Below are 144,179 nucleotides of genomic sequence, written 5' to 3'. Positions count from 1 at the left end.
CAAACGCTGCATTTCGTTTTAACACTTGGGGTAAAAATATAATATGGGCTTTAACTTACTATTTAAGACAGAATGTGGGTAGTGACAACTTCAATACAAAATTTAAATTTTCAGATATGAAGCCTGGAGATTAAACACATTGTTCTGTTACCCTGACATTCCTCTGTATTTCTGTGTAAAAAGTAAAGTATAACCTTCCATGAAACTCCTCCATCTTTAGAACACTGGGGGATCCCATAAGGACAGAGATTCAAAAGTTGATTCTGTAAGCATTTGAGTTACTGTGAAATAAACAATCCATGAAATAAATTTTGGCACAGCAAGTGTGCAAATCTGTCATTCAAGTTTTGCTTGCTTAAAGAAGCCCATTTCTCGTGATAACCGATTGCAGAGGAATGAGGCCATGATAAACCTATTTTTGTTATAAATATTCCAGTTGCTTCAAGTATATTTTTCAGCTCAGATCTACAGTCTCTAGTACACATCAATGTCCAATAGAGGCTTTATTTAGTATTCATAGAGCAACTAAAACCAGTATCTGAAATTTAAATATATTAAAAGCTGCTTACTAACAAGCTGAATAATATTCCTGAAATAACTGACAGGTTTTGTAAAATGATGTCCACAATGATCTCTGTCCTCTGCAGCAGGTTGCCACATTCCTAGGGAGGTGCTTCTCTATCTAAACAGGTAGTCAGTGACTGGTGGCGCGCATATATATATATATATTATATTAATATTAGTGTGTGTGTGTATAATATACACACTGAAAAGGCACTGAATATACACTGAAATGGATGGCTTGTGGAGTCTGCTCTTTAAAGCTTTTATCGGATCCCATCAGGACACTTCAGCTCTCTGTAATGGTGTGGGAAGGTAATACTTATTAACAGAACTGCAGTGGAAAATCCAAATTATTACTGAACAATGTATCTATTCCATGTGAAAATGGAGGTGCACCTTACAAATCACATATTGAGACATAAGAGACTGAAACTCACACAGAAGAAAAGTACTATTTAACAGGAGATTTCATATAAGCACAACCTTTTCAATCGTTTATGTTAATGTATTGGAAATCTGCCTGAAAATGTAAAATAAGTCCAAATTGTGCACGTTAAACAGATGGTCAGAAGATGATGGTCCATCTCTGAATGGAGGATATACCGCATCGCTGAGTGTTGGTGGCCTGTTCTCTTTCCTGATACCCCCACGTGGATCCTCCTGTACCGTGTATACTAGTGATCCGGAAGTGCAGTTTTATACAAACATTGTCTGATTGGACACCTGAATTTCCCTTGTTGGAACTCTTTAATTCTGCACAAAATCAATTTAATTTTTAAAAAAACTTCTATTCTCTCAATTTTAATAAGATCTCCTACTTTCTTGAACATGTGCATTTAATGAAGGGTAAGACCGAGAAGGCTATATAACACTTGTCTTCATTAGTCTAAGGAGCTGGAAACTTTTATAATCTGCTCTGTCATAACAATGTGCATATTATCCTTTTACATCCATTTCATTTCAACTTTTCATTTTCATGGCCACAAGTACTAAAAACCTTGCTATGCAATGTTATGCTAAGTCTGGAATAAAATTACCCCATGTTTATAAAGACAGATGACTATACAGGTTTTGAGGATGTGAGGTTACTTTTACACTAAGGTGTTAAAACAGCTGTCTGGACACATCCTACATGCATAAACATTAAAAATACTGACTATAAAGAGAAGAATTTCTTGAATGCTGTTATTTTAGTTCATGCTAGCAACAATTTTACTTTTGGTATTCTAGCTTAACACCTAAAGGAAAATGTATTTTTATTGTTATTTGTTTAAATGTGTTCACTGCAAAATTAATTTTTGTTCTGTATTTCAATTAAATTTGTTCTCCTGAATATTTTTACCGTACGATGAGATGCAGGCAGTAATATAATTCACACATGTTAAGTACATGGAGAAAAATCTGTCATGCTTTGATAAAGACCAGCAGCTGCAATTTTTTTTTTTTTCCTACATCCAACAGTTTAGTGTGGCCTGAAGCTTTGACTAAGAAGCAGCCGAATGAAAGACACTAATGCCTCAGTTGTCCTGGATACTCACATGCTGCATTGTAATCAAATCTAGGCTTTTTGCTGTGCGTTTTGGGATTCAAATCTGACCTCCAATCTTAGCAGCTGCTCAAGTGAGATGGACAATGCTCTCTGAAGGGAAAACGTAGACAAAGAATGCAAAGCTTTGTTGTACAGTACGGTGTTTGTGTTGTCACTAACACAGACTACAACTTGTAGGGTGTACAGAATCTTACTTCAGATGTCGTCACTTTCACCCTTATCCATGGAGGGGAAATAAAAGAAGTCTCATTCCAAGGTCCAAAGAAAACACCCAGAAAGTTGGGTAGTAGGTTTTTGTTTTTTTCCAATTCATATTTTTGAAATGTAGTAAATTACTTATTTTAACACAGGTACATTGCCATTGGTCAGTTAGGGTTGTGGTGCTGTGACACACTTATCAATAAATTGTCTGTGCACCCTTGTAACTGGTTTTACCAGTGCATTTGGAGAAAAAATACACAGTATCATTTACTTGTACGGTAACTTTACATTATGTTTTAGGAATAGTGTTTAATTTTGTCCTTTTAAAAAAAAATAAATAATAATTGTTAAAAAACTCCTTATGTCAACAGTCCAGATGAGCTGCTAATGTTCTTTCACTGCAGCTGCTTACACAGCAAGGATATACCTTGTTTATATGTTGTGTAACTACTGGCCGTCTTTGAATAGCACAGCAGGATATTGTATATTATAGGTAAATAGCACAATGCAGTTTTCTCGGTTGGGTCACACATGGTTAAGGATTCTATAAGGTAATTCGGTAAGGGTATGTTGTGTGTGTTTAGTGGGTTGTTGATGATAACCCAAGGTTTGCGTTTTGAAAATATTTGAATTTCCCAATGCTTTGTAAATTAAAGGATTAGCTTGTTTTGTAGCAGAGCATGTAACGGAGATAAATTACTATTCTACATCCTTTTAACGCATCGGGTATATTTAGCGCTGGTGCATCGCCGTTGAGTACTTGAACGTAATGGAGACTGGTTTAAAGGAGTCATGGGAATTGTGTCCATTTCGCATCATCCAAATGTCTGTTAGAGAGGTCAGCCGAGTGGCCATATGGCTATGTATTTTTCTGTCTTTCAGACTGCTCAGACAGCTTGTTGTTGCATCCCAGTGTCATTGTTTTCTATTGTATAAATCAAGCAAATGCGACAAGGCTGGCCCCCCGCCCCCCCCCCCCAGTTCCTCCATCATATAAAACGGTATTTAAACGGACACTGAACTTCACTGCTGTGCTCTTCTGTTGTTTACAATGGATTTATTTTAGCAATATTTGAAGGGCTATGCTCCTTGATATCCAGTCTAATGTAGCCTGGGTAGAGTACATTGTATGAATGCCATACTCCTTCAACAGAGGGTTTGAGTGCGTTAAACGTAAAATGACATTGGTTTAAGTGTGGAGTCTCCTCACTCCATTAATAGCAATGATGCATTAGTTAAAAAGTACTTCTAGATGTCAGAAAAGTTAAAATTACATTGAACTATCCAAGCCTTTGGGATTGACAACAGGAAGTGGGGGGAGGTTGAAGTTGTGTTGGTTTATAACACACATGCAGGCTGGCCATGGAAGAGCCACATTTTAACTTGTGAAGCAATACCTAAAGAATAGAGAATGATGTATGTCCCAATAACAGTGAAGTCATACGAGCGGGGACCTATTGTGTGTGTGTGTGTGTGTATAGATAGATATACACATACCAGTCTATTTTACATTTTGGTTATATGCTGGGGAAAAATGCTTCTAGTTTTCAGTTGCTAGTAAAGTAAAAGCAGTGTGCTGTTGAGCTGTTTTCTCTTAGTCCTCAAGTCCAAAGTCACTTTTACCACTGTATTTTCCCTATGGATTGTATTTTTGTATTGTGTGTGTTTTTACATTCAGCTATTGGCTTTTCTGCTGAACGTGCTATTGATCTTAACCCATATAGATTATTAATACATTTGTGTAGACTGTAAAATAATTTTTTCTGTTTAAAGTTTTTCTTTAAATAGCTTTAAATATCTTTGTTATATTGTGATACAGATGATTGCAAACCATAGAACGTTCACATCATTTAATGCCGTCACTAGGAGAGGCTTAAGCAGCAGGGTATTCCTGGCCAGAGAGGGTATCATATGATTAGATAGGAAATAATGTGACTCTCGCATCCAATCATGTGCTGCCCTCTTTGGCCAGAAACAACTGCTGCTTCAGTGTGTCCTAACCATTAAATGTGATCAACTAAGAGTAATCCAACCTTTTAAATTCTAAGTTGCAGAATATGATTACTAATTTAAGAGGTTTTACTCTGGAGTAAAAAACTTTTTTTTTATTGGTTTAACAGTCAACATTTCTCCTGCAGGACTGGGTGTCACCTTTTACTTCTAAGAAGCCACAAAGCCAATGTCTAGACATGCACCACTGTACAGCATGATGGATCCACATACAGGGGTGTAGCTGGGGATATCACAGTGAGGATAGCGGACTTTCTATATATTACTATGAGTTTCTATAGATTCTTGTAGAGTTCATTAACAATTGCTTTCTAATCCCCATATACGTTGTGCATCTAGCCAACCTATCTGCTGCATCATCTGCGGCTTTCAAATTATGTGAATGAGAATATGTTGGTTTTATAGGTTAGAGCCCATGCCTGCATATCGTGATTAGACAGAGGGTAAATTTGAATCTAAAAATATATTTGAGAAACTGTACTAGAAAATGTACCCAACACTCTGGCACCTATCAGGGGAATCCATTAACAAAATGTACTCTTTGGGTTTGCTTGCGTTAAAGACACAATGCATAAAAGGTAGACTTATCTTTTGAAGATGCTTATGTGTAGCTTCACCAATCAAAGGAATTATGAACGTTCCACTTTTAGTAATAGCTGCAGTGAAACATAGGGAACAGTGTGTTAGATGCATAATAAAAACACATTAATTGCCAATTTTTCTGACTTGTCTGATGTAACGTAATTATTTCATTGTCTTTCTTAGAGTGATAAGACCGCATGGGTCCGGTTACGGGAATGACTCCAGATAAGAACGTAGAAACTCCTGCAGCAGAGAAAGTTGCAGGATTAAGTCCGACTGAGACAATGGGTAGTCTGCCAGAAGAGGTTGGTGCTGCCAGGCCAAAGGCCTCTGCAGTGGACTGTAGCTCAGCAGATGAAGAGCTGACAAACTTGAACTGGCTTCACGAGAGTACAAATCTGCTGAACAACTTCAGCCTTGGGAGCGAGGGGCTTGCAGCAAATAACCCCCTGTATGACATCGAGGGAGACATTTCCCCAACAGGCTGTCGGAACCCAGAGAAGTCTTCTGCCTCTTCAAAACCTCCTTATTCATTCAGCCTCCTAATATATATGGCGATCGAGAACTCTTCCAACAAATGCCTGCCTGTGAAAGAAATATACAGCTGGATCCTTGACAGGTTTCCATATTTTGCTACTGCCCCAACTGGCTGGAAGAACTCTGTCAGACACAACCTTTCACTAAATAAATGCTTTCGCAAAGTCGAACGCAGTCACGGAAAAGTAAGTAAAAGTTGAATTTGTAATGTCCACTACCCCAAGTACAGTAGAAAAGACAAACGAGCACAACCTTTCTTCAGTTGTCAGATGTTATGTAATTCTGGGTTTTCTAAAGAACTTGGAGTAAGTTATTAATAATTTGTATATCCGTGCAAATGTATGTTACAGCTGTCATTTGTGGATCACCTTAAAATCTATACTCTCTTTACAGCACTGATTAGGAAGGTGAGCTGCAGCTTGAACTGCTATGGAAAGATTGTGGTGTCAGCTATATGATAACAGCTTACATAGGAAGGTTCATCTCACTCTATATATAGAGTTAAATGTTGAGCTTTGAAAAAAGCCATTCATCTCTGTAACCTCAAATATTGCACATTTACCTTCCATTCAGTGATTAGCAACCTTTATTACTGAACATAGCATTCTCATTTTTGTAAAGTGGTTTTAAATTTAATTCATTTTAGAAGCTTTTTTGTTTTCCATTTTGCTAGAACAATTGAAATGTTAGAGACCATACCTAGTCTAACTTAGAATTCAGTTATTGCCAGGTTTCCTAAATATATCATGATAAAGGACATGTTTAGTAAACCAAGGATTAATAAACTATCTCACCAGATTGCTGAACAAAACTCCATAACACTTGCTTAGTGTCAATTGTTTAGCTTGTATCTTGGAATTACATAAATAACGGACTGTATTCTTGTGTGTCACTGAACAGAACAGGGTTTGTGCTTGGTCATTGTTGTTAATACCAGCATGCATGTGTGAGAGATGTAGTGATTTGATTAGGCAACGTTGGCCAGTTAAATCATATTTTTCATGCATTCAAAACTATGAACCCTATTTTATGACCTGAGTATGTGTCTGATCAGTTACCTGCCATAAATGAGGAAAAGATGGAGTTCTCACTGTAAAGTTAAGAGTGACTATTACACACACTATATTTGGAAGTGCTTCCTCCCAGCTGCAGATAAAGTCACTGTACACTTGCAAGTCTAACTATGGTCTCAGATAACAGTCTGGTTTGTGTTGTCATGGTAGCACTTCCTTCTGCTGGCTCTGTTCTTCAGCTCTTAGTAATGTGAGACCAGCCTGTGTTCCCGCTCCACTAAGGGACTGTGCGAATACATACCAAAAGCTCACCCACATATATACATAGATCACTTATTGCACACGTCATTGTAATACACAATCTATTCATCTCTGGTTTATATGATTAATGTAATCAAGTCCTAAGAGTGCCATTCCTTCACTGATATTTATAGAGGTGTGTGTGTGGTATGTATGTGTGTGTGTGTGTGTGTGTGTATATATATATATATATACACACACACAATATATATTAGTGTGTGTAGCATTGTTTTCATTATTATTCTAATAGGTTGTACATTAACTTAAGAATATGACCATATAAAAGCACATGTCTTCAGGCATTTATTCTATACTTTGTGCATTTATTAAGGTCACAGAACACAAGGGTGACAGGAGGAGATACAACTGGGGGTGTGTAAGGAGGAAGTGGTGTTGTCCACACACAAAACAATCAACTTGGAGCAATGAATCAGATGGGGGGGGGGGGGGGGGGTTGGTTGCTTCCTCTGGGGTTAAATTTCATGACTGAAGAATCCAATAGTATTCAATGGTGGTTCCACCTCAAAGTAGTTTGTCCAGCGTGCCCGTGTACTTTTGAAGTGTTATGGGTTTTCTGTAGAGTAGCTGTGATGTGTTCCCTGCTGTCAATGGAACATATGCTATTGATTGTAGCTGTTAAAGGAGGAGAGTCTGCATATTTCCAGTGGGATGCAATTTGGCACTTGGCCGCATTTATCATCATCATCATCAACAACATTTATTTCTATAGCGCCAGCAAATTCCGTAGCGCTTTACAATTTGGAGCAAACATTAATAAAACAAAACTGGGTAATACAGTCAGACAGAGGTAAGAGAACCCTGCTCGCAAGCTTACAATCTTACTATGTGTTTTAGGAGTTTGTTGGAGTGAAATAAGGTATCTGGTATGGGTCTAGGTAGAAGGAAGTATAGAGTGTAATCTGTAATCTGAATATCCGTTCTGGATTTTATGAGTTTGTCTACTATGGCCCAGTATAGTGTTTTTTGTTTTTTTATTCTTTGTAGACCAGTCCGCCTAAAGAGCAGAAGGTTGTGTCTATTCACATCTTCTAATATCTTTATCCAGTATGGGGTACATTATTCCTTAATACACAAGTTTTAATTAGACATGGAGCAAATTTGATAAAATAAATGAATGCTATGCCCCAGATGTGAGAGTGTGATGGAAGGTTTAAGTATTATTGGCTGCTGGTAGAATTCACAGTACTGTTCTCCTTGACATTATACATTAGTTGATGCAGATGTTATTTGCAAAACTTTATATTCCTATTGACATCACTTGTATTATCAACTATTTAAAAAAAAATAAAAAAAATACTAGTACATACGGCCATGTGACAAAGAAAGTACACCTTATTTCACACTTGTTTCTTTACACATCTGCAATCCTCTAGTCCCTTGCAAAGTCCTAAAATTGTATGTCTGATGTCACGTGACAAATAACACACAGCTGCTGCCAATAGTTATTCAACAAAAAATAGGCAAACATGAAGAAGCCATGTGTGGAAGAGTAAGTACATCCTCACAGTGTTCATATCAATAAAGAAGGTAATTTGAGCCAGGAAATGATAGTCAAGTGATCTTCGTCTTCTCAAGAGTAGGTGTCTCAGCAAATTCAATTACAGGTCAGACTGAATCCAAAGAAGCCAAAAGCCACATCCATTGATCTACAGGCCTCTGTCTTCATGTTGAATGCTAAAGTTCATGAGTCTACCCATCAGAAAAAGGCTGAGCAAGTATGACTTTCATGGAAGGCTAGCCAAGGGAAAACCCCTTCTCTCCAAAAGATAAACCTTTCAGTACGACTCCTGTTTATAAAGCATCTGAATGAAATCCAATGCCTCTAGAACATTGTCCTCTGGACAAAACTAAAGTGGAGTTGTTTGGTCTTAATGCACAATGCATTGTTTGACGTAAACCACAGACAGGATATCACAGCCAAACTAAAAAAAAAGACAAATACTGCCTGTCAAGCAAGTTCGTGTTTGGGTTTGGTTTGTAGGTTTGCAGTCATCAAGTTCACCATGAAATCTTCTTTCTCAGTGATTCAGCTATAGATTTGTGTGGTATATAAATCAAATGCTATTGTTTCTTCTTGTTTGTTAATGGCCAAGTCAAAGTCCAATCTTCAGCCCTATTGAGATTCTGTGATGACACTTTATGCGTGCTGTGTATAAATATATGCCATCAATATACTAAAGCAGTGTTTTTAGGAGTGGCCCAGAATTCCTCAAATGTTATGTAATACCGCTTTCATACTTCCGCCCCGGCAATATCCCGGGATTTTCAAGCCGGGTTTTTGCCGGGGCTCGGAGCGTCCCAGCTCAGAAACACCATTCATACTGCACCTCGGACCCGGGAATTTCCCGGGTTGACCCCATTCATACTGCACAAGTCTGTGCCCTGGCAATTTGTGGGAGTCATCACCAGAGCTTCAGTTTGATCTGCACTCCACCATTTCTCCTAAACTCCTTCTCGAATCTTCCACGGGCTCCCACCGATGACATCATCCTCCAGAGACAGGCAGACAGCCAATCAGCTTGTTCTCTGTGCAACCCGGGTTGAAAAACCCGGGTTGCACCATTCATAGTGCAGGCAACCCGGGTCCGACCCGGGAATTACCCCTCGATAAATCCCGGGTTGAAGACCCGGGTTTTTAGACCCGGGATTTTTGACTTGTACCATTCATACTGCACCAAGACCCGGGTCGTTTGAGCTCGCCCCGGCAAAAACCCGGGATTTTGGTGCAGTATGAATGGGGTATAAGAGATTGATTATCTCCTACAGAAAGCAGTTCCTTCAAGCTGCTGCTGCTAAAGGTGTCTCTCTACAAGCTGCTGAATCGAGGGGTATGCATTTTCACACATCACTACTTCATTTTGGCTTATTTATTATGGAATAAATGTGTTATGTGGCTGGATCACTTATAAATAACTTATTCTAAAAATTTACGTCAATTATTGGCACAGTGTCCCGATGTATATCATTGCAAATATACTGATTTTTGTATTCGAAATATATTGATTTCTGATGCAGTAGGCATATTTTGGAAGAAAGGAAATCCCATGCTAATTAGGCCTTTTCATTCGTGTGTGACCAAAATCCATTTTAGCCTGAAAGCATGGTGGGGTTAGACATTCTTCCTGTGTCTTAGAGAAATCACAGATTGATGCAACTTTTTGTTAAGTTTAAATTACATTTAAATCCAGGTTTAGAGAACATATTACATTCAATGATTAGGATCAGGATGTAATATCTCAATTTGTGGTGCCAGAGAGGAAAGGAGGGTTATTTAATCCCAGCCAAAATGTTTGTCAGAAACCGTATATAAAGAGCTTTGTTTGACTATGTAATGTATTATACCATCTTCAATTCTGGATGATCACTAATACATCCAACCAACGTGTAATGGTCCTTTTAAGGACCCCTTGAGCACATAAACATCAGTGCTTGAAGATTCTGCCTGATACCTATTGCCTGCTATATCCTGTGACCAACAAGAGCTTACACCATAATCCGCTCCCCGGCTGTCCTGTGTTGAACTTCGCCTCTGTGTGAATGCTCTGTCTGTTACTCAGCAGTCCTGATCCATAGTAAGCAGTCCGGCGCTACCAGACAGCCCACAGCAAAGAGGCGCTGTAGCAGCTATACCATCTACCCCAGAAGTAAGTGGCTGTAGGTGATGTGAAGTAGCCTAGTGGTGGCAGAGAGATTGTCCTACAACTATTGCACATTTGGCATTCGCAGTCAGCAAGTGTGTGGTGGCAAGGTGACACCAGTAGGAGTGGTCAGTAGCAGTTTGTTACTGACCGTGAGAAAGAGACCCAGATGAGGTGTGCAGGAAGAACATCCTGTCGTCGTCCTTCCCCCAACAAATCAGGTGGTGAAGTAAGCCCATCCGTTCACATGTTATGCTAATAAGATTATATTTTATCAAATTATAGGACTTTGTGCATGCTAGATGATGATGTATGTCCTGATATGTAAAATAAAACCACACTGGTATGAAGGAGTACTTTCTCATGTGACTGTAATTTTGGTAGACTTTACACATGACCTAGCAATCTATTTGAGATAAGTTGCTGTATTCTATCTAACGTCTTTTATCAGTGAAGTCTGCATTTGATGTGCCTATTCCTTACACACCATTTGAAAGTCTTATTATATATTAACACTTAGCCTTAAACAAATTCCAAATAAAGTTAGGCACACATGCAGTAATCTCGGAAAATTGATCCAGTATCGCCATGTGTGTATTTGTGGCAATAACATGATTTCAAGGTCTAAAAATAATCCAAGTGAAATAGAGAAGACCATTCTATGGAATGTGTGTAAACCTGACCATAGTCTACATGTGTGGGTGGTGTCAACTGCTGCTCACACTACCAGGCACACATGGGATCTGCTGGCTTGGCCAAACTGGAAACAGATACTAATCTTTAAAGGTTTAACTAATGAGTTAACATCCTTTCATGGAGGTGCAAACAAAATGTATTCATTGTATCTTTAGGACCATCATATTTGAACTGAAAATATGAAGAGTACTATGTTTACCAATGCTGCATACTATATCCCACATGTTATACACATACATACACACAAACAGGGTCACCCAGCGCTGCAGTGGTTCCGGTTTGTAATGTATAGCAGTTTTTATATATTAGCAAATTATTTGTTAAACAAGTTAACCCGTGCATGATAATCATGCATTCTTGTCAAATCAAGCTACTTAAGGTGTTAAAAAGGTTCTTGTCATGCATTTGGGGCTTGGCCAGGCCTCATCAGGGGAAGAGCATTACTTCCCGACGCAAGCGCCCTTTTTTAACGTGGTGTTGTCCACATGTCACCACCTCATCATTTTTCTCCATTACCTCATCCTTCATCTTTATCGCCACATCTATTCAGATGTCTATCCAGACACAGGGATCTCTCTCAGCAGTCCTGAGTATCACACTCCTCTCCCACTGTCACCCCCAGCAACCACCAACCACTCCCCACTGTCACCCCCGGCAACCACCAACCACTCCCAACTGTCACTTCTCCTTCAAGAAATATATATATATATATATATATATATATATATATATATATATATATATATATATATATATATATATATATACACTTTTAACAATTAACAAATTAAATCAACAAATTAAAAACATCTTAGTATACCAAATTTCAGCCCTTTCTGAGTTTTTTTTCCCCCACACACACTAAGAATTTAGTAGGTCAGTCTATAACTTTGCCCAGCAGGTGGCGCTGCAGCTTGTTTTTTTTTTTTTTTTTTTCTCACACACAGACACACGCCACTAGGCTTTTATATAGTAGATGGACCAAAACTGCTATTTTAGAAAATAAGATTTGTTGCGTTATGTCGTGTTGTCGCGATGTTTCCTTCTAGCAGTCAAACAATTGTTTTCAATATTTGTTGCGAAGTGGTCTAATAGCTTACATTTTTGATACTAAATAGCGATGTAGGATTTGGCAGCTTCAGCTTGAGAGCAGTAGAAGATATTCGCAATCAATCTTAAAATTACCCGCTTCCCATCCCCAAATTAGTTTTCGTGACCCTCTTAAGTGAACAGCTTGAAAAGCCTGTATTGTTTGATGTGCTTTTGATCTTTTTACAAATATTTGCTGCCTAGGGAATGAATTGTGTGAAACATATATTAGAAACAGTATCTTTAATGTAAACGTTAATGTCTAATTGATGTGAAATATATATTTATAAAGTTGGTAATCCTTTTAAAGTATACATATCTACATTTCAAAATACATTAACTATCATGTTTCACTAACACCACAGTCTAGCTATAGGCATTGCATTTGTTTCAGAAATGTGTTTTTGGTTTTGTTTTCTAGTTTTTCAACTGTATCTGTTCTGCTTTGTCACTGGCATTACGTGCAAATGACATCAAGTGATTTAAGCAAAAAGTCGTGTATCTTTGTTAGAAATATCAATCCCCAAAACAGTCCTCGTTTCTTTGCAGTAGAATGAGATGGGATCTGTTTGTAGTTATTCACTGTCAAATGGCTAAACTTATGGGGTTATTTTCCTCTCTATTAGACATTGGGACGCTAAGGAAAAGTGGTGCACAGGTAACTGTGTAAAAACAGGTACTGTATCCTACAGCAACCAGACACTCTCATTAGCGCTTTGCTTAGTTGTTGAACTATTGCCAAGGACACAGTTTTAGGCAAAGGATTTATGGCATTTTTACTGTTTTAATTGTTAACCAGCCAAGCGAATAGAGACTCTAGGAAACCTGCTAATTTAAACAAGCTTAATATGTAAAGTTTGTTTCATATAGAGATGTCTATAACTGCAACGTCTCCCCACATCAGTTTAACAGGGACCCACACATCACTTCTCTCTGCTTCTGTGGACTTCTTCCACTATCTGTAAGTCTGTAGCTTCCTCCTTGCCTTAGTTTCTCATTGCCTGGTCATCATGTGAGATGAGGAGCACAGGTAAGAAGATGAACATCATCACAGCATCCCATAGGATCAGCACAAACCTCTTATGCTACTGTGAGCATTCTGATTGGTTACAGGTTGTTCTAACCCCAGTGGCTTAAATCTAGGGTGACACTGAAGATTAAGGTGCTCTTTTCTAGACAAATGCATATTAAAAACATAACCATTTGTTTTTAATGTATTGCAATAGCTCTTTTCACAATCATCATCACTATTAGTTTACATGTCCGAGTCTTTGAGCCCTTTCAAACCCGCAAAAAAGCGCGTATTTTAAAAAAGCAAAAAAATGTATATATGTAATGTCTTGTGAAATTACCAGATTTAGGCTTTATTTTTGAGGGTGTGGACTCCCCTCGAACATTGTATAGCTTCCATTTTGTGGCAGCACCCTTATACGTTAGGAAGCGAGGCCTCACCTATCTATTTTTTTCTTTATGCGCGTCCGTAAATGTAGTGTAAAAAGCAGGTGGTTTAAAGCCTGTTCTATGTAAATATAGAGATATATATGGAGAATATATATTTTGTACTCCTTACTAGTACTGTTGGCACTATTACTGTTTTGGTCTATGTTAATGTATTTTAATGTTTTGATACTTATGAACTAGATACTTTTTTTTTAATAAGGCAGTTGTTATATATCATTTAAGAACATGTGACATTCAGCTATGCAGGCATGTCTTGTTCTTCATATGCAGTTCATTAAATTGGGTTATTTTCACGCCATAACGGGTTATGTGTGTTGTTAATGTGACATTTTCCCCTTTACTCGGTAGCTCTCACAATGATTGATGTCGGTGAGCTAAATGTTTCTACAGAATATCCCATCAAATATAATATTTATACAAATATGATAGTTGTGAAAACATTTAATTCTGGAGTTTTAACTAAGTTTATATATCGTGTTAGTTGCTAAAACTGACCTTTGCTCTTTTAGGTAAATGGAAAAGGATCTTTATGGTGTGTTGACCCAGAGTATAAACCCAACCTTGTACAAGCACTGAAGAAGCAGCCGTTCTCTGCAGCGCTTGCGTTATACACCCCCCCTGCCTCTCCTACAAGGTAAGCTGCCGTCATTACAGGTGATATACTGTAAGAAGATTTACTGCTCTGTCCTATTCCCACCTCAAGAAGCTTAGGAAGATGGAATCTAGCTGGTAGCTGGTCTACCCCTTGTTTAAGTAGATTGTGATGCATTGATTTTTGCTCAGGAGTTTTCAGTATCTTAGGGGTATATTTACTAAACTGGGTTTGAAAAAGTGTAGATGTTGCCTATAACAATCAGTCACGTTCTAGCTGTTATTATGTAGAATATACTAAATTTATAACTAGAATCTCTGATTGGTTGCTATAGGCAATATCTCCACTCTTTCAAACCCCCAATTCAGTAAATATACCCCCTAGTCTTTTTAAATCCACCACACCATGCCCCATTGTCCTCCTCACTAGCAGTGGGTGTGGGGTGTGCTTGAAACAGGCACACTTGTGATCTAGTGGATTAATGGTTCCTGGAATAACTGAAATGTTTTGGTGAAAACGATTGGGGGGTGGGGGGGAGGTTATAGCTTGAGAGCGATTTTTGGCAACTCCAGTTGAATAGCTGCAGCACTTATACACTCTGGATTAAGTCACACTGCTAAATAACAGCTACAGTGCTTTTTTATCTGCTTTTCACAATATCCAGTTACACAAGTTATAGCTATGCTGCCACTGATCCTATTGGTTGGCCACACACTGAAATATAATGATTTGGGGCTGGTATGATGTGACGTTTAACGGTTCAAACCACATATATCTTTCAGCCTGACAATGTAACTAAACAGATTTGTTAGGATTAGTGCGCGCTAGTTGATTCATAGGACCAAGTTTGCTCATTTTAACTTTTTTTATTTTCTAACTTCCCTTTAAGGATCTTTGTTTTTCATATATTTTAAGTTCTGATGTGCTACTGTCCAGCTAAATATACATCAACCAAAAGGAGAACGAAGAGCTGGATCTAATTGTGAGGCACTATGTGGCTTATGTATTAAATATATACATATACAACATGTTGTAGTTTAATGTGTAAGGGAAATATATTTAACGTAACTAAACCGGCTTGTTTCTCGGTTGCAACACTGTCCTACTGTTACTGTTCTGACCCTTCATTGTTTTCTACACTTGCATGTAGCATTGTACTTTAATTTAGACAGCTTGTACTGTGTCTTATTGTACTCAGATGAATTGCTGCTTTTCATGTACTTTGTATTTCTTTCAGCGTGTCACCTCCACTTTGTTTATCTTCTGCCTTGAAACAGACACAAGGACACTCTGCAAAAGGTATTTCATTTATTTTTACATATGCTGTATAACATAATCTCCTATGGTTAAATTATGGGGATGTAACAAGTATTCACAGACATACAGGTCATGCATGGTACATCATGTTGACTCATGTTTGCAGTGGGCACGTTAATAAATGTTTATTCTAATCATGTATATGTACATGAAGGCACATACAGACCACTTCACACAGGTATTATAGACCTAATACATGTTTGTGCATGTTCCCAGATACTTTATAAGTAATACAGAGCTACTAATAATTGTATGGCTTCTGCTCTGGCCAGGGAACCATGCTGACCTTTGTCACTGGGGATTCCCTGGAAGAGGAACTTTGTTACACAGAACAGTGTGTTAAAGTTTCCTGGTCACATCACTAAATCACTAGGATTATATTGATATTGTGCGATCTTCTTATGGCGGCACATAATTAGGCATATTAATGGGTTATGGGGGTCACCAAAGGCTTAAATCTTGTGTTGAAGCAGTGCTTCCCAACTGAAGTCATTGTGGAGATTTTTTTGGTTATGATGCATTTCAGCATATGTTTTTTAGGGTTTAAAATGAACCTGTCAAACATTGGTCAAGGGAATCCCTGGGAAACATTGTTCCACAAAGATGGTAATGATAACGCTAGCTACCGTCCAATTTCTCTTAATATGATTGGAAGTTGTGCGCTAAAATTTTTGCAAATGGTCTCAATTTGGTACTCCCATTCCTAGTCCAATATGATCAGGTAGGGGCCAGGGATAACACCAGGAGGGCAATTGACCCGATTCACATCCTCAATACAAAGAGGCGCTTGAGAGCAAGTTATCTCTTGGCTGATGATGTCCTCTTGACCCTCCAACAGCCTAGAACATCTCTCCCTAGCCTGTCCGGGGTTCTGGTTCATTATGGTGGTCTCTCAGGCTACAAAATTAATATTTCAAAGTCTGAAGTTATGCTACTTAATATACCTATTTGAGGCTATCAACACATCTCTGAATTTATTTTAAAATTGCTGAAGATAGTTGTACATTTTTAATGACTTACATCACAGAACTAAGCCCATTATTTTTGCTCATGTCCATTTCTTATCCAGCAGTGATTATTATTAAATGTTTTGTCACATGTGATCAGACAAGGGATGTGGGCACAGTATATATGGCTGGTGTAAAAGCTATGGTATAGAATAAGTGTGTTTTGAATGGTGAAACCTAATATGCAAGATCTTGTCCTCTTTCTTGTAGATTCTGACATTGATGCTGCCGCTGCAATGATGCTCTTAAACAGCTCTATCAAGCATGAAGCATTGGATTGTAAGAATTACTTTCCTTTCCCCCCCTCCAACAAGCAGTTACATCCTGAAACTTCCTGGAACAGATAAAGAAAAGCTGTTTTGCATTAAACTTTAGCTACACTTTGTTTTTAATAAGTATCTGCAAACATCTGGCATACAAGGATTGTTTACATTGATTCCATTTAACATTGCCACTGCACATTCTGTGCCGAAGGTCTTGTTATCTTGTTAGCATGCGTATGGTCTTGTATATATCTAAAGTTTCATTACTTTTATTTATTTTTATAATGCACTCTCCATTCAGTCCTGATGGATAACGCACAGTAATTTACAGAAGACTAATCCCTATGGTCACAACACATCCCCATTTACTGTTTGTTTCTTTTTTTTTGGTGTGTTGGACGACATTATGATGTAAATTGTCCAAAGCGGCGATCAAAGCAACTAATAATCCTTTAGCAACTTATTATCTGGGGCTTTTGTGTTTAACTTTTGAGTGGTTCTACAGAAATCTTAAAATTGTGGACAATTTGATGAAACTGCTTTATGGGCGTACTGTAGTAGTTACAACTTTTTTACACTTTTAAACAAATAAACAGAAAATAAAACGCAAAATTTTATATGGGTGCTACGGTGTTACAAATTAAGTTTTTATTATGTCTTTAGGTTGCTATATTGTAGCTGCATGCTATACACTAGTTCTCTCTGCACACAGTGTAGGCTCTGTGTTCCTTCTGCTTTATGTAGTGCTGTGTCTAAATCTCCCGATTTCTTCTTTTTTTAATAAAGGTGTTTGCTGCAATATCAAAGAAAATGTGAAGTTGGATGTAATAGATGGTGAGTGCTTTTGCCTCGCACTCTCTGTGTGTGTTGTTGTTGTTGTTGTGGTTTTTTTTGTTTTTTTTTATATAAATAACTTTTATTTGAATATTACACATCATGCATTTTTGGTAAAAATCACCGAATATTTTACTGACAAAGACAAACTGGATGTATATACTGATGGGCTAAGCTTTATTTAACAAAATCTTGGTTGTCTTTAACACCTGATCCAACATCGGTTGAATAGTTTTCCCGTTGGTCTGGTCTTTTATTAATGTGGACATGACCGTTCTGCAGAAGTGCGGAAGACTGTTTTTTGTTTTGTGCTTACTATTAGCCATCAATTATATATTGTGTATTTAAAATCAATGCACACTGTGTAGGGGGAATCCTTATCTACATTCACTCTGGCTGCCACCATCACAAGTCCCACAGACCATTACAATAAGCTGAAAAAGGCAAATGGGTAGGGAAAAACAAGACATAATTGTGTAAGGGAAACCAAGCTTCATCACGTTTCCTTTCTCTGTCTGCGTTGATCAAAGCATCTCTGCAGACAGGCAGTAACATTGTGCAATTCTGCATGTGGCACATAGCGTTTATTCCAATATTACTTGCACTGGATTTTCTGAATGTTTCAGAATACCCTTAAAAGCAAATCTCCTGAGGTTTTTGTTTAATTTCTTTTGTACTGTGAATGCGGTCATAATGTTCTGTCTGTAGATACGTTTCTTTATATATGACTGCATGCTTTTATAATGATTATTGGGCTCTCTATATTGCCACAACTTACCTTTTTATACTTGTTTTCATATTTAGGCCAGAAATCTCAGCCTCTGAAGGTGGTGTTGCCTAAGAAGCGCAATTATAGCAGCGCGTTCAAACATTGTACTAATCTAACCCTTCAAGAAAACGATTCGGCCATCATTAACATCGATCCCAAGGAGGATCACAACTACAGCGCAAGTGGCACAGACTCTCAACGGTGTGAATCCCGCTCCAGCGTGTCTTCCTTGTCCTCTGTTGATGAAGTGTACGAATATATCCCTAAGAACAGCCGGGCGGGGAGTGACGGCAGCGAAGGCTTCCACAGCGAGGATGACACTGATATTGACTATGAAGAAGACGCACTTGCAGATAGCGGCTATGCTTCCCAGCCCTGCATGAATTCCTCCGGCAAAGATTTGCATGGCAAGAAGCTGAGAAAAGAAGCATGCCAAGATATCGATGATGAGCTGAAAGAGGCAGCCGGTTCTCTTCTCCATTTGGCTGGAATCCGCACATGTCTAGATTCCCTTCTAAAAACTGCTAAAGCCCAGTCACAAAAGCATAGAAAATAGTGATTCTGCCAGTCTGCAATTTTTTTCTTTACCTGGATATATATATATTTTTTTCCTCTCCTCCCCCATCCACTCAAAATGTGGCAATATTCAAGTTATATTTTCCTTTAGGAGATCAAAGCCATAAAAGACTTGAGGCTTATTATGTTTGCTTTTATTTTTGCAAGCTTGATTTTTATTTTTATTTTTTTGTGGCTCTCTCCCCCCAAGATTACTGCCTTAGATTAATTCCCTTTTTATACTATAACAGAAATGCATGATATGCAACGTTCCCAAAAATAAGCTATTTAAATTCATAAAAATGAAATGTACCTGCCGCAAAGCATTCCTTGAATTGCGAAGCAACCTTCTGACATTGCTGTACGGGCAGTCTTATTTTTTGGCCGTCGTACAACGAAGTGATTTAAAAAGAAAAATTGCAGTATTAGTGATTAATTTTGCCAACTATTTATATTGTAGTCAGTAAAACAAAAAAAAAAAGGTGCATGATGCACATAAGTAATATAATATTTGTAAAGAAATGTTAAGCTTCCTCCTCTCCTGTTGTGAATGGAAGAAAAGACGTTTTAATGTTCCTGGTAGCATCCTCTGCAATCATAAAAAGTGGTCTCTCAAATCCTGAATGTTTATCGCGCCGTGGACTTAGAAATCGGTTTTCTTCTATACCTGCTAATACCATGTTGGTCTGCGTGTTTCCATCCACCCTGTGTGTTTCACTGCTTCCACATGGTTACGTTTGCCTTCTCCTCATACTGGCGGCAGAGATAAATCTCCTTGCATGATTCTTGAAATACTCCATTTGTAAAAGTAGAGTACAGAGTAACTGCATGCTAGTTAGACACTGGTGAAACATTGCTTTGAAGCATTAACCATAATATAACACGTTTGTGTGCTGTTGAAGGCTTCGCTCTAAATTAGTGTACATTTGTAACGGCTGTTTTGAAAGCTAAAATAATGCTTATCAGAATGTGTATATACAATTTAAGTGGCTAATAATTTATTTCCACTCCCCAGACTTTGTTGAGTAAAAAACAATCGCTACTTTTCAAACTGTATGTTCTATGTAACTAACAGCTAAAGGTGTAGGTTTAACCTCAGAAAGCACCTGCCAGTAGTAACTTCTGAATCTACATCTGTGGGCTTCTCCTGCTATTTTTCCTCTTTATGTAGGAAGTGTACGGTCATTTTTCGTGTTACACACAATGTAGAGGCTCATAAGTAAATCCCGCTGATGTGTTGTAGTGTCATCTCACAGACTGTAGAGATGCCATGTACCATGGCATATAGAAGGGCTGTTGAGGCTCTGTAATCCTGGACCTGACCACAAATCTTACTTTTTTTTTTAAATTTAAAGCTGCCTGTATTAGTTTTATTTTCTTACCATCTGTAGGTTCATCCTTCATATATGTCTAGGTAGCAATCCATAAGAAATGTCCTCAACAGCACTACTATACCAGACTGTGAGAGTGTCATGCACCCCATCACCGCATTAGAATATTGCTTCTTTACTTGTAGGGCGTTCTCTGGTTTTGCGTATGAGGAAGTGCCATATAAGATATTAAGTACATGATGCTTCCTAATGGACTGTCCCACCTGGTGACACATTTCAGGTTTTCTAGTCTCTTACTGTGCCACCCAGCAATGTCTCCCCCCTACTTAGAACAATTTAAAGCTGTGTTATTATTAGTATAATTATAATTAGCATCGCTGACATTTTTTTTTTTTTTTTTGTTAAACTGTGCTAGTTTAAGCAGCATATGGTATAATAGAACTATATGAAATTGTACATTCATTACTGGGAGGTTCATGTTTATAGTGGCTACAGTTTATAATTGCGCTATTTTGGGTGCTTCCTTCAACACATGTATAGATGTAAATATTAAGTGAGGATATGTTCTCTGCATACAATCTACCAATTTTTTACTGCCTGTTTTGTGTAAATACTCATGACTATATCTTCCCGTTAAATAACGTCTGCAACAAACATACATCAAAGCAGGTAAAGCAGTTGTCATAATTATAATGTATTTTTTTTGTTTACCAAATCAGTTAACTTTATGTGCATTTATTAGTCGCATCATGTGACGCATAGTGATGAAAGGAGTCAGAACTAGAGCTTACAGAGTGTGAATGCTAGTTCTGAATATCTATTCATGTGTCTGTGCTTCAGAGATTAAGTGCTGCAACATTTAAAAGCTGAAGTTTTAATCTATGTAATTTAATTCTAAAAGCAAAGGTTATTATTTTTTTTTCTGATATCCATGACTTGTTTTCAGGTGTTATTACTGATATATTAATCTTTAGATATTATGAAACCTTTTGTTACAAATATGTCTCATTCCTGTGTGACGGTGAATGGATAAAGAGTAACAATAGACTTGTTTTATTGAGCCTGTGAGTATGTAAAACTAGTTCTGTTACTTTACTGAACAGTAAGGTTTTGTCCTGGAGAGGATGCAAACAGCCCGTGCACACTCTTCATATATTTCCATTCCAGGTGAACAGTTGGATTTGTTTATGGTCTTTAAATATTTGACATCCTAGTGTATGCGTTTAGAAAACAAAGCTTTTCAGAGGGTATACGTCATCTTTAACTGAATGCTGCTGCCTGGAATTTTACTACGTACGTACATAAGCAATTTCACTCTGCCATTTATAGCAAGGATAAAAAAACAAAACACCGTTTTAAGCTGATTATGTTGACTCTGCCAGATTATTATTATTTTCATCAGTTACGAGCACTGCCATTTTTGTTCTGCTAATATTACATCCACATTTTATTATATTTCATTATATTTACACTAGCGAAACAATATTGGGGAGTCACTAGCAACACTCATTGTTGAAGAGGGATGTTTAAGGATTGTGTCTGAAAACTGTGCAAAAAAAAAGGTGGTGTATCTCATAGTAACCAAAGTGGTGATTACTTTAATCATAGCTACAAGAAATAACAGATCTGTTATGACTTACAACACCTTTTTTTTACAACACCTTTTTTTGAAAATGCTTTTCCCACAGCAGAGAGGGGTAATGTCAGGTACCTGTTTAACTTATCAAGTAGGCAGTGATGTTAGATGCACCTCTATATGGAAGGAAGCTCCTATAGTCAACTTGTTCATCAGCTATGCCTCAATTTTTATAAATGTTCCATCAATCATTGACCTTCCCTTACAGCTCAGACATGCACTTAAGTGGGAACTTCAAAAAACATTTTCCTCATGTTTCTCTAACGTAATCGAACTTGTCAGTGCGTTATCTGTCTGTATGGTTGGTATCCTTTGACCAGAGTCTCTTACGTTTTGCTGTCTATCAAGGAGTTCTGTTGAATGTTACAACTCTGAAGAATCATTTGACTTAGTGTTTGTACACACAGAGATGGTTCCCAATGTTTTCTGAGCTGTAGAATTGGGTTGGGTCTACTTTGCTAGACTGTATCAGCTTATCGACAAACGCAACATTTCATTTTAAGGACTAAAGCTAGGTACACACTACCGAGTTTTTGTGCAATAATCGGTTCAAGCAGCCGACATACGACCGCTCGTTCAAAAGTCGGGTCAGTGTGTGTAGTGACGCGATCGTCGAAAGTCTGCCCAAATGGACGATTGTCGCCTCATTTGGTTGGTCGTACCGTTAAATATTTTCGTTCCAATCTCGTTTCAGTTGTGCAGTGTGTATAAGTTTCCGACCGATTCACAACAGTGAGTACGAAATTACAGTAATTGCTCATGACAACATGGTAGTAAAAAGTTGCTAACGGAACAGCTGCTCTTCCCTTTACCGTCTAAAACAAGGCTAGTGTGTATGCAGTCCACGGACCGAGCGATCGGACCATCGATCGGATGTAAAATTGGTCGGCATAAAAAGTTGGTGAAAAATTCTGTAGTGTGTACCCAGCTTTACTGGTACATTTAGAAAAAAAAAATGTTTCCTTTGCTTTTAGGGTTTGCGGCAGATTGTGTTTAATTTCATTTGAAAGATATATTAAAATTGTTATAATCCCTATATTCAATTAATTGCTGCTTCGGACAGATGTATTTGCCATGCTATTGCAGTGTGCATCCTAATCCTACAATATAGGGGCCTCAATTAACCGCGAAGTGTCTCACAGACGTCCCGGACACACTTTGGCGGAGATTTCTGTAACATCTCTGCTCGTTTTTCCTTGCACCAAAAATGAGCGGAGATTCTTACTGTGATTGCCAGCAATGTGCGCAGCACGATGTCCGTGCACTACATCGCAGGCAATTGAATTCCCCCTATATGTGTGTCTATATTCTGATCATGTGTGAATATGGTCTCTTGTTTTCAAAATAGATATTTGTTGTTGAACTATATCCTGTAATAATGCAGGATAAAAATATCATCTTGTGGGTGTGAAATTGCACCTGTTCTCAACGCCTTCCAATCTTTCATTATATTTTGGCTCCTTTATCCAAACGTTTATTCGCATGTATATAGTGTAGCTGTCGTAATTAGGGGAAATATTAATGACTTATAAAGGGGTTCATATTCTGTGATCAGATAGTAGTAAGTTACATTTATTTGTTAGCTTGTTAACTATAAAACGCTTTTGCCGTTCAATAAAAAATAATTATTGAGGGAGTTGAATCTGCAGGGATATTTAAAGGTTGTGTAATTGTTTCATGTCTTGGAGCACAATTTTCACTGAGTTCCCAAAATAATTGCAAACAAACTTATAATATTTTAAAGAATCGTTTGGCTTATGTACATAAATGTTTATGCAGAGAAGCTGAGACCCTTTCTTTACAAGTAACTGCCAGTGCCATTATTTCTGTTTTATTATCTTACTTTGATCTAAATAAGTGCTTACATTACAAGTATTATGTTGCCATTCTTTTAGTGATATAAGTAATTTGTGGTTGCCAAGTCATTGTATCTACTATTTATTTAAAATTGTAACAAAATACTTTCTGATCAATGTAAAACATTTGTTTAAATATTATGTTTTGTTAGAAAAGGTGTATAGGTTTGTATAGATAAAACTGCCAGTAGACAACCAATGGTTTGACACCTCCCTCTACAGCCCCCCCCCCCCCTTCCACCCCTACACACGTTACTTTTCTTTCCCCCCATCTTTAACCGTTCTCCTTAACATAAAATAGTTTACAGATGTTTAGTTTTTGTATGCTAACCTCTGTTAATGGAAATGTTTATAAAGTTTATTTTTACCAAAGATATGCAATTCATTCTGATAAAAGTATTGCAAAATAAACTTTTGTTTTATAACATTGAAGAGTTGTGATTATTTTTTTTTCACCCTTTAGCACCGTCTGTTTCAGAAGCACGTTTACAGCTGTGGATGTTTTTTTAGCTCAATTAAAAAGTGTATTCACTTCTTAGCATGTAATTGTACTATGCTTCGCATCATGGTCTGAATAAGGTTATCCCAGAATCCTCCTGCTTTTAACAATCTCATTCAGATATGTAAGGCTAGGTACACACTGGAGGTTTTTCAGGCAATTATCGGGCCAATCACCCGATAAGCGACTGTTAGGCCGCATATCGCGTTAGTGTGTATACTCACACGATGAACGACAGCAGTTCCAAAGTGCAGATCATTTCATTTGGTTGGTCATACTGTTTAATAATCTTGTTCCAATCACCTTCTGATCATGTAGTGTGTATGCGCTCACGATTGTTTTCACCATAGAGGTTGGAGTCGTGATCTTTTCATCCAATGCCGACAATGAACATGTCCTGGTGACTAAATGTAGAGTGTTGTAGATGGAATAATTAGTTCATTCATTCGTTCTGAGACTGAATATTTTGTATCGGAGTCACAGAAGCTAACAAAATGTGTTATAACATGTGGTTAGATATAACAAGGAGGTTAATCAGTGTGACATGAATGAATGGATAATGTGCTGTCGTTCTCTAAACAACTATAGGACCTGATGAAGAGCACAGAAGTGAAGTTAAATCGTGTGTAGTATGTATGCATGAATCGTCGGACTTTCCGTCGTAGGTGCAATCGTTGTAGATAACAGATTGGTCTGAAAATTCTCCAGTGTACCTAGCCTAAGCCAGTGATGGGAAACAGACTTACTTCAAGGTCTGCGAGCGTGGCCCTCCAGCCTTGAAAAGGGACGTGCATTGCCCGTAATTTCAAGTATAAAAAAACAGCCCTAAAACGACCTCGGCACCCCCACTTCACTCATCTCAAAAAGGGTCACTCCAAAATTCCAACACACACCAATCAGACCCCCCACTTGCCACAAAGTGCCCCTACAATCGCTCATGCCTTGATCCCTATGGAAAATGCATGAACTATACACACACGTTTTTGTTTGAAGAAAAAAACAAATGGTCTTACCAAAATATAACATATATATATATATATATATAACATTTTTCTACTGTCGGGCATTTCAATAAGGGCAATTGTATATAGTTGGTGCACTCACCATAGGGATCCATGATTTCTATTTCTGGCTAAGACTCTTCTTTGTTCAAGACTGGCTGAACACCGTGATGGGGCTATGTGTATGCTCCTTTACGTGTCCTAAAAATACTGCTTGTGAATTAACAACCTGCATTATATAGCGAAACACAAAGGAATTAATTGAACGATCTGCAGCTGCTTACCCCCTCTGAAGAGGGACCATTTATTTTCTCTCTGTTTATGAGACATGGCATTTCTGTAACGTCATGACCTCTACAACCGGAGATTATTTATTACCAAGTAAAAGATTTTACATCTAGATATTTTTGATATGCTGTTTCTAGTTTTAGTGAGTCTGTCTGTACTTGGGTAGGCAACGTGATGTAATCCTTGTGCTGAAATTATTCCAGCATTGTTAAATGGTTCTCTGCTGCACCTTATAGTGAGCCTATAGCCTTTACCCTACAATGTGTCAGCAGAAAATTCTGACAACATTAGTTCCTACTCATTAGAGAGTGTACGACCTGTGCAGCACTCTAGAGTTGTTTGTGAAGAGTAGCTTTTAGTGATTTTGTGTGTGTCCCGTCTAAGTTTGCATATAATATGCACGGTGGTTAGCATTGCTGCCTCACAGCACTGGGCTCATGGGTTCAATTCCAACCAGGGTGCGGATTTTATACGTTCTCCGCAGGGTTTCCTTCAATACTCAAGACCTACTGGTAGGTTAATTGGCTTCTGGCAAAATTAACCCTAGTGTGTGTGTCTGTGTGGTGGGAAATATAGATTGTAAGCTCAACTGGGACTGATATGAATGATTAAATATTATCTTAAAAATGCTGCGTAATATGTAGGTGCCATTTATAAAATAAAGCTGACAAATAATTTAAAAATGCAATTTTCCTCAATATCGCAGAAACTTGCTTTTTATCATATACACTAGTTTTCTAAAAATAAATTGCCTTCATATAACCAATCAGCTGCTTGTAATAACGTGTTCTATGCAGGTTCATATTGTTTCAAAATATGTATATTTGTATTTGCACTTTGCATTTGGTGTTGTCTCGTTTAAACCTTTTAACTGCCAAATTGGCTTAAAATCTAAACCATTTTTGTCATTTAATGAAAATGTATACTTTGTTATTATTCAGATGATAACAATTAAAGATTACATCACCTCTGGCCAATCCGGGACACTTTTGAGGGAGAAATCTTCATTCTCTGGATAGAAACCAAGTGACTGACAGCAGCTTTCCCACATGAGGCAGTCGCTAGGCAACAAACAAGAGTCTGCTCTTTACATGTGGATTTTAAACCATTAACCCTCCTGATGAACAAATGTTATTTTTATTCACTCTCCAAATTAGCAGTCTAAAATTAGATATTCCATTATCTGTTCACACTGGTTAAAACAATTAAATATTGGATGGGGGTAATGACATCACCCACTTGCTCTTTGTGGGCTCATTTTGCCATCTTCGGTATTCCTTTGTTCTATGACTATATATATTTTTTTTCACTCTAATCAGTGCTAACATCTGTGTTCTACTTGGGGAATTAAATTTAAACCCCTTGGAATTTTTGTACTAAAATCTAATAAATATATATTTTTCAAAATTAAGGCTAAAAGCACCATTATACATCATGCCCAAATACAAATGTATTACATCATGCAAATTAAACTCTTTGAAAGTGAACGTTTCCTAGATCCATTTTTTAAATGGATCTAGGAAAACCTTGGACAAATGCATACACAGTGATTTGTACATGTTTTCCATATCTTCTTGCTGGAGCACAGGTGTATTCATTACTGACTGGTGCGTTTTGATATATCCACAGGTGGTATAACTTTAATGTGTCGGTCCTGTGCTCCAGCAAGGAGATATGGAAAACGTACTGTTGGGGGTAGCTGAGGACTCCGTTTGGGAAACACTGCTCTAGAGGAAAGTCTTGTTGCATGTGGGGGTGGCAGAACTCCAATGGAAAAAAGTTATTTTAATTGGAGCAAGAAAGAGTTGAAGAACAGAGGGAATCTAGCTGGAAGATTTTTTGAGACAAGTGCAGAGATGTATGTAGGTGCAGTTTTGTATGTTAGTAGAAATAATTTATATTTGGTTTGGTATAGTACAGACAACCGATAACAGACTAGAACATCAGCAACAGTATGCTTTGCAAGGAAAAATAGCATTGCCACCATGTTCAAAAAACATTGTACTGTTGAAAGTATGGTTATGGGAAGACCAGTAAGCAGGGAATTGCAATAGTCAATGATGTCATTAGAGCATGATTTAAAGTTTCTATAGTGTAAAAACACATGCATCTTCTGGAGATCAAGACCTTCTATCCACTGGCATCAAAGTACATGCTTTTACTAGTGTTTTTTTAACGCTCATAAAACCATGATAATGTACCTTGTATGTACTACTGGTTGGGAGCGTTTGTTGTGGGGCTTTTATTTTTTTTTTAGACAGGGTCTGCTCCATTTACTTGTGATCACTGCAACTGATCTTATTGGGGACAATGTAGTGTGCCCTCCACACAGCCCCTCATTAACCACTGCAAACAAGATCCTATTTAACACCAGTGAGCAAGAGCCCTTTAATATATGGAACATGTTTTGAAGACAGATTGGATGTGTGAAATAAAGGACAGTTCGGCATCACCGAGGCAGCAAGCTTGATGAGTAGGTTTTATTGTCTGGTTGTCAACAGAAATAAGAGATGTCTGTTGATTGGTGAAAACACTAATGGCTCATATTTTGAAATGTTGTATAAAGTGGGCCACAACAGGTGAGAGGATAAACCAATTTGAGTATCATCGGAACAGAGGTAATGCTGAAACCCAAAGAAAACTTTTAGATTTCCAAGAGAAGTAGGATAGTGAAAAAACAAAACCTAGGACTGAGCCTTGTGGTACTCACAATGGATTGAGGAGGTGGATCCAGAGAAACAAACACTAAAGGATACGTTTAATAGGTAGAATGAGAACCAGAAAAGGACAATGTGGACTGTAACATTTCTATGAGAATTGAGAGGTCCGTAGTGACAAATGCAGCATAAGTGTTAAAGAGAATTAGAAGAGAGTCGTGTCCTTTAGATTTAGAAGTTAACTCATTGACCACCTTAGTCAGTGCAAGCTCTTTTGGAAGCTAAAGCCTGACTATAGGGGTCCAATAGGTTGTGTGAGTTGAGTGTAAGCAAGTCTCTCGGTAAACTTGGGAGTTGAGAGATTGGACCATAATCTGAGAGGGTTTGGTTCAGAATTAGTTTTGGGTGTGTTTTTTTTTTTTGTTTGTTTTTGTAATAGGAGTATTTGAAATATGCTTGAATAATGATCGAAAGATACCACTGGATAAGAGAAGTTACCTGGAAGGGAATTTAACATTGTGTTGCTTTGGGAAAAGGATACCATATCATAAAATGATTTGTTATCCTCGTCCTTGAAGTAGAAAGCAAGATCTTGGGCAGTGATGGTGATTGGAAGGGACGATGGTGCAAAGCTATAATCCTGAGTGGAAATTAGAGCTTGGAAGTATATTTGTTCTGGCAGTGCTCAGAGCATTTTGGTAGAAGTAGTAAACAGCTGTATATTTGGGGAAGTCAGACAAAACAAGATTTTTTTTCTACTGAGGTTCCACTTCTTTCTGTGGGAGAATTTGCATGTCATTTGTGAGCCAAAGCTCAGGTTGTGGTCAACACTGAGAAGAAAGAGGAGCCAGAGAATCTTGATCAAGGATTATTGCTATGGTGTGATGAAGACGTGGGAATGCTAGATCAGGACAGAATAATGTAGAAATTGGTCCAGTGACCAGCACATGCTCAGAAAGGTCCTCTGCTTGTCTAAGAGCAGAGCGTTGGTCTCTGGAGGTTGCTGAGTTCCCTCACATCTGTGCTCTGCAGCGACTGCATCACCTGCAGTGGCGTTAGTCATTTTATGGATGTATAATATTTATGAGCATGTACCCTATCAGTTAATTAGGAACTAGTACATCAATATGTCAGGCAGGTTCTCAGTGAGGTCACACTGTGTAGGTGGTAGGTTATTTTTATTGTCTTGCTGTTCTTACTCGGTATGTGTAAATCCACAGTACAAATTCTCTTGTTCTGTACGGTGGAAGTACCAGTAATTCTCAGAATCTGTTTTTGTGTCTGCAAAAGTGTCTAAATCTTGAGCTTTGCCCCAATGTATGTTTTTTTGATGCTTTCAAACCATTATCCCATATGTGCAGCATATTGCTACTTAATGATACATTAACACATCTGTTACTGCTCACTAGTAAACATTTGCATGTAATTAGCATTCCAGCACAATATACATTTAAGACAGCCATAAAAAGAGCGACACCTGCACTTAAAAGTAGACTTGCATGTAATGCTCTATATGGATATTGCTTAAAGTGATTTTCCACATGCAGACGATCTTGACTGATTTAATTTTGTACACCCTCCTGCAACACTTACTTTCTGACTTTTTTTTTTTTTTTTTAAATTTAAATACACTGAGGCCTATACATACAGCAAACCTCAGCTCAGTAATTTGAATAGAACTGTATCTATAGAGCATTTGTGTTTTATCCATAGGCAGCAAGAAAACTGAACAACTCTGATATAAAAGTTCGCTGCCAGACTGCCTGTCATGTGATAGTGACAGTCGGGAAAGTCCTTTACAACAGGGGCGGTCCTGACGACTCCGGCTGCCACATTTAGAAAAAAAACTACAGAAAAACATTTTGGCGACGCTGAGCCCCCCTGGCTCCAGCCCCCCATTGGCTGATCAGGCACTGATTATCCGCCTCCCAATAAAAAAAAAAAAGTCATTTAGTACAAATGGAACGAGTAGAGACAGCGGAAGGCAGAGACGTGAAACCTGAACCAGTCGCTATTCAAATCATAAAACGGTCGGCTCCTGGCAACCGTAACTGTCCGTCACCATTTATCATAATAAAATCATTCCGTCCTCTGCTAGCTCTAGAGGAAGCTTTTGCTTTCATGCTGCACAGGCACACTTATTGTTACCTGACCGTGTGGACTAACTGTGCCTAGCCCAGTGCTTTCCTTTAGTATCAAGCTGACTGCTGTAAACAGAGCCGAGACAGTTCATCATGTATTTACAAGATCGATTTATCTGCAGCAAAAATAATCGGTGCTCTAAGGGTAGTGTTACACTGGTGATTTTTTCCCACAGCGAATGTGTCAGTAAAACTAGCCAGTGTAACACTACCCTTAGACTTCCTGTAGATATCCAGTAATTGCTATAGAAGGATGTTACACCAGCTATGTCTCTTACGCAATCTGTCCAACAGATCACACACTGCTGGAAAATGCAGTTCTGTTGATATAATGGTGATCAGACATACAGAAAGTATTCCCTATTACCCAGTAATGTGCAGTTGTTCTTTTTACCTTTAAATTGATATGGACCAGGGGCTGGCTGTGTTGTTTATTGGTAATTTAGAATGGTTAACAAGTATATATTGGTCATTTAATGCTCTCTGTATTGTATAATGATCACTAAAATGTTCTGTGTATTGTATAGAAGTAGCTAGAATGCTCTCTGCATTCTGTTAAGGTCACTATAATGTTTTCTGTGTTATATATGATTTATGAGATGCTCTCTGTATAGAATACAGAGAAAATCTTGAAATCATGTGGGATTGTTTTGTATACAAACCACCCCCCTGCATAGTTTTCGTCAGGCCCATTTTTCCATTGTGACGCTGGCGATAGAGCCTGGACCACTTGCTTGTGGTTGCCCCTCCAGTCCAAAAATTGCCAGTCCTCCCCTGCTATGGACTATCTTATCTTTGTAAACGTTGATTTCTAGAGAGAGAGTGTTTGAATTGAAGTTGTAAATTAGGAGGTGCCGGAATGTCCCAATATGTGGAGGAAGCGTCAGATACTATTCTCATTGCAAAGAAGTGAGAATTTTCAGAACTGCCTTCGGGTGTTTCCATATAGGCATGAGGGGGGATGGGTATTGTGAGAACAGGCATTTTTTTATTTATCCAATCCCATGTTGAAAGATAGATTTTTATCATTGGGGCATTTTAGGCTGAGGCTGGTCTGTCTCTCCTGGGCAGCCATTGGAGGAATTCTGATTGGTTATCTTTCAGGACAGTATTGTCAATGTCTACCCAATTTATTTTTTTATCCAAGTGCGATTACGTAATATTGCTTGGTTTAACATGAGTGTTTATGAATCATGATTTCCTCAAGGGCTCTCACGGCCCGAAATGAAGCAATTAAAGTTTAATAGTAGAGTGTTAAGTCGTTTGATGGGAATTTGTACCGGTATGGTTTAAAAGTTGTCATCCTAAATGAACAGTTAATAAGCATGTCAATCTAGCGTGTGCCAGAAGCATGTGTGGGTCTGGTGCAGACGCAGAGAAGCCTGTAACTGGGACCGGCGCATGCTCAGAATAGTCCCCAGTTCTGTTCCTCTGAGAGCAGAGCAGGGACCTTGGGAGGGTTCTGGGCTCCCCTACTCCCAGCAGTGATGGTCACCTTGAGTGGAAGAGCAGAGGATACACTACTGTACACAAATGAGTGGTGACTCACATACTGCCTGACATGTAATCACTGTTTGGATTTCCTCTTTAATTCTAACTCCTTTTCTTATTTGACAATAGTGTCTCATACATTCCCTAATGTGCATTAATGGACATAAACACTAACACCTGGATGGTATTAGTCTTCATGAGCTGGAATTCTGTAAGGACCTTTGACATGATAATGTGCATGTTATCCTTTACATACAATTAATCTTAAATTATTAATTTCCATTTGCACAACTGCTCAAATTGTGCTGCTGTGTAGGCAAATTATCTGCCATCCCCTTTCAACTCGAAGGAGCTGCCATTTTGGATGTGAAACACATTGTGTTGGCTACAATATAATAGCGTCCCTTTGTTGAGCTCATATGTTTATAGATCTTGGAGAATCAAATTAAAAAAAAAAAGGCAGTAAAGGCACAAAAACACCCCAAAACAGACAACATGTTCATGTCCAAGCACCCAGCTTTTTAATAGTAGTATTTTCATGGCTCACGTTTCAGTACGTTTAGAGGGTATATTTACTTAACTGAGGGTTTGAAAAAGTGGAGATGTTGCCTATAGCAACCAATCAGATTCTAGCTGTCGTTTATTTAGTACATTCTACAAAATAACTAGAATCTGGTTGCTATAGGCAATATCTCCACTTTTTCAAACCAGCAGTTTAGTAAATATACCTCTTAGTGTTTTTGTTTGTCCTTTTTTGTTTTTTTTTTGTCCTCAGTTATCTTTGTTGGTTATGCGTGGCACCCTTCAGGTACTTGACATACGCCTAATAACTCAAATGTATTGCTTATTCCAATAACGCCTGCACATAAATAAAAATAAATCAGATTCACTACATATTAATAATAAAATAAAACCATTGTCTGGCATAAAATATGTATCAAACTATTAAACTACTAAATAATAAATAGGTAATATGTGATTGGGAAAAAATGTTGGGACGAGGCAGACTCTTGTGGGAGACAGTGACTGAGTGTATTCACAAATATTTAGTTATTAGATCCAAACAAGGAGAAGCATTATGCCGGTGAAGAGTGATGGGGGCTTGATTCCAAAAGAAAGACGGGAGGGGGGTGGTTTGTAGGTGACTCATCAACATTGTATTGAGATGGAAAAAACAGAACTACAGTGTACATTTTATGTCATCGTTACTTATCAGATTCAAAGAAGTATGTGAAGAGGAAGTATAGGGTACACATCCCAAGTATTGCATCTAAGGTCTTTTTATTTTATTAACTGCAATTGTTAAATTAGATCTTTCTTTCAATCTAGAAACCATGGAAAGTTGGTTTCTGCACATTTGTAATAGTCTGTACCTCCACGTAGTTTGCACATTTGCCAGTTAAATGAATTGAGAACCTTTCAATTATCTTCATAGTACTATTTTGGAAGGTCAGGTATTCCCTTATGGTGACTCAGGGCTTTCTGTAGTAATGCATAATAACATTGTGGAGACTTTAGGTTACCTCCTCATGGTGGCACTGTAAGACTGGTGTTACAATCTAGAGCTCTGCATTTATTATTTTCCTATATTAGTCTTTCAACTCTGTTCTCTATTAGATGTGTGCCTTAACTTCTCCCTTACGGCTCCCCTGTGTTCCTACATCTCTCCCTCGTGGCTCCCCTGTGTTCCTACATCTCTCCCTCGTGGCTCCCCTGTGTTCCTACATCTCTCCCTCGTGGCTCCCCTGTGTTCCTACATCTCTCCCTCGTGGCTCCCCTGTGTTCCTACAGCTCTCCATCCTGACCTGTCACTTTTCCATGTTTCACATATTTGTTGACCTGTCCCTCTTGTTTTCCATGTGTCCCTTCAACTCTCCTCACTTCCTGTGTATATCCTCTCTCCCCCTCCCCATGTTGCCCCTATTTGCATCTCCAGGTAATCCTCCCTCTCCCCTTCCACTTGCTGTATCTATGTATCACACCCTGCTCCTCTCCTTTCCCTTATCTCCTTCTCATTCTCTCTCTATCTCACCAGTGATGTAATGTGGGGAGCTGTGTAACATGTAATCATCATCCCCATCATAAACCCACACCCGCCTCATCCTATTCCTATTCGCCCATCACAGATATTTCTCTTCCCCATTTCACAGACCCCTATTCATCATATATAACACACCAGTGTTCTCCCCAGCACCTATTTCCCGGGTGCTCCACCTGGCTGTTTTTACTTTCCATCCGGCTCTTGGACCCCAATAGAGTCCTATTATAACAGAATAAACCATTGTTTCTCCTATTAGAACAGGCACTATGTGAACACTACAGCCAGCAGTGTGTGTTACACCACTGACCACCAGTCTGACAAGTCCTGGAAGGTGTGGACAATAACCTCCAACATTTTTCATTATTGCAATATATTACAACTGTCCTACCCGACTGCTTCTTAATGCCACCCAGCAAATTTTTTTTGAGAGAACACTTCAGACCCTTACCTACCCCACATTAGAGATCCCTACCATAGCATAAATGGTAGAACATTACCTGCTGTCATTGATACAACAGGAAATTCTCCTTTTCCTGTATGCAGTGGTAATCGTAAAAACGATTACCACAACAACGACGATACCTACAAAGAAACATATAATTTTAGTCAGGTACTGCCCCTGCACTTACCCTAAGATTTTGGGGCGATGTTGCCTATAACAACCAGTCAGATTCTAATTATCATTTATTTAGTACAATCTTAAAGTTGACATCTAAAATCTGATTGGTTGCTATAGGCAACATCTCCACTCTTCAAACCTGCAGTACAGTAAATATACCCCTTAGTGTTTTGATTAAATAAAAAAAGAAAAACCTAGCTATACATTGAAGCTACATTAGACTGGCCACTGTAATTTATGATCTCCCTCAATAATCCACCTGATTCACAATGCATTACTATAAAGAGGATTGAGACAGATGAGAATGATTGAGGAATTACTTTAGACATTGTGATCAATACATTTCTGGCAAGGGGACACCCTGTATTTCTTTACGCAATGAATACATCTGAAGGAGGTTTATCACTGTGTGGCACTTTTAATCATAATATGTCAATCTTATCCACTTGGTGATATAAGTAGTTTAACACAAAGCATCGTGTTCCCTAGTATAGAGCTACACTACACATCACACCTAGACACTGAGAAATATTTCTCAAAACTTTTCATGGACAACTGGGTGGAAAAGGTGTGGTTATTCAAAGCAACCAATCAGAATTTAGCTTTAATTTTCTAAACTGTACTATAAAAATGACAAAATCTGATTGGTTGCTATGGGCAATACCTTATTTTCTACACAATCACCCCTGGAACAGTTTTCATAAATGTCCCCTTCTGTGTTCCAATCAGAATTCACCTCTACCAAAATGCTGAGGGCCAGGATTAAAAGAATCCTAGTAGTTTAATCCCTGCCCTCATTTAATTGTTTTAAAAAGGTTTGAATGGGACTATGGTTTAACTTCTTTTGAGTAATGTGAGCCTGTACCTGATTATGTATTTTAGTAAATATTTTAATATTGTAACTTTTCCCCATTGTTTCTATATATCAGTTAAGCTGTTGCATAATTTCATCATTTACTATTATGTCTAATCTTTTTGCTACACTTGTAATTGACATTAATGATGTATTTAAAATAATATAAATTACATTGTATATTTTTCTAATTATGTGGCCATTTATGATGTTTAAGTTTACAGGTTTGTACTATTTAAGCTTTTTGGTGCTTTTAATATGTTAATTAGATAATTAATTCAGCCTTAAATTTTAATTTAGCATAAGTTATATTGTATAAAAGCGGGATTGTTCCCTCCCAATGCTTTTTGAAAACCTACAAATACACTAATTCCTGCATTAACTGCCAAGGGCTCAGCTGCTCAGGTCTCTAGCTTTATATTATAATCCCTGGAGAAAAGACTTATTTATATTTTGTACTTATTGCACACTTCCCTGTCTGATCTCCTATTGAAACATGAACGGTACTAGGGGAGAGACCTAGCTCACCAGCCAGCTGAAGAGGCTTGGACGAAAACTGGACGCAGAGTAGACATGGCCCTTAACTCAACCTCATTTAAGAAAACTCATACAAGATCTACTCAAGGTGGACTTCGGTATCCACAATATTTCATTATATATTTCCCTCATCTTTGCTGACGTGTTCCTTCATATCGGGTGGATATTTCCCAAAATATGAAAATTCTGGAGGGGAAATCCAATTCCTACTGGCCTGAACCAACCTACACTACTGTTCTGCTAAACTTCTCTTCCATGTACTAAATGCAGCAAAATGTACTTTAGCTAAGCAGTGGTAAAAACTACTGCCTTCTATCCAGGCCATAGTAAATAAAATTGGGCTCATAGTGACCATGGAAAGATTCACTTACAATTTAAAGCTAAAGGAGATAAATATAATTAAATGTGGAATCCCAATCCTACCACAGATAGACATGGCGTAAATTTCTAAGAAGCTGTTCTATCTCCCTAGGACCTATCATACAGGTCCTCCATAGACGAAGCTGCGCACCTCACTGTAAGCGAAACCTCTCCCTCACTTTGACAAAACAACAGGTTTATGTTATTCTAGGGACATACTTCATTACCCTTCTCCTCCCTCTTCCCATCCCACTCACCCTAGAGATTACCTTTTTTTCAACATAAAAGTAAACAAAAAAGTTAAGAATAAGGAGACCAACGGGATGGCTGGCAAACTTCAGCTCGGGGAGCAAGACTCGACCTTGCAGCCTATTTTAAAGGAAGTAAAGTGCAGGTGGCCCAATGACCCAGCCCAAGGTAGCCCACTAGGTAGCCCACTATGGGACCGGCCCAGGGACAGATGCCCCCCAGCCCGCCCCTGGTGGCCAATCAAGACTCGTGTATAATTATGAATTACTACTGTACTTTCACTGTGATATTGCAATGTAATCATAAAATATTATACTAGATTTGTAAGGAGCCACAGTGCTCCGCGGCACCATACAGAAGACAAGACCTACATCAAACATGGACCTATTGGATAAAGATAAATTCAGACATGAAATAGAATAGGGGTTGTTCTGTTACTTAGTGTGTATAAAAAAACACAATTATTTTGTCAAATTATTTAAAAAAAAAAATGAGGACATAAGTACTTTATTTGATGCCTAATTTGGGATGTACATATTATCCAAAAACACCTGTTTTAATAGTGCTTTAGTTAAAGTAGAGTGCAAATGTCTATGAATCATCATTGTTTATATGTACAGCGCCATAGATTTTGCAGCGCTGGAAAGCATACATAAAAAAAAAAAAACATGACTAAGTCAAAAGAGTACACTAAAATAATACAAGCTGAACTTAAGCATAAAACAAGAAAGGTGCAGACGAGATAGAAGGTAGTGAGGGAACTGCTGGTGAAAACTTATAGTCTAGAGCAGGCCTGTCCAACCTGCGGCCCTCCAGATGTTTGTGAAACGACAAGTCCCAGCATGCCCTTCCAGCTATCAACAGGTTGTCTACTGGCAAAGCATGCTGGGGATTGTAGTTTTACAACACTTGGAGGGCCGCAGGTTGGACAGGCCTGGTCTAGAGGGAGGGGGCAAAGCTGAGGAATTAGTCTCAGGTGGGGGTAGGATAGAGAAGAGTGAAGAAGTAGGTTTTGAGTGAGCACTTAAAAGGAATGAACATTGGGGGATATTCTGGTAGGGCAGTGAAGGGCTTCCATATATTGGAAGCTGTGTGGGAGAAACCTTGGAGGCGGGATCTATCAATCGATATATCTGACAGTGGTTGAAGTGGAAATTTAGAAGTAGGTGTTTTGAGGATACTCTGGGGGCGGAGTCTGTCAGTTCGGGGACAGAATTTATTTTGTCTAGATTCTGAATGTTTCATTGTTGGGAAGTATGTTAGGTATGTGTGGAGGTATAGACAGCATATCAAAGTCAAAACTAGTATCACAACTTTCAATGCTTTTTTTTTTTTCTCCTAAAAGACTTCTCTGTTTATCCTCATTTATGGTTTTACATGAACAACAACATGGAGGTATGAAACAGATCCTAATAATAGTACGGGTCAAAATTCAAGTCTTTTGCGGAATGAAATTGACTGTGTGCCCCTCTCTCTGTACAGCAAGAAAACACACCTAAACATGCACTCCTTTCAATAATCATGCTCTATTTTTCTCATTTCAGTAATCACGCTCTGCATTATGAAATCTCACTTCTGCAATGCTAGGCACTCTGCTTAGTCTGTGCATTGTAAGGAACGTGCCCACACTGTCAAACTTCTCCCTTTAGCCTATTTAAATGTCTGCTCCTCCGCAAATGCCATTTGCTCCACAAACTCATACGCCTTGGCGGGAATTTATGCACACGTACACAAATGGACGTACAAGTCCAGTACAAATCTAGCTTTGCACAGCCTGGATGTTTTGTACTTCATACATGATCGCCAGTATATAAGTAGTCAATGCTATTTTGCTTTTCATTAAAAGAAGCATATACTAATCAGTTAATATATGCACAAATATTCTTTAAAATAAACCACATTAATACCTTAAGAAGGTTCATTTTTGTAAAAGATGAAGTGGGTGGTTAACGTGGGGTTATACTCCCTCTAATGGATCTTGGCACTTATTGCATGGAATAGGTGTGGATTTATTGTGGTGTAGTGCTCTCTTGTGGATTATATTTACACAAAATAACCTGCAAGTATTTTTCTCTTGATATAAAACATAATTTGCAGTATAGGCCTGTCCTAGGTTAGGACCTTCTCACTTAAATCCACCTCTCTCTTTCTTCATCATCTGATACTAAGGCAAAGGTCACGAGAAAAAGATCTATATCTACACAAGCTTTCATGAAGAAGGATTTCATACCTGAGACTCCTTTACAGGAAATGATTTATAAGAAACCTGTCCTTACATACACTCTGCCTTAGGCAACATCTGCTTGTCCTCACAATTGTGTACAGCCGATACAATCTCTTCCACTGCTGAATTATTCTTCTTTAATTATTATTATATAGTCACTCCCATTCAGGCCCTCCCTGTAATGAGTGAATGCACATTATCAACATTTTTATTTTGAAATAACTATTAATCAATAGGCCCCTTATTACGTTTAGAAGGCTGATTTAAAAAAAACCAAAACACTCATCACATCAACTTACCACAAAAATACTGCCAGTGCCGGTGAGCAATACTCTGCTACCACAGCGAGACTGGTCCAGAGTGGTAAGGGTTAAATAATTTATGCACTAGGCCAGCCTGTGTATGATGTCTGCATGTCTGAGCCAGCTTGCCCACTAATGTTCGGAAATAAAGGTTAAAAATGACATCCGTTCTATTAAAAAAAAAAAAAAAAAAATATTTTAAAACCTTCATTCATTCATTCATTAAAAAAAATGCTTTATTCACAGAATAATGCATTTTTTTTATTATATTAATCTGTAATTGCCATCCTGATTTATCAATCAATGGCCTTTTCCATTATTCAGAAATCAGCCCCATACTCTGTCTTGTTTCTCTGCACAGTTGCCGAGATAGATTGAGGGGTTCGTGGGGAAAACTGGGCTTCCCATCTCACGCCTCAGATCTAGCCAACGTCAATCATCGATAAGACACAATGGGTTCACATGCTTGTCAATTAGGTAAAAAATCCTTTTGTTGGCGAAGACAAAGTTTATGAAGGTTTTGGTACCTGCTTGGTTGAATCTTTGTTTTATCCGTATCTCAGAAACAAGACCAATTCCATTTCTTTTAAACAATTGGTAGTAGACCTGGTTGGACTTAATAGCAGAAAAACCTTTGGTAAAGTCTTTTTATATATAAGATCTGGAAATATATGACTGAGGAATTACAGTGCTAAAATAATATTAAAACCAGCCCAGAATATGCTTATGAGGCTAAATGTTCTCATCTAGGACAGATCTCGAGTGTTTGCCTTAACAATGGGAGCGTCAGCCTGATGCAGTTCAACCCTTACCACAGTTGCCCACCTCCCATTTCTCACAAGAAAGTTTTTTTTAAAAATTTTTTAAACATCATTTTACGCCATACTGAAAACGTGTTTGCCATACATAGGACCACTCCATTCATTCCACTGAGGAAGCTCTCTTCTTTCACAAGCACATTTTCTAGATTTTGCAGCAGGTCAAAGAAAAGTTATTTTTGTGTTTTCCAGCAACCAGAAAAGTCCCTCTTTCTATACATCATTCATATCATACATCAACATATTCAATCCTTTAGGTAATGCCCAAAGCTACGGGATACTAGTGGGCAGTGTTAAACGTCACATAAGTCAGCAGGTATACAAATATTCACTTGTAAACAAACAAAACGGAATACATTGTGTGTATAATATCCTTTTATTTCAACTGAGAAAACAATTTAGTTAATTTGATGATTTCCTTATTATTCCTATAGCATTAAAAGGTCAGAAATGCATTCTTCCAGGCTACTCAATTCACATTTAGGATAGTAACCTGTCTGCACAAAAGTTTTGGGTTTCCTGATATCAGAGCCATATATAATTACTTGGCATTTAAAGGGACTTCATAGGATTTTTTTTGTTGTTTTTTTTTTATGGCGAATCCTGACAACTAATGCCTTCATTGTAGTTTATGGTCAGCTGTTACTGCAGGAAAAAAATGGGTCCAAGATATCTTGCTCAACTCACTTCATGTATTTCCCACATAACTCTAGGAATCACATTGAAAATAAGGCATTCTATGCACCATAGATTTCCTCAGTTTAAATATATAAAGATGAGGAATTATGGGAAATGGGATATCATCTATATTTGTGCTAAATATTCAATAGATACAAGGAGGGACATATTTAGGGACAGCACAATGAATAAACATGAAGAAACACTGTGCATCAAAAGCAATAATATGCCTTGATAGCATGTATTCCCCCTCCCTAGTCATCTGGGAGAGAATCTATTGCTTAGGTGATTAATATGCTAATTAAACCGGCCAGTATGCTAAACAGCTGTTAATCTATAATCACATGGTAAAAAAAAATCTTCAGAATCTGTCCCTATCCATTAACAACGAAAGGCAAACGCCTACTGAAGTAGTCTTATCTGCAGCATCTCATTCTCAGTACATTGACAAGATAACATAAGTCAGAGCATCCCAGCATAAGAACACAAAGTCATGTCACTGCTACCAGCCAATCCCAGCTCTTCTCTCACACGTCGCCTTCTAGGCAGTGTCTGAGAGCTGCGCTACCATTGGTGAATTACACGCCAGCTCGCCAATTGGCTGCTGATGACTGGCGTTGTCCGTGTCTAGAGGCAGCGTTACTAGGTTACTTCCGGTATCCACCTATCAGCGGCTCCCCCCCGACCTGTACCGGCAGGGAGGTATGGTACAGACAGCAGCCTGGATAACACCGTATCTGCCTCCTTCATCATCATCGTTTACACTGATACTCTTCCTGTCATTCAATACACGGGCAGAGAATGGCCAGCGGGGAGCTCCAGGGCAAGTACCAGAAGCTGGCACAGGAGTACTCCAAGGTGAGGAAGGCTGTCAGCAATCTATAGGCGCATCCTGCATGTATAATACACCAACATGCTCTTCCTGCATGTATAATACACCAACATGATCTTCCTGCATTTATAATACACCAACATGATCTTCCTGCAAGGATAATTATGTTGGTGTATTACACAGTATAATATTATACAGTATAATGCACCAACCTGATCATCCTGCACGTATATTCCACCGACCTGATCATCCTGCACGTATATTCCACCGACCTGATCATCCTGCACGTATATTCCACCGACCTGATCATCCTGCACGTATATTCCACCGACCTGATCATCCTGCACGTATATTCCACCGACCTGATCATCCTGCACGTATATTATACCGACATGATCATCCTGCGCGTATATTACACCAACCTGATCATCCTGCACGTATATTACACCAACCTGATCATCCTGTGCGTATATTACACCGACCTGATCATCCTGCGCGTATATTACACCGACCTGATCATCCTGCGCGTATATTACACCAACCTGATCATCCTACACATATATTACACCAACCGGATCATCCTGCGCGTATATTACACCAACCTGATCATCCTACACGTATATTACACCGACCTGATCATCCTGCACGTATATTACACCGACCTGCTGTACCTGCACGTATACATACGCCAGGCTGCTGTTCCTGCACGTATACATACGCCAGGCTGCTGTTCCTGCACGTATACATACGCCAGGCTGCTGTTCCTGCACGTATACATACACCAGGCTGCTGTTCCTGCACGTATACATACGCCAGGCTGCTGTTCCTGCACGTATACATACGCCAGGCTGCTGTTCCTGCAGAATATATCCTTATATCTGGAAAATGGGATGTATAACTGTCAGTGATGGGGAAATTACCCTAGATATGAGGAGCTCCTCAAAATGCTTTATTGAATCATATTGAAAATAAAGTTAATGTTGAAGAAGTTTTCTCCGTTCTGATTCTACGTAGATCTTTTCCCACTTTTTCTTATTCTTACAAATGCCGCCTCTGGCACTTGTTTTAGATGCCAGTTGGTGAAATTTATTTTACAACACTTTTTTTATACTTGAGAATTATAGATGTTTCTTATTGATAAAGGGGGGAAACCTGTGTTATTACTGTACATTTGCTGTCTTTATAAGCTGATGTAAAATTGATTGATTATGATTTTGGCCTATACCGGCTTTAAAATACATTTTATCCATAAAATATTCTCGTGATTAGAGTGAGACGATTGCTTTTGTATGAGGGGATACATAGACACGGTTATTTTGATGTCTTGTGTATGGTTGTAGTATATTTTTTGTTTATGCTTTTCTAGATATAGGTATGAAGTCTGAATGCTGTGGTGTAAGATACTCACACGTTTATTAACTTGAATGGCAAATATGTAATGCACTGTCCTATCAATCTATAGCTGGGAGTGGGACTGTAAAATATTTTCATGAATATGTGAAATGGCAGCAATGTTGTGCTTAGCAATTTTCAATAGGTCATACTTGCCAACTCTCCTGGAATGTCCGGGAGACTCCTGCATTTCGGGTGGGTCTCACGAACTCCCGGGAGTGTATGGCAATCTCCCACATCTGCCCACTTCCCAGTGAAGTGGGCAGATTTAGGGCCAAAATGTCGCTATTCTCCGGGAATTCCGGAATTTCCCCCCCCGCTGTCAAATGACGCGTTTGCGTCATTACATCACTGGGGCGGGTCCAAAATGACGCGATTTTGGAGCCCCGCATCCCACACGCTCACCTCCCCCCCGGGAGGCTCCCGACCGCCAAGTACAAAAAGTTGGCAAGTATGCAATAGGTAGTTTCAGAAGTAAGTCCTATTTCAGTTGTTACTCCACTAAATCAGTGGTTGAAGTGGGGGTGTATACGGTGGTTTGCCATTACCGCCACTTCTCCTACTGCCTGTAAATCTAAATTCCATTCACTTACAGTATTGTTACATTTTCCCTACCACCACTTCTAAACTTCCACTTCGACCACTGCACTAAAATTGTAATGCCCATCAAAGTAATCTTATTTCGGAAACATCATTTTTGAGTGGAGTTAACATTTTAATAGGTAAAGGGGAAACATTAATGCAAAAACATAGCACAGGCTCTGTTTATTGCTTGTAATCCATTTAAAAAAAATAGTATATGTTTGGGATCTTCACGCACTTTAAAACTGTTATGGGCACCATGCCACCTACGACCCGCTATGTCTTCATGTACGGCCACTAACACCTTCATGCTTTGTCATAAACCAGAGAATAAGACTGAATTTCATCTTGTTGTTTGCCCCGAGTAAACGACTTTCACATCACATAACCTCCGCACAATGTAGGGAGGTTATGCAGTGCCAGCAGCACGTCTGAGATGATTTTTTTTGTGTGTCTGATATATGGGAAGTCCCGGTGACTCCATGCTATGATCACACACATACATAGAGACTAATTGAAACTTTATTGATATAGGAGGGAAAAACAATTAACAATGTTGTACAGTTCCATTCGTGTCAATGGCCCACTCATTCAAATGGCCTGCTCTTTTCAATGGGGCTTCTACATGTAGCTCACAACTATATTGACATGAATGGGAAAAAAATAAATAAACCCACCTCTGGGGGTATATTTTCTAAACAGCGGGTTTGAAAAAGTGGAGATGTTGCCTATAGCAACCAATCAGATTCTAGCTATCATTTTGTAGAGTGCACTAAATAAATGACAGATAGAATCTGATTGGTTGCTATAGGCAACATCTCCGCTTAGTCTAGCCCCTGGTCTTTTAAACCCATGGTAGTATGCACACAATGAATGGACTTTTTCAAGTTCAGTGAGTAAGCACATTTTATTTTTATTTTTATCACTTCCACGTCTTGGTAAAATAAAAAAACAAGTAATGGCGCAAGACTAGCTCTAGTGACCTGAATGTGCTGGGATTTGTAATGCACCACAAACAATAATGCTTATTTTCATTTAATTAACTTGCACCCACCGCTTGCATAAGGGTCATTCCACATCAAATCAACACAGGGTTTCAAACTGACCGTTTCAGATTGTAATGAAATTTGACATAATAACTGCTGCCATGGGTGTAAAGAAAACCCCCAAATCTTAGGCTGATACGTGCACTGGTTTTGAAGTTATATGCCTTAATAAAGCTGTACTTTTTTATGAAAAATTTGCTTATAACATTTTTTTCAAATTAGATTTGTAGCTGACCTGATTGAGCTGGACAGACAATAAAGTTATAAAGGTGTCTGCTTTTGTTACTTTCTCAAGCTTTAAATGTGTTGGAGATATGTTCTATTTAAGGTCATGTACCTGTTTTTAAGCAAGGTTTGATATAAATTATTGAATCAAGTGCTAAACTGTATATGGTGTTTGGAAAGCCAATGAATAAATGTTTTTGAAGTCAAATGTGTTGCATTGTTCTAAATCTGCTGTTTTTCAGCTGCGGGCACAGAACCAGGTGTTGAAGAAGGCTGTAGTTGATGAACAAGCTAATTCTGCAGCTTTGAAGGTATGCATTCATTATTAATTGTATGAAGAATTTTCTTTACACATGCAACGTTGCATAAAAAGAAGAACAAGGTAATGGAGAGGAAGATTACACTATATGGACAAAAGTATTCGGACGCTTGACCATTAAATCAACAGGGACTGTAGTGACATTGTATTCAATTACATATACTTTAATATGGAGTTGGTCCCCCTTTTGCAGCGATAGCAGCTTCCACTCTTGGAAGGCTTTCAACAAGATGTTGGAATGTTTCTGTGGGAATTTGTTCCCATTTATTTTGTAGAGCATTTATGAGGTCAGGCACTGATGTTGGACGAGAAGGTCTGACTCGCAGTCTCCGTTCCAGTTCATCCCAAAGGTGTTTGATGGGGTTGAGGTCAGGGCTCTGTGCGGGCCATTCAAGTTTTTCCACACCGAACTCATCAGACCATGTCTTTGTAGTCCTTGCTGTAAATGTGTTTAAAACTGAAATGCTGGGACACAGCTAACTCCATCCGTGCTGTTTACCTCTTGGGAAACCAGGGAATGACGAGCAGAAAACGTTGAAAGCTGTGGTTACACTTTGTTGCTCATTGGAGAATTGTCAGAAGCAATTTGATCAGTGGATAACTACCCCTCATGTCCTCAGACTTAATGTGTAACTTTAACTTTATAATTTGTTTAATGAGTTACCTGTTAATATTGACATTCTTTTCTTTTGTTAATATTTCTAAACATTGTCTTCAGCATGGTAGAACAGAGAAATGGGCAAAACTACAGACTGCCTGAATTAGTAGAAACACAAATGAGTTGGTCATATAAGGTGGTGCCCCTTAAGCTGTAGGTGCCAGGATAAGGGAGGTCAGACAAAATAAGTGTCCTCCTTCCATTCCCTGCACTACAGATGTTGCTGGAGCACTCAGTGACATCATTGTGCATCGACGTGGTGATGTCATCAATAGGTGTCTCTTCTGCTGGCCCCCCATTGGCAGGATATACCGGTGGGTGATGAGCAAGAATGCTTCCAACTACTTTAGACCCCTTGTGTGCTAAGGGAGAGTGGGAATTGTCCAAGACTTATACCTCTAAAGTGCTGAGTCCCGCTCATCTTTAGTACTGAAGGGGTTAAATGGGGTTCATTTTACTGGAACGCTCAGCTTTACGGGTGGCTGCATTGTTTAAGGCGCTTTTATCAGCGCTCTGAGTCCAGATCAAGTTCAATGTTTTCCAGGGTGTTATGTCTGGAGATTACGTGGTACATGGCTGGCACTCCAAGCGCCAGTGGTCTCTCACGGTCTTTCTCGTTGGCATTAAAAATCATACTGAGTTGATATTTCCTTAATGTAGTATTTAATAAAAGTGTACCTGTTATTTCTACCAGGAGCAACTGAAGATGAAAGACCAGTCACTGAGGAAGCAGCAGCAGGAGATGGACAGTCTGACCTTCCGAAACCAACAGCTGGCCAAGAGAGTGGAGCTCTTGCAAGAGGAACTCTCTGTAATGGAAGTCAAAGGCAAGAAGACCAAGGTATTAAGACTTTCTTCGTGGGTGGCTTCCAGTTTCCTTATCTCTTTCCATACATATTACTAGGATCATGTTTGTCAGTTGCTTTTTGTAGTAGTGCTGTGGTCATTGTATTTGAATAGGATAAGTAATCGTAGAAATAAAGATTTTCAAAGTGGGATATGCTGAGGTCTAAGCTCCTCACCACAGTAAAACTACATTTAATAAGTGGACTATTAATATGACCTCAGGATCGTTCGGCTTTGTAGCTCCACTGGACAGTAGGAATTGTGAGGTCTTAAGATGATTTGGCTAATTTACGATATGAGTACTGTGAGGTCCACCTCCAACTTTTGTGCAGAAGTTTGTACAGGTAAGCGCTTGGCTTTATGGGCATCTATGAGGGTGTAAAAGTTCTTGTGTTTTTTGTTTTGTGATTTTTTGAAGGGTAGAGAGTATGTGTACATAAAAGGTGATATTTATAAGCTTGCGAGTTGGAACTTCTTACCTCTTTGTGTGTATTACCCAGTATTGTATATTGTGTTTGTCGTCAATTGTAAAGCTCTATGGAATTTGCTGACACTATATAAATAAATGTTAATAATAATGATATTTGGGCAGCACGGTAGCTAAGTGGTTAGCATTTCTGTCTTACAGCACTTTGGTCATGAGTTCAATTCGCGACCATGGCCTTATCTGTGAGAAGTTTGTATGTTCTCCTCGTGTTTGCATGGGTTTCCTCTGGGTGCTCCAGTTTCCTCCCACACTCCAAAAACATACTAGTAGGTTAATTGGCTGCTAACAAAGTGACCATAGTCTGTGTCTGTGTGTTAGGGAATTTAGACTGTAAGCTCCAATGGGGCAGGGACTGATGTGAGTGAGTTCTCTGTACAGCCCTGCGGAATTAGTGGCGCTATATAAATAAATGATGATGATATTTGAGCAATGTAATAAAACCAAAAATGACATGTATAATAAAGACAGTCGTAATATGCTCTCACTGTCGGGATTAATCCAAGACCTACATGAAGCTAAACTCAGCAGTGTTTTAGAAGAAAAATATTACTTGAAATGAATGAAGTGGGCGGCTCTAAAGTGGTAGGTTGGACTTAAAGTGATGTTTTTCCACTTTCTGCTGCGCACATTTTTAGGTGGAGTCTCAAACCTGCAAGTATAGGCGCATGCGCCCAGTTACGGGGGCAGGTGCAAGAAGTGCAAAGTGGGAGTGCACCTTAAAATGTGCGTGGCAGAGAGATATTTGCATAAATAATAAAAAGCATTTTTTCTGTATATTATAAATGATGTTTAATGATTTATTTCAGGGTGGTGCATGAGGAAGTTGCAGGAATCTCATCCTGGGACATTTTTATATGTTGAGTTTACCAGAGAAAGATAATCCGAGTTGACCATTCAAGAACTGGTCTTTGAGGATAAATTAATAATTTCTTAGTCCAGTTGTTCATTCGTAGAGCGTATCACCTAGATGTAAGAAAATAATATATGTAACCTTACTCTGCTGGGTCCTTAGAACACTCAGATGTCATTTTATGTCTTTGTTCAAATATTATAGTTTACTCATCTAAAATTAGATAAGCTCCATAGAGTTATTTTGTAAATAAGGGATTGAACGATTTGATAACTCACAATAATTACTGCTACATCCTTCTCTTTCAGAAACACATAGAGTCTTCTCAACTGAGCCAGGAACAAAAAAGTGTCTTTGATGAGGACCTTCAGAAGAAGATAGAAGAAAACGAGAGGTTACATATACAGGTCAGTAAAATGTAACATTACTCTGCACTTTCAGGAGATCCTAAATTTTGACTAAACAAAGTTCTAATTTATACCCCATTCATACTGCACCAAAATCCCAGGTTTTTGCCGGGGCGAGCTCAAACGACCCGGGTCTTGGTGCAGTATGAATGGTACAAGTCAAAAATCCCGGGTCTAAAAACCCGGGTCTTCAACCCGGGATTTATCGAGGCGTAATTCCCGGGTCGGACCCGGGTTGCCTGCACTATGAATGGTGCAACCCGGGTGTTGCACAGAAAACAAGCTGATTGGCTGTCTGCCTGTCTCTGGAGGATGATGTCATCGGTGGGAGCCCGTGGAAGATTCGAGAAGGAGTTTAGGAGAAATGGAGAAATTTTTCAGCCAATGAAAACTGCTCTGGTGATGACTCCCACAAATTGCCAGGGCACAGACCTGTGCAGTATGAATGTGGTCAACCCGGGAAATTCCCGGGTCCGAGGTGCAGTATGAATGGTGTTTCTGAGCTGGGACGCTCCGAGCACCGGCAAAAACCCGGGATATTGCCGGGGCGGCAGTATGAAAGTGGTATTAGTTGTATGTGCCAGTAGGAATACTATTTACTAACACTGCAGTGTGTGATTGGTTATTCTAGTTTAGTGCCAACTTCACATCTAAATACAATGCTTTTGAGCATTGTATTTAGATGTTTAAAATGTTTTTATTGTTAAAAATGTTAGTTACAGCTGTTGATCTTCATAAAACTAACTTATATATTTGTAAAACGGTATGCTTTAATATTAGTAGAGATATTTACAGTGACATTATGTGCACATAATTACTTTTGAGCATTGGGTTAATTTGCTTTTTAAAAATGTTTTGTTTGTGTGACTTTGGTTGACCTATTTTCTGTATGGCACAGAGGTAAAATAAAAGTAGTGTTGCCTGGCTAGGAATTACGGCACGTAATTAAATCTGTCTTATGTTTACTTTCACTTTTAGTTTAATTTAGTATTTTTCTATGCTACGGTTATTCATTCTGATGCGGATGAAAACACAGCACATCTAGAGTATGAACTTCGTTTCATATTGTTATTTGTGTTTGAAACCAAAGTCTGTCAGTCAGTTTGCCAGAAGCCTCACATCCCCACACTGCACTGTTAGGAGACTCTGCTCGTCCCAATATGTAACACACAGTCTGTGGCTTACGGCTTGCTTCTGTTTACCTCCTCCCATCGTCGCACTGCCCCTGTCGCATGCCGCACTGTCCTCAAAAATGGGCAATTCTATGATACGAGGGACAAAATTCCAACTATCGAATATGAAGATAATTGAATATTATACATGTTTGGATTAGGAACTTCTTTTAGTTTCTTAAAATTTGTTTATATCTGGTAAATATAAAATATTTCATCTATATTAATTTCTCCCCTGGTTTTGAGATGTATAAATGTGGCACAGCACATCTTGAGCCTAAATCATTAAGGCACGCAAAACGACCATAAATTGCATTTTGTCTTTTTTTGAAAATGCACATATGGGCATACGCACATCCGTATTCAAGGAGCGGCTCGGAAGAAACGTCTCGTGTTGAATACAGGTCTAGATCCGCTCTGCTTTGCCAGACAATACACTGCAGGATATGTCCGATATATATGTGGAAATTAAAGTCGCAGCAGAACGCACAAAGTTTTTTTTTTTAATTCAATTAATGTCGCCTGTTGATGTTTTGTCATTAATGACAAAGCATTAAAAAAAATAAAAAAAATTTTTTTAATTTGTTGTTACAACCTTGAAGAAGCATGCCATGTTGTTCTAATGCATACGGAGGTATGTAAATTTTGCTTTCTAATTCCGTATATTTTGATGAGCCCCATTTAAGTTATTGCACAGAGTACATGTAAACTGAACTTTATCTCAATGATGGTTTATGAAGCTTAAATAGACCTGTGCAATGGGATATGAAGCTTTTTTAAATACTGTGATGGAATTATAGCACTTACTGAGACCTTGCCAAGTATTTTTCAAGTAGTTGTATAATTTAAGCTGATTTTGCTACAAGGTATGTATTAAGGCAGAGGTGCCCAAACTCAGTCCTCCAAAGTTACCAACAGTTCATGTTTTCAGGATTTCTTTAATCATGCACAGGTGAGTTAACCTATTTGGCTGTCAGTAATTATGCCACCTGTTTCTACAGACAGACATGCCAAAAGAGTCTGGGCACCTCTATATTAAGACATAACAGACTATAAAAATGGGAAAATCTTAGCGAAAAAAACCATAAGCTACAAGCCATCAGTCCTCAAGCCTACAGAAGTGTTCAGTCCCTTGGAAAATCTGTTATACATGCAAAAAGTTAATTGCAGCCCCAGGAAAAGGAATGCTGCTAGTAAATTGTCACAATCAACACTCACCTGAACCTGCGTGATGGGTGTGTGACAAAGGGTTAATCAAAAACAACCACCGTGTCTGTCTAAAATGATTAAATCCTTCCCTATCTATGCCACACACTAGCTTTGCCTTACCAATTATGCCACCACCAAGACTTTTTGTGAAGAGCTGACACTCTTATTCAGGAAGCCTTAGGTTCTCCCTTCAAACTAATCTATCACAGTTTACTTTAATCAGCGTAAACGTAGACCACAATGTTTTCCTCTGTTTCAACTATGTAGTGTTTTGACAAAACTGTCGCGTGAATTTGTTAGAACACAGAGACTTGAACTTATTAAGTGTAATTTAATATGGAAAATACATTCACAATGCTTAAGATAAAACATTTAATCAAATGACATACAAAAGTATAATGCAATGGCTTATTGTAAAATGAAAAGGAATAGATGCAACTCGTGTATGATCAAGTTTCTGTTGCTGGGAGAAGCAGAAATGGGACTCTTTTCAATATATGATTGACTCCCCAAAAGTGAACAATTTCCTAGCGTTACACTGCAGATTTAAAACTGCTGCAGGGCCCACAGCCCCCTTCATGTGATGTCAGAACTAAAAGACTGTGTAAAAGGAAATTAGGGCTTTATGACTCCTGTTGACAATAGCTTCTAAGTCGGGTTTTAGTTACACTGTCCCAGCTTCTTACCAGAATGGCTTACAAACATGATTTTACCTCCACACAGCAGGTCATAAGTTCCTCTTCATCTGCATACCACACAACCCTCCTGTAAGTACGATATTGGAGAAAATATGATATTTTCCTGTGCCCCTAGTCTATTAACGTATAACACAGCTGCCTGACTCAGCAGATAAGATGTCTGCGTTTGGGGCAGATCACTGTCCTAAAAGAAATATTTCAAAGGCTTCCAATTGTGCAGCCTGCCATAAACTGATACAGGGTGCTCATCCACAACCATGGATCTTGATAGCTTATTTGTACACTGAAATTTAAAGTTGATATTTGTGTGCTACATGAAAAAACAGTCAGTATTTAACTTATGTGCAAAACAGAATACTAATTTGCACCCCTTGCATTGTAACATGGTTTTGTGCAGGAGACTTAAATAAGAAGTTCCTTTATGAATCAGGCCCATTATTATTATGATTGCAGCATTAGCCTAGCAAATACTTTAATACACTACTGCTAGAACATATAGACAAACATGCTTTAAAAACATATGTCTTGATGGATAATGAATTTGTTTAGCCATGGTAAAAACAATAGCAAGGTCCACCTCTGCAATTTACAGAAGGTCATCACAAACTGATAACTGTTTCTTTTTAAGATGATATTACTTTGCCTTTCTTAAGGGCTTTGTCTTCCAGCTCTACCTTGGCTACACACCCTACTTTCTTCTTCTCTTGGCCCTGCTGTTCCTAGGCCACTTCTGACGCCTGTAATGAGAGGGAATCAGCATACAATACTTTACTGTAACATAGGGGTTTGTCACATGTTCAGTTTGGATTTCCTGCTTTCTATTACTAGTTTTAGCTTTTGTGTGAGTTAATTTGTATCTTTTTATGGCCGGTTTTATATGTAACCATAAAATGAGTTTGGTATTTTTCTCCTATTATGATACATAACGAGCTTAGGTATTCTCTGGCTCCAGGTATGTACTGATATCCAGACGCTTTTGTATTATATACCGGACTGAGACTGATTTTATGGAACTGTAAGTCCCAGTAGCACTGCCAGCTTCCAGATCTGCTGAGACTTGTCGTTCCACAATAGCTTGACAGCCACGGATTGGCCACATCTGGTGTATGTGGTATTTATAGGGCTTGGATACAAGACATTGTGGGATATTTACCCCTCAGCTTTGCGTGTGTGTGTCAGTAATCTGTTGTAGAATAACAGTAACATTGTCTGTTACCAGTATTTCGAGGCCAGTGAGAAGCACCAGCAGATAGAGGGAGAGTTGAAGAGTCGGCTTCAAGTACTGGAGACCGGCACTGCTCAGCACCAAGCAGTCGTGGATGGTCTGAAGCAGAAGTACATGGAAACTATTGAGAAGTTACAGAGTGACAAGGCAAAGTTAGAGGTAAGCAGAAAATCACTAATCATCTTGTTTTGAGGGAAACTGCTGCATTACACATGACTCCAGTTCCTTCCTCTTGTGTGCTGGTATTAATATTGCTGACAGGGTGGAAAGACTGTTATAGAGACAGTACATGAAATACTGTGCAGATTCAGCTTAAAGAAATCTTTTCTAGACGCCTGTTCAGTCCATACTTTTAGTTATTTTAACCTTTTATGTTTGTTGAAAAAAACATAATAGATGGAATTCCATTCTCAAAACTATTTATAGTTTATATTAATAAAAAGTAAAGAGGTTGTTCATTTAGGACATCCCCCAAAACCTCACTTAGGACCGATGCTATTATCCAGCTCCCGATCTGCTGTCTTCTCACTGCTGTTGTCAGACCAGGAGCCATGTGAGGCTTACAGTGAGGTTACTAGTTGGACCAAAAGTCATCATTCCCTTTTACCAAATTACCGTTTTAGCAGAGAGGTGCAATGGATGACGGGTGGGTGAAGTCCATGTTTCAAGTGGTCCCGTATAATCAACAAGTGTCAAAATACACTTTCAAAACTAAAATAATAAATATTAATGTTGCACACATTTTTAGCTTTAAAAAAATATAATTGTTTATTTGATACTTTTTTATTATATGTTGCCCTCATTACGGTTATGTTATCACTTTTCAATGTGCTGATAACAATAGAGAGTTGTATTATCAGTAGTTCACTCATAGTGTTTGTAGCTCAGGGCAGTAGGCCCTTGGGCTGGATACACACTACAGGGTTTTCAGCCGATTATCGGACCAATCGGACCATAAACAACCGTTCAGCCCGATATCACATTAGTGTGTACACTGCAACGAGGAACAATTATCATTCTAAAGCTCATCGTATAGTTTCATTTGATTTTGAAACTGAGCTAAAAATCTCGTTCAACGATGGAACGATGTTGTTTCAGTTCTGCAGTGTGTATGCGCTCACAACCGGCAGTGTCCATAGATCTCTATGGTGTGGGCAGCCCATGGTTATAACAGATGAAGAGCACAGATCTGAAGGTAAATTGTGTAAACCGTGTACAGTGTGTACACATGAATCAGCCTGCTGATCGGGACTTTTTTTTTGTCCAGTTTATAAAATCGCTAAAGATGTCTCATCGGGATACATTTTCTGTAGTGTGTACCCAGCCTTAGGTAGAGGAAGAGATATCACTAAAGTGATATGTGAATCTGTGCAGCTGCAATTGAACCGTAATATTAGGCAATTGCCATGAATTTGCTGTGTGTGGCACAAAAATGTAACTATATAAAACGTGAATTTTAATGAGTGGGAAATCATCAGAAATATTCCAGTAGACCCAAGAAGATCAGTTTAAAAATATTTGAGTCAGAATGGTGGAATCAGGACTGAGCGAGAAGGAGGTTGATAGTAGATTATTTAATGACTAGTAAAACTGATATGTAAAAATTCTACTTCTAATACAGTATGTATGTGAGGACAACTGGAGCGTTAAAACTCGTTGCTTTGGTACACTTGCTTTCCTCTTCAACTGGGAAATATTGCCCGATGTGGTGGGAAGCAGCTGGTTTTAAATGCTCCAATCACAATTGCATATCTAGTATATAGTTTTACATATTAGCTGTACTTCCCATTAAATATTCTTGATCTATTGAAAGCTTCCTGTCCAGCGCACTCTTTGCATGGGCTTTGTGATTCCCTCACCTTGTTTAAGGTGCGTTAACACTAATTTAAAAATATGACACAAGTTGCATAAATGTGGTACACTTGTTAGCGACAAATCATTTCAACTTCGCTAATCTGGGTCACAGCACATTTGTGCTATTTCCAAGGTGCAAAGAAATCAGGGAATCGCTCTTTAAATTTGTCATTGCATTGATGTTGTCTGTCCGCAGCACATAAGCCACACACACTTTCATCATTCATTCTGCAGTTGTTGAGATTACAACTTTGCCTTTGAAGAACATTGCACCCTGAGATGTATTACTTTGCTGGAGGTTGTAAGTTATGGATATGCAGACATCTAACCTATCTGGTGTATTCCTCAGGTAAAAGCTCAAGCTCTGGAGAAAGAGGCCAAGGACTGCAGACTGCGATCAGAAGACTGGTGAGTGTTTCTGTGTTGCAATGCATGTGGTCATTAGTACTGTAGAACCAAGCTCACGTGGGTATTGTGGTAGTACTTAATAAATGTGTGTTCTATGGATATATCATTTCTGTATAATGCATAATTAAGCTCTGTATATATCCATATAAGTAGTGATTATCATGTTCTTTTTAGCATAATTTGTTTCTGTACAGTAAAGACATTTATTCATTCTGCACAGCTTACTGTCAATGTATATGTGGATGTGACATCTGATGTAAATGGAGGATGTTCCATTTACTACAATTGAATGGTGTGCCCTGTAACAAATGAACCTGGAAACGATAGATTGTTGCTTTGCTTTAACAAGGAAAAGCATTTGAGCAAAACGTCTCTCGAACATCATACCGATCTTGCTTTATTTAGCCAGAAGTAAATGTCCCTTATACACACGGAAAAGAGCTATTTTGCGAGCTGAACCAGTATCCATGACGATAAAGGCTTTCAGCTCACACATGAGTATTGCCTCAAACCTGCTGACTTCTCTGTGAAGATAACATGTTAATGCAACACCATAAAAGAACATTACTTGTCCCATATAAAGAGTAGTGGCTTATAAATGCCCCACAATGCAGCAGATGAAAATAATGGTTTACAGAGCAGCCATACAAGCTCACTGATGAAACTTCCGCCATAAACAACTCATTACCCTGGCGATTCTGACGCACAATTTCTCTGGGTACTGATTTATGTGTCATACGTAACTGAATAAACTGGGTAATGTCTATATTACCCTAACATAAACTTACTAGCAGCAATGAAATATTATGATGGCTTTTTCCTAGGAGTGTTAATATTTAATCAAGGCAGCTTGTATGTTTTTTTCATTGATTTCTGACAAAAGTATAGAAAATAAGATATTTTGGATAATCTTCCAATGTCGTGGACCCTAGTTTTATTTATTATTATTATTATTATTATTATTATTATTATTATCATTTATTTGTTAGGCGCCACAAAGTATCCGTAGCGCCGTACACAGTACAAACAGTGGACTATACAGGGTGAAACAGTACAGAACAATAAACAAAAATACCAATACTTCAGAAGCTCCACACAGGCTAATACAATAAGCATGGAGTAGAAGAACAGGTGAGGAGACAGGAGGGAAGACGGCCCTGCTCATGTGAGCTTACATCCTAAGGGAGGTTAGACAGAACAGGCACGAGTAGAGCTAGAAGAGGCAAAGGGAGAGAAGGAAAAGCGAGTGGAGGAGGTGAGGTGGTTAAGTAGATGGTTGATAGGCTTTACGGAAGAGGTGAGTTTTCAGTGCACGTTTGAAGGAGCACAGAGTAGGAGAGAGGCGGATGGAGCGAGGGAGGTCATTTCAGTGAAGGGGGGCTGCCCGGGAAAAGTCCTGGATTCTGGAGTGGGAAGAGGTGATGAGAGTGGAGGAGAGGCGGCGATTATTGGCTGAGCGCAGGGAGCGGGCAGGAGTGTGAATGGAGAGGAGGTTAGAGATGTAGGGGGCGGTAGAGTGGGAGAGAGCCTTGTAAGTGGTGGTGAGGAGCTTGAAAAAGATTCTATAGGGGAAGGGAAGCCAATGTAAGGAGAGGCAGAGTGGGGAGGCCGAGGAGGAGTGGCGTGAGAGGAAGATGAGTCTAGCGGCCGCATTGAGTATAGAGCGGAGGGGGAGAGACGGGATTGGGGGAGGCCAGTGAGGAGGAGGTTACAATAATCGAGGCCGGAGATGATGAGTGCTTGGATGATAGTTTTGGCGGCGTCCTGTGAGAGAAAGGGACGGATGCGGGCGATGTTGTGTAGTTGGAAGCGACAGGTTTGGGCAAGGGAATGGTTGTGGGGAGCAAAAGAGAGAGAGGAGTCGAGGGTGACACCCAGGCAGCGCAGTTGGGTGACAGAGGAGATGGTGGTATTATTGACGACAATAGAGAGGTCATGGTGGGATGGGAGTCTGGGTGGAGGAAAGACAATAAGTTCCGTTTTAGAGATATTAATTTTGAGAAAGCGAGCAGACATCCAGGAGGAGATGGCGGAGAGGCAGTCAGATACCCGAGAGAGTAGGGTGGAAGAAAGATCAGGAGAAGAGATGTAGAGCTGAATGTCATCAGCATAAAGGTGATACTGAAGACCGAAGGAGGAGATGAGAGCACCAAGGGAGGAGGTATAGAGCGAGAAAAGTAATGGGCCGAGAACAGAGCCTTGCGGGACTCCTACAGGGAGAGGGTGGGGGGGGGGAAGACCCAGACGTGGATACAGAGAAGGAGCGGTTGGCGAGGTATGAGGTGAACTAGGCATGGACAGAACCAGAGAGACCGAGAGAGAGAAGAGTTTGCAGCAGGAGGGGGTGGTCCACGGTGTCAAAGGCTGCGGAGAGGTCGAGGAGGATGAGTAGGGAGAAGTGACCCTTGGACTTGGCCAATAGGAGGTCATTAGTAACCTTGGCCAGGGCAGTTTTGGTGGAGTGTTGGGGACGGTAGCCGGATTGGAGAGGGTCGAGGAGGGAATGGTCAGAGAGGTGTTTGGCGAGGCGGCTGCAGACAATCCGCTCAAGTAATTTGAAGGCATAGGGGAGTAGTGAGATAGGGCGATAGTTAGCAAGAGAGGAGGGGTCAAGATTGGGTTTTTTGAGGATAGGAGAGATAAGAGCGTGTTTAAAAGAGGAGGGGACTACACCAGAGGAGAGTGATAAGTTGAATAGGTGTGCGAGATAAGAACAGGCAGTGGGGGAGAGAGCGCGAAGGAGGTGAGAGGGGATGGGGTCGAGAGGACAGGTAGAGGGTAGGGAGGAACGAATAAGAGAGCAGACTTCTTCGCCTGTTGTGGGGCAAAAGGAGCACCAAAGTTGGTTGTTGGAGGGAGAAGAAGCAATGAGGGTGGCTGGAGAAGGGGAAGAGGAGATGTTCAGTCTGATGGCCTCAATTTTGGAAGAGAAAAAGGTGGCGAAGTCAGAAGCAGAGAGGGCAGGCGGGACAGAGGGGGGGGGGGAGAGAGTAGCGAGTTGAAGGTAGAAAAGAGGCGGCGGGGATTGGAGCCCCAACTCTTAATCTATGGCCAGTTGCTTTGGGATTAATTGGCATAATAGGACAATCAACATTGCCAGGTAACCCCTATCTGCTATCAGAATAAGGAGGCAGTAACAAGCCCCTTGTAGAGTCAGATTGGACCGGCACACACACATCTTGTCTCCATTTGGCCGGCATTCAACACTCCAAGACTGTGTGATTCAGAAATGTAAGCCTAGAAGACATATATCAGGTTTTTTTCTTTCTATTATTACATATTATTACATATTATTACCTCCTCAGCCAAAGTCAGCTGAAGACTCTTCATGTAGACCTGAGCAGCAGACTGGAGGAGTCTCTGGGTGTCATCAGTGAGAAAGTACCTTTCAATGACACAAGTAAGTATAGCTGCAGTGTTCACAAGATACAATAACACTTCAATATAAATCCCAAGTCATGTTTCAAAGATTTACAGCTGATTTTAAATTCATTTATTCTAGACTTATATGACTTGTAATAAATTAAGTAAGATGCGGGTATGTGAATGAAGAGTGTATATTTACATTGGATAAACTGCATTAACTTGGATTTCCCCACATATTGTTATGTGTAATGTATTTTGCAAATATAAGAGATGCCTATCGTGCATGATTTATCTGTATGTCAGTGTATGTGTATGTATGTATGTATGTATGTATATATATATATATATATATATATATATATATATATTACATATATACATATATACAAGCAAAACACAATGGAAGGAAGAGGAAGCAGTGTTTACATCCTGAACATCTTCTCTATTAAAGACTACAAATTCATTTATGAAGCTTTCTCATGTTGGACAGTGTGGGTTGCTCTGCAAAATATATTATTGTACATATGGAGTCATTGGAAGAGTGTTATGTTCTGCAGATCTGTAGAGAGTTTAGTAAATGAATCCTTATGACTGTGATGGTACGTACAGCTCTTTTCATGCTCATCTCTTGTCCTGTATGTTAATCTGTGATGTAATTGTGTAGGCAGATCTGTTACCTGGATACACGACTGTCCCTTACCTATCGCTAATAAATCTGTGAATATCGTGGTTCTGTGTTTCTCACCATTTGCTCATTTGCTATAGTAAGGTCACATTACTGGAGGCCATATCTCCAGAAGGATATAAGGACACTAGAGACTACAAAGAAGGGCAACTAAATGGTGCATGGCCTACAGCACAAAACTTACCGGAGAGATTAAAAGATCTTAATACGTATACCTTAGAGCAGAGAAGGGAAAAGGGGACATGGTAGAAACTTTCAAATATATTTAGGGTTTTAACAAGGTACAGGAGGGAAACATTCTTCAAAGGAAGAGAAGTATCAGAACACGTGGACATGTACTGACACTGGAGGGAAGTAGGTTCAGAGGAAATTTGAGGAAAAATTACTTAGCTTAAAGGGTAGTGGATACATGGAATAGCCTCCCATCAGAGGTGGTAGAGGCTAATAGAGTAGAGCAATATAAACATGCTTGGGATAGACATAAGAATATCCTTACAAAGCACTAAGGATCAAATAGGGCTTGAGGTTATGATAGGTTAAAAAATGGGCATATTAGATGGGCCAAGTGGTTCTTATCTGCCCCCAAATTGCTTTCTATGACTAGGAACCTGTTCTGGTCTTCAATGTGAACGTAACAGGAGAGTGAAAGATCAGACATTGAAGCCGTAGTGACATCTAGCATCTGATTGGATGGCTGATATCCAATCAGGTGACAGTTGTCATTTCTTCCCACACCAAGGTGAAAAACCTTTTTAGGTGCCTTGTTCAAGTTAAGAGGAGTAAACAGAACTTTTGCATTAATTGCTTTTGATCATCGCTCCCAAAAGTATTCAAGAAACGGGCAATTTTCAGCAATGTGATGTATATCTTGCAAAACTTTCTCATGTAATGAACTATAAACTACTAGCAGCAATGTGGGATTTAATAGATGGATACAGCAAAGGGAATTTGGCACTAGAACAGGATAATTAGAGAAACGTGTCTCCTTTTGAGAATGTATATATAATGATATGTATATTCTGTTTCTCTCATATGTCAATGGAAGTAAAAAATAATTAACAATTTATAACTTAACTTGCATAAGGTCTACAAGGACAGAAGTTAGAGAATAACAAACCATTAATCCACTTCTTGGCTAGGAGGCTTTACTTTCTTTAAAAAAAAAAATAGTAATAATGGTTGAATAATTTATGCACTTGTCTTTCTAGTACATCTCCCGTTCAGCACTATATGAGAAGTGCATGACTCATTGCTTAATACAGCATTTTTCCACTGTGCTGATTATATGGTTAACCCTTTAAAATCCGACAGGCCCGACACGTAACAGAAGGTTGATCCCATTCTGAGATTGAGGCGGTCAAAGGAGCGTTGGCAGAAGAAATGGCAAATAAATAATTCAGGAGGCCAAATAATCAGTATCTCTCCGTCTCGCCTCTCCCACAATTTATATTTCATGTGCACTTCTACGGAGCACAGGCGATGCTTTCATTTCTCAGTTCTTCTGTTTGTCAAAACAGCAGTAAGTCCGTGCAGGTGACTATTTCCATTAACGTGAAAATGTCTCTGCAAATGAAATAAATCAGAGCAATATGACAACCATAGATAATACTGCAAGACGCACATTTACTAACGTGTGATGGTTGTGTGTGACTGACGAGGTTGACTGATTTTCCATATGAAGAAATAAGTAGAAAAATAAAAAAAAAGAGAGGCATAAAATAAATAATAATAAAAAAATGTAAATCGACGTGTGAAAACAGTCTAGTGATTGCATCTTCTGGTAACCCATCTATGTCAGCCAAGGAAAGGAGCCCAGGCAACACGGCAAAGACAAAGGACTCATTGTACTGACATTCATACTTGTACCCCTTGCCAAAATCCCCTGCTAAAGTTTTTAGTTGTTTTGTTATACAGGTTTTGGTGTAAAGCACATGTGAATACAAGTGTGAACACAAGATATTGCTTTAAATTAAAAGCTGGTAAATTAAAATATATGCTATTTTAAGTTGATATCATAAGGTTACACCAAGATTGATACCATGAGTTCAGCCAGTTCAATGTCAGATTTCCTTTGGAATGTGATGTTACAAAATTTGTGTTCATTGATAAAATAACTGGAAGAGCGAGTATATGAGTGTGTCCTCTGTTCTCAGTGAACAGGGCATAAAGGCCATGTATTATGGAAACTTTGGCATAATTGACCCTTTACTGTTGTCGCAAGATCTTTGGAATCCATGAAGGATTTAAATCTGATCCAGGTGCTGAATGCCTATGAGTTTAGTATACGCATGTCTGTTCATAAAGTAAATATCCTCCATTTGCATTGTAAGATTTACTTCTGAAAGCCATGCTGCAAGTGGAGGAATAACTCGGGACTTCCGCTGTTTGGGGTTTAGTGATTTTGCTGCGTTCAGCAGATGGCGCGTGAGAGGATCTCAGCAGTAAGATCAGCCATGGGTCCTTGGGTATTGTTGTGCACAAATATTCCTAACCTATGAAAAGGAAATTGTACCAGTGGGCATAGAAACATAGAATGTGACGGGAGATAAGAACCGCTTGGCCCATCTAGTCTGCCCAATTTTTAACCTATGGTAACCTCAAACCCTATTTGGGCAGCACGGTGGTTTAGTGGTTAGCACTTCTGCCTCTCAGCACTGGGGTCATAAGTTCAATTCCCGACCATGACCTTATCTGTGTGGAGTTTGTATGTTCTCCCTGTGTTTGCGTGGGTTTCCTCCGGGTGCTCCGGTTTTCTTCCACACTCCAAAAACATACTGGTAGGTTAATTGGCTGCTATCAAAATTGCACTTAGTCTCTCTTGGTCTGTGTGTGTACGTTAGGGGATTTAGATTGTAAGCTCCAATGGGGCAGGGACTGATGTGAATGAGTTCTCTGAACAGCGTTAGTGGCGCTATATAATTAAATAGATGATGATATTTGATCCTTTAATTTTTGTAGGAATATCTTTTATGTCTATCTCAAGCATGTTTAAATTGCTCTACTGTATTAGCCTCTACCACCTCTGATGGGAGGCTATTCCACTATCCGTCCCTAAGGTCCCTTTACGTCTTAGCACAAGCTAGAGCAGGCAACATGTTTAATCTGCCAGTTGTTCAGTGCCTCCTAGTGAGTAGTTACCTACCTGTTTTACTACTAATCTAGGACACAAGTTGCTTCCCTTTCTATGTTGCTATTGTTTTTCTTGAGCCTGAAGCACTATAAGATAAAACTTAAGGGCAGCGGAGGCAGCCCTGTCTAACTTCATTCTTAATATGCACTTTGAAACGAGCCCTTTAGCCCTACTCTGCCATTAGGCAGTTAGAAGATATGGGGGCCTAATCCTAGAGTGGATAATACACATTTTATTAATGTTTTTTTCTGTATCTGGAGAATAGAAAGCATCAAGTGCTTTAGCAGAATTGATCTCCTCTGCTCTCTGAGACACAAGACCAGCCTGGTCGTTGTAGATACTGGAGGGAAGGTTTCTCTTCTGCCTGGTGAACGTGGAGCTATTGCTGGAAGATTAATCATTCATCTATAATGTATCTAATGTGCAACATCAGCAGGAATCTGTGCACAGTTGCTAAGACCTTTGTGTCTTATTTAAGGTCAACATTCAGTTAAGAAATAGGTTGGTAGATGGACCCCTCTGGGTCCTTTCCCTCTTTAGGAACAGTTGTCATATGTACCTCTCAAGGGAAGCTGCAGGACAGCTGGCCACACTGAGACCACGAGCTACATGCAGGAATTGAGGCATGGATTGTCCCTTGTAAGCTGTATAGTATTTATTTTACTGCAGAATGTGATGGTGATTAATGGCTTACAGAGCAGTTTATTAGGGTCTCATTTGCTAGTTGAAAGTAAACCCCTAGTACCACATGGTCTTCTAAAAAATGACAAATGCATTGATTTTGTCTTACTACACTGCCCACTGCAGTTAGGTAGACCGGTGTCGCTTGTGGGCTACTACACCTCATCTTAAAGGATAACTTCACTTTATAGCAATATCTTTAAAAAGTGATGCACCGCTCCATGTCCCTGCACTGTTGGGGCACCTGGTGGCATCAAACCTCTACATAGGAGCACCCAGTTTGTGAGTTGGACGCTGTTGCATCACATTGCGTCAGGCCACAAATGCCGTTAGATTATGAAGTCCCAGTGCAATAACTATTGGTTCTGCGACTTTGGAACCCGTTGGCCTGGAGCTGTGTGATGATACAGCAAGGGGTACTACAAAGACGCAACAATGACCTTCTTCCATATCTGGACCCTTTTGTGGAGGTTTATTTTCAACAGTCTACAGTTCAGATGAATAGAGTCCTCCAGGGAGGGACCACCACAATGATGGTAACTGTGGTGGACACCATGAAAAGACAAAAACATGTAATGAAACTTTGTTGTAATTTTTTACCATTATCCCCTATTATACACGCACTATGCAATTCATTGTTTACTTGGTTATTGGATGGTCTTGATTGGGATATTTAGATGTAGCAGCAGTGATTTTGATATTTTTTCCTTAGGGTGGAGTTATATTGTAAAGAAATATTGGATTTAGCATTTAATTCTTAGGCTACGTACACACTGGCCAGATGATTGTACGAAAACCTCCAATCAGCCGACTTTCGACCGTTTGGTCAGATATCGTGTGAGTGTGTCTAGTGACACGATGATCTAAAGTCGCCCCAAAGTACCGATCATCATTTCATTTGGTTGGTCGTACTGGTTAATATAACCGACCGATCATGCAGTGTGTACGCACTCATGCTCACGATCTCCATAGAGTTTACAGAGTCGGTCTCTTTTCAGCCGATTTTAGCGATGAATGTCCCAGTGAATAAATATAGAGAGTGCTGTAGAAGGAATAATTAATTTGTTCGTTCTGAGACAGCTTCTGTGACTCTGAAACAAAACATTCTAACGAAATTCATTAGGACATGTGGATAGCTATAACAAGGCGGTTTTAATCATTGTGACAATAATGAAGGACTGACTATTGTGCTGTCATTCTCTGAAGACTAGAGGACCAGTTGAAGAGCACAGATCTGAAGGTAAATGATATCGGTGTGTATGCATGAATCAGACATATCGGACTTTCAGTCGTAGGTTCAAAATTTTGAGACAACTCGTCAGTCGGAAAATTATTCAGTGTGTACCTAGCCTTAGTAGTTAATCCTAAAGTTAATTAATCAAAACAAGCATTGTCTTTTTCTGTTTGTTGTGGTATAGAATGGAACTTTGCGATTGCCTGATCACTTAGCATTCTGAAGCAGAACTATACATTTAGTTGTTACTTTATATATACATAGCTGAATGTCTTTTCAAATTGGTTGGCTTGCAGTTATGGTTTTGTGAGCCTTTTTTTTTTTTTTTTGGCATGTGTCAAACAGAATGAAAGGGAGAAGTAGACATGTCAGTCTATAACCATGTACTCTCTAGACCAGTGCTTCTCAAACCCAGTCCTCAGGACCCCTAATAGTGCAGGTTTTCCAGGTGACGAGGGAAATAATAATACCACCTGTTGATCTGTTACAATGTGTCGGTCAGTAATGAATACACCTGTGCTAAAGCAAGGACATATGGAAAACATGCACTGTTAGGGGTAGTGGGGACCAGGTTTAAGAAACGCTGCTCTAGATCATTCTGTTTTGCAAAGTATCCAATGATTGCAATGAAGTATCTGTTTACTAAACTCACTTGAGGTTTCCAGAACATTTTCCTGTTATATTTTAATAGGAATCCTGTTTGTTCAAGTAAGACCTGAAGGATTCCGCACTGCTTATCCAATCAGGTTCTCCCACTTCACCCTGCAGGATAGGTTGGATTACAGATTGTCCAGGCACTGTAGCCTGCAGAATAGTGTGACTAAAGATGCTGAAAGGATTGAGAATTCCCAAAACGCAGGCAGGATCACTATTGCATGAACACATTTGCATTTACTAGTTGCAGCAATTTTCTACCAAAATACAATACTGCCTGTAGCCCTTGGTAACCTGAAAATATGAGTCTTTAAACAGGCTGTAAAATAATATTTAATTAAATATTGTAATGTTTTTTACAAAATGATGTATAATTTTTATTGCTTTGCTTCCACTTAGTTTATTTTCTTCCTCCATATATCACTGTTTTATAATTGCTGCTGTATAAAACATTTGTCAAACAGTGGCCCTCCCATACCAGGTACACCAGATGGGCCCCGCAGAGAATTGTGGTTTTGCAGTGAACTGTCTAGATGCTCCACCCAGTGCATCCAATGTGCGCACTTACTGTCCGTTCTTTGGAGACACATCTGCAAACTAAGTGCACCGAGGTTTTTGGGGAGGTGGAAAAAACTGAGGAACGTCCTTGTTCCGCTCCTCCTATTTGCCGGTGCTTATTTGCAAATGCCACCACTTTGGTCAGTAAATCGATGACCAATTTATGGGCACCAGCACAAACGGGCATGTGGAGTCCCCAAGAAGGATTTTGCTCTGTGCTTCGTAAATGAGACATGGGGGTAAATGTATCAAGCTGAGCGTTTTCCGGCGGGTTTGAAAAGTGGAGATGTTGCCTATAGCAACCAATCAGATTCTAGCTGTCATTTTGTAGAATGTACTAAATAAATGATAGCTAGAATCTGATTGGCTTTTCCAACCCGCCGGAAAACTCTCAGCTTGATACATTTACCCCCAGGTGAATAGAAATTGATACCAGTAGCTTTAGAGTTGAATTGTATATATTTTTTTTTAATAATTTTTGAATGAACCACCTGACTGTAGTGTCTGTGTGCCGTAGCTCTGTAACATATTGATACATCAGAGATGCAGACCATTTACATTCCGCAAGGTCTTTCTGTAGGCCTTCTTTCTCTCACACCACCCGTGTTCTTTTCAGAGATTGGGGAACTAACAAATTACACCTATAGAAAAGGTTTATTTAACTTTCTTTGTCTGATAATATTATACCTTGTAGAATGCATTCTTAGTTCTATTATAGCGAGAGTTTCAATGTTACAGGCGACTTTCAGCACTATTCTTAAGCCGCAGTGTCTTTTATTATTATCTAACACATTCTGCCCTGTTTAACATCTATTCTGGTGTTTAGTGATTGACCTTGTTTTTAAATACAATGTATCTCATTGCTAATATCTGTACATTCCTGCAAGAACAATGTACAAATACCATTTCTCTTCTTTATTAGGAACTAGTGATTTCAATGCCCTGAATGTACCCTTACATAACAGAAGACATCAGGTTTGCACTATTTTATTTTGTTATTATCTTATTCATTTTAGATCGACCAGTTTTGCATTAATAGAGCCAATAAAAGACGTCTGTTCCCTGGAATCGAGTACCATGTTTTGTTGTTGTGTTGTCCGTGACCTCATTCACCTGGGAAAGAGCATTTTATACAGCGAGCGCTTTATACCCTTTGCTCTCTCCTGGGCTGGCTTTGTACAGACCTCACCCCAGAGCTGTGAGCTGTATCCGGCCATGGAGTGAGCATGGTACAGTCTGATCACTAGAGGCAGAAGAGTTCAGCTGTCGGCCTAGAGAGCTTTCGGGACAGCTTTCTCCATACTTCTCAGCTCTTACTACAAGGTCTGGTGGAGACCTAGGGGCTGATTCATTAAGGATCTTAACTTAAGAAATTTCTTATTTAAGTCTCCCGGACAGAACCATGTTACAATGCAAGGGGTGCAAATTAGTATTCTGTTTTGCACATAAGTTAAATACTGACTGTTTTTTCATGTAGCACACAAATATCAACTTTAAACTTCAGTGTACAAATAAGCTATCAAGTATTTGTGTGTTACATGAAAAAACAGTCAGTATTTAACTTATGTGCAAAACAGAATACTAATTTGCACCCCTTGCATTGTAACATGGTTTTGACCAGGAGACTTAAATAAGAAGTTTCTTAAGTTAAGATCCTTAATGAATCAGGCCCCTAGGGAAGACAACACATAAAGATCCCACTGTATTAAATGTTCTCTCCCTGCTAAATGAGGTTAGAGGCTCATGTAGAGTTGGACATTTCATATGTTTTGCGAAAAGTATGTATTTCTGTACCAAAATGCGCAAGCACCGTCCCCTTTATGACTTGGTCACATCTTACACTTACGGTTCCTTATTCTTGGACAAGCAGAACATAGGAGGAAAGCGGAGGTCATACATAGGCTGCATACTGTAAGGGTGACTGAGGCAGCATAGGCACATGTGAGGAGATGTATCTCATGTGGTGCTGGTCAGTGAGGATGGTGGTGCTCATCGGCACTTTCTAGCCGCATCCGATTAGGTGACTGCTCAGGCTGATCGTATTTATTCATTAGTGTGAGTTGCTGTATTATATGACGTTACGGCCGTCTATGCTCATTACTTGATATTTCCATGTGGACTGTGGCAGAGAAGGAGATTCCTATTTCATCATTTAAAGGGAGAAAACGACAGATGTTTGGATTTCATTTAATTTGACTTTGTAGTTCATTTTATATTGAAAATTCAACTTTGGAATTTATTAATAACATTGTGAAGACATTATTCTCTCTCGTGCATGTGACGCTTAATACTGCTGTAATATTGTGTACAAATCGGTTAATGTGACTTGGCATTTACTACGAGCGCTGTCAAGCCGCATCTCTGCGCCAACTCTGCGTTTTGCTTTTTCTGTTCTACGTGGGATTTTTATATATACACTTATTACGCCTGACGTAACCCTGCCGCGTTCTGTATGCTACAGATGGACAGCTGGACGCATCTGTCTGAGCATATCTATGTACATGCGCTTTTTCATGTTCATCTCATGTTTGCGGCACAAATGGGTCCAACTCTACATGAGTCCTGTAGTGTGCAAGTCACTGTGTTCACAGAAATAAAATACTATCGGATGTTAGTGATGGGTTCTCTTTAATCCGTGTGGTGAAATGGGTTCTCATTCAGAACTATGAGGTGCACAAAAATTAGTTTCTCCTGTGTCATGTTAAAATATTGATGCCAGTTGTATGTTTGCAGGCAGAATTTTTTCTGTGAATGTATAGGGTCCTTAGCCATGAAATACAAGTTACTCCAATGTGAGAAGACTTGGGGCTAGATTTACTAAACTGTGGGTTTAAAAAAAGTGGAGCTGTTGCCTATAGCAACCTATCAGATTCCAGCTGTCATTTTGTAGAAGGTACTAAATAAATGATAACTAGAATCTGATTGGTTGCTGTAGGCAACATCTCCACTTTTTCAAACCCGCAGTTTAGTAAATCTAGCCCTAGATGTCAATTACAGACAGAGAAAAGTTGTATATGTTAAGCCGAGCACACACGGGCAGATCCGAGAGCGATGCCCACTTTAGTCACAGAATTACTACATAGTTACTATAAGGATATCCTTTATTCTATATATTAATCAGCGGATACAAGGTTAATACATTATTATTAGTGGTGTCCTCACGGTAGTACTTTGTCTTAGTATTACTGTTACAGCTTGTGTTTTATAAATCTATTTTAATTCACGCTGTTGATTACCTCAATTTTTTTTAGAACTGGTATAAAAGATTTTATATGGTCCCAGAACTTGTGACTTTTTATGTCCTAATAATCTAATAAAAGCAGTCCCCTTTATTATATGTCAGGTATTTATAGAACAGTGTCTGAGAATTGGGTTAAAGCAGCCTGCCTGCTGCCGCATGTCTGTATGTGGGCACAGAGTCTGGTACTTGCAAAATAGCGTAAAGAACAAATCCAAGTCCAAAATATCTTTATTTATTATATAGATAATATATACTAATATCACCTCTATCTAATATATACTAATATCATCTCTATCTAATATATACTAATATCATCTCTCCTCACAAAGTAGGACGGCTTTGACCAATTAGTGTCTGTGTTTTATCGGACCCCTTTTTAGCGATTTACAGTGGGGCCCAGCAGTAGTTTCTGGCTAATGGCTAACTCTACTATTTTTAATTTAAGTGCAGCATTCCCCTTAACCTAACTAAATATTCTAATAAAGCCCCCTCATCTGAACCCATTTAATTATTTTACTATTCAATTCCCAGATAGGAAGCTGCTCTAGTGTAAATTGTGTCTGGATTACATAGACTGATTGGGACAGATGGAACACAATTGTGGCAGATGGCGTGATCCATTCCTAAATGGGAGGAACGCGCTCTCCATAGCTGCGTTCATCTACAATGATTGTGCTCCATCTGTGTACAAGCCCCTCCCAGTAACCGGTGAACGATGCCGAGGACGGGGCCGCTGACGGAGTAGATAGGATTCTTAGTGGGAGTTTGTCATGATGTCAGGAAGAAGAAGTTTGCACATAAGGTGCAAATAATGGAGGTAAGTTGGGGTCTTCTTTTTAAAAGTGCTTTAATAAAAAAGTCACTGGCAATCCATATGATGTATTTTACTGAGTATAAAAACAAATTCTACTCATTACATTTGCATTATAAATAGTTAATCTGTAGAATATCTGCCACCTTTCTCTTGCTGATGAACAGAAAGTATTGATGAGTCCTCTAATTCCTTTTCAGCTGAAAGCCCGGGATTTAGTGAGCCAGGCCCTGTCCTTTGTCCAGGACTTAGTTACCGCTCTCCTGAACTTTCACACGTACACAGAACAAAGAGTCCAGATCTTTCCTGTAGATTCTGCCATTGATGTCATCTCGCCGTTAAATCAAAAGGTACAGCTCACAAACACCGTGCAATACTCAAAGTGACCCTATCTAACTTGGTGACCCATCGTAAGCTGATCAAACTGAAGCCCAGTGCTGCACAGGGACTGGCTATTAATCACTATCAAATATCCTGATTCCATGATTGACCCAATCCATACCTAGGCTGGGTGCACACTGCAGAAATGTTCTCCCTATGTACACACTATAGACATTTTACATGATTTACCTTCAGATCTGTGCTCTTCATCTGTCGTAACCATGGCTGAAAAGAGAGAGACTCTGCACAATCCATAGAGATCTATGGACACTGCCAGTCCGGAGTGCATACACACCGCAGGATTGGAACGACATTGTTCCATCGTTGACAGGGCCCTCTTAACAACATTATGGGCCCCCGGGCAAAGCAGCACCGGGGCATATATATATATATATATATATATATATATATATATATATATATATATATATATATATATATATATATATATATCGTAAAAAAAAAAGTGATTTTAAATATATATATATATATATATATGGGCCCTGCAGCCCAGGGGGCCCGTCAGAGGCAGCGCAAAAAAAAAATCCTGAAAAAGAAGAAAATACTTACCTTGCCGTCAGCTGGCAATCCGGCTCCCTCCCTGGTCTCCTCCTCCGTGCTGCGCTCCTCAATGGATGTCAGGCAGGTGTGATGACGTCACGCACGACATGCACTGCGAGGATTTTTTTTTCGCACTGCCTCTGACGGGCCCCCTGGGCTGCAGGGCCCCCGGGCACCTGCCCATTGTGCCCAATGGGAGAGACGAGACGGTCCTGATCGTTGAACGACATTTTTAGTCTGGTTTAAAAATCAAGCGATACGATACGATGAGCTTTGGAACGATAATCGTTCATTGTTGGAGCATAGACAGTAATGCAGTATCTGCCCAAACGCTCAATAATTGTGTGATTGACGGCATAATCGGCTGAAAACCCTGTCGTGTGTGCCCAGCCTTAATTAGGGATATCCAAAATATCTGTCCTTGTACCAGCTTTTAAGATCTGGAGTTGTGCTGACCTTCAATAACCCACTTGTGGGAAATTACATAAGATTACATGAAGATTAAGATACATCCGTTCACTGGTTACATTATCTAAATGTCAAGTGCAGACGATGGGTGCAGTGAGGTTTCACATAGTCCCTTACACCTCTTAGCGGTACATTACATTACCTTTCTGGCTTCCTTTTGTGCTTTCCACCAAGACCATTATATCATCTGGGCAGAGTTATCTGACCATAAAACACTGCTGAGCACAGTTCGTTTGAGCTGTTTTGTGCCGTACACAAGGGCGTAATATAAATGTATAGATTATATAATTGTATGTGTGACCATTAAATGGCAGATATACAACTGTTTAATCAAGAACAGTGTTTTTTAGACTATCACATTTTTCTAATTCTGTCCACATGAGCTGTATCTGTAATTTAGAACCTTGTAATACTCTAGATCCTAGGTTCTACATGCGTCATGTGTACTTCAAGTTCAAGGGGTGTTTCAGTCAATAGTTAAAGATTTTAAAATACTCATTTTGATTAGATAAAGAATGTAACGGCATACAAAATTCTTGGTTTAAATTAACTGAGATTAGGCATGTGCTTTAGTTTATACAAATGTAAGTGTTTCTTAACACACTTTCAGGGGTTAATAAACAAATGAAAGAAACGCCCATCTCTAGGTATATGAAAATTCTTGCATTCTGAAACAACCAAGAATTCAAATTGCAATCCCCATGTATGAGGGTATGTATTGCGCTGCAGTGTACTAACCAGTAGATGGCAGTGTTTGCCAACAATACAATATTTTATCCCCGTGTGTGTGTGTTCGTTTGGCCAGAATATTGTATAGACTTCATCATTAATCTCTTTTACATGCTAAATTGTACATTTTTCTATTGAAGACTTTGTAATTAGTGCGCACTGCTGTACAGACTTCAGATCAAACAAATATTTATTTTTCGAAAATGTAATTCCTTTGAAGGATTAGCGTGATGTGCGATTTTCAATTTGCTTCTTGTACTGTAGTTGAGAGAAGACGCTATTAATTGGCAGAGATGTATCCGCTAAGCTCGCTGCAATCTGTAATTGCTGCACTTTAGATCCGCTAACTCCCTGTTTATCATCATGCAGTTCTCGCACTATCTTCATGAAAATGCCTCTTACGTCCGTCCTCTAGAGGAAGGAATTCTCCTGTTGTTTGAAAGCATCACCGAGGGCACCGTTACTGTCCTGGTAATATTTCTACCTCATTATTTTTCTGCTTCTCAGCTGCAAATAAATCTCTGTTCGATTTACATGTCAAATTCCAACTTTCCTTCCCAGGAAACGGCGGGGAAGCTGCAGTTTTTTTCTGAGCACTTTGCATCCTATGTGTCTTATCTGCAAAAAATTCTTCCATACCAGTTAAAAAGGTATGCATTTATATTTAACGTACATTAATATCTAATTGCATTTGCCTTTCTAATTGTGGATATTTTTGGCAGTGATTGTGAACATGTCCTTCCCAGCCAGTGTATCTGTTGCCCCCCAGCACAGAGTGTAATTATAGTTGGTCCCAATGGTCTTACACCAAACCCCTCCTTGCCGAGGAATGTTGCTATGACTAAGAATGAAACCATCTTCAGATATTGCTGCTGTCCTTTGACAGAAACCTTTTCAATAATATCATTCAGCCGCGTGTACGTTTTGACATTGAGCAAATTCCCAAGCTGCACAGGCCCAACGGCATCCTTGGCACTACAAAATGTTGGCAAGGTTATGACAAATGGGGAATGAGAAATATTTGATGTCGAGCATAAAGAGGTGGTATACAATAAATTGAAATAGATCTGAAAAAATACTATCTGGAAAGTCAGTGAGAAATCTGAAACAATGTTTGTATTAAAATGTAGAGCTAGTAGTTCAATGAGTTGTTAAATGGTTCTGAGCTGTAGTGACAGTGGCACAGTGGTCAGAAGTACTGGCTCACAGTGTTAAGGTGATGGGTCTGGTTCCAGGCAGGGAACTCTCTGTATGCAGCTTGTATGATTGTGTTTGCGTAGGTTTCCTTCAGGCGTTCTGATTCCCTTCCACAGTCAAAAAACATACTGGTAGCTTATTTGTCTTTTGACAAAAATGGACATGTGTGTTAGGTGATTTACTATGTAAGCTCAAATGGGGCAGCGCTGCGTTTTGTTATATGTATGTATATGTTTGGGAGTGTGTGTATGTATGTATGTATGTATGTGTGTGTGTGTGTGTGTGTATATGTATATATATATATATATATATATATATATATATATATATAAGCCTAGCGGCGTGTGTTAGTGTGTGTGTGTGTGTGTGTAAAAAACTATTTTCTCAAAAAGGGCTCACCCAATTGACCTGAAATTTGGTATACTGACATTATTTGACAAAAATATTATAATGGTGAAGTCAGTTAACTTCCATCATCCCCCCTTCCCCCCCGTGGGAGGGGTAGTAAAGGCTAAATTTACCAGTTGAGGGCTCAAACTCTTGACCGTGTGGGTATTTATTTACCAGAGCCTGTGTTTGGTCATGGACAATTGTATGTCGCATTTTCACGAGTACGGAGAAGCAGTGATGTGAAAGTGCAGGTTATGAATACTGCCCTTCAAGGAAGACTGATTGAGCACAGCGATAAGGTGTTTAGCAGAAACGTTGTGTATCGAAAGGTTTTAGAACAGTAAGACGATGGAGATTAAGGATGTGGCGATGAAGATGAATGATGAGGTGGTGACATGTGGACAAAACCACGTTAAAAAAGGGCGCTTACGTTGGGAAGTAACGCTCTTCCCCTGAGGAGGCCTGGCCTAGCCCCAAATGCATGACAAGAACCTTTTTAACACCTTAAGTAGCTTGATTTGACTAGAATGCATGAGTATCATGCACGGGTTAACTTGTATGTGTATGTGTATATATATAGATATATATATATATATATATATATATATATATATATATATATATATATATATATAGAGATATATAGAGATATATATATATATATATATAGAGATATATATATATATATATATATATATATATATATATATATATATATATATAGAGATATATAGAGATATATATATATATATATATATATAGAGAGAGAGAGAGATAGAGTTGGATAGATAGATATAGCACCCCTCGCCTACCATGCCAGGTAGATATCGTAGTGAGTAGAGACCTACTCATCCTTGATTTAGAATCCGGCTTCCTACACCACCACCAATGTTTATGTTCCTGTGTTTTCTAAAATCAGCTCCACTTGGCTTTTTAAAAAGGGTCAGGGCAATCTTTGTCACTCATTTTGTTTTCATAAAAATCAGAGCCATACAGCAGAACGGAGGCATGATTGAGCGCTGCTGAGAGTGTAAGTGGAGGGGGCTATCACGTCTGCGCCTGTCGTTGTCCTTGTCTCTCCTACTTGCTTATCCTCAAGCGCCCGCCCAAGGATGACTCATTGCCTTCAGCCTTTACCATAGGCATACGTCAAGATTAAAACCTTACTACATTTTTTCATGTTTTTCTTTTTACTTTGGAGAACTAGTCTCTAATATTTGAAAATTAAATTCAGTTTATACCCCTCCCTGACACAAGTTTGCGCCCCCAGGAAGCTTTGTACACTCAGCTGCTGCCTAGTCAGCCTATTGGATAATCAGCCCTGGAAATTATATATATATATATATATATATATATATAAATAAATGATGATGATAATAGCAGCATGTTGGTCCCTTTGTACTGTCGCAGTCCCCTGTAAGTCCAGCTTTTATAAGCCCCGCTGCAGCACATGATATGTTGCTGCATATAACCGTGTTAGTGCAGCCTGTATTATCCAGCTTAGTTAATGCTTGAGGTACCTCTGTGGAGAGGTAGACAGGCACAGAAGCGTGTAACTTCCATCACTCCTACTGCAGCACTGTCCATTATTCCTTCCATCCTCCTCTTCCAGGTTCTGTGCTTGAACAGTTATGACATGTTTCTTTTTCCCTTTCCCCGACTTCTCTCTAGGGCTTATTAACAATGCATTATACCATGGTAACCAATCAGATGTTTGCTTTCATTGTCTAACTTGCACTGGACCTATAAAGATTTATTGCTGATTTGGTCGCTGACGTTCAGTGAAGACTTTGCACCAGTGCAGTGTTAGTAAATTTCTATCTTGGAAAATCTTACCTGGTGCTCTCATTCCCGGGGCTGTCTCTGTTGTGAGACCTTTGAGGGTGAAGCTGTGTTTTAGGAGAGAAATGAGAAAGTTGAAAATAGTGAAAGGAGCGGCAATAAAGGGCGATTGCACTTTCCATGTAACATTTACTCTTTTGCACACTGCACCGCTACAGAGTTTTCTGTCTCTCTCCGTGCGGCTCGGTGCGCTACTAGTTACTGAGAGCAGAGTAAGTTGGCCCATCTAGCAACACTAGTGTGCATCCATTACGCTTCCTAAATGAGGACCACTGTGTCATCTTTAAAGGGGTCCCCTTAATAACATCTCTAAGTGCACTGTGATGCATGTAACCAATCGCCGGCCACCTGAAAGATCAAACACTCGCTTTTACATATCTACTGCATATGCAAACCTTATTCAGACATTATAAGACCAGACTGGATATCCCATTGAAGTGTTTCTAGTATTGTGGCCATTTACTGCATGCAATTCTAATCTATGTGTATATGTTTAACTTAAACAAAACCGCTGTTCTGTGGGAGTCATTATGTAGATATATAATGGTCATGATTGGATGTGTTTTGTCTCTATACACTATAAAATCATTGTTTATTGTTATGTTAGTGGGAGGTATCTAGTTTAGGGCAGCTCCATCTCTGACACTGTCCCGCCTTGTAGCACTTAGTTGGGTCCCTCCCATGTGTCCATTTAATCTCCGCTAGTGCACACTATAGAATGCAGGAGGAATAGCAAACCTACAGTGATCTCGACACTTGGCCTTTCGGGTTGCTACAGCTCCCACTAGTGGTGACTATAAGATAATGCAGGGGGTCCCTTTAACTGGAATAAAAGCTGGTAAAACTGGATGCAGTCTCTTCTGATGATACACTTGTTTCCCTTTTCCCATTTCGATTTTCCCACCACCAGTTTGGAAGAGGAATCCGAGTTTACACTTTGCACAGCAGCTTTAAGGGAGCGGAATCTAGAACTCCACAGAGACATGAGGAGAATGACTGCTCTGTTTGAGAAGCTGAAGACGTACATTGCCCTCCTCGCCTTACCCAGTGAGTGCGGGAACTCTTGTACTTTAAAAGGGAAGTAACAGAATGTCTAAGTAGGCTTTTTAAATGTAAATATAATTTAGCTTTACAGTGTAAGTTTTAAAAAAATGCTGATAATTTTGTCTCTATACAGAACAGAGGTCGTGATTTATGTTATTATGTGTTCATTTTGTGTCCCCACTGCAGCCTATGTATATAGACACATACTGTATAGGTAAATAAGTTTAGGGATCATTCTCCCACCTCCGTCAGTGATGTTCAGCTGGAACAGCAAGAACGTCTTGAGTACTTCAGCATTAGTATGCAGCATTTCTCCAGGGTCTATCTGCAATATTAATGACCTGATTCCCATTTTAATAATCTATTTTCAACTAATTACTCCAGGCACAAAGCCAGAGGGTTTGCTGAGAATCAACTATGGCTCTATACTGACACAGATTTCTGGTGCTCTCCACGGACTTCATGATATTCTGAAAGGTAATGTACGGAACAATCATGATTCATTTATTCTCTCGGTGCTGTCTGTAATCTGATGCACACAGAACATATTCATGGCGGTATTTCTAGCTATCAGCTCATGATCTCTGCAGACTTCACATTCCCCTGCTGCGTTTCCCCATCGTACACCGTACATTTGCGCTGAAACTTTTTTTTTTTTTTTTTTTTAATATACAATGTTTCTATAAATATTTATAATATCTATAATGCATACACAAATATCAGCTCTTGAGTTATGGGGATAATCAGCTCTTCACGATTGGTCTCTAGCGTGATATTTCATTTATTTTTGAGCTTTAGATTAAAGCAAAACATCCCTATTTTCAGCTGCTTATTCCGTTTGGGAGGTCAGTTTGGTTATGATAAGGGTCACCATATTAAGCACTGTCTTTGGTTTATAAGGGGGTGTTCTATAATTCATATGTGGTTACACACATTGCCCAGTCTGAATGGGCCATGGTAATATAATGTCTATTGTATTCATCAAATCTAATTGGATTGGCAATTGACCACACTTATATCTTGTCCAGTCAAGGGTCAGCCGGTGACTTCAATTTGGTTTTCTATCATGCCAGATCTAATAGTCAGACCATGGACAAAATCCAAATCCGTGGCTGCAATGTATACTGTCTGTTATACCATCTAAATGTTCATATGTGCTCTAGTCGGCTTCTGTGCGTATCTAACTGATTTTATATAGTGTAGCCATCGCCTAATCACAGTGGAATAATATTCATCACTTCTCATAGCTGCGCTTAACTTTGGGCTTTTTACCCAAGAGAGCCTAGATGTTTATGATCATTTGTGCTTGTTTATGTCATTGCAGAGCTTTCCAAGCACTATAGTCATAAAGCTGTACTCGAACAGGAGCTGCCAGCAGCCACCGATAAACTTAAAACCACAAATGATTGCATCTTGTCTTCACTCGTTGCTCTAACCAATGCAACAAACAAGGTAGTGATATTGCTCAAGTTATTTTGAATGCTTTCCTCATGTAGTTATAACTTCTTATACTAAGTGGTATTTTAAAGAGTAATTAAACCGGTTTTAACTTTGCGATATATGAAAACCTGTGTATTAGTGAGCTAAATAATATACCGGAAATATCTGATGTGTTTTATGCTTGGCTTAATTGGTCCAGCATGCTCTCTTCTCTATTCTTTACAGAAAGAGAGGGTTGTGCTTCTCTATCTGGAAGCATAACAAAGCCAGAGCTTGTGAGAAATACTCCATACAAGCTACATATCTTTAATTTCGCCCACAGGGACAGTTAGGTTTCAGCAGTATAACTGACATGCTCTGCTTTGCAATTTGAGATTTTCATCCTGTAGCAAATCCACACAGACGAATGTCTAAAAAATGTCTGGCTGAAGGTGCTTTGTGCGGGTAGTGTTGGTGGGAGTAGGGTAAGCTCTGATAAAGAGATGGTTATCAGAGAGCGTCTAAACACTTGAAGGCTGTGGGAGAGTCTGATCGGGTATGGAAGGGAATTCCATAAGTTGGTAGTGGCACGGGAGTAGTCTTGTAGGTGGGAGAGAGGGTTGGTTATAGAGACTAGGCGAGCCGTAGGACAGAGGTAGACCTAAGAGGGCAAGAGGGAGAATATTTGAGATATATGAAGGGGTGGTTGTTGAGGGCTTTGTAAATAAGCGTGAGTAATTTGAATTGGATTCTGGAAGACACAGGGAGCCAGTGTATGAATTTGTAGAGTTGTGTGGCAGATGTGTAGAGATGAATGAGGAAGATCGGTGTTGTGACATTTAAGGTGAATTGAAGCAGGTATAGAAGGGCGTAGGGAATGCCAGCTACGAGGCGGCTGCAGTAGTCCAATCATGTTGAGAGAATGGTTAAGAGTTTTGGTAGCATCCTGGGTAAGAAAAAGGTGTATTCTGACAATATCTCTAAGGTGGAGGTGACAGGACTGGGAGTGAGTCTGCTTGTGAGGAATAAAGCAGAGGGTGGAGTCAAGTGACTCCAAGGCAGCGGGCTTGGGAGACTCAGAAAATTGTGGTGTTATTGACGGTGAGGGAGATTTGTGGGGAGGTGGTGACTCTGGTGGGAGTTAGGAAGATGATAACGTGTGGGTTGTAGCTTAATTTTCCAAAATAGGGATTGGATATATAATTCAATCCACTTTTTAACGTCCGCAATAGAATGTTGGGGTGTCGCTGAACGGTACATTGTATCTTAATGCTTCATGCAGGAGGGTAAGACCAGACTGACAGGAGTGTGTTGCTGTTGAGCAGTGTAGCTGCTGAATATTTTAGAAATAATGGTAAAAATGACTAGAATTGTAGTTACAGAAGAATTCGACTTATTTAATTTATTTTCTCTTTAGATTGCGACATTCTTCAGCAACAACCTGGACTACTTCATGTCCTCATTAAGTTACGGACCAAAAGGGGGCCACGGGTTCACCAATCCCCTCTCGGCTGAAATGATGCTTCAGTACAAGCAGAGAGCCGCCCAGTACATGAAAGCTTTAAAGATGGTTTGTATACAGAGTAAAAACTCTTACATTCTAGTCTTTAACCTGCATTACTGCCTGATTAGAGAACAAATATTGTCTCTTCAAAAGCCGACATTTCAGGCAAGTAGTGAGTTCTCCAGCACAGGTCATTAAAAATTTAGCTCTCAAGCAAAGCGGATACTGCTGACAATTTGTGCTGAACAAGTCTGGTCTGCAGCATTAATTTGTTTTCATGCCAGCATAATGTCTGCTACAGGACATGTTCTGAGCATTGTGATATTTAAAGCTTGCATTATAATTGGGTAGTGTCTGCCCAGAGCGTGGCTTTCACCTGGAAACTGGGCAGCCATTAATTTGTAGAAATAAGACCTGCTTTTATTCCCGGTATCGCTGCGTATGATGTTCTCTCTGCGTTCAGTAATGATGATGGGTCCTTTGTGCTCAGTTGTGACAATGTAAAAATGTTTTTAGGAGAAGAAAGTGGGGGATGCGGCTGTTTTACAGAGTATTATGATTGCTCAGGAAGAAGGTGCACATTTTATGCAGTTAGTCCCGCAGGTCAGATGGAGCCCAAAGTGCGTCTTGTTTTCACTGATGCTCAACTGCAAATGAAAAAAATATATATTTTGTATTCTTGTCTCTAAAGCAGCAAACTTTATTTTTTGCTATATTGCTCTTATCTTCGTGGTCATGATGATCTTTTTTAAAAAAAGAACTCTAGCCAAATTAAATGGTGATTAGTTTTGGATGGAGTTGAAGGAGAAACTGGCGCAGTTCGCCGGTTTTGTTGGTGTCTGTGATGGCTGTAATGGTTCCACGGCCGCTCTCCTCTCTACACTTGTAAGGCTGGGTACACGCTATGGTGTTTTCAACCGACTATTGTGTCAATAAACGACGGTTCGGGCCGATATCTCGTTACTGTGTACACAAAGTACTGATCGTCCTTTCATTTGATTGTTCAGCAGAACTATAAATCTTGTTCCAACGTCGTTCCAATCCAGCAGTGTGTACAAAATCACGATCAGTTCCTCAAACAGCGACTCCTTTCTAGGTGTGTGTATTTAAGTTTACAATGTCTCTACGTCTCCCATGTGGTGTGGTGTCAAAACGACAATCAAATGTGAATAATGTGCTTTATTTAAATTTACTTAGTATATTGCTGCCGGGAAGTCATATATATATCTTCAGTGTGTACAGAGATCACAATTTTTTAAGCCCAGGTTATGACAGACACAAAAAACACAGCCAGGACGCTGAATCGTGCAAAAATCATTAAACCCTGTATAGTGTGCACGCATGAATCGACAGACTGATCAAAACATCAGTCGTTGGTACAATCGTTGTAGAAAACACATTGCTCGGATAATTCTGTCGTGTGTACACAGCCTTACTCGGCCTGTCTGAAGCAGTCTGATTTGGGTGTCCTTGCAATTCCCCCTGTAAATTTGTAGTTAAAATATAAAAAATGATTTGACACATTTGGTGACCACTATTCATTGATACCAACAGGGTAGACTTCCTGTACCCTTGTAGATCGGATGTGTACTTGATTCCTCTGTACTGCCGCTTCTCCCTCCCAGAATCCCGCTTTCATACCTTAGTTGCAAACTTTTGCTATAATTGAACCAATGCTGGCTCCTCTCCTCTCCTCCCCCAATCACAGGACTGTCTGCCCCTCCTTCCCCCAGCATCCTGTGTGTTTTTGAAGAGCCACCGTGATGTTTTTCTGTGGCCACTCTAAAATCCTAAAAGTGACCATACTTATAAACTGCTGGTATACTCTAGGCAAAGTATACAATAAGGAATAAAGGTTGAACAACAACACAAGAACGGGATACTGCAAAAGTAAATGGCTTAACTTCTCTGTATGTCCTTTGTCCTATTTTTTGTCTTCTCCTTCCTTTAGTGTCATACCTGATCCCTTATCTAATTTTCTTTTCATCTCTTTATTGCACATGGTTTTCAGTGATTTTCCCTGTTGCATACTTTGCTTTACAATCTGTATTATTATGTAAAATAAGAGTACTAGGAGGGCTAATTATGTCTATACTTCCAATTAACTTGACAATAAATAAATTTACTGACTTGAAATTCTGTCTTCATCCAGATGCCTCGCACACAGCTTCCCTCCTGCTTCCCAGGCTGACACATTAGACAGGGTTATACACTGCTACTTTCTCCTCTCCGCTTCAATGCTTCTATCTTACAGTTGTGTGAAAACGTATATAATTACTGAAATATATAGTGTTATGTCTACCAGACTTGTGTGTTTTTGTGTAAAATTGCAATAATATTGTTAAAGCTCCTGAGTTTAGTAGTGCGGTTGCCATATATGGAGATCTTTCAAGTTAAGTTTATATATGATGTGGCTTAAATTAGTCATCAAAGTAAATTCACAGTTTTGCATAGATGTATTTCCATATATTTAATTGGAGCTGTATCCCCCTGCTCAAACCACATTGGTGTCTTGTATAGATGACATGGATAAAGATTTGACTCGTCTTTCTGCTTTTAATGCACACTTCTGCCACAAGAGCGGCAGTGGTGAGTCCACTATGGCATATTCTTTTCCCCAGAGGTGCACAATCTGTGGGTGTGCACCCCAAGTGTGGTCCTATATTCTGTGTTTCAAGTCCCCTATTTGTTATATATGTAATACATATTATAGGAAACCCCAACTTTTAAGGTCCCAGAACAATGGTACATTGACATTTGAGGTTATAGCTAAGGAGAAAAAAAAAAGTTGAGCTCCATTGATTTCTTGCACACTTCTGTCCCCAGAGCTCCAGTGGTGTTGGGACATTTATTGAATGGTCCTTTTCCCAGAGCTGCGGTCGTAGGTTATTTATAGAACCACTCCTCCTGCCTAGAGCTGCAGCGGTGGCACATTTATTGAACACTCCTCCTGCCTAGAGCTGCAGCGGTGGCACATTTATTGAACACTCCTCCTGCCTAGAGCTGTAGCGGTGGCACATTTATTGAACACTCCTCCTGCCTAGAGCTGCAGCGGTGGCACATTTATTGAACACTCCTCCTGCCTAGAGCTGCAGTGGTGTTGGGACATTTATTGAACACTCCTGCCTAGAGCTACAGCGGTGGCACATTTATAGAACACTCCTCCTGCCTCGAGCTGCAGCGGTGGCACATTTATTGAACACTCCTCCTGCCTAGAGCTACAGTGGTGGCACATTTATTAAACACTCCTCCTGCCTAGAGCTGCAGCGGTGGCACATTTATTGAACACTCCTCCTGCCTAGAGCTATAGCGGTGGCACATTTATTGAACACTCCTCCTGCCTATAGCTGCAGTGCTGGCACATTTATTGAACACTCCTCCTGCCTAGAGCTATAGCGGTGGCACATTTATTGAACACTCCTCCTGCCTAGAGCTGCAGTGGTGGCACATTTATAGAACACTCCTCCTGCCTAGAGCTGCAGCGGTGGCACATTTATAGAACACTCCTCCTGCCTAGAGCTGCAGCGGTGGCACATTTATTGAACACTCCTCCTGCCTAGAGCTGCAGCGGTTGCACATTTATTGAACACTCCTCCTGCCTAGAGCTGCAGTGGTGGCACATTTATTGAACACTCCTCCTGCCTAGAGCTGCAGCGGTGGCACATTTATTGAACACTCCTCCTGCCTAGAGCTGCAGCGGTGGCACATTTATTGAACACTCCTCCTGCCTAGAGCTGCAGCGGTGGCACATTTATTGAACACTCCTCCTGCCTGTAGCTGCAGTGCTGGCACATTTATTGAACACTCCTCCTGCCTAGAGCTATAGCGGTGGCACATTTATTGAACACTCCTCCTGCCTAGAGCTGCAGTGCTGGCACATTTATTGAACACTCCTCCTGCCTAGAGCTATAGCGGTGGCACATTTATTGAACACTCCTCCTGCCTGTAGCTGCAGTGCTGGCACATTTATTGAACACTCCTCCTGCCTAGAGCTATAGCGGTGGCACATTTATTGAACACTCCTCCTGCCTAGAGCTGCAGTGCTGGCACATTTATTGAACACTCCTCCTGCCTAGAGCTATAGCGGTGGCACATTTATTGAACACTCCTCCTGCCTAGAGCTGCAGCGGTGGCACATTTATTGAACACTCCTCCTGCCTAGAGCTGCAGCGGTTTCACATTTATTGAACACTCCTCCTGCCTAGAGCTGCAGCGGTGGCACATTTATTGAACACTCCTCCTGCCTAGAGCTGCAGCGGTGGCACATTTATTGAACACTCCTCCTGCCTAGAGCTGCAGCGGTGGCACATTTATTGAACACTCCTCTTGCCTAGAGCTGCAGCGGTGGCACATTTATTGAACACTCCTCCTGCCTAGAGCTGCAGCGGTGGCACATTTATTGAACACTCCTCCTGCCTAGAGCTGCAGCGGTGGCACATTTATTGAACACTCCTCCTGCCTAGAGCTGCAGCGGTGGCACATTTATTGAACACTCCTCTTGCCTAGAGCTGCAGCGGTGGCACATTTATTGAACACTCCTCCTGCCTAGAGCTGCAGCGGTGGCACATTTATTGAACACTCCTCCTGCCTAGAGCTGCAGCGGTGGCACATTTATTGAACACTCCTCCTGCCTAGAGCTGCAGCGGTGGCACATTTATTGAACACTCCTCTTGCCTAGAGCTGCAGCGGTGGCACATTTATTGAACACTCCTCCTGCCTAGAGCTACAGCGGTTGCACATTTATTGAACACTCCTCTTGCCAGAGCTGCAGTGATGGCATTTGAAAATGGTATGATTTTTGTGAAGTGAGACTTCTGTCTTACTGATGTGGGAACTTTGGTGTGTCGGATGCACCTATACATGAAACTAAGGTCAAAAATCCAACTTGTTTTTTTGTTTTTCTTTTAACACTTAATCTAACTTGTGTAAGTATTATACACAGCAAGTTAGGGACAGATTATCAGACTTTACTGCATGATATACAAGTGACAATAGGATATATTATTTAGACTTTAGCATAATAGATTGTGGTTGGATCAGAATGTATGCAGCTTATGCAATGTTTATATGAGGCCATTATATACTAGTATTGTGTCTGGATAGAAGGTCCACTTCAGTATGTAGTGCATAAACATATTGTTAGATGTTTGCCAATTGCTGGGAGGGGAGGAGTAATGCCGTTATGAAGAACTGAATAGTCGCGTCTATTACAGGCAATTCTGAGCGTGTTCTGGTGATGTTGTCTCTGATGAGCATCTCTCTTGTTACAGCCCCACCCATACTCTGTGCCTTATGAGGAGGCGTTGGTGAATCGCAGAGTACTCCTGAGTTCCACGGAGAGTAGAGAAGGTCTGGCACAGCAGGTATGTCCTTATTAACAGCAGGAACGTCTGTGCATGTACTACAGCTGGCCACATCCTCTGCTATATGTCAGGTGATCATTATCGAAGGCTGTGTAGCCCCAAAGCTAATGCAATGCCTGATGGCAAATTGATCAAATCATTATTGGGCATGTTGGTCAACACAATGAGATGATGATTACTATTGGCCTATGTGTGCAGTCTATTGTAAGTCTCAAGTGATCTAGCCTTTCGACCTCAACTGATAAGTGAGACCACAATACATATCGATCCTATTGCTCGATGTTGAACTTGTGCGGCACAGTCAGCTAGATAAGATTAACAATTCACAATGCATGAGGAGTTCTTAAACGTTGTAATATTAAAGTCAAAATAGGCAACGGTGCATGGAATGTTTTGGTTCAATACAAGGAATCAATAGACTGTGTAGACGTACTTGCAGAGAGGAACACATGCAGTGCTTGGATCCTATTACAGATGTCATAGCTGGCAATTTGCATTGACTTTCTCCAGTCTTGCTTGGCCCACGTAACTCTGATGTCTCAACAGGTGCAGCAAAGTCTGGAGAAGATCAGCAAACTGGAGCAGGAGAAGGAGCACTGGATGCTGGAGGCCCAGCTGTCCAAGATCAAGTTAGAGACCGAGAAAGAGACTCGAAGGACGGCTGACTTACTGAAGAGCGCCGACAGAGGGCAGTCGGGAGAATTACCGCGGGAAAACGCCTTGTTACACGGGACAGACCATTCCATGGAAACAAACACTACAAGTTTAGTAAGGAATTCTCAGTCTCTTTATTCAGATTTGTGTTTGCTCATTAAAGGTACTACCTGAGCAACAAGGATAAAGTCCACCTCTGTAGACTGTGGTTATATGTGCAAGATAAACACAAATGGGCTATAATGTAACTGTAACCTGTCTCCAACTGTGTGTTATAATGTTATATACACTTTAGGTGGTGTAAACAGAGCTTACTAGTGTTGCCGCTTGAGCAGTTGGCTCGGTGTATGCAGTACTGTCTGACCTCTGCCGCCCCACCTGTGTACTCAACTTAAGAACGTCAGCACTCTGACATTGGCAGATATAGATATAGATATAGATATATATATATAATTAGTATGCACGTATATATAGTGAAGTGGCATCTCCATTTTCACTAGTGGTCAATAGTGTGCAAATCACTGACACACGTTCCGTAGTGTCCCAGGCAATCCAAACAAAGCCTATGCGGTTTCATCGCTCAGATCTATATTTATATTGGTAGAAATCTGTTCTACATATGGTCTGCGTGGCTGTTTACCTTTTGCTAATATATGTTTCTCTTTATAGGTTGGCATGTTGACCACGAGTAATGAAAATCTGCAGGTATAGTAGTGTGTATCTTGCTACACGATTCTCCATCTGCCTGAATTCAGATTAGAGAACTGATTCTAATTGACTTAATATAGCCAATTTCTATTGTTTGTGTAATCCTTTGAATGACTAACCCAAATAGGTGGTTTTGGTATTTACTTGATGCACAGCTTGATTGTAATTTTATATAATCATAAATATGCTGTATATCCTAGCTTTCATATTACATATGAATATATAATACTGTCTTTCTTTTATATAGTATATGCGATCATTTCATCTTGTTTTACACCAATAATAGGAAACAGGGGGAGCCAAATGCACGCATACCTTATTTATATATATATATATATATATATATATATATATATATATATATATATATATATATATATATATATTATTATAGAGAGAGATAGATAGATATAGTACATTCCATTTATGTATAGTCTGTTAGCTTCTCATTCTCTGAACATACTTCTGTAATGCTTGGTGCACAAGGGCAATGCTCCAATCAGCAACCAGCTTTCATATACAACTGAAGCATACCAAAGATGCTCAGCAGAGCCAGTTTAATGTGAAATATGACACTAGGCACAGATGCATTTTGTGGCCCCATCAACAGGTTTCTACCCATCTGTCTGTGTACTCAGACCCAACACTACACAAAATCACCCTTTCCAAATTCCCTCTCATTACAGAGACAACGTCCCTATTATTGTGCTTACTTTGAAGATCATAGACAGTCCTGTGGTGCAGTGCGCTGTATTGTCCTCCTGACATGTCCTTATGATGTGTCCGCTGCCTTGTTCTGAAGTGGGCGGGCATAGAACAACCTGTAGCCAATCATATCATCAGACTGGTGGCAGCAGCACCACTCCTGTGATTGTGTTCATGAAGACAGGGCTGCATATGGAAGGGGCAGGTGGAGGCCACAGAGCGAGAGATCAGAGTTGGGTCCTTAGCAGAAAACATTCATGTGGGAAAACACACCTAGGGGTATATTTACTAAACTGGGGGTTTGAAAAGTGGGGGTGTTGCCTATGGCATCCAATCAGAATCCTTTTATCATTTATTTAGCACATTCTACAAAATAACAGCTACATTCTGCTTGGTTGCTATAGGCAACATCTCCACTTTTTGAAACCCGCAGTTTAGTAAATCTAGCCCCTAACGTCTTAATGTAATGATTTAGTATAATGAGGAGCTCTTCACAAGTTATTGAAGTGTTGTCCACCATATTCTGAAAGGACCTAGATCGTTAACTTTAAAAGACAACATGAGCGATTGTAACTATAAAATGCACCCATCACTTGTACAGCAAAAGCTGCCATTTTGTGGACTGAACCAATAGTCATGAGATTGCAAACAATCAATATACTATGAGTCAGTGACATTACTGAGGCCTGAGGCACAAAGTGCCTCATAAATATTGATCATGAAGTGCCTCAGAGCTGTCACTGGTTGCTAGTAATAGATAGATGGCATTTTGATGTATCCTGGTTCACACATAGTGGAGCCAGACATTTTGTGGGCTGAAGGCAATGGTTATACTTGATAATAGTTAAAGAATCACATTTGACATAAAAAAAACATGGAAACGCCAATATGAAGCCGCTTATTAGGGCATTAAACGGTCTATATCCACCATGGCCTTGTGTCTACCTAAGTCTGGACTTGTGCCTGAGCGATGCAGCACCATTCTGCCACAAGAAAGTTGTGTCGTCCCAGATGATCCAATAGATACTCAGTTTTGGTCAGATCTTTTGTCTGAGTAGGCCCCTGACATATAACATCCTGGAGGTCACCCTTCCTGTCGGGAAATACATGATGCAGCATGGGGTGAAGATGGTTATTTAGGTCCATTAACTAGTGATTAGCATTGACCTTACCTCCTAAGGGAATAACTGCACCAAATCCATGCTAAGAAAATGTGCCCCCCAGCATTATGGAACAAACAGAACCCTTCATTGTTCCTCCTGCTGTCGCCATTTACTGTGTTTTCCTTCAGAGTTCCATGCTGACATCACCTTAGACCCTGTTGATCATGAATATTAGTAAGTTAAGCTGTCTTAGTCACTGAAACTTCTCCCAAATTCTCCCCAACAATGTCCTCTTTTTTTCATAGCCACTGAGGAAGCCAGGGCAGTCCAACATTTATCATGTTAGGATGTTTGCCTAATTAGCAAGCAAACCCACGCCAGTGTGGAAGCCCTGGCTTTCAATATGCTTGGTGTCCCTCACGTACACAGGTATATCCATGTTTTGTCCACTTCCTGTATCCATATAATTGTTCTTTTTTTTATGCTGCTGTCACTCTCTCCTCGCTGACTGCACAGGCCACGGGTTTTATTTAGATAATACCAGCAAGATAATGACTGACAGTTCAGGTGTTGATTAGCCCTTTGAGACTGACTGGTCATTCTAAAAATAATCCCCTTCTTGTCATGAACAGGTTCCAGATTGCAACTCAAGGGAAGGTCTGATAAAAAATCATTACATGACAAGAATAGCAGAGCTCACAGCACAGCTACAGCTGGCAGACAGCAAGTCCGTTCATTTCCACGCGGAGGTGAGTCTGGATGCTAATCCTGTGCAACTATAGACCTATTATTGTGTTTAATTAGACACGTTATATTAAGTGCTTATCTGATATGTATAGTAAATACTTAAAAAGTTATTTTGTTGTTTTCAAATAAATGTGAGTTTGAGGTATAGTTCTGTGACGATATTCATTAATCGATGCCATAGGAACTAGTGACATCACTCAGGTTGGGCGATTCGGGTGACCTCAATCAGGTACCAGACCCTACCATCCTCAGGTCTTAGTGATGTCACTAGTTCCTAGTGCACTTACAGGTTCATTCTCCTGAATATTGTCTGTGTGTAGGTAGAGTATCATGTGCAAGCCCTGCCTCAGAATACCGGGAAGGCCAATTTTAAAGCAACCATAAGATAAATTACCCCTTCGATCCAATCTGTAACTTGTACTGTTTCACCATTTGTGTTTTACATTTTCAGTGTCGAGCTTTTGCAAAAAGATTAACATTGTCAGAAAAATCCAATCAGAGCTTAACGGAAGAAACAAAATCGGCCTGTCAGAGCACTAGCAGACTGCAGGTAAGGGCAGTCCGTCCTCGCATACCTCTATTTATCCGTCACGATGCCCATCCACAGGGAAGGCTCCAACATGTACAGTATTTCCTACGGAGTGTGTTTTCCATTAGGCTCCTGAACCACCCAAATTAGGAGGATCGTTTAGTTTAATGTAATTGTATTACTTCATCTGTCTGCAGAAAAGAAAGTAGGGTTACATTTTATGGCCTTAGTAAATTTAAGGTCACATGGATGGGTGTCCTGACATTACAGGTTGTGAGGGTGCAAGAAGTTATGAAATGGTTTTGGTGCTTTTAATTTGCAGTAAACCTGCACAGAAATGTATGGAAACGGATAACACATTTGACAAGGTTTTTGTCTGACTCCATTGTTCATTTACTATATGAAAGAGACATGTATAATATCAGACATCGCAGCCAGGCTCTCCCCATCCAGCATAGTGTCATTGTTTTGGAGGAGAGAACGCAATTGATTATTTATCTGATCGTGAAGCAGTGTTTCCGTCACATCGTTACTCAGCTAAAAGCGAATCCTTGAACAAAGAGCAGGACTCACATAAGTGAATTATGACTGAACCATTTTGCTGCATTGCATTCTCTCTGCAGTGTAATCATCCAGCTTCTCTGCATTCTGCTGTGACACAAGGGATAGGGAGTCACACAGGAGGACTGTGCAGGCATGTTTCAGGGGACATGTATGTTGTCTTCTTGCATTCTCCAGCCGCAATAAAGTGGAAAGTCTGCAGCTAAGATATTTTCCCACATTAATTTTAAGCAGTGTGACCTCTTCCCTCCATTGATTTACTCTGCTGGGAAGTCCACGCGAGCTGGGGTTGTCCAGTGCCTTCTGCCGGGAGGTAGGACCATGCTTGTGGCTGCTGGTCTCCTGGCCGTTTGAGAACAACTATGGTTACTTGGACAATCATTAGTAAGTTGAACACAGAGAACATACTTGTTTGTCCCATTGACTTAAGTTAAGTAAATAACAGCAGTGTTCACTTCTAATCATCTATTTACCTGTCTACACCTCTCACTTTTTTTTTAAAGAATAATAAAGCCTAGATAATTTGCGGCTAAGTTTGTAGACACCGTGTCGCCCACTTTGATCATCATGGCTTCTCCTAGCCAGCAAAGGCCGACATTGTGTAACCGATGTACCTATATATTGCCTCTTACATTACATTTAAATGAAGGGTTTCTCATTCTTAATGTGCATTAGACCCAGCATGTGACCACCTTTATTGTATCCAATCTTCCTACCTTGCTCTTCCTCCTTTATAATCAGATAAGCACAGAGCGCAGCGTAGTGGTGTGAGGCTCCTATGACAACGGTGCTGGAAGACTGGGCTCAAACACATCTCTATGAAACAGAGATAATTCATGCAACTGGGTTATACTTGGATCCGCTTTAAAGTAGAGAAGCTCAGGCTCGGTTCCTCGAGAACCGAACACACCCGAACTTAGGGGATCCGAGTACCGAGCTGTGTCGCGCACCCTCGGAATTGAAAAGGAGGCAAAACATCAATGTGACGTCGTCTGATCTCGCGAGTTTTGAATTCCTTTTTAAGATCCAACATAATTTGGGCGGACCCCCAATTTTCTTTTCTGTCACTGCTGTGTGCCAATGTGTCCTAGATATGCTAGGAACTGTGACCTGTGAGGTGGTCAAAATTGACTGCAAATGACTTGAAATTAGTGTTATTGAGGCTAAGAATAATGTAAGAACAAAAAAACAGCAAAATTATGTGATTTTAGCATATTTTTTTCTAAAAAATCCAAAACTAAAACCAAAACACACGAGGGCGGTTTTGCCAAAACACGAAGCTAATCCAGATTCAAAACCAAAACCAGTTCACTGGGGTCAGTGAGCATCTCTACTTTAAAGGGTTTATACACTGATGTTGTCTTTAGTATGACCTGTGCCCTCAAACCCCATATATGTAGCGCCACTTTCTGGGAGCTATATTGATTCATTATAGCAGCCGGTACAGAAATGAGTCCATGCATCTTCAATAGAGGTAGAGCTGTACTGAAATGGTTATGGACGGATTGAGTCCTATGGCTTCAATTCCGACCAGATCCCTATCTGGGTGGAGTTTGTACGTTCTCCCGGGTTACCTCCGGGTGATCCTCCCACACTCCAAAGACATAACTGTAGGTTAACTGGCTTCTGAAGAAATTAACCCTGGTAAATGTGTGTCGGTGTGGTAGGGAATATAGATTGTAAGCTCCGCTGGGGCAGGGACTGATGTGATTAAATATTCTCTGTAAAGCGCTGCGTAATATGTAGGCGCTATATAAATGAAGTAAAAATAAAAAAAATCAGCACTGAGGAGCAGGTTACATTTTGGAGGGGTTGTCCAAAAGTTGACAACAATTTTAGGTGTAAGACACAATTAAGAAAAAGAATATGTAAGGTTTTCATTATATTTCCTGCTGAACAATGGCCGGCTTACCCTTGTGCGCTGTAATGATTCTCTACCGCTGTGCCAGATAAGCAGAAGCTCTTTGTAGACAAACGTGTTTTGATCTCATGCTAATTCTGTCTCCATGTAGAAAAGAATATTAGATGTTCTTGGTTCTCACATCAGGCCTGATCGCTTTATAGAAATTCCTTCTAAATAGCATTTCATTTTTCCTCTGTATTAATGTCTCGTCCCATTCTCCCCTCTTCTTATCTACTCTCATTCCCTGCTTCCTTTATTCCTTGATGACCTTTATGTTGAAGAATACAGATTGCCATCAGCAATGCTCCAGTCTCGTGTTTGGGACATGAATAATGTAGTCTGCCATTTGTGCGTACTGTCAGAAAGATACATGGATGTTTTAATAACCGCTAGTCTAAGTCTAAAGGAGAATTTATGGCACATTTCATATTTTGTTTCCATCCTTCATGTTTTGTTTTAGTCTATAGAAACAGAGTATTTTAGATGCATTTTTTGTAAGGGTTTCTGTGGCTTATATAAAGAGCTTAGTAAAACATGAAGCAGAAAATTCCCCCCTTTCATCTGGGAGAGGGACAGATAGAAAGGGTGTTCAGGCTGCCAATTACATATCAACAGAGCGTTCCTCTTCTAACTGTGTCCTGCAGGGGGCAGTAGTGGCTGCAATTAGTGTGCTGGTCAGGATGATTGGCATCCTAATCACCCAAGCCAAGGAGTCTCCCAGCATGAAGGGAGGGTGTGATTTATTTATTTTAAGCTACAAGCTTTGGATAGGCTGTACATAACAAAGGAGGACTGGTCTCCGATGTGACAGGTACTCGCTATTTGCAACGGTGCAGGTAGAATACAAATAGTTAAGCTGGGTACACACTACAAAAAATTACTGCAGATGCGATTTCTGTAATGATTTTACCAACGACTGAAAGTCCCGATGAGCATGCAGATTTATATGTACACACATACATGATTTATCTTCAGATCTGTGCTCTTCCATCTGTCATAACAATCGGCTGAAAAGATCGTGACTCTACACACTCCATAGAGAACTATGGACACTGCGGGTCCTGAGTGCATACACACTTCCATATTTGCACAACAATGATCGTGATTTTTAGTCTGTTTATAAAATCAAATGAAACGTTATGATCAGCTTTGGTAGGATAAAACATGATCATGGGAGTGTACACACTAATGTGATATCGGACCCAACAGGCGTTTATCGTGTGATTGACACGTTAATCAGATTATAAACCTGTAGTGTGTATTCAGCTTAACTCTGAAAAAAACCAATAAGATATTATATTAATTTTCACTAAACTGATCCAAGCTGAAGTTATTGGTTGATGTGGTTACAGCACATCCTCTCTTCTGTGTACCGTGTAATTATATAAGCCCCTTCATGTGTGTATTCACTTATTAAGATGTCTAGTGGAATGAGTACACCTTTATATAATATACACCGTAGTCAGAGAGGCCTTACTTCATTTCTGCAATTGTTTTGTTTTTTTTGGGGGGTGGGTGTAATCATTCGACCGTAGGTGGGAGTACTTCATTGGTTTTACTCTTAACAAACTCTTACTGCACATATACATAGTACAATATTACAGCCTATATAGGGTGAATATGTTGCAAAGGGTTCTCAGTTCCACATATGAATAACTCCAGGTATCCGCTCCTAGTCGCATGTACTGTACATGTGCACAGAGCACAATGTCATACATTGCATAAAGTCTATGTGTTCTCTACTAATTCACTAGTACACGTTATAATAACCGTACACTCCAACAACTGCAATGCAACTTAATCCTTTTAAATAAGCAGTTTCTTTCTTTTCTCTCCTTAGGATGAATTAATCACAACAAAGAGGAGTTATGAGGATCAGCTGAGTATGATGAGCGATCACCTCTGTGTTATGAACGAAACGTTATCAAAGCAACGTGAAGAAATAGATACTTTAAAAATGTCTAGCAAGGTGAGCGAGGGGTTTAGCTCACATCTGCGGAGGAGTCATTGGTGTGTCCTTAGCACAGGAAATTAGCTTTATATTGATACACTTTGGCAGGAAATTGCAGTAAAGTTATCTCTTAAGGGCTCATGATTTTGAATACACATGAACTGCATCCAACGTAACCGCATATCCACACAGGTAAATTATAGGTGCACTCACTCCTGAGGACTGGATGCTTCTGGGGAAGCTGGGAATGTGCCTTTTAATTTTGAATGACCGGTATCTACACACACATCACAAAAAGATCAATTTCTATGGGCACAAGTAGCTGCATTACGCTCGCACACCTACCAGGTCTGTATGTGAATTGACATGGCACAACGTGTGCAGTATTTATAAACTCCATACATATGCTTGGTATAAATTCCGCAGGCTCAGCAGTTCTGTATACATAAGCCTGTGCAATAAATTTAAGAGCACTTAAGGTAGTTGAAAGGCACAAGGGTTGTGCAAGCAGTGACCCACATGTAGCCTACCGAGTGAAAGTCCTCTAGCTTGCAGCCCCTGGAGGCATGCCCTGTAGCTTGCCGTCCCTGGAGGCATGCCCTCTTGCCTGGAGCATGCCCTCTGGCTTGGCGACCCTGGAGCATGCTCTCTGGCCTGGATCATGCCCTCTAGCTTGGCGGCCCTGGAGCATGCTCTCTGCCCTGGGTCATGCCCTCTGGCTTGGTGCCCCTGGAGGCATGCCCTCTGGCTTGCTTCCAGAACGGTCAGAGGAATGTCCAGTTTTTTATTTAATCTACACAGCAGAGAACAGGTGCCACAAGCACCTTCAGAGGTTAAACGGGTGTTAGCGCCATGTGCGGATTCCAAAACATTGAATGTTGGGAGGTATGCTGGATAGTTTTCTTACTTATTGCACTTGGAGTAAAACCCCTTGATGCCTATACAAAAAAGTGTGAAAGTTAGTAATTGCATTGCAGATTGGTATTCAAGCTTTTTATTTATTTTTTTCTTATAATTATCTGTAGCAAATGAGCAAGAAACCACCAAACATCTGTTTTATTACACTTTGTCACTCTCTTTAAGTGTATGCTGCTCAGTTTAATCACATAAACAAAGTTTTATTAAATGAATAGGAATGTAACTGTAAAGTACATTTTAATTTATTTTCCTGTTTGTGACCGCAGGGAAATTCTAAGAAGAACAAGAATCGATAGTTGATGCCGTCATGTCGGTGCAGATGACATTGCTGCTATATACACTGCAGAATGGTCTTTGGTAGACGAGGATGTCCACTGTCAGCTTATCCCTGTGATATATGTGAATCGAATCCCTTTCTCCATGAAAGGGGCTAGCCGAACATGAAACGCGTCAGTCCCCTAACTCCGTAAAACACCTGTGACCTGATTGGAAAATCCGGAACATAATCTTTCAAACGTATTTCCCCTCCATCCTTTTACCTCTGAAAGTTTTTACATTGCACTTTTTTTTTTTAAACAGATTTTAATTTCATTACACTATAGCTTTAAAGGTTTTTGTATTTTTCAGGCTTGATTTATAAAACACATTTAATGTCTGTAATTCTATTTTTATTTTGTAAGAGACTTGTATTAAGTTGTGTCTGGCTCTGTGACCTCACTTTAGAGGATTAAAGGGAGACTTCCTTTCCATTCAAGGTCTGTTTACTTGCAAATGAATATTGCCTCCAATGGTTCAACCTAAATGTCCGTATTAAAAAAAAGAAAAAAAGAAAATAAAAGAAAATTACTAAGTTTATCAATAAATTCTTACAAAATTAGCTATTGACTGACAACTATTTTTTTCTGTAGATGTTCAGCAAAAGATAAGGGCATATGTCATTCTTTGTGGAGAACCTTATATTTCTGCATTATTTGCATTCATTTACATGAGTGAGAGCTGCCATACTGGTTCCTCAGACAAAGTGAAATAAACCAGGCACTTAGTATTCAACAGAAGGCAGTCGTCAAGTGATAACATTGGAAGGATCTTACTGTACTGAACATGTTGAACCCTGTGTGTCTCGTACATAGCCCTTGTTTTGCCCAGAAAGACGTTTTCTACAAAACTGAATGTGTACATAATACAGTGGCGCACGCAGGGGGGGTTTCTGAGTCTCCAGAACCCCCCCCCCCTGCACTAACTAAGTGGCCGCTATAGCTGCACTGTCGTATACAGCAGCCGCGGCGCTGTCAAAGAAGCGTCCGCGGCGGTGCTGTAGTGTATACAGCACCGCTGCGGAAGCTTCTTAGACAGCGCCGCGGCTGCTGTATAGGACAGCGCTGAAGAAACTGAGCTGCTGCGCATGCGCAGCAGCTCTCGACAATCCTCCGTTCGCCCCTGTAATAGTTATATACAACGTTGCCAAACAGTGCCATAATGTTTATGAAAGTTCCAGTATAATCTGTGTGCCGTTTTGTATGTTCTCCCCGTGTTTGCGTGGGTTACCTCCGGGTGCTCCAGTTTCCTCCCACAATCCAAAAACATACTAGTAGGTTAATTGGCTGCTATTAAATTGACCCAGTCTGTCTGTGTGTGAATATTAGGGAATTTAGACTGTAAGCTCTATTGGGGCAGGGATTGATGTGAGTTCTATGTACAGCGCTGCGGAATTGGCGGCGCTATATAAATACATTATGATGAATATCCGTTGTATAATAAAACTTCCCGTACACATTTATACCTAACACAACTTTGTAAAACCTCTGAATAGATGCACTGTATGTCTATGCTTAATTTCACATAGTGTCCTTTATTTATAAAGAGCAAAAATAGATCACAGTGCTGTCCAAACACCCAGCATAGTGTGATTGATGGCGCATTAACTGTTAAAGAAATACTAGGCAGAGCTTTGGATGAGGATGGAGAGAATATGATCTGTACTGTGTTTTCTGTTTTTTAACGTTTAAATATATTTTATGACCTTGATGAGTAGACGGCTAGAAGATCATCTGTGATGGGACTAGCGTGGTGGAGCAGGTATGCAGTAGGTTAGAAGGGATTGTATGAAGTGGGCAGATTGTGAAGTCAGAGGATAGGAAAAGTGAAGAACCTCATATTTGGTAACTGGGTTGAAAAAAAACAAAGATGATTTTACAGGTAGGTTCCATGATGGGGTTTGGGATGTCTGGTGAATTGCAATGTCACGTAGCCAGGTACCACCTTATAGTGGGTGGAGAAAGTGGAAAGTGTACCAGTCACCTGAGCACAATGAAAGAAACAATTTTGTCGGCTCAACTAATATTCATGAGAATTCAACCTATCAATTCACTTGTAACTCTTACCTAATGAATATTTAGGACCATGTCTGAGTAAAGCCACTGGCTCCAGTGGCATATCCACCATGTAGTACTTACGGGCTCATGGATCGAGGGAGCCCTGCAACAGTCTCCTGACCTATGGGATCGAGGGAGCCCTGCATCAGTCTCCTGACCTATGGGATTGAGGGAGCCCTGCATCAGTCTCCTGAGGTCTATGGGTTCACCCTATACTCAGGGTTGTGCTGGTTGGGGAGAGGGGGTCAATGACCTGGTTTGGCTGATCTGGGCTAATTGGGACTGGTCCTGGCATTGGGGTCCTTCATGGCCCTTGGCCACAACCCGAGGACCATCCACAATGTTAAATGTCCTGACGGTGATAGTAGCCCACTATTTTGACTGGTTCAGGTGACTGTCCGTTTAGGGGAGGATGCCTAGACAGACATGGTGCAGAGCCAGTTCGAGCACAGGACTCGCGGTCCTCTCCATAACCCCTCACTGCTCTCCCAATCTGCACCTGTGCAAGACAGGCTACAGGAAACGTGAAGGAATGGCCTGGTGTCTGCGGGTGTATGGTAGTGTTATTCAATAGTGCCTATATCACTAGCTGCCAATAAATATTATAATAAAAGCTTTCCCTTAGTAATGGGCATTGTGCAAATACTATGGCTATTATATAATCCTTGGCTCTTTAAATGTCTGCAGGTTCCAGAAGGTGGCATAATAAGACAATGCAGCTGCAACATTGCCAATAGTTCTATTTTTGTGAAGCGGAAGACTACAATGTTTCCATTAAAAAGTCTTATCTGCTTACAGTTCCTGCTCATAAATCATTTATATAATTGGTGTGCAGTTCATTTAAAGGGAATCGGTCTCCAAGCTGCATTGTTTGTTAAGCGGGAGAAATATGAAACCATTGCTTTGAAATGTAGAAAATTGGAAAATTAATGAATCCAGGAATGTTTTGCAACTTAATCTGCTTGAGCTGCAGTTTGCAGCATCGTGTACCAGCACACCTAGCACTTTGCTTTTTCTAAATTGATGCAAAAAAGGAAAACCAAATCGCAACTGCACAGGCACATTCCCTCTCACCCTTATTGTGTATTATTCACACTATTGTCATATAGGGGAGGGCGGCTAGCGTGCATTTGTGATAAAGCGGAGTATACAAATTCAAAGAAGGATGGAATGGTGCACAAAGGACAAAAAAAGTATATTTGGTGGTGATCTGTGTTTATTCCGTGATGTAAGCAAATACAGATTGAAAAAGGTGGTGAATACTATGTATATCTTCTGTATGTGGATTGTTTCTGTGTACCCTAAATGAGCAAATACCGAGTCAGAATGACCGGTCAGCTATTATGTCTGTCAGCTGGATGCTAGTACTTCCAGTACTACAGTGGGAGTACAATTCTTATATCCCTATAATTGGGCTTATGTAAGCATTAGTAAATTCTAGCGTATTTAGCAAATATTAGCTACAGCAATGTCAAAATATGATTTCTATTTGCAAGGATTTTTACTTCAATAGTTCTATACTGCCAATTTTTAAACATTTCTTCCTGAAATGTCCCAAGACCGAGTGTTCCAGGCCCTGGCATTGTAAAGTGCAGTGGTCCAGCTCCCTATCAGCATAGAGCAGGATGCTTAGGCTCATAGCGTCAGGTAAGGGGGCTGTTCTGCTCCTACTCACCATGATCTGGCTGGCTCTCTTCCTGTTCTTCCTCTATGCTCTTGTCTTCCTGTTAAGTTCCGATTTACTCTGCTCTCCAAACTGCCCCTTGCAGCAGCTACTACCCTGCTGTGTTGTCCAGTGGAGGAGGAGTCAGATTGCTGCACTGCTCTACACAACAGCGGCTCATGCTGCTACTCCATGAAGTGGCCCGACCCAGGGTAGTCTAATTTGGAAGCAAACCAGGAAAAGATGGCCTGTAACGCCAGGGCGACCCTGGTGGGTAGTAAGGAACAATTGCACTGTGGTTTTATTTGTGAATAAGACACAATAATATGCTTAGTAGACCCTGCCACTTTGTGTTCAATGTCTTAATCTGTTTACAGAAGTTCCTCTAAAAAATTTATTATTCTACATAGGGACCATGTGTTCCCCCAGCATTTGAATGGGTTGTATTTACGCAAAACATGCACTTAGCCTGATCCTAATCTGCAGATCGGTTCAGCCCATGGAAAAAAGACAGGATCATGGTTAAATCTGAAATAGACTGATTCTATCTTGAGATGATAAAACCCCACCAAGCCTAGGCTGATACTCAGACCTGTTAATCTTCACAGTTGGATTTACAACTTTGCAAAAGTGTCTGGATAATTTCATCAATATCCAATTTCTGAAACTACCCATAGCATAGTCGGTGCTATATATTTGTACTTGACCTTAACTTAACACCTCCAAGTTTTATATCAACATTGAACCAACTCTTTTAAAGGTTTATTAAGGCATTTTTATATCTATTTTTTGTTGTGTGAACTTCACACAATTATGTTTTCTATAGGGATATTTTGGTTTATATTTTAGCTCCAGTTCATTGAACATAAAACCTTATGACCCTGTTGTGTCTGTGCTTTTTGCAGATGGCAAATGGTAAAGCCATCCATACTGCAGATCCCTTCAAATTATTAGATTACAAACTGTTAATAAGATTTCCGAAGAATTTTTTTTTTATTTGTTGTTGTTTCAGCACAGTTGCTATTTTCAAGGGCACCCTCAGCCCCACAGCTATGACTTTATACCAAGATATCGGTCCACCACTCTTGGGAGATTGGACATTTAAAGGACTATCAAGCACTAAATGCAAGATACTTGCTATAAAAAGACTAATAATAAAACCACAAATAAATATATATGTACAAGCTTCAGTAGTTTATCAGAGCTAAAGGTATTTGTGAGAGTGCTGTGATCATGGGGATGTGCGTTTGTTTCCTATGCACACCTGATGTCTGTAACTTTATTGAACTACACTGACTTTGGTCACTCTTATTTTTACAGATGTTGGCTGGTACAGGGAGAAGGACAGAGCATCGTCTGGTGCTACTGCAGCAATCTCCCTGTCCAGTGCCAGCAGTCACATAGAAAATTTACTCTGGGAGAGAAAATGGTCATAACCATGGTCACCTGGCTACAGGATAGAGCGGCCGGCTCAGGACGTTAGGTGCCCTAGAGGGCTTTGTAAGCCACTCTCAGTAATTTAACCATTTAACTATCAAGGGACCAAGTGTTCCCTACAGTATCCAGAGACCGAGCGTCCCACTCACTTAGAGGCCTGCGCCTCTCTACACTGAAGGGCCTTGCGCCATGCTACGCTCTCAAGGGCCCTGCTACGCTCTCAAGGTCCTTGCGCTCTGCTGTCTCTAACTATGGGGCCTTGTGCTCCCACCCGTATCTAACTATGGGGCCTTGTGCCCAAAAAGGACCCTACCTAGTCCTATCTGCGGCTGGACCTTGTTTCCCTATCTGCGCCACAGACCTAATGCCTGAATTGTTCCCGGGCTTTGTATACTCACCTGTTCCGCGCAGGAAACTCTGCTTCCCGTGCCATCTTCTGGTCTTCTAGACCCTCCAGTTAACGGCGCCTCTTCTCCGCTTTGACACTGGTGTCCCCGCTGTCTTCTTGGCGGGGGTGCTCTTAGCTCTTACAAGGGCTTTCCACCGATGATTTCCTTGCCGGCTTTGTCTCTTGCTGCGTCATCTTCGCGTTGCAGGGTAGCTCCCAGCCCTTACAAGGGCTCCCTGCCACTTCCGCCGGTGTCTCCGGCATCTCCGCCGCTGGACGTCTTGCAACGTTCTCTTCCTTCTCCACCGGCGAACTGCACTCATATGTAGCCGCCAGCACGCCGATGTCACTTTGATTGGCGCCAACCGTTTAAACGGCTGGAGGTGAGCCAGGATTGGCTCACCTATCCGGCTGCCAATTGGCCAGCAGGGAGAGGTGAGCCGCCGATGCGCCAACATCACTAGGCAGCACCACGAGCCCTGATTGGCTCGCCGCAGCGCCAACAGTTTAAACTGCCGGAGGTGAGCCAGGATTGGCTCACCTATCCGGCCACCGATTGGCCAGCAGGGGGAGGTGATTGGCTCACTTGCCCTCTGCTGCCGGGACCTGTCGGGGAAGAATGGAAGTACTCACCACTGGAACGCAGAATCGGTGAGTAGCTGGCAGTCTCTTCTTTTTTCGCCCTCTCATTGGGCACAGCAGATGCAGGGCCCCTCTCCACACAGGCTGGGTACAGGACCTGTGCTGTCGGCCGCAGGGCCACATTCAGTGTGTACTGCTGTAAGGGGAGTGGACTGACTAGGGGCCACGCCAATGATCCTGTCCTCAAACAACTACTGATTCACACATAGAGGGGAGGAATCGCCAGCCTTGGGGGGGCCTGTCGCCCCCCACTAGTGACAGTGAAGCTCATGCTATGGTGACTCAAACCTTCCCATTGGCGTGCACTAACTGTATGTTAAAGCATGAAGAAGCTGTCTGTCAATTTCTGATGGCAACCTTGATTGTGTGACTTAATTCACATAGTGTATAGCAGGCTATACAGGCAATGACAGTGTTGCCTGGCTGCTTTGGTTCAGTGAACGCCTACAGCCAATTGGAGCTTATTTAAGTTGAGCAAACTCCTATTGGCTGCTGCTGTTCATTGAACACAGACAGGCATTGCAGCCAATAACTTCTTGTAGCTGATAACACAACATGTGTCACCCGTGGCTGCATTGTGTATCTGCCGCAAACTGTGGTGTAACTGGTCCTTGGGCAGCTGCCCCTGTTGCTGACTGCAGCAGCCATTCGGTGCATGCACTATGCCCCCGATACCATGGGCTCTGGAGACATTCACTGCCGTAGCCCTAAAGGTATCAGGAAATGGACATTCAAACTATCGTTGACTATTAGTATGCAGGGATAACAGATTTTAAAGAAAATCAACTGACTGGCAGTGTTCACAGAGGTCATACCGCTTTGCCGGACAGTCTTGGTGCATCTGTGTATGTGTTACCCAGCTTTACCAGTTCACACATGCACAGTGGAACTGGAAACCTTGACATGTGCTTCCACTTCCACTTATGGAAACAATAAGTAAAACAAACCACATTGTTACAAATATATTCAAATATTAAAAAAAAAAAATTATGCTGCCAATCTTATTAGAAAAAAAAGATTTATTTAAATAAGCATTTTTTCAATTATCATCCTCTGCTATTGCTATCCTGAGATGGCGATAGCGAAAGGAAATTGTGGTGGTACGTGTTCTTGTATTTGTTAAATAGGCTTCATCATGAATTACATAGGAAGCTATCGCAGGAGATGGCAGCAGTAGTCTTCCATAGATAAAATCTCACAGTGCTCTCCTGATAGAATAGTTTAATCAGCATCAAAAAGGAAAAAAAAACATTAGGCTTTATTCTTAGGAAAGGTTGGCTCGTTGACCTTTCCAAAATTCACATTCTTCCAATGTTCTGTTAATGGCCCTCCACATTTGTATAGTGCTGTCTAATATATTTGGCATTTTACAGACAAATGATTAAGAACATTAACTGCAGAGTCCCAGTTAGTAAACCCAGGCCTTGTTGTCCTGATACCAGAGCAAGCTGTAAAGAAGCATTAAGCTAAATACCAGCACTACCCACATTGGCAATGTCATGGTAACCCTGTGAAACTGTGAGAGCAGAAACTATTAGGTTAAAATGTTCTCCTGAAATGTGTATTTAGTTGTTTGTCACTGAAGTGCGTGCATTATATTATGAAGTAACCATCAAAGTTGTATTTCTTCAGATTAAATAGCCTAAAGCAGGCCTGTCCAACCTGCGGCCCTCCAGGTGTTGTGAAACTACAAGTCCCAGCATGCCCTTCCAGCTATCAACTGGTTGTCTACTGGCAAAGCATGCTGGGGCTTGTAGTTTCACAACATCTGGAGGGCCGCAGGTTGGACAGGCCTGGCCTAAAGCTATGGTCATAACAATGCATAAGTACATGGAGGGTTTCTTCTAAATAGTGCCTAACATTTTTTTTTATTATTCCAGTACCTTTAATTAACAGGGGAATAATTTGCAAAATAGGTCACTGGTTAATATGGATTTTAGTGGATGTGTTCACAAACCTAGCTACAATCTCAAAGCGGATAGGGAAGACTTTAATAGTACTTACAGTGGATATTTAGGGTTTACGTTGATGCAGTGTACATACAGGATATGTCTGTTCCAATCCACTGTTTCCAAAAAGAAATCTTGAAACAATGAATCTCAAAAAAGAGAAAACAAATTTGTATATAGTAAAATATTGTGTAACAAGTGCAAAAAATACAAAAGTTGAGGTATCGCACTCACACGATATAGATGAAAAACAAGCATTTCACGTATTCCTCACAAATAACAGCAAGCTGTTAAGGAGATCTTTTATAGATGGCAAAAGGTCCTTTCTGTCTCGTATGATTCCATTTGGAAAAATTACGTGGATAACAAAAGTATAACATAGTGAAGTATGTCAAGTTGAGGTGAAAATCACAAGCCTCACAATTGCCATACAAGTAAAGAACAATTTTATTAAGACATATATCCCCAAAAAAGGTCATATAGTCTTTTGATGTTGTGCCAACTTGTCCTAACGATATTGAGTCCTTAGTTCACAACCAAACAACGCATTTCGACTTTTTCAATGTCTTTGTCAAGGTTGTAGGTGAGTCAGATCTGCCCTGTAACTTTTATCTTAATGAAAAAATTTTGTCGTCACACTGTAGGCATAACACATATATCCCAGTGCAATATTTGGACAGGAAGTAGCCCATGATAAGCTGATCATCACCATTTATTTATATAGTGCCACTAATTCCGCAGTGCTATACAGAGAACTCACTCACATCAGTCCCTGCCCCATTTATGGCTTACAGTCTAAATTCCCTAACATACACACACAAAGAGTCTAGGGTCAATTTTGATAGCAGCCAATTAACCTACTAGTATGTTTTTGGAGTGTGGGAGGAAACCCACGCAAACACGGGGAGAACATACAAACTCCACACACATAAGGCCATGGTCGGGAATTGAACTCATGACCCCAGTGCTGTGAGGAAGAAGTGCTAACCACTGAGCCACCGTGCTGCCCCCGATGTGGCTAACCTTTACGATGGCCATATGGGGCCAAGTACCACTCTGTCCTTTTAGATGGACACTGTTGATATGAGTCAAGCTAGCACCAGGCAGGTTTTTAAATACTTGTATGAACAGCTGGGGTGGACGCCTTCACAATGGTCCGTCTGGAACACAGGACAACATCACAACATGTGGGAGCTCTCATTCACTCAGTGAAAAGTTTAGTAACCATCTTTCTGATTTGCATCCAACACACGTCTGCTAATGCTGAAACAAATACATAAACTGCAAAGCAGAATGTTAATTGTTTCAAGATTACAACTTGGATAGCTTAATATATTCACAAATTGATATTCACACAATGCCAATTTACATCCATAGAACTTTTCTGACTCCCGTGGGCCCTGAGCAACTTCAAGTCCTGTAAAGAAGCCTTTTTTTGTTTTTTTTCTATGATTCTAGTAGTTTAATGATTATCCGCAGCCACTGTGAACAACGCCCGTGCTACAGGGGTTGTGAAAAGGGCACTAGAGGTTGTTAATCCAGTCATGATTTCTTCATGGTATGACTAACCTTATTCTTGCTGAGCTTGTAACATCGTGAAAGAGGAATAATACTAGAGAGGAATTATACTGAAAAATGACTTTTGTAATCAGTAAATAAATGCTCCTGACTGTTCCGGTTGTGTTAAACTCTCGTGTCTGTGAGATGCTTAGTTCAGAGTCATTTAATAGAAAACTACATCTCTGCCAAATCTTTATTAGTTCATCTCACAATTCAGCACAATCTCAAACTTTAAAATGAATCGCCATAATTCCGAGGCCCTTAATAGTTCTCTACCCAAACATATTGTAAAACGTCTTGAAATAAACTTTTGATTCATAGCACCGCTGATGTTTGCAATGCACTGGAATCTCCCTTCTATATTTGAAGAATTATATGATGTTAACTACACTCCATTAAATATCTTATGGTCTGGACTAGATTTCCCATTTCATGGCTGGGTAAAATCAATGCATATACTTTTTTTTTTTTTTTTAAAAAACTTTATTGATTTTTCATAATTTAACAGTGCACACGTTTAGAGCTGACAAATAACAATATGAACAATAATACAGCAATAGATGTTTGAGTTGCTCAGTCAATTATTATTCAAATAATTGGTCATCCTATCCTGTATAATTCACATTTTTGACACACGTAAGCAAACATAAAGGAGTATGGGAAATAAACCAAACAAAAATAAAGGAGAGAGGGACGGATGGAAAATCTGGATGTTGAGTCCGGGGGAAGGGGGACCAAAATCAGACTCAAGCCCCTACACTCTATTTTGCACGCAGCACTAGATTGATTTTCCTTGCAAATCATTTTACATTTGCTGAGTCACTGTCAGTCTCTACGTTGGTTGCCTGTTTTTCAATGAATAAAATATAAAATTATTCTACTAACATACAAGGCCATCAGCAAAATTGTACCAACATACATCTCCTCAGTTGTCTCAAAATACCTCCCAACTCGACACCTCTGTTCTGTACAAGATCTGCGTCTCTCTTCTACTCTCATCACTTCCTCCCATTCTCGGTTACAGGACTTTTTTCGGGCTGTACCCACTTTATGGAATTCACTCCCTTGCACCACAAGACTTTCCTCTAGTCTTTAAACCTTCAAGCGTTCTCTGAAAATCCACCTCTTCAGACAAGCTTATAGTATTCCTCTACCACCCTCTTAATCTCCCTATGTTACACTATTACCACCCTCTACACAGCTAACACAAGACAAAAAAACCCTGACCAACATAGTTGTGTGACTGAGCATACAGCCCACTAAATACTTTGTAACCTTTGCATTTTAGCTGGACAAATATTCAATATGATGTAGCACTTACCCTTTTGTATGAAACCATTGTCCCATAGATTGCAAGCTTGCATGCAAGGTCTTCTTACATCTACGTATGTATGTATTTACCCAGTATTGTTTTATTACTGTTTGTTCCCAATTGTAAAGTGCTATGGAATCTGCTGGCGCAATATAAATAAATGTTGATGATGATGATTGGATTGGGATCACAGCCTAGTGGCATTGATAAAATGTTTTAAAGGGGATTTTTTTGTATCTTGAAACTGACATCTTTGACAAATTTAGGAGCCCAAACATCAGATCTCTGGGAATGTCTTCTCCATTCTTGGGAGAATCATAACACAGTGTTCCATAAAGGTCTTAATTTTGAACACTCCTACTATATATGAAGAGGGTGACCTGGCCCCGTGGAACATCTCCAAGAATCAATGATTTTAAAATGAATATTCTCTCTCATTTACTTTATCTCTTCCGCCTCTTCCCATCCCAATCAAAGTATCAGATAAATAGGTGCTACAATGACATGTTGTAGACTCTATATGGTCCCATAAACCTCTTTGTGGTTTGTAAATGCAAGAATGGTGTCACAGAGCCTGAGTTTGGAATAGGCCTTGAAGCCCCGCTCTAAATAGACTTACCCCCAGAGAGGTGCGGAGTCTAACGGTAGAGAGGTATTCACCAGGGATCCCTGCAAGCAAATATGAACTTAGCTGCTTTCTAGCCGGAGGTTGCGGTCCTCTAAGGGGGATTAGAGCAGGGTGAGATGGAGCTGTGGAGTGGAGCAGGACTGCTGGACGATAAATGTAAAGGTTCAGGTGAACGGCAGTGAACCGAAGCGTTGAGGTCTTTAGAAAGAGAATAGCTGAGAACAGGACTGATTATGAGGCACGAGGTTCCTCCAACAATACCGCAGGTCTTGATCGTGGAACAGGTAACACAGGATACTAACTGAGAGGTGGTGAATTGCAGAGAACTGATGCACTGAGATCCCTGGAAAGCAATGATGAGGCACATGGTTCTTGCAATAATACCACAGTTCTTGATCGTGGAATGGGTACACAGGATACCGACTGGGAGGTGGTGAACTGCAGGGAACTGATGCACCGAGATCCCTGGAAAGCAAATAGCTTGAAGACGGGACCGATGATGAGGCACGAGGTTCTTGCAATAATATCACATGTCTTGATCATGTAGATGGGAGTCAGAGAGAAAAGCGACCTAACAGGTAAGGAGACCTGAAGATCTGGCAACTTGTTAAGAAGCAAATGCTTTAAACAGATAGAGCTGACAGGCAATTAGCCAATCAAGAGAATGTAGAAAGTTTTGAAAAGACCAGGTGTGCGCATGCTCAGTTCAGACCAGCAAGTGAATTCAGGGAGTGAGAACCAAGGGAAACAGGTCAGAACAGTGACCAAAATGCAGGTTATCTGGTGCAATGTGTGACAAATGGAAGACTGAATGTACCTTGGCACCTTGAATACTAACAAGCCGCTCACTCAGCACAAATGTCACAATGATATCTGTCCCAAGTTCAGTGTAGATGGGCTGAAATCGAAGATTTGATCATCTCTCCTACTTCTATTAGATATTTATTGTGGCTTCATTCTCATAACTGTACTGAGTCATTATGCCTTAATACTATGATGAAACATTCATTGAGAATTGGGGACTTTATGTTGCCGTTCAATACTAAAGGCACTCTAGGAGGCCATCTCAAACCACTATTCTACAAACTAAGGAATTTCATTATAATCTACTACACTTTATCAAACACCTATACAAGTACTAAAGAGATATCATTCATTTAAAGAGAACTTTGATTTAATCCAAGAGGGAAAGGATTTATTTCTGCTTTATATGTTTTCCCATTTACACATTAGGTACTAAATCTAAACATACGACCTTCTGGGAGAAATGGCTAGATGAAACAATTAATCAGAGGAGTAGGTTAAAATTATGGAACTTCTAGGAAAATCTTCCCTGTGTGTCACTGAAAAAGAAGTGGTACCTAACCCCTAAGAAGGTTCATGATATTTATCACTCTACTAGTATGTTTACAAGAGGGTGTGAAGCTGTGGCACTTTACATATGTGGTGGACACATTCTTGTATCAGAAGATTATGATCACAGGTGTTGTTATCAACCGAATATTGCAGTTATACTTGTATCAAGACACCTGGCTGGCTCTACTACACAGCTTAGCACCTGAAGAATTTACCCATGCCTTCTGTCATGGTGCTAACAGCTCCCGGAATAAACCACTTGACCAAGCTACTTAGTCCTGAGAGGACTGGTCGTGAGGTACAAGCTGAAATCAAAAGATTGTAGGAGGTAGAATAGTAATGGACAAAGCCAAAGTCAAGAAATTGAAGAAGGTAGAATAGTGGAGACCAAACCCAGGTCGCTGGATTGGAGAAGGTAGAATTGTGATGTACAGTCAAACAAAACAAGTCGTCTTCGAGGCACAAGCAGAGAAATGCAAAACAAAACTTTGCTGTTGCAAATGTTTGGTATAACTGAGGGACTTATAAAGGCTACATATAGGTGAAATAAATTGTTCTGGTTGACTTGACTTTTTTACTGAAGAACTGATTACAGAGTAAAGAAAGCTCTGCAGTAGTCCAGGTGACGTGACTAGCTAGATTTCTGTTCTTAGCAGAATGCTGATCACAGGAATTGAGAGAAGGTGTTTGTGGTGGTCATTGTGAATAGTTTCTAACACTTGTCATCTGGAGCTAGTGTTATGAATCCTCACAGTAATTGTTTTCTGGCAGCTGTCACCTGAAGCTAGTGTTGTGAATCCTCACAGTAATTGTTTTCTGACAGCTGTCAATTGGAGCTAGTGTTGTGAATCCTCACACCTTTCTTTAAATTAAATTAGTAGCTCATTTGTGATTATCTACATGCTGCTGTGTAGCCTAAAAGGATAGTAATATCTCCCATCTATTTATGAGGTAAAAGTCAAGGTTTGGGGATTCATGGATTACTCTGACAGGAAATGGTCTGTAGGAGTGGGGCAGCCTTGGAATGCCTTTTTGTTTTGTCCCTTGTCTTTACCTCCCCCCGTTTTTCCTCCTATTCCTTTTCCAATCTGTCCCTTATGTGTAGTTCATCCTTAATTTAACCTCCCACATTCTTTTTTATTTCTGTTGCATCTTGCGCATGATGGAACGTCTACCATTTTGAAATCTTAGATGGCCACTGCTACATTAATATACAGTTTATGACTAGAGTTTATGACTAGATACTTTGGACTACTTCTTATAATTGTGGTGCAATGTCTATTTTTGTTGTAACATTGTGCTTATTTCTCTATATTCTTTGCCTTTGCAGTCCATAAAAAGAAAGATGTTCTTTTTGCTTTTGGTACTAAAATCTTAAGTTTAAAAAGGTAAACAAAAAAACCCCAGTGAAAATAAAATTGGTAATCCAGTGTTCAGCGTAATTTGGCAAACCAAACCATAGTAGATTTGCTCATCTATGCCTCTTTGTGTATAATTGCAGGATTGGTTCTGAATATTCATATTAAAATACCTACCCAGCATTGGTAGCTTATTACATAAAACCTCAGCCAATTTCACATGTATCTTCCACCCTGGTCGTGATTATAAAAAGTATAAATATTTAATAATAAAATAAAATTCATAACTAAATGCCTCAATAGTGTTATCTTTGTTAAATTGTTTTGTAACGTCAGCGGGGAACAGAACAAATGCACACAGATGTCCTACCTTGTTCACGATGGACCACCTACCATCTGCATGGACCCACCCCAGTATCCAGGGCGTCTCTTCCTCATTGGTCGCTGGAAACCTGTACTTGTCCGATACCTCTTCATTAACCCTTGGCTCCTCATCAGAGGGTGGCAACATCCAGCACTCACCAGCTGCACTCTCCAGAGTAGCATCTTCTCCGCCTGGTACCTCTTCAGCAGCTTCCTCTTCCGGTGTACCCATGGCCTCCGGATACAGCGTATTCCAGTGGAGAGTCTTGATGGGTCTACATTCCTCTTTAGGAACCAACTCCTCCACAGCCAACGACCAATCATCTGTCAAATTCAACGTCTCCCATACCCCAGTCTCTGCCTCCGGCAGTCGCGTGTATTTGTGTCTGGAATATTGCCTAGACGGGATGATCACCTGCGATCCAACATCCAGCAGGCTCTGCTGGTCCTACCCTCCAGATTCGGACTCTTCTGGAGACCATCCTTTAAAGACTTCCTTGTCTCCCCACTCGCCAAAGACTTCCTCATCTTCCCACTCGCCGAAGACTTCCTCTTTTTCGGAGCAGTGGCATGCAAAGTGTCCTGACTGCTCACTGTTCCAGCATTGCGTTTCCTGCACCTGCATCCACTAGGTACATCCTTTCCTCTTCTGTTTCCCAGATCATTGCAAGACTTGCTTCAGGAACTCTGCCACTTCTTTCTGTGAGACGACACAGCTTGGACCATTGTATTGCGGAATGATCCCCCGATGGGCCATTATTTGTCCTGCCGACTACGCCAAAATGTAACAACTGCAGGGAACAGAATGTACACACCCAGAATATAGAACAAGAGAAATGATACTGTGCAGCTAGTCATAATTACAATTTCTAGGGACAAATCTTTAAATCCTGAGTGTGTTTCTGGTAATTGGAGACAATTGTCAAACATGATTCAGACTGGTTGATAAAAACAAAGCCTACAATCTACAAAAAAAACTTGCCAATCCTATTCAGACTGGTAAGTGAGATAACACAGATGTTATACTTCTACAACAACTGTACACTCAGAGCCCCACATAAAATGTGTTCTCCGTTTGTATCTTTAAATCAAACACCACTCACCACTGGTTGAACGGAAACCTCAGATTTCTGCACTCACCCAAGTTTCGCTGGGCTTGTGTTCCTATAACAACAACAATATATTTGAACATAAATACTTCTGACAAATTAAAGTAAAACAAATATAATAAAAATGAATTTTGCAAAATAGAAACAGACTGTCAATCCTTATGTTCCCTGTCAATGACACATCAAGAGACAGAGCTGCAGGCGATTAAGAAGCAGAACATAAAATATATCCATGCATATACCACAACATCTGCTCAGGATCCTGTGCACGGGTTCTATTTTGTCAGCCCAGAGCCTTATCAATCACTAAGTAGTGACCTATTTATCTTACATTCATAAAGGGAATACAGTATTCGAAAGATAATTTCACTAGTCTATTTCAGCTCAAATTTTCCTTTATGGACATTTATTTGCAGTAAAATTGTATGTCTTGAAAAGTTTTTCTTAACCCTGCCTTTCAAACACAGGGAGAATATACAAACTCCACACCGATAAGGCCTTGGTTGAGAAGCAAATTCATGACTCCAGTGCTGTGAGGCAGAAGTGCTAACCACTAAGCCACTGTGCTAAACCTTGAATGTGACTTAGGAATAGCTGAGGTACACGTCTCCCTGGATTGTAAGGAAGATTGTAATTTTAAGGAATATAAATATTGGAATCATTGAGGACGGCAGTTCTTGGTCGCCGTCTACACACTTGACAGAGAAAGAGAAGACCATGCTACTGATTTCATTAGAAAATGTACTACTGACACTGACCGTTTACAGCCTAAATAAAAATGCAGCACGGGGCAAGCTATGGAACAAGGGACAGAAGCAAAAGTGGAGACTTTGTTAGGGCTACTCTGTCTGCTTTACCCACTCCCTCAGAGTCCAGGGATAGTCTTATCTTCATCCTTTGGTATCATCACATTTATCCTGTGTTTCTATTTAAGCTATAAAACATTTGCAGGCCCTGCATTTAATTAACAGCAATAGAAATGGTTAATTTCATTTTCAAATTTAACACAAACATGCAATATATACTGCTCGCTTAGGTTTATAGAGAGGTCAGTTGGCTTTGCTGTGGATGTACCACTCAACTAACTGTGCAGCGATGGTAATCGAGTTATCGGTGCTGTAAACACCGACACTGTTCACTCCTACATAATTATTCCGATAATGAACAGAGCGACATAGAAAAAATAACTACTTACCAGTCAAGAGACACAGAGGAAATCCCATGACAGGACATCGCAACACTTCCAAATGACGTCACTTGCGTGCGCCACTTGGAAATTCGTCTTCTAAAGCGGCAACGCACGGACCCACGTAATTATTACCTTTATGTTAGGGGTTAGGGTTAGGAGTTAGGGGTAGGAATAAAATTAATATTACCATAGTCCGTGTGTTTCCGCTTTAAAAAAGCACGCAACTGACGTCATTTGGAAGTGTTGCGGCGTCCTCTTATTGGATTTCCTCTGTGTCTTTTAACTGGTAAGTAGTTATTTTTTCTATGTCACTCTGTTCATTATCGGAATAATTATGTAGGAGTAAACAGTGTCAGTTTTTACAGCACCAAGAACTCGTACTACACCCCTGAGTAGTGGGCTGTCCCTATGTAGCTTCATGCTTCCTACACTACCTATCCCTATGTATGTCCTACACTACTGTAGCTTCATGCTGCTATCTACAATACCAGCATCTCTTTTACACATGCTAAAAGATGAGGGTTTGCCAAAAAAAGCAGCCCACAGAGGTAATAAATAATGTCTGGCAAATTTGTGCCTCTTTGGTGTCACATATGATGCTGCAGACACCGTGTATACCTGACCTGCGGTAAACCTAATCCTCAGCACCAGAGCACAGGCTGCACGCATGCTTGGGTCTCAAGGTCTTGTGGGGGCATACTACTGTCTTTGCTGGTGGTCTGACTTGTATGAAAGGACACCAGATATTTTAAAAGTTTATAGATGTTTATTGAACAGAAGATGAGAGTAACATCAGTTGCCAGACAACTTCCAGCATGAACAGCACATAAGGGGGAGCTAGTAGATAACACATTACTCTAATTATTACCTTTAACATAAAGCGTCACCATATTACGCAGCCCTTTACAGACAGTATTTAATTATTCATAGCAGTCCCTGCCCCAGAAGATATTACAAACGATATTCCCTAGCACACAAGCACACACATGATTTTGCCAGAAGCCAATTAATCTACCAGCCTCTTTTTGGAGTGTGGGGAGAACCCACAAACTTCACACAGATAGTGCCCTGGTTGGTATTTTACCCACTGCTCCATGCTGTAAGTCAGCATCGCTAACCACTGTGCCACCATGCGGGCTGGCATGATGAAATCTGGCACTTTCTTAAATAATTCTCTCTACAATTCTCTTAATCTCAGGAATTTTGTTGAGTGGGTCTATCTTTAGATATTCCAAGTACAGTTGAGACCTTTGTCCTGGTTTGTTCCAGACCATAAACATCAGGACAGATCAATCCCAAGCTAATGTACAGGAGTGATCCCTAAATAATATACAACAACCTGTCCAGCTAGGTTCAGCTAGGTTCAGCCTGGTGTTCCCTTCCATGAGAGTCTCGAGCAAACTCAAGGCTCTGCCACACAAAAAAGGTGTAGCCATTATGTTTAGGTCACTACCATGTCTCTTCAGGAGACAATGTTCACTCAATTTAGCTGCTTAAATGCCAATAGATTGGTTACACAGAGAAGGAAGCTCCTAATTATTAATTACTAATTACTGGTCTTCCCCAAAACAGACTCAAACCCCTACAATCTATTTTGCACGCTACGGCAAGATTGATTTTCCTTGCAAATCGTTCTTCCTCTGCTTAATCACTCTGTATGTCTCTACACTGGTCGCCTCTTTTCTACCAAATCCAATATAAAATACTTTTACTAACCTACAAGGCCATCAACAAAGCTGCACCAACATACATCTCCTCTCTTGTCTTAAAATATCTCCCAACTCAGCAACTCCTTTCTGCACAAGATCTGCGTCTCTCATCCACCCTCATTACATCTTCCCATTCCCGTTTACAGGACTTTTTTCGGGCTGCACCCACTCTATGGCTTTCTCTCCCTTGCACAATAAGACTCTCCTCTAGTCTACAAACTTTCAAGCGTTCTCTGAAAACCCACCTCTTCAGACAAGCTTATAATATTCCTCAACTACCCTCTTAACCTCACTACATTACCCTATTACCACCCGTTACACAATTTCACACAAGACAACTACCCCTTCACCAACATTGTTGTGTGACAGGATCATTTAGCTTACGAGTCACTTTTACCTTTGCAGTCTGGCTTAGCCGAAGTGCAAAATGTAGACTTAACCTCATGTATCAAACTCCCATTGTCCCATAGATTGTAAGCTTGCGAGCAGGGCCTTCTCACCTCTTTGCCTGTTTTACCCAGTTTGTTTATTAGTTTACTATATTTGTCCCCAATTGTAAAGCGCTACGGAATATGTTGGCGCTATATAAATAAATGATGATGATAAGGACTGGGCACCTACAGCCAGAGGAGGTCAAAATGGCTGAGACGCAGAGCAAAATCAGCTTTGGTCCCACTGTGCGCTTCAATTGGTCCCTTCAAATTACATTATGTAAGAGTGCATAGATTTCTGCTTTGTACAGGCTGATGGAACGCATAGCTGTAATTGCAGCTAAAGGTGCTTCAGCCAAGCGCTAAAACAAGAGAATATGAATGTAATCAATTATGGTCTGTTTGTTATTTGTAATTAATCAAAAGCTTTAGAGCTGATTTTGATTCAATGGTGCAAGAAAATAAAATTGCACAAATTTTAAAGGGCTGGATACTTTTTAAAACCACTGTATATCTATAATTGGCATAATGTCCATTTAATCTTTTCCCCATTCTAATAAAGCATATATTATATTACGTAATTTTTTGAATTACAATACCAGTATAACATGCAAGGTGGAACTAGAGGCACAAAACATCTCCTTAACTCTAAACATGTACACTGCAAACATTTCAACCTAACAGGTATTGGATCTGCCCTTTATTCTAACATATTGTTATAAATTCTTTTGCAGAATGTTTTGGCAGCAAAGATTTTATTTTATCAGTTGCATAGTTTAAAGAAAAATCTTGGCATGTCCCCATTTCCTAGTCTTGGTCATAAACACTGGAAGGTTATTTATTTTATTTTGATAACTTAATGTTCTGTACATCTTGAGCTGTTTACACTTTGATAACACAGTGGATTTGTCTATGGCTTCTGTAAACACAGAGCCGCTACCAGTTCTTTAGATGCAGTAAAAAGGGCGAGGCACGCAGTTAGGAAGAAGAGTATTTTGCTATGGGGCCAAATAGGGGAGGTCAAAGTCAGCCTCAGCCAGCTGAGTCAACAAAAAGCCATTCCCATACCGAGAAAATGGTGTGAAGAGTCTCGGATATATTTCGAATATCAACATTTGGGATGATAACCTTAAACAGATAATGTATCTCAGTGATACTGCATTTCAATTAGCTTCAAACAATCTAACCAACGTATACCAAAGTGGTGCCTTTAGAACAGTGTTTATTAACTCCAGTCCTCACGCACCTCTAACAGCTCATGTTTGGAGGATTTCTGTCTGTGGAACAGATAGGATAACTACTGACCTAGCCGAGAAGACTACATCACCTTTGCATGATTAAAGAATTCCTGAAACCATGAGTTTTTGGGGGTGCGTGAGCTCTGCTCTATAAAGTAGGCCAATCATGGTGGGTTGGTAGTCAAGGCTAATACCTGACCCAGAAATATTTTACTGCTTGGAATAATCAGCATTCCTCTGCCCTAACTGTTGGGTGAGGAATTCCTGAGAAGAAGCATTTCTGGGAGTGGTACAGCAAAATCCATGTATAGTGATGAGGACAGTGAATCCTAGGCACACGAACTACATATATCATATAGGAGCTAATATGCTTACCATATGCTCAGAGGTCAGCACTAAGCAGTTAGCAGTGTAATAAAGTGTAATAAAGGTCCACAAACAGTAGAGCATTACAGGTGGGAGGATAAGCCATGGGTATAGCCTAAAATTAAAATCTGAAGTTTATATTCATAACAGGACAAGTACTACAAGACTGGAAGAAGTCACATGTGGTCCCAATATTTAAAAAGGGGGCAAAATTAACCCAACAAAATGACAGAATGGTGAGCCAGACATAAAAGATGTGTAAAATATATAAAGATATTCTACGATGTAATATCCACAAATATATTACTGAAAATAAACTGATAACAGAGAGTCAACACATTTGTTTAAGGGACTGGTTATGCCAAACTAATCTAACCAGATTCTATGAGGAATTTAGTTATATACTAGATGTTGACCAGGGGCACACGCAGGGGGGGGGTTTCTGGATCTCCAGAAACCCCTTCCTCCCTCCGCTAAAGAAGTTCCCCTACATAGTGGCACTGTACTATATATCAGCCGCGGCGCTGTCAAAGAAGCGTCTTTGGCGGTGCTACAGCTTCTTTGACAGCGCCGCGGCTGCTGTATAGTACAGTGCTGCCAAAACGGAGCAGATGCGCATGCGCAGCAGCTCTCTCCCTTATTTTTTTGGGGGTGGGGGGGAAGCCCCCCCTTAAAAATCCTGCGTTCACCCCTGTTGACAATGCAGTTGATTTATTGTTGTCATTGTCTTTGTTAGTGACCTTGAAGTTGGTTTAGGATGTAAGGTGTCCCTCTGGAGGTACAATGTTTTCTCTACCAACATAGAAAGGGATTATTCACTGTGAGGATAGTTAGGGAGGACGGAACCAATTGAACCCTCTTCAATAAAGCTGAATAGAATATGCACAATACAGAGCTCAACTATGAGTAACAGGGATAATGATAATATTCCCCAAATTGCAACGTGCAGGGATAGTTTAAAACAAGGGATGTTGTTGAAAAGTTGAAAACCCCTATAAGACATACTTAAATAATTACAATACGAGGCAATACATTTTGGCTTTGTTCATCAATTATTTGTTTGCTTGTTTTTTCTTAAATATGACTTTGTCTAATTACAATCATTATGGCACTACAACTCACAAGAACAACTTCTGATACTTAAAATAAGACTTATTTATTATTTAGTAACATTTGTTTGTATAGCGCCAGCATACTACACAGTACATGGATGGATCTCTTTCTTTACTGGTATCTTCCCATCACAATACAAGCAGGCAGTGATTACTCTTATTCTGAAAAAACTAAATTCTGACCCAAACTGTCTCTAAAATTACCGTCCCATCTCCCAGCTCTCGTGCCCCTCCAAACTTCTAGAGAGACTTGCCTACACTCGCCTCACACGCTTCCCTTCCACAAACATCCTACTGGATCCTCTTCAGTCAGTCTGGCTTTCACTCTCAACACTCCACAGAGACTGCATTGACTGAAGTTGTCAATGATTTGATCACTGCCATAACTCACTTCTAATTTTCCAGGATCTCTCTGCTGCATTTGACACTGTTGACCACTCTCTTCTCATACAAACGCTACAATCCTTAGGTCTTCAAAACACTGTCCTATCACTGTCCTATATTCTCCTACATTTCTAATCGCTCTTTCAGTGTTAATTTCTCTGGATCGCTCTCTACTCTGCTTCCTTTATCAGTAGGAGTACCACAAGGTTCAGTCCTAGGTCCTCTGCTATTCTCTATCTACACCACTTCTCTTTGAAAACTAATGCACTTCTTTGGATTTCAGTATCATCTCTATGCGGATGATACACAAATCGATCTATTCTCTCCTGATCTCTCTCTATCTGGCTGTCTTTCTGCCATTTCATCTTGGATGTCCTCTCGCCAACTCAAACTCAATCTTTCAAAAACAGAGTTAATAATTTACCCACCCACCAGCAGAAGTTACCTACCTGACATTTCTATTTCTGTTGACAGCATGACCAAAAATCCCATCCCGCAAGCTCGCTGCCTAGGTGTGATCCTCGACTCAGAACTATCCTTTGTTTCCCACATTGACTCTATATCTAAATAATGTTACATCATACTTACCTACTTTCTTCAGCTCCCTTCCGGGAGCCAGCCAGTGGAGGGGGGCGTGAGGGGGCGGGGCGGCCAAAATCGCGTAATTTCGGTCCCACCCCCTGTGACGTCATGACGCAAATTGCGTCATTTGACCGCGGGGGCGGGGCTAAACGCCGCGATTCATCGGGAATCGCGGCGTTTGGGATCTAATTCTGCCCACTTCACTAGGAAGTGGGCAGAATTCGGGAGATTGCCACACTCGCCCGGGAGTCCGGGAGACTCTCGCAAAATGCGGGAGTCTCCCTGACATTCCGGGAGAGTTGGCAAGTATGTGTTACATACACCTAAAAAACATTTCCAGAATACACACATATCTTACACAAGACACTGCAAAAACTTTCATTCATGCCCTCCTCATTTCCTGCATTGACTATTGCAATTCCCTCCTTACTAGTCTTTCCCTAAACAGACTCAAACCCCTACAAGCTATTTTGCACGCAGTGACCAGACTGATTTTCCTTGCCAATCGCTTCTCCTCTGCTGAGCCACTCTGTCAGTCTCTACGTTGGTTGCCTGTTTTTTACAGAATCCAATATAATATTCTTCTACTAACATACAAAGCCACAAACAAAACTGCTCCAACATCTCTTCACTTGTCTCAAAATTTCTCCCAACTCGACAACTCCATTCTGCACAAGATCTGCGTCTCTCTTCCACTCTCATCACTTCCTCCCATTCCCGGTCACAGGACTTTTTTCAAGCTGCACCCATTCTGTGGAATTCCCTCCCTTGCACAATAAGACTTTTCTCAGGTTGCCCATCACAGTTATAATACCTCACTTCTCCCTCTGGGTACTCTTTAAAAATGTATATTATGCTACATTTAACATGGATTATTGTTCTGATGACCAACCTTATTATATAAGCAATGTTGTCAGTCTGCAATATGACCTATTTTAGTATCTTTTTTTTTAGATATATAAATGCGTCAATTTGTGCATGATGTATTAAGCTTAAATATAACATAATAAAAACAATCGGAGGAAGATTGCCTAAAAAGGTTAAAAAGGTGATTTAGGAATTTGATAAGTTTATCTGAATAATGTTCATGGAACCCTTGAAGGTTTGGAGTCTAGTGGGAAGTCTTGTTGTATGAGGGAAGTTATTCCACAGAGAGGGTGCAACTTGAAATGGGAGCAAGAAATGAGTATGGAATAGAGGGGTAGATCTTAGGCAGAGCGGAGGTGTCGATTTGGGAGAGAACAGTGAAGAGATGTATGTTGGTGCAGTTTTGTTAATGGCTTTGTATGTTAGTAGAAGTTATATTGAATTCTGTAAAGTATAGGCAACCATTGTAGCTTCTGGCAGAGTGGATCAGCAGTACAAGAATATTTTGAAACAATAATTAGTCTACCTGCTGCATTTAAAATAATTTGTAGGGATGAAAGTCTGGATGGAGGAAGACCAGTAATAAGAGAATTGCAGTAGTCAACACTGGAGATTATAGGTGCAAGCATTAAAGTTTTTATATTGTCTTGTGTGTGTGATGTGTGCATGTATATGTAACAGGGTTTGGATACAGACTGGATGTGGGGAACAGAGAACAGTTCTGAGTCAAGGACTACACCTAGGCAGTGAGTTTGAGGGGAAGGGTTTATTGTCATGTTTTGACCACCAGATCATGTTATGAACTGGAGGGAAGATGATCTACTATGAAATGGCAGAGTCACATTCTGTAATATATTTAGGGACTTCAAAGACATTCAGTGACTTATGCCTAAAATCATCTATTGGAACCTCTGAACACACATGGCTGCAATTGGACTAATATGGTGGGAATAACATATACCAAAGAGGTTCCTCTGTAACCATGGAAATGAATTGTGGACTGTACTAATTGTTTCTATGGTCATTGTTGCTGATTTTTAACAGATAATTTCAGGCTTATTTCAAAAAGATATTTTAAGAGGTGACCACGACCCGCCGCCTGTATAATGCAATCCAGGCAGCAGGTCCGGCCATTACCGCCTTAAAACCGGCAATCTCACTGTGGCCATTGTAAGTGACAACATTTGCACTGGTGCTATTTTATACAGTCGCAATTTATATCTGCCATCTATCTAGCATGTGGGGAATGTTGTCTGAATGTTATATCATAAGTCTGTATTTCCTCCTTGTTGCCCTTATAGTAATCAGAATTTTTACGTCGGTCTAAGTATTGTCAGAATTATTTTTTATTATTATTATTATCTTTGACTTATAAGGCGCCACAAAGGGTCCGCAGCGCCGTAAATTACATATACAGAAAACAGAGAACCAAGACACAACATGATACAGAAAGAATAAAATATAGACAAACAGGGTAAAGCAAATCAGATTATTTCTGGGACAGATAGTGAAAGGGATGGTAGAAATCAGCGAGAAGTCGGCCGAAGCTTAAAAAACAGGGAAAACAGGTCTAGGGAAGCAGGCCAAGAGGTACAGAGGGTGATGGAATAGTAGAAGGAGCACACAAGGAAAGAGAGCCCTGCTCATGAGAGCTCACGTCCTAAAGGGAAGGGGGAGACACAAATAGGGTGGTACTAACTGGGGGAGAGAGCCAGGACAAGGAAGTTAGGAGGAGGACTGATAGACTTGAATAAAGAAATGAGTCTTAAGGGCACGCTTGAAGCCTTTTAACCGGAATAATGACTACCACTGTTCAGTAAGTTGTACTATCCAAAATACAGTCATTTTTGATTGAAATTACCTCTTAACCATGAGAGACGGAGAAATCTTGGATAACATTTAAAAAGATGTTACGCCCAATTATATATCAGTGCACTCACAGCCTGATTAAGGCCTAAACAGAGAACATAACAAAAATGTTGTTGGAAGTGAATGCAATTTTTTTTCCCTGGACAATTTGATCATGTGTTAAGTGAGTGACCTGGATGCTGAATCATGAAATTTTATGCATGAATTCATAGATTATTATTAGTTCATTTTTATATTCACATAAAGGTTTTTTGTCACATTTTCTACAAAAAAATTACACAGATTAGGTCCAGATGTTGTACAAAACAAGTCCTCATGTTCATGTTTATTGTTTTTGGCTTTGTTTCAATTATAGGAAACAATAGTAAAATAAAATTTAATATGTTCTATGTAAGAGTCTCTTAACCTATCAAATGCACACCGGTATAATGGTAAATGTACTTCCTATAGTGTTCAATTTTACTAATTGCCCCCACTCTGTGTACATTTATACCACATCACTCATATATTGATATCAAGCCAATATATTTTTTTAGATACTACATTATATTAGATCTCTCTTTCTTTCCACATGTCCATACTGAAAGATAAAGAGTGTTAAAACAAAGAAAAGAGGAGTTTGTCATATCCCTATACTGCAGCTATGACACATACTTGTTTTTTGAGTGCTGAGAAGGATGGTGGGAGTGGGTTCTTCCAATTCTTAGCCACTAACTTAGCCATGGATAAGGTGTATAAGGGCAATTTCAAGGTCCTGGGGAGAATAACATAAGAGGAATACCCAAGTGTCCTTTGCTTTTAGGGCTTCAAATAGGCCAGTCAAAGTGTTAGTATGGGGCAAGTCCACCAGATATGGACTTGCCCCATAATGATTCTGCCCAGCTTGGAGATAATAGATGGTTCCAGCGGGTCAAGTCAGCCTGTAGTAGTAGAATGTTTCCTTCAGCTTCACCCAACTGCTGGAGAAATTGTGGCTACAGGGGCACCCAAGTCCACATCTGGTGGACTTGCCCCATGATAATCCTTTGAACAGCGTATTTGAAGCCTTGGTAGTAAGGGTGTTCCTCCTATGTTATTGTTCTGTTATTCTCCTCTGGACCTTGAAATAGTGTAACAAATTGGCCTCACACACCTCAACAAGTATAGCTCATAGCTGCAATGGAGGAAATTATTTGTTACCTCCATGACAGAGGTTATGGAGGTCATAGAGGTTATGTGTTTTTTCTTTTGAAAAATGTTAATACATAAAGCACAAAAACAACATAATCCAGGGGGCAGCACGATGGCTTAGTGGTTAGCACTTCTGCCTTACAACACTGGGGTTATAAGTTCAATTCCCGACCATGGCCTTATCTGTGTGGAGTTTGTATGTTATCCCTGCGTTTGCGTGGGTTTCCTCCGGGTGCTCCGGTTTCCTCCCACACTTCAGAAACATACTGATAGGTTAATTGGCTGCTAACAAAATTGACCCTAGTCTGTGTGTCTGTGTGTGTATGTGTGTGTTAGGGAATTTAGACTGTTAGCCCCAATGGGGCAGGAACTGATGTCAGTGAGTTCTCTGTACAGCGCTGCGGAATTAGTGGCGCTATATAAATAAATGGTGATGATGATAGCTCCAAAAAGAAACCTAAGAGAAATACACATCAGACTGACCTAATAAAAACTATAGCTTCATGTATCTTAATGAGTAATAAATCACCTTAATCAAAACTAATAAGCATTGTAGACATAAATAGAGGAAAGTAGGATAAACGAATAGGCCGGAGATAATGGAGGGAGGAGACGACGAAACATAGGTTCTTGCTTATTCATCATAATCAACATAATCTTGGTGAGGATGTATAACAATCCAAGACTAGTACTAGCGAGACTAAGGGGTAACCATATTATGTTGTGGATTTTGCAAGTTGACGATATTCGGCGACTTTACAGAGGAAATGTAAAACGACAATAAAATAACACAGGCACCAGCACTGTAATGTTAAATCCTTAAACCCATAACAGAAAATCTCATGGTATTGAGATCAGATTCTAAATACAGCACTGAGATAACGGTGCACGAGGAGTGATGTGTGCAAAGCCACGCATGTAAAATGAAAAGAGCTCTATTTGAACACAAAGGAATTGCGTGGACTAATATAGAGATGACATCATAGTCAGAAATATAACAACCTCTATAAAGATTGGGTGCAGTTGCACATTATTCCATGATGTATAAATTAATTACGAAATAGTTGAGTCTTATCACCATAATATGAAAAGGTGATTTGACAGATAATATACACTAGTTCTGAACCAGATAAGGATAATTTATAAGGGTGACATGATATATGAACGTGTGAGGCCTTATTGATTACTACAAAATATATTATGGATGGATGCACCTGCGCTTAACACCAAATGTTGCCTTTGAATCTCTTAAGCACCACCCCCTCTGTGCAAAAACAGGAATATAAAACAATAAGAAAAAGAGACAACTGGCGCTATTGTTTGTGCTTAATCAAGAACAAACATCAAATCAGTCCCACAAAAGTCCAATCCAAATGTTCTACTCAGCAGCGGTTCATTGTTCTTTGTCAATTGGCCAACAATCCATTTCATCCAAATCATGTATAAAAAGAAGAAAAAAATATCATAGTGCAACCTGTATAGGCTACTGTACTTGCTATAGGTAAAAACCCACTATTACCGGTGCCTCTGTTCTCTCACTACTGCCTCCCAGAGCCGCAACTACATCTATGATTCATCAGCCGTTGTCCTGAGTTACCTTCACTTCTTCATTGTGTTCAGCTTATGTCTAGTGTTGAACTTCCGCTGTTCCAGTATCTCTACTACCTGCTCCTGAGTACAAAATTGTGACAGCTCCTGTTCTCTCGTTGTTATACCACAGAGCACCAATTCTCCTAGTGACTCATTGGCTGCTGACAAATCAGCATATATTATTGTTGTTCCTGTATCTTTACCACTTACCTGTGGGTTCCAGCGTCTCCACCCGCCTCACCTGGCTCCCCCACATCGTTCTGCTGTTCACTCACTCACGGGACCGCGACCTGCAGATTTGGTGCCACTAAGACCATACCTCCTTGCGGGGGTTCCTGGTGAAAAGCACCTGCCTGTTAGACTCCGCACCCGTGAGTGGGCCTAGCCATGTTCAGAAGAACCTAAGGATCAATTTCCAGTAAATACAACCATGACAATAACTTACCATACATGTGTACTTAGCTAAGCATATTTCCTGTTTTAAGAGAGGGAAAGTTACAGTTAAAGTTCAGAAACAAGTTATCTGAGTAATAATTAGAAGAAATTACTGTGACTCTTATAACACATTTCCTAAATTTTGCCCCCCGCCTCCTGCAGCAAAATGCTGATTTTGTCGTGGGGCGGGGCCTCAATGACGCAATTCGCCATGCCCTGCCCCTTTCGCCCTCCCACCACACCCCTCTTTTGAGATCTCCCAGAGGGAGACAACACAATACAGGCAAGTATGATTTATCAATCGTTGGCCCATGACTGATGATCTCCTAAAAACAGGATTGTACTGAATACCTGTGTAAAGATTTTTAAAATAAATATACCCATTGATGATACACACATGGTGAATTTCATATTAATACCAGAAACAATAATAAGGAAGTAATATATTTGCCAATAACATTTCAAGACTATGAGAAAAGACAGACAAATCATATTTTATTTTATTTATGGTTTTAATAGTTTATTTCCAAACACCTTCACTTTTCACCTGTTTTGTTTTTATATTTCAACTTACATACAAATGGGATGAATATATTTTAATGTATACCAATAAATTTTGAGTTTTAATTTTCAAGTCCTTGAGTGTCATCTATAATACCCCTTTTTCATTTTTTGGCTTTACAGCGTTCTGCGGTGCACCACCTACAGGAGAAAGATGTTAATTGCAATCCTTAACTGATAACATATTAGGGAAGGGCTTAATATTTTTATAATTTCAGTCTAGTACGGATCTGGGTTACATTGTGACATGCTCTAAGCTTTTCATGGGTCTCCTATGAAATTCCACTTAAAGGTCTTCCCATTACAAACTAAATTTGTTGTGTTTTATTGATGGGAATAATATTTTAATTTAGCTCTCAAGGTGGAAATAAAGCTAAAGTATGAAGGAATGTATTTTGGAAATAAACAGAACTGTTCTGACTTCTACATAACAAAACACTCACTTCAGTCCTAGATAATGCAGCTCCAGCTACCACATACAGTCTCCGATGATCCAAACCACAACCATGCCACACCAAACAGACCCGCTACCTGCAAAAGTGCTCCTGCACTGCAGAGCGTCACTGGAGGAATTCTCATTCCTATCCAGGTTTCCACCACTATAAATTAATCCTTTCATCTTACAGCACTGCCCTTTCAATTGCCAAACATTCTTCAAATCTCTAATATCCACTCAGTCTTCTAACCCACGTTGCCTCATTGCCACCTTCAACTAACACACCTGCACCTCCTCCCCCTTTCTCACAGCCCATGATTGTGCCACCTATTTCAAAGACAAAATTTACCCCATTCGACAAGATATTTCTTTATGCCACAATCACTTCACCCACCTTTATCTACACTCCCCAATCCACCATTAATTCATTCTCTCCAGTAACTGAAGACGAAGTCTCTACACTCATCTCACACTACAACCCGTCCCCTCAACTCTATTCCCTCCCAACTTCTCTGCCCCCTCTCCTCCACTGCATGCCAAACTCTAACTCACCTCTTCAACCCGTCTCTTTCCACTGAAACATTTCCATCCTCCTTCAAACATGCGCTCATCTCACCAATTCTAAAGAAACCATCTCTCGATCCAGCTTCTCTCTCCAACTACCACCCTATTTCTCTCCTCTCATTTGCCTATAAACTACTTGAGCGATTAGTGTACAAACGCCTGTCTCACTTTCTCTCCTCTCATTCCATTTTTTACTCTCTGCAATCAGACTTCCGCTCCGAACAGTCCACTGAAACTGCTCTCAGAAAAGTGATCAATCATCTACATACTGCAAAGTTTAAAGGTCATTTCTCCATACTTATTCTCCTGGACTTCTCTGCTTCTTGTGACACTGTTGATCACACTGTTCTCCTACACACCCTTCACTCCATTTGCCTTTGTGACACAGTTCTTTCCTGGTTCAATTCCTACCTATCGAACCACTCATTTAGTGTTTCTACCTTTGACACATCCGCCCCTCCGTTTCCACTATCTGTTAGGGTCCCACAAGGCTCTGTTCTTGGCCCTTTACTTTTATCATTGTACATCTCTTCTCTTGGAGCACTAATTCGCTCATTTAACCTCCAATACCACCTCTACGCTAATGATACACAAAACTATATCTCTTCCCTGATCTCTTTCCTTCTGTACACATCTGCAATGACAAAGGTACGGCCATACAGGACCTGAACCTTCAAGCAGATTGATCTCTGGGGCATCTGTTCGGAACGACGGCGGGGCGGCGACCTCGGGACCGGGACTCTCCGGGCAAGGAAAGGTTAGTCCCTTAATTGCCCCTTTTTCTGACTTTTTGAATCATTACCAACCGACATGCATTTCTAATGATGAGGACTCTATAATACGGATGTATCGCAATATAATCCTCAGCTTACCTTTCTTTATCAAGGAGCTGTCATTATTACCATCACTCTGCTGTGGACATTACACATATATAGTGTTTTTGGACTTTTTCAAGGTGTTAAGTCTGTTTCCAGATGTGTTTTCATCATTTACCTTTAGACTGCTTGTTGTTAGGAATTTAACCATCAACCAAGCTGCTTTCATATATATATATATATATATATATTTATTTATTCTATTCCACTGTGGACGTCATATTATCTTACCCTGAATTATACATATTACATGATTACTGTTTTTATATATATCCAGTGCACTGGTTCTTTCACCATCAGCATTAAATATTTAGTCCTTCCAAATACACTATTTTGTTTTAATCCATTATTTGTTTACCCACCTAGCATCTGTGCCTGGGAGCCGACCACTGCACTGTAACACTATTGGGGATTGGGACGAACCCCTTCTCCACTCCCATAGGCAGCAATGTACATTAGGTGTGGAAGCGCAGACTCCATATATTTCAAAATATTATGTCCAAAACAAAGCTTATCTTCCCTCTTGCCACCACCTGCCCTCAAATCTCCCTCATTGTCAAAAACACCACAATTTCCTCAGTCTCCCAATCCCGCTGCCTTGGTGTCACACTTGATTCCAACCCCTGTTTTATTCCTCTTATCCAGACTCTCTCCCAGTCCTGTTGACTTCACCTTAAAAACATTGCCAGAATATGCCCTTTTCTTACTCAACATGCTACCAAAACTCTTATCCATTCTCTCATCATCTCCCATCTTGACTATTGCAACGTCCTGCTATCTGGCAGTACTAATACCCATATATCCACACTTCAATCCATCCTAAATGCTGCTACAAGGCTGATCTTCCTCTCGCACTGCTCCACATCTGCTGTACCACTTTGCAAATCCCTACACTGGGTCCCTGTGTCCTCCAAAATCAAATTCAAATTACTTACCCTTACCTAAAAAGCCTTCACGAACACCACCCTTTCATACATCTCAAATCTCATATCAAAATACTCTCCTTCCCGCCCTTTTAGATCTACCTCTGACCTGCACCTTGTCTCATCTCTGGTAACCACCTCTCACTCCTGCCTACAAGACTTCTCTACATGCTGCTCCCCGCTTATGGAATTCCCTACTGTGCTCAATCAGACTTTCCCACAGCCTTCAAATCTTTAGATGCTCTTTTAAAACCCATCTATTTTTTACAGATGACTCTTGTTTCAGCTGTTCCCTCTTCCATTTAGAATGTAAGCTCTCTAATGAGCAGGGATCTTCACACCCTTTGTTTTCATGTCTGCGTTTATTTTGTCTGCCTTGTATGTCCCTGTTTTATGTATGTTTTATGTATGTACTGTTTTCTCTACTGTACGGCGCTGCGGAGCACTGTGGAACCTTACAAATCTACAATAATAATAATAATAATAACAAAGACAAGACAAGATTCAATTTTCGTCTACAACAAATAATTTTGTTTGTGTTTAGTTACACTATGTGGTGCTGTGTGTACTAAACTCAGGCACTCCTTGAAGAATTGTGGGTAGAATTTGCATTGGGCATCGTATGAATTACGATTGACATGTAGTTGAGACTGGCATGTGTGTTGGGGCCTATGACATAGGCACAGCTCAAGGAAGATTGGCTTAATCCAACGCTGTCTCTCCTGAGAAATCTTCTTCTATAACTCACAGCTTTTCTGTGATAAGCAAATAATAAGAAAATGTAGAATTTGATGACAAGCTCTCTTTAATGCATTTTATTCAACAAGAAGACAAATTGGATAGCATTGCTGTCTCACTGCACTGGGATCATGGGTTCAATTTCAAGCAGGGCCTTGTCAGAGCGTTTATATGTTCTCCTCGCATTTGCGTGGGTTATCTACTGGTGCTCCGGTTTCCTCCCACACTCCATAGACATACTGATGGATTTCTTTAGTCAGAAGCCATTTAACCTTATTGTGTCTCCATCTGGTAGGCAGTATAGAGCGTAAGCTCCACGGGGCAGGGACTGACATGAATGAATAAATTAATATTCTCTGTAAAAGGCTGTGAAATATGTAGGCACTATATAAATAGCTGTTAATAAACAGGTATTGTTGATGGGAGCAAAAATGGACAGTATTTTCTATCACAAATTAAATAAATTCATATTTTATTTAAAAAAAAAAAAAAAAAAGCTGCATACATGTCTTTTATTGGATAAAACTGAATGCTAGCTGTGAAAGGAGGTAGAAATAACACAAAATATAGGAATTGATTTATATCTAAGTATGATATATGCTGTAAAATCGCTGCTCTGACTCATAGTTCTAAAATACTGTTAGTTTAAGAAATTTGTGAACCTTGGGCATGAAATCTGACAGGTAAGATGAAATAACAGATTGTAGCATATTTGCTCAAGTTAAAAGGTCACAGTAAACTGAAGAGGGAAAGCTGGCTACTTTTCAAATGATCTAAACTTCATTATAAGAGATTCTAAGATGCCTAGCAACATGATGTGATATTGTTTTTCAGTGAAAGCTCTTCTATCCTCTCAGGTCTAAAGCAACAGATACTTTACTATATTGGTCTGTTAAAAATAGAATTCATCTACCAAATATCTGCTAATCACATCCTGTATCTACAAACAATGTTAGTGGCACATAAGAGGCCAGTGTACATATTGTCTTATATAATTGTAGTCAGAGGACCAATAAACCCCAAAATTGAAAATTTTAGGAACCATAGCGGTAAATTGTTCAAAGTTACGTCAACATTCCCCTGCAGCTCTGTTAAAAACAAAACTATTACCTTCCCACTCTATGGAGGAGATTCAATTCAGCAGGTGCCGCTGCACATTGCCATGATGTTCGGATGCGCATATTTCCACCTATTGCGGTAAGAAATCTCCGCTCATTATTCTGCGCACCTCTATGAGACGCTCAATTGAATCTCCCACAATTAATGACAGCTTAAACTCCTCAAATATGTGCCGTCACTTTGCTGCGGAGCATGAAAAGGGTGAGGGGCCATCCTACATCATAGAAATTAATTGTACCATATAGCTCCCCAAACCAAAATTAGTACGGAGTGGAGATTCGAACCATGGGCTCACCATTTGTTTTATCCAAAGACATACTTGTAGGTTAATTAGCTGTTATTAAATTGATCTTAGTGTCTCCATCTGTGTGTGTGTGTGTGTGTGTGTGTGTGTGTGTGTGTGTGTGTGTGTGTGTCTGTATGTGTGTCTGTGTATGTTAGGGAATTTAGACTGTAAGCTCCAATGGGACAGGGACTAATGTGAGTGAGTTCTCTGTACAGCGCTGCGTAATTAGTGGTACTATATAAATAGCTGATGATGATGATTTAACAAGAACCTTGCACTTACGGGTGGGGTACAGTATCCCTGTGCTTGGGATAACGACACCGAGTATACCTACAAAAAACCACGAAGAGTTAAATCACAGCATAATTAAAATGTGCACCTACCTTGACACTGACAGAGGACATTACCGAAAGACCTGCTATGCAACTGCTGTAAAATCCAAAGATGCTGGATGATGATGCTTGATTGTGATGTCAATGTCAACAGCGACGTTTGATGCAGCGTAACCCTAACCCTAACCCTAACCCTGACATTAACATACCTCTTGAAATTTACATGTTGCTGTCTTCGGTGACGTCACAATGAAGTCACAATGAAGCGCCGGCATCCAACATCTTCAGCTTTTACAGCAGTCACATAGCGGGTCTTTCGGTAATGACCTCTGTCGGTGTCAAGGTAAGTGTACATTTTAATTATGCAGTGATTTAACTCTCCGTGTTTTTTTGTAGGTATACTCGGTGTCGGTATCCCATGCATCGAGATACCGAGTACCACCGGCACTTACAAAAGGCTGAGACTCAGCTTCAGGGCTGCTTAGCTCTCTCTGTTGCAGGAGAGGTCCTGCACAGCAGCTGTAAGTAAAAGTCTTAGGGCCTGATTCATTAAGGAATGTTAAGTAAAAGAATTGAATAAGCAGTCTCCTGGACAAAACCATGTTACAATGCAAGGGGTGCAAATTAGTTTTCTATTTATGCACATAAGTTAAATTCTGTCTTTTTTTCATGTAGCACACAAATATTAACTTTAAATTTCAGTGTACAAATAAGCTATCAAGTATTTGTGTGCTACATGAAAAAACAGTCAGTATTTAACTTATGTGCAAAATAGAAAACTAATTTGCACCTCTTACATTTTAACATAGTTTCCTTACTAAATAGAGCAAATGGTGAGTATGCCAGGGTCCGAACACAAAGACTAAGCCCCGAACACTAAAACTAAGCCCCGGAAATCCAAGGGATGAAATTCTATCTATAAGATCCAGCATTTAAACCAAAATACAATACATACAACATACATAATTGAAATACTAAATACACTATGATACATTTTGTAACAGGGGAATCTAGCACATTAAATATGTTATTATGAACTCAGTATTTCCATACGCTGTTCCTTGATAGTCTCATTAATCACCCACACTTTTCCTTATGAGTCACACCTACTCGAGTACTTTAGACTACATTAAACAACTTACAACCCTCACAGAGTTCTCAGTATGATAGTTACTGTATCAAGACAGTATAAAACCCACAACCACAACGCAGATATATGTAGGATATAGTAGCTTTAGTTATGCTATACATTTCCAAATTGTCAATAAGATAATTTTACACACTGAACATATAATAGTTCAACATAGATTATACAATATCTGTGTGTAGTACATTTACTTCTCTATCTGTGTGAGCAGCAGAGAGGAATATGTAACTGACTCTGGAGAGTTCTTCAGACACCACCAAATGCATTGTGGGGGGCAGAACAAAAAGAAAGAACACAGAAACTTGTTCTACCCACAACTATTCTCTACCTGACGGCAGTGGAGTTTTAAACACAGAAGCCTGAAAATCCGATGCGTCCATTCACTTTCCAAAAAAAGTGATGAATCCAGAGCATATAACAAAAACCAGTACTGCCTGTACTGTGAAAAACATGTTTCAAAAATAGCCCGGCATATCGAACACGTTCACTGTAGTGAGACTGAAGTTGCTGGGCACTTAAATTCCCCAAGCACTCGAAGGACAGGAACATGCAATTTGACCATCTTCAGAATAGAGGCAGCTTTACACACAATTTCGTGGTAATAAGGACAGAACGTGGTGTTCTGATTCTATGCATCAGAAAAAGACATGATTCCCGAAGGTTTCATGCATTGTGCTGCTTGACAAGGGTTGTTTGCAAGAAAATACCTGTGGTTTCACATGCAGAACTGTAAGCTAAACCAAAGGTGCGACAACCCCAAACCTGTCAAAAACACTATGGGGTATATTTATTGAACTGCGGGTTTGAAAAAGTGGAGATGTTGCCAATAGCAACCAATCAGATTCTAGTTATTATTTATTTAGTACATTAACGACAGCTAGAATCTGATTGGTTGCTATAGGCAACATCTCCACTTTTTCAAACCCGCAGTTTAATAAATATACCCCACAGTGTTCTCTTCGCATCCTGTTCCACCTGACATCAACAGTGGCTTTTGGTAGTGTCAGGCGCCGTCGCGCTGTCTCCTCCAGGCAACCAGACGTCTCACCATCCTGTCTCACCATCCCTCCGAATATCCCCTGTGTACTTCCTATTACCAGCATGTTACCGACCCGGCCAGTCTGGCAACCTCTTCTTGTATCTCGCTATTTGACTCGTGGAAGGACCGCGACCTGCGTGTTCCTGCAGCAGAGTCCATACCTCCTTGCAGGGGTCCCTGGTGAATACCAGGAGCACGTTAGATTCCACACCTTTCTCTGAGTTCTGCCAACAACAGAAGGTACGCAAATATAGTTGTGACAGGTAGCTTTGTATTGACACGACACAAGATGAAATTGTATTCAAAGTTAAAAATGACAAATGCATCATGCAGAAAGGTCAGCAGCTCTACAACCGTGTACAATCAGATGTCAGCAAACATGAGTAGAGAAACTTTGAGCAATGGGAAGACTACTGTTACATGCCAGAAGAGCTGCCGAGAAAATGGAAGACGTTACTATGCCATCAAGCTTCACAACTACCAGCGCTGTGAAGGTGGTAGCTGACTATGATGATGAAGCCAGTACATTCAAGACTTCCTCGCTAGCACTGAAGGTCGTCCATGGCTTGCAAAATATTTTGACTATTGTTGGATGGCAAACAATGATGAAGGTTGCGCTGCTATAGTGAAGAATGCATGCAACTTCAGGAAGATCTATGAGCTGATCTCATTGGTGCATTAGAAAAGGAGTGGAAATGGAACATTGAAACAAGGTAGGAAAGTTCCAATCCTGCTAATATCACAAATGCAAAGTGCAATGTAACTTCTTGCAGAGAAGCGTGAAGAATGTGGAGTGGCCATTGAAAATGTCTACATTTCTGCAAAACCAGCTGCTTTGTCTTATTCATAGGCTCCAATTGCATACGTCTTTTTGCTCAGGAATGTGAAGGTAAAAATCCCCAAACACTGTCTTCCACATAGCTTCAAAAGCATGTTGACGCTCTTTCAATAATTCTCAACCTAAACAACACAGATGTATAACAATAAATGTGACATACATTTGCGCTCGCTTTCTCTGCTCAATGGATATTCACATATCCCCTTTTTAGAAAGAATGCCTTTTGTTCTATACGTATCCCCTCTTCAATGTTGCTCATGCGACATAAAAGAAAACATATATTCTTTTCTTTTGTTTTCTTTTATGTCGCATGAGCAACATTGAAGAGGGGATACGTGTAGAACAAATGGCATTCTTTCTAAAAAGGGGATATGTGCATATCCATTGAGCAGAGAAAGGGAGCGCAAATGTATGTCACATTTATTGTTATACATGTTTGTTTGATGTGAATTTCAGTGGTGTTCACAGTTACATACCGAGCTGCATATCTTAGTGGAGCGCCGAAGTAGATTCTATATTATATTTGCACTAAACAACACAGAATTGGACCAATTTGCAGACTTCTTTGGGCATGACATCACAGTGTGCCGGCTGTGTTACAGCCTTCCAGAAGGTAACCTCCAACTTGTCAAGATCAGCAAGATTTGATGGCTCTCGAGAGGGGAAGACTGGCTGAATTCAAAAGCAAGAATTTGGAAGAGATGAACATTCATCCAGACGGTAAGTTTGAAATCTCTTATCCAATATGTGAATTTGACTTTTACCTTTTAAATCGGTTGTCTATATATCTATTCTTCTTTAGAACTGATACAGATACAGAGTGACGAGTCTGAGGATGAGCAAGCTCTTGAACCAAAGAGGCAACTGGACATGCATTCGGCCAACATTTTCCTTTCAGAAGGGTGATGATGCAAGGATCCACGGGACCAAAGCACAGCCAAGGCTTCCAAAGGTTGGTGTGGCAAACTCTTTTGTTAATTAAAGCTTGTTGTTTTCTCTGTATTTCATTGAGTCATCTATAATGGATAATCCTGCTTCATTTAAGGTCGGAAAAAATGCAGAAAAAAACCTGGAACAGAGGCGAGGTCAAAGCTGTGAAGAAGCACATGATGAAGTTTATACAGACGTGCAGGGTGACCAGAAAGCATGATTGCCTCACATGCATCATGTCTGAGCCATCCGCACTGAGAGATAGAAACCAGTTAGCTGTAGAATTCTACATAAATAAACGGATAACAGCTATAAAGAGAAATTAAAATAGTTGAAATGATACGCAGTGGTTGTCCATGACTATAACTTGTTTGAGTAGCCATGGCTAGGTGTCGGTGTATGAGGTTGTACGAATGTACTCAGACGGCCGGAATACATTAAACTGTCCCAAGACCGTGAAATATATTTTGGTCTAGGTCAAACTGAAAATCTCAAGTGATAACTGGTGACAAACATCTCCTAAACATACAAATTTGATTGCCGTGTTGATAGGGCATTAGGAAAAGGGTGTCCCATGAGGCAGGTCCCAGACATGGTTCTCACGATGCAATAAAAAGCATGTGTGTGTGTTTGTGTGTGATTCCATTACAATTCCTACATTAGCAGCATTAGCTCAGCATTCAGCAATATCCTGGTATATATACAGCTTGACATCACCACTGTACTTGCAATCAACAACCACTGTGTCCAGTGCAATTACAAACACAATCACTGCTTACTTTCAGTCCATGGACCTGTTTTCCTCTAACTGCTACTATTTTCACTTTTGATACAATTAAGAATAACAATAAATGTTTCTAAAATTATCGGAAAATAATATTTTTAAAGGTTGGCAACCCTGTTGAGGGTCTACTGTGGATCCCCCAACAACCAGAAGGAAATGAGAACCACATATCATGTAGTGTTTATTTTGCTCTCTTCTCATGGATCTAAAGATCGCTGTAAGGCTGTCCACTAGAAGTCTTCTTACCCCCTCCACACACTTTATTGGATAAGTGGGAATTTGTACTCTAATGATTCACATTGTGTTATTCTATAGATATTATAGAAACAACTGATTGATCATTGATCACTCTGACTCTCCTTGATAAAGTTAAAGAGACATTTGCAACTCAATATTGTGTCAAGATGATGATAGATGTCACCGAAGCTGACAAACTGAATGATTATGATTCACGTATTCCTACAAAGCTCTAGCTTTGTCATTGCCTTCATATAGGTCAATGAAGTAATGTGCTTGACTGAGAGCAAGTAATATGATTTGTGTTGAGAAAGGAAGAGCTGAACACTTAACAACCTTGTCCTCATCACAGTGTCCTCCTTCATCTTACATTTATTTGCATAGTTCCAATTCTTTTTACTGCTAAGTCTTTTGATATAAAGTTATAGTCACTGCCTGATGTTAGATGAATGATCTGCATCCTGCATCATGGTGATATTCATTATGACCGCCATAATTCTCAGCCAGCCAGCAGATACATGACATAGTCGAGAGATGTGCAAACTGTGGGCAGGGACCTTGTGTGGGGTTTCAGAATCTGTTTTTGTTTTGACCTCTGAGCAGATAATGCAATAAATTCTACGGGGAAACACCCTTTGGAGACCCAGAACAATATGACTCCAACATTTGGGGTTCCAGAAACGTGGCACGTGGACCGAGTTAAAAAGAGGATGAGTGTCATCGATATAGTCTATGAACACAAAAAGCTTGATCTACACGGTGGGAATAATTTGCGTGGAATATGATTAACGATGCAGCTACATATGTGCACTGAACTGAACCTACTTTAAGTTGTCCACAAACTCAGATGCAATGCCCTCTTTAAGCAAGTTCATGGTCCATCCATTGTATGTGATCATCTGGATTCTGAAGGTAGAACTCAATAGTTTTGGATGAGCAAAAACATCATCACCATAAAACACAGCCTATTATAAGATCTGAACTAATCACATGAAAGGACAATTCATTGCCTTCCACAAGACCAACTCCTCTCCTGAAATACTCAGTGTTTCTATCAACATTCTGATGATACGATACACAGCAGCTTGGGCTGTTTCTGTACACTTAAACCTTGGGAACACACGGGGCCTGATTCATTAAAGAAAGGAAAGCAAATAAAAATGAGTAACTTTGCACCTTGGCAAAACCATGTTGCATTGGAGGGGAAGGTAAATTAAAAATGTGGGGACAGATTTATAGTTGGGGAAGGGCATGTCCTAGATCAACTTTAAATTTCAGTGTAAAAATAAAGCTATACAGTATTAGTGTGCTACATGAAAAAAAACAACCAGTGATTGGCAGCAACAATCTCCTCCTTCTTTTCAAACTATAATTAATAGAGTTTGACAGATCCATCGGATGGAATTTATGACCAGTATTATCCACCACTCTTCAAGAGCCTTCACCAAGGTTTGGGACCCATGGCTATCTTTTTTTCATGTACCTCCACCCTTTACTTAACTCAGTACTATTAAAAATCTTGGTTTAATGCCTCTTTCTTTTCAGAGCTTCTTCCACTCATCACACTGGATCTAGTCACTACCCTCCCTCCCTTCTCTGTCTTCTTTTTCCTTTTCCTGGTCCCCCTCTTTCTCTTTCTTCTCCTTGTCTATTCTCTTTGTACAAAAACTCTTTATCCTTTTATTTAAAAGTCCGGTTGACATGTAGAATTTTTTTCTATTCTGCACTGGTCGCAGAAATTGTGTAATTTTATTGTTATTATCTACTCGTGTTTTTATGTTGTCTGCTGTACTCTGTTGTTTACGTGACTCTGCAAAATAAAACTTTAAAAGAAAAAAGAAAAAACAGCCAGTATTTAACTTATGTGCAAAATAATAAACTAATATGCACCCCTTGCATTGTAACATGGTTTTGTCCAGGAGAAAACTTACTAATTTTTTTGCCTTACTTTCCTTAAGGAATCAGGCCCAGACTGGATGTGAACTGATATGAACTTATAATAGCCAAGGACAAAATGATGTCCCCCATCTAGCACTTCTGCAATGAACATATAACAGCTGGGGATTGTACTACAAAAACATGTTCACCTCACCCTCTTCTGCCCTGACGGTGTAACAACTAGGGATCGTCAAGAGATAACCAAATGACTCAGTGAGTGCTCCTCTTCTTCAGGAATACTGCATCCCCTAGTTTGAAATATAAAGAAGTCACCTCAAACTTCTGTGACCTGTATAAAAGTAGCCAATCTTCAGTTTTATACCGTTACATGGCTGTGGAACAGCTCACTGGTTTTCACAGCAGAGAGTGCATTATCAAATATATTTTAGACAGGAAGATTAGATGGTTGCAATATTCAAGATGAGTTAACTACAGTTCATCTTTATTTCACAATTACAGTTGGGTAAACAGATTGTGTGGGAACTTTGCAAAATAAAGTGCAAGACAATAAAAACACAAGGAAGGAGGAAATAAGATTTATGTCTGAAAGGGAAACATGACATATAAAAGTTTGCTTATTCAGCAAGAATACACTCAGCCTCTGTAATTGCAGTACGCAAAGTAATCCTTCTGTGTAATTGCAGTTCACAAAGTAATATCACCAGTAAAACATAGAAGAACTGTTATATTGGGCAGCTTTTGTGGATGAATTTAACAACTAAGGATCTGGTTTGAGTGTTCACTCGTATCTCATGAAGAGGACAATATTGGGCCTGATTTATTAAGGAAAGATAACTAAAAAAAAATGAGTAAGTTTTCTCCTGGACAAAACCATGTTACAATGCAAGGGGTGCAAATTAGTTTTCTATTCTGCACATAAGTTAAATACTATCTGTTTTTTTCATGTAGCACACAAATACTTGATAGCTTATTTGTACACTGAAATTTAAAATTGATATTTGTGTGCTACATGAAAAAACAGTCAGTATTTAACTTATGTGCAAAATAGAAATCTAATTTGCACCCCTTGCATTGTAACATGGTTTTGTCCAGGAGAAAACTTTTTTAACTCCATTTTTGTACTTATCTTTTCTTAATGATTCAGGCCCAATATCTTTTATATGGTTTAAAATTGTTTTTAACTTTAAAAGTGGTTTTGTTAGCTATTTTAATAGTTAAATAAAAGGTAACGCACCAGATCCTTCTTCTCTTGTCCACTTTTGTCTCCCTTCGTTTGAGGACAAAGGTTGTGAGGATAGCATAACTCCATACCTAAGTGAGGAAGGATATAAGACATACATGCCAACTCTCCGGAATGTCCGGGAGACTCCCGAATTCTAGGTAGGTCTCCCGGAATCCTGGGAGAGCTGTCAAAATTCTCCCGGATCTGCCGGCATGGAGGGGTGTATGGGGCGGCCCGTCGCGATTCCTGTCATTTTGGCCCCGCCCCAAGAGACGTAATGCCTGCTTTGGGTCTTTTTACCACTGTAAAAAGACCCCAAACAGGCATACATCACTGGGGGGCTGGGCCAAAATGACGTGAATTGTGAGGTCCCGCCCCCTTCCGCCCTCCATTCACACCCCTCTTCAGTGATCTCCCGGAGGGAGCCTGTCAAAAGTAGGTAAGTATGATATAAGATCTCCAAAGAAGGATCCAGTAAAAGTCAATATAAGAATGCTGTCTATAAAGTATTTCAAGTGAGAGCATAGATATAAGGGGAATGTGATCTTCCTCCGTGCGAAGAAAGCTTTTTCTTCAATACTTTGAAGAATTGAATTGTGATTTTCTTTGCACTTGATGTGGTGTGATACAAAATCAGTACCACAGTCAGATTCCACTTTTTTGTGTAAATCACCAATGGATAATATCCGAAGTGGGAGGAAGGATAACAATTTAGCAGATATAACATTGAAAGCGATATTGTTTGCAAAATGTGAGCAGACAGTGACCAGTGTAATGAACCTTAATTAGTTAAATGAACATAATAACCACATGGTCCAAGTGGAAAATTAAAGTAAAATGTTATAATCATTACTACAAGTGTCAGTGCAGCTTGATTAATCAAGATTATCTCACTCTAGGGGGGAATTCAATTGCCCCCGAAGTACCGCTGAGTTAAACGTATTACAGTTATTACAGTAATATTAACCCGGCTTTCTGCTTCCAGCTCAGGGAGCTGCGAGCAAAAAGACTGCGTCAAAACTCCCGTAATAACGGTATTTACGTGCACTATTACCGTAATAACAATTGAATTCCCCCCTCCTAGGATGGATCTGTCTTGTTTATTGTGTTCTTATTATTGTGTGTTTTTCCTAACCAACTCTCAGCAATATTTGCATACAAGCACGTTAGAGTCACGCCTTAGTCTGCTAGTTGTAAAGAAACGCACATAAAAATCTGCTGTAACAATATTAATGACCCTATTAGTAATACATTGTTTGTATCAAACCTTGCATGGCCCTTCCAGCTGTGGTATCAACAGATCTCAGGGCTGCATATGTTTAGAAATAAATTCCATATTTTGATAACTTTGCCATCAATGTCCTAGTTCTAGTTACATGAGTAATGTTACTGCAGAAAACATCCGATTCCAAAGGGAACAATAATGCTAATGAATACAAATGTATTGTTTAAATAATGTCTTGGTGGACTGGTATGGGTTAGTAGTGTCATGCCATTTGAGGATGCTGATTTAACCTGATGTCCGTGATAGATGGATAGATTTCTTCCAGCGCTGCACTGGAACTCCCTCGCTCGATCAGACTATTACCTAGCCCAGGCCTGGCCCACCTGTGGCTCTCTAAGTGTTGTGATACTACAAGCCCAAGCATGCTTTGCCAGTAGATAGCCTGCAGATAGCTTGCAGGGCTTGCTGGGACTTGTAGTTTTACAACACATGGAGAGACACAGGTTGGTCAGGCCTGACCTAGCCTATGTAGCTTCAAACTGTCATTGAAGACCCACCTGTTTAGAGAAGCCCACCAGTCCTCCACTTAACATTCCCCCATGTAGTATACATCATCAATGTACTAAATAAATGATAGCGCAAATCTGATTGGTTTTTCAAACCCCCCTTTTAAAACTCTAAGCTTGATACATTTACCCCCAGCTGTTCTTTTTTGTTGGTCTAGAACGTGGGATGTCAACTATAGAGTGTCATACCCGTATATGGCCCGACTGTTAGGCTTATCATCATCATCATTATTTATTTATATAGCACCACTAATTCCGCAGCGTTGTACAGAGAACTCATTCACATCAGTCCCTGCCCCATCGGAGCTTACAATCTAAATTCCCTAATATAGACACACACTCACACTCAGACATAGACATAGACAGACAGACATACAAAGAGGGAGAGACTAGGGTCAATTTTTGATAGCAGCCAATTAACCTACCAGTATGTTTTTGGAGTGTGGGAGGAAACCGGAGCACCCGGAGGAAACCCAGGCAAACACAGGGAGAACATACAAACTCCACACAGATAAGGCCATCAATCTCTGTCCTGCCCTCAGAACCCCAGACATTGGCTCACCCCTATGTGCCAACTGTCTGCTCCTTTCCCTTTAGATTGTAAGCTCTAGTGAGCAGGGCCCTCTTCCCTCCTGTTCTCATTATCTATAACTTATGCTCCTCAGTTACACTGTGCACCTCCTCTGTGGGCTCTCCTTCCCTGGACTCCATTACTCCATTATCTCTGCACCTCTGTCAGTGGCTCTTAACGTGTTCATTGCGCTGAATATACCGCTTGCAGCCCTTGCTGTGTTCAGAGTTGTAGTGTTAACTGTTTACTGTATTGTACTGTTATATCCTGTACTGTCTTGTTGCTTGACTTCTGAACGGCACAGCGCACCTCATGTGGCACCCTATAATAAACGCTAATAATAATAATAATAATAATAATAATAATAATAATAATAATAAGAAGAAGAAGAAGAAGAAGAAGAAGAAGAAGAATCCTTTAGCACGTTTGGTGAAGGGTACTGGATAAGAGTTAAAATTCTAATGAATGTGTAACATTGACACAGGGTGGGTGCTATTTACACATGTTTTTGCAATGACACATTAATTTACTGCACAGCAGTAGATGTACAGATTCAGCTGAACACCAGAGAGTGTAGGAAGGATGGAGGAGCTGTAAGACTGAAATCCCTGGGAGAACCTCTGCAATAGAAACAAACAAGCTGGGACAAAGCCAATCACAAAAATACAGCTCAGAAACAAAACATAGGACCTAGTCTAATAATAGGCACTACGTATAGGTGCACAGATACTTTACTGCATGCATCTGATTGGTTTATCTCTTAATGAGCACGGTGTTGATCTGGAGATACATTTGCATTGTGATGTGAAAGTCTATTGGGGTTACTCTTTAAAAATGCCTCAGGTTCAAACATGGAGCAGACACCGCCATCACCACCACCAAATCACCCATCCACCACCACCACCCCAACAACCCACCACACCACCACCACCACTACCCCAACACCCCACCACCACCACCACACCACCACCACCACCACAACCCAGAACCACCACTACACCACTACCCCAACACCACCACCACTACCCCAACACCCCACCACCATCGCCCCAACACCCCACCATAACACCCCACCAACACCCCACCAGCACCACCCAGAACCACCACTCCACCACTACCCCAACACCCCACCACCACCACCACCACTACCCCAACACCCCACCTCCACCACCACCCCAACACCCCGCCAGAACCACCACTCCACCACCACCCCAACAGCACCACCCAGAACCACCACTCCACCACTACCACCACCCCAACACCCCACCAGAACCACCACTCCACCACTACCCCAACACCCCACCACCACCACACCACCACCACTACCCCAACACCCCACCTCCACCACCACCCCAACACCCCGCCAGAACCACCACTCCACCACCACCCCAACAGCACCACCCAGAACCACCACTCCACCACCACCACCCCAACACCCCACCAGCACCACCCAGAACCACCACTCCACCCCCATCACCACCACCAAGAGGCCATATTTCCAGAAGGAAATAAATACATTAGAGACTGTACAAAGAAGGGCAACTAAAATGCTGCATGGCCTACAGCACAAAACTTACACGGAAAGACTAAAATATCTTAATATGTATAGTTTGGAGCAGAGAAGGGAAAGGGGGACATGGTAGAAACTTTCAAATATATCAAGGGTTTGAACAAGGTACATGGGGGAAACATTCTTCAAAGGAGGAGAAGTATTAGAACACGAGGACATGCACTGACATTGGCGGGAAGTAGGTTCAGAGGAAATTAGAGGAAACATTACTTCACAGAAAGGATAGTGGATAAGTGGAATAGCCTCCCACCAGAGGTGGTAGAGGCTAATACAGTAGAGCAGTTTAAACATGCTTGGGATAGACATAAGAATATCCTTATAAAGAATAAGGGATCAAATAAGGGTTAAGGTTACCATAGGTTAATAAAACAATGGGCAGACTAGATGGGTCAAGCGGTTCTTATCTGCCGTCAAATTCTATGTTTCTATGCCAATGCCCACAGTCCACAGTAAACTTTTTTGTATAATTTGAATTTTTGTGTTAATCTAAACTACTCCTGTTGCCCAGTTAGCATAAATTGTAATATACATGACTTAATAATGTCTTTAAAATGCTGTACATTTTTATAGAACATGGGTTACAGCTGAAGCAACTTTTTAAGTCATTTTTACTTCATTTTTAAGTTATTTCTATAGAATAACCCTGAAGTCTGTGCACCTATGGATGGATTAGACAATTTACCTTCAAAAACACACAGATAGTTTGGGATAACTCCACCATTAATTAATTGAAACATAACCGGGCTCAGCACAACTATAGTATAACCTTCCATGCTGCCATCGGGGCTCACTGAACATTCTTCTTCAGTTTTCACCAGTGAAGAAGGCATCTCTAGAACCATAGCTCCATTTGGTCCTTAGAATTCCGTCTGGAAGCCCAGCAAAGGCTGCCATTGGCCAACAGCTTCAAGCAGTAGGAGCTTCAGCAGTCCTATCGCCCCATCTAAAATATAAGAAAAGGTTCTTGAAATCCAGACAGCAGGATAAAAAATCCTCTAGCTGGCACAACAGGAGAACGAAGCCCTAACAGCGTATGCTTCAGCATTCTGACAAATTGTTTGAAAAGTGTCATTTATATCTCCAGCATGTATTAGCATGAATGTTTATTTCCCTGTGTAATGTAATCATTGGTAAATTGTGTTTATAATCCTTCACAAAATCCAGCATTAAGGTCAGAATGCGTAAGTAATATGTATTTTGTTAAATGTTATGAAAAAAGGACAGCCACGGAATACATCAAATAAACTACAGTATAATGGAACTGCACCCAGTTCCATTTTACACATCATAAAAAGGCTTTATTCACATAGAGGTACATAAATGAAAACGTACTGACATCTCACAGTCATCACACAGTACATAGTCAAGCTATGGAATAAATCATCATTCTTCTTTTCAATACTGCTATATTTATTCCTCAGCCATTTGCATCTGCAAAAGAGTGAAAAGCAGGCACTCCATGGGAGCCCAGCAATAGCCGTACAGTTTACCACTTTGGCTGCCAAGTATAAATTTTTACTTTATGTGTTTATCTAAAACGCGTTAGCATGAATGAGTGAGGCGGTGAGAGCCAGAAGCGATACATGAGGAGGAGGAGGAGGGTAGCTGGGAACAGCTGGAATTTTTGGTTGGTGTACAAGTGGCCTTAACTTTGAAAAAAAGAGAGATAAACATGGGGTCTGAGTGAATGATGCCATTAGACAGGTCTCTATTGTCTCCTACATTGTCAAGCTCCAATTTCCGATCTAACTCCTAACTAACTACAGTGCTTCTTACTGTTGCCCCTAGAGCCCTAAACGGTCCTGATCTCCCACACTGAACTTTGCTGGTCCTAACACTATTTTGCCCAATCAGAACCTACCTTTACCTGATAATCTATTCTACAAGATCATCAGGGGTGGCATCATGATGGAGGGGACAGTCTCCAAACTATGTCATTTTCAACACACTCTGATAGTGAATACAATGACTTCTCCGGTTACTCATGCCTTACTAGCAAAATGAAGGAGCTATTTGGAATGCAAATTTGATGGATAGGTGTTGCTAGTGCAAAACTAAAGATGGTAGAAGGGGAAGGGGTTTGATTGGAGAGGTGGAGCTACTACATAATGCATACTACATGGTTAACCAATGAGGGAGCTTCATAACATACTAGACAAACATTCTATTTCAACCCTTTCCTTGTAATTTTCAGCCAATCACTAAGAAGAGGAGTTTCTGCAACCAATGACAGAGCAGCTCTTGTGAAGCAACAATCTGGAATGGGAGAGGATCTGTGGCTGGAGCAGCGCCTATAGATACTTATTCAAATAGTTAAAAATGACTCCTGTGCCAACTTTGCCACCTGATTTGATGCATAATATATTGCAGTGTCTGGACAAATAAAAGAGGGTTTTACGGAAGAGACTCCCCTCTCTAAATTCCCATGGTTCCATTGCTGACCAAAACTGGTTTACCCCTTGAAATTTGGAGTGAGAGAGAAGCTGTTCCTGGATCAGCATATACAGCTACTTCAGCCAAATAAGATGACTGCACAGCATTCATTATCAGTTACTAGTAAAACAGCCTCGTCTTTAGTCTGTGGTCATTTCAGTTGGCTAACGAGCCCACCCAGCACAGATCTGAACAAAGAAAACAAAGATAATATCTTCACAAAGAAGTGAATAAACTAATTAAGCCACATGAAAGATTGTAGGTACCTAAAGAGGCAGAGCACTAACAGGTCTGTACACTGTGTAACTAGCAGGGCTGGAGCTACTATTAGGAGAACCTAGGCACTTGCCTATGGCAGTAATGGTTTGGGGGCAACTGATGTCACTCATCCATTGATTTTAATGCCTTTGTGGCACCCCCGCACAGTGCATTGGCCACTGACATGAAGGAGAAGCAGCTAGCAGCTTATTACATGTGAAGCTGCTCCTCTATGTTATTGTTGCACTGGGCGTGTAGCACTTGACTATGATGTCACAGGCAAGCGCCACACTCTTAGTCTGAGGAGCCGAGGATGTCGCCCCCACCTCTCATCTGCTACAGTAAGGAACAGCAGGGATGGGCACCGTTTCTAAAGTGAGGGCGCTGCCCAGTGGCGGATCCAGGGGGGGGGGGGGGGAGATCGGGGCAATTGCCCACCCTAGCAGCACAAACCTAACTTTAAATTGCTCCAAGACGCTGGCGATCAAAACGGGAGGGGGCAGGGCCAATCGCGAGAGGAGGTGGGGCCAACTGTGGTCGGCCAATCACGATGAAGGAGGGGCGTGATTATGCTATAAATCCCCCCCAAAATAAAGACTAGGTCCGCCCCTGGCCTTCCCCAGCCCTGGTAACTGGACACTTTTCAAATAGATCCAAATGTTGTCTGTTAAGTGTAACTAAATTCACTACTTAAACCATGAAAACAGCTGTCAGTGCTGTA

The 144,179-nt window shown here is 40.2% G+C and overlaps 2 protein-coding genes across 3 annotated transcripts in view; both read left to right on the top strand.

The window, feature by feature from the left end:
* Positions 1-24,248, top strand: part of FOXN2 (forkhead box N2) — a 45,275-nt gene extending 21,027 nt beyond the window's left edge. For both annotated transcript variants that reach the window (XM_075204104.1, XM_075204105.1), the window contains exons 2-8: positions 5,090-5,628; positions 14,171-14,295; positions 15,491-15,552; positions 16,788-16,856; positions 17,627-17,674; positions 18,479-22,386; positions 22,428-24,248. In XM_075204104.1, the coding sequence (XP_075060205.1) occupies positions 5,104-5,628; positions 14,171-14,295; positions 15,491-15,552; positions 16,788-16,856; positions 17,627-17,674; positions 18,479-18,999 (1,350 nt within the window). In that variant the 5' untranslated portion in view covers positions 5,090-5,103 and the 3' untranslated portion in view covers positions 19,000-22,386; positions 22,428-24,248. The remainder of the gene's footprint in view (positions 1-5,089; positions 5,629-14,170; positions 14,296-15,490; positions 15,553-16,787; positions 16,857-17,626; positions 17,675-18,478; positions 22,387-22,427) is intronic.
* A 16,951-nt stretch (positions 24,249-41,199) lies between these two features.
* PPP1R21 (protein phosphatase 1 regulatory subunit 21) lies at positions 41,200-94,703 on the top strand. Its single transcript, XM_075204103.1, has 22 exons — positions 41,200-41,437; positions 44,899-44,967; positions 46,328-46,474; positions 48,125-48,223; positions 52,522-52,686; positions 54,731-54,789; positions 58,095-58,189; positions 66,020-66,072; positions 69,350-69,499; positions 71,658-71,759; positions 71,850-71,938; positions 75,628-75,764; positions 76,146-76,238; positions 77,086-77,213; positions 78,598-78,750; positions 83,955-84,047; positions 84,594-84,815; positions 85,371-85,406; positions 87,850-87,966; positions 88,416-88,514; positions 92,798-92,926; positions 94,093-94,703. The coding sequence occupies exons 1-22, from the start codon at positions 41,381-41,383 to the stop codon at positions 94,120-94,122; spliced, it is 2,322 nt and encodes a 773-aa protein (XP_075060204.1). The 5' UTR covers positions 41,200-41,380; the 3' UTR covers positions 94,123-94,703.
* The last annotated feature ends 49,476 nt before the right edge of the window (positions 94,704-144,179 follow it).

The sequence above is a fragment of the Mixophyes fleayi genome, chromosome 3, assembly GCF_038048845.1.
Source record: "Mixophyes fleayi isolate aMixFle1 chromosome 3, aMixFle1.hap1, whole genome shotgun sequence".
In the NCBI taxonomy this organism is placed as follows: Eukaryota; Metazoa; Chordata; class Amphibia; order Anura; family Limnodynastidae; genus Mixophyes; species Mixophyes fleayi.
The sequence above is the reverse complement of the archived record's forward strand: the minus strand, read 5'-3'. Positions and strand labels throughout refer to the sequence as shown.

Bases quoted from the DNA above. Each gene is read 5' to 3' on its own strand.
- PPP1R21 (XM_075204103.1), top strand. From the start codon at position 41,381: ATGGCCAGCGGGGAGCTCCAGGGCAAGTACCAGAAGCTGGCACAGGAG. The intron at 71,760-71,849 runs GTAATATTTCTA...TTTCCTTCCCAG, and splicing joins AGGGCACCGTTACTGTCCTG to GAAACGGCGGGGAAGCTGCA. The intron at 88,515-92,797 runs GTAAGGGCAGTC...TTCTCTCCTTAG, and splicing joins AGAGCACTAGCAGACTGCAG to GATGAATTAATCACAACAAA.